Genomic DNA, 144,179 nt, shown 5'->3' with positions numbered 1-144,179 from the left:
AGCTCATTGTCTTAAAGACAGACCTCATTGCAAATCGTGATCGCTGTTTATGAATGTTTGTGCAAATCGTTTAAGCCTTATATAAACGCTTGTTCGATATTAATTTACGAAGGCCGATCATTACAAAATTTTGTATACAAAATTTGGTTGTACAGTACATAAAATATATTAGAAGTCGATGTCTATCATATTACTCCTGGAGGGTCGTGTCGTTATTGGCCTTGTAGGTATTCTTGCCGGTTGAGTTTTTTTTTCTTTTGCAATTAGATATTCCATCAATTTTCTGCATAGTTTTGTGCGGAATCCAGGCATATCAACCTGCAAAAAAAATATAATGTGACATTAATTTATACATTGAGTCCCCAATAATAGAAGGTAATATTGCTCGAAATCAGCATACAACGTCGAAATCAGGTTCTCGTCCATTGTATATTGCTTCAATATACTTCATTACAAATACGCCATAATCAACGTCATTATTTTGTAAAGGAGCATCTTCTGTTGAGCAAAAGATTCACTGACCAATGTCGACACCGAAAGCGTCTTTGACGAATCCCACCTGTGGTTCATGTAGAAGAAAGTAAATTCTTGACCTCCGTACTGGATACAATATCCTTATAGATGGAAACTTACGAAATGCAAAACGTCACGACGTACACCACTGTGTAACTCTACTGAATTGTAGAACCATAATTGTTTTTCTTTTAAATCCATCACGTATAAGACCCAATGTGCTTCAGTTTGTCAAAGTGTAGGTATCAATATCTGCAAATCGATCGTACAAATGGTGTTAGGACAATTATGTTGTAACCTTGCACAAGAGGTTTATAAACTTACTTTTTTACTTAACCAAAAGTCTTCGCAATGATCATCGTTAACCCACTATGGTAGTCCATCTTGAAATCCAATGGAGTATGGCAATCGACGTACGATACTCTGTTGACCAAAACAGTGTTAATAGCAATGTTAAAATACAAAGCAAAAAGAGTAAATCAAAAAACAAAATAAACATAAAATAGAACTGATATACCATGAAATAAGGGCTGACGATACATCTAGTATTGATTGTTGCGTTGCTTTGAATATACTTAACAAAATCAGATATAGTCTGTTTGCAATAAATATGAACTTCTTAACATACATACCATGGCATACATAAATATATTACTGATAGTGGTTTCATACGTACAAAATTACTGATAGTGTTCCCTTCTGCATATTCGTTTTGCATCTGTTTGATGTTATCTTAAAGCTCTTTGCTGAGTTTTCGGGCACTGCCTTTTGTAGATATTCCACTGACATTAGCAGAATATTTAAGAAACGATATTGAAATTCCGTTACACAGTACACAACATAAATCACATAAAAGAGATAAATTTTAAAGAAAATCGACACGATGTTTAAACAATATATGTCTGAATCGCCATTGTTGGTCGTGTAGTTGTCGCCTTCTCCTTCCTCGTCTCCTTCATCGATATCGATACCCTATTTGCGATGAAGCAGGTTATATGTTCAATTCACAAACATGTCGTTTATAAAGGAGTCGTCGGTTTGTTTGTTCCTTGTTCACGAAGTAGAGATACATTACAATGATTACAATGAACATTCTCAAATTATAAGTAGAGATACATGTACAAAGAGTTGTCATCTATAGAGGTGACAAATAATAGTCCAACTTATTCGCATGTTTAGTAAAATTGAAATTTTATTTCAACCCAGAGAGATTTACATGATTTGTATACAGTCTTACAAATTTTGGTATGCACATACTACAAAATCTGTTAGTAATCTATGTACATCATATTAATTCTGGGGGGGGGTTGCGTCGTTCGTTGCCTTGTAAGTACTCTTGTTGGTTGATTTTTTTCTCTTCCGCATTTAGAAACTCAGTCAATTTTTGGCATAGTTCGGTGTAGAATCCCGGTATATCATCCTGCAACAAAAATGTAATGTGAACTCAATATATAAATTGAGTGCCCAATAACAGAGGATAATAAAGAGCATACAACATCGAAACCATGTTCTCGTCCATTGTATATTGCTTCAATATACATCATTATGAATATGTCATAATCGATGCTATTACTTTGTAAAGGAGCATGGTCAGCACAAAACAAGCTCCACTCACCAATGTCGACACCCAAAATGTCTTTTAGAAATCCCTCATGTGGTTAATGCAGAATATAGTAAAATCTGGGTCACCGTAAAAGATACAATACACTTATAGACAGAAACTTACCAAATGCATAACATCACGTTGTACACCAGTGTGAAAGTCTAATGAGTTGTAGCACCATAGTTGTTTTTTCTGTAAATCCATCACATACAAGATCCAATGCTCAACAGTTTGCAAGAGTGTAGGAATCAATATCTTCAAATCAATACAATATATTAGAAATCGATAGACAAATCATGTTAGGAATGTTAGGCCTAAACCTTAGACAAGGGGTTTGTTCACTTACCTTTTCACTTGACCAAAAGTCTCTGCAGTGATCATCGTTACCTCAGCATGGTAGTGCATCTTGAAATCCAATGGTGTATGGCTTTCAGCAGTCGTACGTTGGTTGAACGAAAGAGTGATAATAGTTAGGTTAAAACACAAAGCAACAACAGTAAATCATAAAATAAAATATACAAATAAGAGTACCAATATACCATAAAATAAGGGGTGACGATGCATCTAGTATTGCTTGTTGCGTTGCTTTTAATATACATGACAAAATCAGATATAGTCTGTTTGCAACAAATATGAACTTGTTAACATACATACCTATGGCATACATAAATATATAGCTGATAGCGGTTTCATACATACAAAATTACTGATAGTGTTCCCTTCTGTAAATTCATCTTGCATCCGATTGATGTTCTCTTGGAGCTCTTTGCAACATTTTCGCACACTTTTTTTTGTGAATGTTCTACTGACATGAGCATAATATTTAGTATTCGACATTAAAATTGCTTTCTACAGTATACAACACAAATCGAATATATGCCATATAAGAGGCAAATGTTGCAGAAACTAGTCACGAGGTTTAGAAAATATATGCCTAAATCGCCATCGTCGGTCGTGTAGCTGTGGTCGTATCCTTCGTCACCATCGCTGGCCGTCTAGCTATCATCATCTTCTTCGTCGACATCACTGGACTTGTAGCTATTGTTGTCTCCTTCCTCGATATTGATACTCCCTTCGCGACGAAGCAGGTTATATATTCTAAAGGAATCACTGGTTCGTCTATTCTTTAATCACCAAGCAAAGTGAATCGACACCCTCCTGAACTTGTGCGACGTGTCATTCATATATAAAGAAAATGTAATTTTATCAACCACCCATTTTAAAAAAACTGTGTGCAAATTAATTACATTGTGCATTAATTAAATAAAAAAACATTGTTTCAACTGCCTTTTACAAAACTAGTCAACATGATATGACGTTTCAGTCTAAACATTGTGTCAATATGTTTATTGTTTTCTTTTGCGCCATTTATGAATCTGTCATTGTGTAAATCATGATAGTACATATCATTCACATTGACAAAGCTCGTAACAATAAATCGTGATAGGACAAATATTGTTAAATTATTAAACTTAAAGTATTGTGGTTGTAAATCGATTTGTATTTATTAAGTTACCTAGATTTGTAGTCTGAACAATATCTCGATTTGTGTGATGGGTTTAGGTGGGGGAGTGACCCGACCCGACCCGTTGTCCAGGTCTAAAACCCTGATCTATTTAACCTCTCTTTCTTTTTCTTTTCTACGACAAAACAATTTCTTCTTCTTCTTTTTTCTCTTACGACTTCATCTTCTTCTTCTTCCTCCTTGTATTTTTCTTTCTTCTTTGCTCTTTTGTTTTCCTTCTACCTTTGCTCTATGGATGATATTTGATGCTGATAACCTAATTGTTTCACGCCGTAAGAAAAGATCTGTATAATCTTTAATGATGATTATAGTGGTTATCTTTTGTGGATACATTGATATATTCATGACACATACGACTGTGTCGTATTTGTCATGAAGTATATCGAAGCCTACGCAGTATATAACGACCATAATCATCCACAATCTTTGCCGCCATACCGGAGCAAGCACATATATTCTGCATGATTGTCAAGTGGGTGTTGATGACCATCTATTTGATCTATTCCTACTGTCGGACTCTCAATCGTTCGCAAACTATACTTTTTAGTTGGAAAAATATTTGCCTAATCTTCGATATACTTCATGACAAATATGCTAGTTGTGTGGGTTGCATCTTCTCTGCCTGTTGGGATTCATACCTTTATCTGTTGCCAATATACATCATGAAAAAAACTTGCAAACAGATAAAGACCTTCATTGGTAGATAGATTTGCTTTTATTCGTTCCCAGTGACTAGCAAAGGCCACTGAACAAACTGAAAGTGCTGATACTGATGATGATGTTTGTTTTAAAGCACATCACAATTTGGACGTGTGTTGATGATGATGATAATGTCTATTTTCTTCGATGATGATGATGGTCATGCATTGTATCTAAGCCAAACCATTGGTCATGATGTATTGTAACTAAATACTCATGTAAATGAATGTGGTTGTAATGTATGGTTCAGATTATTTATAATAACGAGTGCTAAATATCTTATGACTGTTACTAAAAATGCTAACGATTACAACAACTTACACTAATAAAAGTTAACTGCTAAAGCGATAACGATATGTACTAAGGAATACAAAATCCTGCAACAATCATTACTTACGAATGCAAACGATTACAACGATTTACAATACTGAAAGTTAAATGCGAAAGACATAACGATATATACTAAAGAATACAAAATCCTGCAAAGAACATTACTTATGAATGCAAACGATTACTACGATTTACAATACTGAAAGTTAAATAATTAAGCGATAACAATTTGTACTAAGAAATACAAAATCCTACAACAATCATTACTTATGAATGCAAACAATTACAACAATTTACAGTACTAAAACTTAAATGCTAAAGGCATAACGATATGTTCTAAGGAATACAAAATCTTGTAAAGATCATTACTTAAGAATACAAACGACTACTACGTTTTAAAGTACTGAAAGTTATATGCGTAAGCGATGATGATTTATACTAAGGAATACAAAATCCTGCAACGATCATTACTTCTGAATTAAAACAATTACAACGATTTACAATATTGAAAGATAAATGCTAAAGCGATAACGATTTGTATGAACGAAGACAAAATCCTCCAACGATGATTACTTAAGAATGCTAGACATTTCAACAATTTATACTATTGTATGATAAATGCTTAAACGATTATAAATGATTTTAAACCATTCACCTCATTTAATTGTAGACCGTCTAAAATGACCTTAGCATTATCTTGCTTTAGATTAATTCTAGACCACAAGCCGATCTTTAGAAAACCACAAATCGCAAGGCCACACTTATGCCACAATGCCACAATATGCTCACATGCCTAGGTCTACAAAATCAATATATTAGTAAGACTATAACCTTCAATAATGTTTTCTTTACTATGCTCTCACGCCCAGAGCGATATACACAATGATGTCTGTATCGGTCAAGTTAACTTGATTTATTTTTTACTAAGTCTAAACATCATGTCGATGTATCGGAGATTCTCTGCTCTGCCGGGCTGCAACCATCATAAGCGCGAGCTTCCTCAGGCAGCCAGTGAGTAGACCCTGTATTTCTCTTCCGCACACCAGGGTCGCTCATGATACCCTGTCTATATAAAGCATACGGTGGGAACGGTTTGCGTAACCGTTCCCTTTTATCGTATGCTCATTTATTGGATGGATCATCCCTGATGTGGGGATGTATCCACATCGTGGATAACCACCACGTCAATCGTGGTGGTTAATCCAACATTCTCCCACTTGATCTGACGATAAATCTTTTAACCAGAAAACCTTATGGGAATAACTTGATGAATAGAATGGCCTTTATAATCTATTCTATAGAGCCTTAGTTGAATCTCTAATCCTTATGAGATTAACAACAACCATAATGAGAATCAAGAACTAAAAGTGATCACTTTATTTATATGCAAATGTCAAAAAGAGTTTAACAATCCCATCCTCATTACATGTCAGAATATAATCCTGGTGCTAGACGTTTAGTAAGTGGATCAACGATCATCTCTTTAGTACCAATATTGACAATATGCACTAAATGATTCTTCGTCCTTTCTTTAACAACAAAAAACTTCAATTTCATATGCTTACATGACGTAGTACTTTTGTTGTTGTTCGAAAAGGACATCGCAACTTCATTATCACAGTAGACCTTCAGTAGCTTCCCAATGGAACCGACTACCTTTAACTGTGATATGAGTTATTTAACCATATAGCCTGCGAAGTAGTCTTGTACAATGCTATGAATTATGCTTCCATGGTGTGAGCAGCAGTGGTCGTCTGCTTGCCACTCCTTTAAGAGATTGTGCCCCCAGAAAGTAAGAAGACGTACTCAATAATAGACTGTCTACTATCAAGGCATCCTTCTAAATCCGCATTTGAGTAGCCAATGACCTCGAGGTAATCAACTTTATGATACGTTAACATATAGTCTTTTGTCCCTTGCAAGTACCGCAAGACTTTCTTGGCAGCCTTCCAATTGAGTAAACCTGGGTTAGACTGAAATCTGTCAAGTACCCCTACTGTAAAAGAAATATTTGGTCGAGAACATGTCTACGCGTACTGCAAGCTACCAACAACTGATGCATATGGATAAGCACTCATATGTGCTTTATCAATATCGTTCTGTGAACAATCATTTAGGCTTAGCTTGTCACCTTTTGATATGGGTATAGAACTAGGAGAACAATTCTTCATCCCATATCGCTTTAACACCTTGTCTATATAGGATCTCTGAGAAAAGCCTAAAACACCTATTGCTCTGTCTCGACAAATCTCAATGCCAAGAACATAAGCAACCTCACTCATATCTTTCATATCAAAATGTGATGCAAGAAACTGTTTTGTCTCTGAAAGCAACTTTATATCGTTGCGGCTAAAGCTCTTTTTCTTTTGTAATGGCATCATTCATTTAGTGATGATCAACATTTAAATCACAGAAATCCAACTTGAGTGCAGATTGAAAATTCAATGGTTAACAAAACACAAAAAATTGTGATTTAGAGAATGTGTTTTTTAAAGATCCAAGGGTCAATTCTTATTAAATAGCCCGTGCTGAATGGATCTATAAGCTCAGATTTGATCAAAGCAACTTGTGTCATAGGATTTAAGAGGGGTATGACATAGGGAACGAGTGGAATTGAATTGAAAGTTGAGTGTAATCTCTTGAAATCTCTGGTGAGCAAGGGAGATAGATCCTAGGGTTTTTGCACCAATGAGCTCCCAAGTGAGTCAGGTGGCTTTCTTCGTTCTAAAAAAAAAACTTTAGATTTCACATTGTATACAGCATCTCTTCACGGCCTACCTGACAGCTATCCATCTTGGCATTTCTCGAGATGGATGTCCAGCTATCCTTCATGCCCATCTCGAGAAATGTTGAGATGGATGTCCAGTTGTGGAGTTGCATGTCCGCTGCATAAACAATGAGAGCAGATCAGGTGTCCGCTGCATAAAAACTTTAGATTTCACATTGTATACAACATCTCTTCACCGTCCATTTCGTCATCCCACCAGACCCCACGGTCTTTATACAATTTGTGAACAAGTGATTTGGCAGATCACCTGATCTGCTCTCGGAAAAAATGGCCGCAAAATGGCCGCAACTCTTTATAAGGACCTGCAAAAATTGTGGGGCGCCTATTCAAATTGGTGCCTCGGTCAGGAACTGATCATATTATTTTCCATTCTTAGATCGGCCAGCAAATAGTAACAACGTTTTGTACCTAACCTCCTTCACACGTCTAGTTTAGGTAGGCATGCTTGCAAATGTTTGCTTTGCTACCAAGAAGAGGTTCTACACAGCTTCAACCACAGAACAACCCAACAAAAACTACCACCTAACTCTTACTAAATGAAGAGAAATTAACATTCACATATTCGAGCTCATGAAGTTATCCTTTAGTGGGAACAGGCAGCTTGCCAGGGTAGAACAGGAAGAGATTGTAGGCAGAGATGGAAGAGACCACAGCAATGAAGGAGGAGGCAATCAATCCACAGAAGAGGCCAGCAGCTACTCTCTCACAAAATGCAGTGTAGATATTGCACAGTTTCATCCATTGGAAGTGTGATTCTCCCGACACTGCAAAGTAAGAGGCAGCTGCAGCCGCAGCGAATGTGACGTACGCCATAACCTTCAAACAGCAAAGAGAGAGGCAGTAAGCAGATGATTCATGGTGACCAACTTTCAGCAATCTAACAATGTTACTAACTAACCGAATGAAATTGGTTGTCATGCACCCTACGACTGATTGCCGTACATGGATATTGGTCAAAAGTTACATATGACCTTTCCACCGTTAAACCCATAGTTACCGGGAAACGAAATGGACACGAGAAGCACGATGCGTGAAGTGAAGCGGAAGCTTCCGGGGAAGAAAGTGTTAGAAGAGTAGTATGAAATGAGAAACGGGATATGGTTGTAAAATGATTACGAAGCACATAAAAAACTGAAAAGGAAACACAGAAATTAAACAATATGAAGTGTAGGCACAAGTGTAAAACCAACATATAAGCTAGTTTAAAATATATATTATTTTTTAATATAAAAATTATCTGATGAAAAAGTGAGTGAAAAGTGATAAGAAGTGAGAGAAAAGTGTTAAGTAAAAGAGAATCTATTTAGGAAATGAGGAGAAAACAGACTTCATACTAAAAAGAATAAGTTTCTCATATTTTGGAATTGGGCTTCTCACTAAAGGAATTGAGTTTCCCATCTTTCAGAAGCAGGTTTCTCAAAAATTTCGCTGCGTATCAAAGAAGGGAGAAGTTTTTTCCCTTTTAAAGCCAGTTTCAAAAGAAGCAAGTTTCCCCATGTAGCAAGAAGAAGCTTTCAGTGATTAAGGTCAAAATAGTGCAACTTGAGAGACTACATCTAAGATTCCAACTTGAAAAGAGAGAGTGTTTAAGAAACATTTTGGAAAAAGATAACGAATGACATTACTGCATTGGATGTCAACGGTTTAAGTGTCAGAAAGTTGGTTGATCTCATAAATATGTTTTCATGGTTTATTTAACATCTGCCATGTTGTTTTTAAGATAAAGTTCTCCGTCAAAGCGGGTAATAATATCCAAGTAGAGTGACCAACACTCGAGAACCTATGAAGCCCACAAGTTAAAGGCACCCCAACACCTGGTGGGAGTCAACTTGAGATGAAAGGGTCAGCACTTTCTTCAAAGCCTGCTGCCCCTTATGCTTTAGACGGTGATATATATATATATATATATTAAGGCAAACTGGGGTTATGCAGACCCCTTACCATTGGCTGAGCCTCCGTTAAGTGGAGTAAATCTTGACTATCTGTTTCAAGTGCAAACATAGTTCTTTAAGCTTCATAATGCACATATCGATGTTTCCACCTGGATCCAGTGCAATCAGGTTGCGCCAAAAAAAAAAACCAAACCAAACCCAAACCCAAACCGCCTGTGTTGGTGGCACCACGTAGTGGGTATCAATTTTCCCCTTATCAAAAAAGGGGCGACCATCACCTAACAGAACCAGTACCAACTAAATGTAAGCCCCAGTTTTACCGAGGGATAGCACGAAGGGTTTGTTGAGCTGAATACATCACATCCTGATCCAGCTATCTAGCCTACTTGCTTTCGATTTATGTTGATAGGGCCACAGCCATTTAAGAAAGAAACCTTTGAAGCTTGTAAGTGGACTAATGTAAGAAAATGAAGTAAGAAAATGAAGTTGTAGCTCCTCCTCTCGTCTGCCTTTCATTTTTCCTATGAAAAGTACGATTACAATTGATTGAATAACTGGAAGTCTGTGAGGTTGTGGCATTCTTTATGATAGCTATGCTCTGTGGTAACTAGAATGGACACAACTTTATGTAGCGTGCACCCATGGTTTGCATGGCCTGAAAAAGCCAAACCAAAGCATTGAAGATTTGAAGGATTCATCCACCGTGCATGGTTTTCACAAAATTTGTTCCTCGGTCACAATCATGTTAATTAATAAGGCCCCAAGTTTCATTATAAGCTCATCAACTCCTGGCCTTGGGGGACCGTGTGCTCAACCAAGAATGGCCAAGGTGAGCTCCAACTTGGCATGGCTCCCCCACAAGAATGAGCCAAGCTTGTTTGTTCAGCTCGTTTACCAGCTCTGGCATCATTGAAAGGGACAATCATTTTTTTTTCGTTACCATCATACAAGAATTTATTTTATGCCATATCATAGGGTCCTGCCCGTTTAAAGTGGAGCTGCAGATGTGTGTGTGCGTGTGCGCGCGTGCGTGTATGCCCACACAAACATGCTAAATGGAATATGCTAAACAAAACATATTAAATAGTTTTTTGGGTTTTTTTCATTTTATTTTTAAATTTGGCCTTACAAATGTGATCCATGCACTTGGTTTTATATGGATCAACTCTTGGAGTGATCAATTCTGACACATGGGTGGGTTTTCATAAGGTTCATAACATCGATGGTCTAAAATCTTTGTAAAATTTGAAGGCTTCAAATATCATTTCTTTTTTCATAAAAAACACATGATCCGGGTGTTGATTTCTAGTAAATTGATGGTGCCAAACACATCAAAGGAGTTGGGATTGCGAGAAAACATTATATATATATAGATAGATAGAGAGAGAGAGAGAGATGACAATTGTAATTTTTTTCTCTTTTAAACTAGGTTTCCCATAACATCAAGTCAAGGAAAGGAGCTTATAGTAACTAGAATCAAACGTAGCCACTTGTGCCTTGGTTTATACAACGAGTACTCATGGTTGGGTTTCCTAATTAACTGGTTTTTATTTTATAATCCAAGCCTCCGGTTGGTAAAATTCTTGAGGTACCCCTAATTCCCACCAGGGAGAGTACGCCCAGCTTTGACCATGCAGCAAGGTATGCTTCAAAAAGATCATGAAACTATATACGCCTGTATGATTATCTGCTAAGGATTGGGATATGTGGCTCACGTTTGAAATAAATAGCGTACGTTTCCTTAAAAAAAAAGGAAATAAATAGGGGACATGGTTTGGGAAAAAAGAAAAAAAAATGTATTTTGAATGGCTTCGAAAGGGGCAATCATCTTTCTGTTATTTTGTGTTCGAATTAAAGCTATAATTTTTATCACTTAAAAAACCAAAAATAGCATAATCAGTACTAAAAAAAGTTTTTTTTAAAGGATTGAATATTGATGATTAAAATAAAGAATCAATGAGGAAATTAAGTCAGTAGGTAGTCTACCTGATCCAGAATGAAGTTAATCCATGCCATACTCTTGCTGGAACATTTATGGCTTGCCTTACAACGTACAGTTAAAAACCATCTACATAATTGCATCAACAGATACCCCGTTGCTACGGAATCTGCTACCACCAAGGCACTAGTTGAAAAAAAAAAGTTAGACAATTAGTTGTTTTAGTTAAGCATAAAAAGAAAAATTTTGATACTAAAGTTGATTGACTTAGCGATTTCAAACGCTGATTTGGCATAGGCGTCTCTAAAATCGAAGGCGTGCATGCAAACGAGTATGTATGCATGATCAACACAAATTTTCAAGGGCTTTCTCCGTGGAACGATTTATTTATGGCCTACTCGTGTGTGTGTGTATATATATATATATTATTTATGGTATACATATATATGTTATTTATTTATTTATAGAATACTCATATATATATATATATATTATTTAGTTATTTATGTGATAAACCCAAAAACCATGATCCACTAAGTCCAAAAAAATCCATGGTCCATTGGTGGAGTAAATCTAAAAAATCCATTGATCCAATCCATAGTTCACTAGATCCAAGCTTAAACATAACTGGATCCAACTGGGATAAATCCAATCTATGATTCATTAAAAATCCACATCCAAGCTTAAGTCTAATTGAATCCAAATCTATAATCCATATCTAAACCATGATCCAATTATGTATGACATGAGAAAATGAATACTTGTCAACTTACCCAAAAAAAATTGAATTTCATATAAATGATATTCATTTTCTCAAACCTACCAAACATCAGAAGTGGAATCTTATGAGAGTAAATCACGTGATTTTTATTCTCATAAGATTTTAAATCACATTTATTCACTTTATTTTTTTAAAACACAACCAAACGTACCCTTAGAGTCTAGGCAGTACCACTGTGGATGCAATTTGCCGCAAGTAAAATTTGGCACAACCAGAAAGCATAGTCACAAATATTGCCATCGTATTCAATTTCTCGCGAGAAAAATGTGAGATAATTGAAAAATAAAATTTTGCTGATTAAAACGTGATATATTGAATGTAACTTTTTTGAGAAGGTGATATATTGAAAATCTAGTTCATATTAAATTTCTCATGATTTTACCACAAGTTTTTTTTTGAAGGAAGCAAACAAAGCTATGTATCATTTATTGCTGGGCAGCTTTACGATATTCAAAGTGAGGGCGGTTCCTGATTTTATGGTGAAGAGGGTTGTTCCCTGCGCTTCCCTTTCATATGGGACTATTTTAATAGACTCGTTGAAGTGGTATGCAATTAAATGGTTCATGGATTTGACAAATCCAGGTGACCATTTGGGAAAAGTGGTAGGGATTAACTGGGGACTCCACTTCCACTCCTGACTCCTGTGCTTGTTTAGAACGCAGCTATGAACATGAGAATAAAACTAACAAGGCAGATCAGAATTTGACAACTGCCCCCTCATTTAGGTGGTTTCCGAAATGTGGAACTGGTGTGGTCAAATACCACTCCAATTCCTTTATTTCCAACTGCATCAATTCAAAACAATTTTGGCATTGGGTATTCCTCAGCCCCACTCGGGCTGCCTTCGATGCACAGTTTCCAAACAGAGCCTAACACTGATATCTTTCTCTCATATTTATGTTTTAATTTTTTTAATTTACTGAGTTTTTTTTCTGAGAAAAAGACTCTTTTTTTTTAAATATCTCGAAATATTACTTTGACATAAGAGAAAGCTCAATCAGCAAGTAGAGAATAAAACAGAGTTACGGTATGCCTACTATGACTTGAATGAAAACGATGAAGGCGATTGTCCTTTTTAATATAAAAAAAGGACACTTGCCCATGCCCAACACGCAAAACAGATCACAAAAGATAAAAATTAACCATATGCAATCCTCCTCTCAGTGTGAATTGTATTGTATGTCAACCATTCTATAAAACCTGATTTCTTTTTCTTTGTTGACCAACAAAAAAAGTGGACAAAAAATCCATGTTCATCCATCTATCGATGACCAGCTGCGTCTTCTTAAAAAAAAGATGAACAGCTGCGCATAGTGTGCAGAGAAAAAACCCACAAACAATAAATAGACAACCATCAAACACAATAATAAGAGAAGACGTGCATGTATCATGTTTTGCCATGCAAAGTGCCTGAAGGCCTACTGCTCGGGAGCATATTATTAGAGAAGTGTAACTAAGACACAGTGTAGAAGTGTTTTTTTTTATTTATAACATGAAGAAACAACACCAGGTATGAGGAGCTCATCGTACTGGCTCAGCCTGCCATACCTACAATCATCGTGCCGGCGACATAAAATTTTGATGCTAGGACCCCATCCCCGGATCCTATGCTGGCTCGACTTGTGCAATGGGACGACCCTCATGGGAATCGAACCTTTACTGCCTGTCTAGCGGCCCACGGCACTATGCCACTAATTGAGGCATGGTAAGAACGTAAGGTGAAGATAAAGAGTTGCAATCCGGTGAAAAGCTTACATGAGAGCCTGTAGTGAACGGACATTGGCCGTCTCTTTGATGACACCGAAGACCTCCTCTGTTTCGTTGTTTCTTCCAATCAGGATAGCAGTTGCCAGCGTAAAAACAAGCGCAAGAAACCTGAGGATGGCTTCTGCCCTAACCAATCTGCTGGTTGCCATCACCAAGCAGGCAGTCATTCAATCTTGCCTTTGGGACTATAGACTCGTCCACTTGGAAGAAAAGTACTGTGAGGGAGCATCTATTTATAGAGAGAAGCGTGCATTGATTGGGGTACGTTTGTGGTTTCCCTTGGTTTTCAACTCTCTTTTGCTTACACCCGCCCGTGTCGCCCGAGTGGCATCGGGCTTCCCGAAAAGATGCTGACCCTTTTGTCCCAGGTTCTACTTTCACCACCGGGTGTGTAGGTGCCTTTTAACCTGGTAATCTCTCTAAGAGCTTGGGGGTTTACTTTCAGGGGTCCGTGCATTAAATGACCTGGTTCTCGGCAAGTGTTCCTTGTAAAAGACACTCTTTTTTTGCTTGTGGTGGTGATAGCCATGATGGCAAATTTATTGGCCTGAACATCTAAGCTTTATGTGCTGTTCAAAGCCCAGCAGATGAAGTGATCGGACTCAAGTACTTCAGAGGGATTTTTTGTGTTTTCTGTCTTGTAAAAAAAAATCCCTGCAAGCATAATGATTTTCTGTGTTTGTGTTTTACATAGAATTGATGCACATATTTAGCGATTTTCTGTGTTCTAAGTGGCCCCCGAGTACTTTGTGAAGTAATCCGCCCATCACCAAATCACACATGTAAGCATTAACACTGTTATTGTGGGGCCAAGCTTGTGTTGCTAAGTTTCAGAGATTTTGAGGCAGGGTTATCATGTCAAATATTGCTAATAGGAACTCAATGGCAGGCTGGGTTTGCCACCTTTATTCTTGGAATGACACCAAGTGTGCAAGCTCGGGTGGTGACATTGCTGTTTTTGGGCATCACATGCCCTAGCGGCCCTATCATCCCAGCTGGTTCTTTATTAGCAATTACTGGATGATATATTGTGAGTTGATAATGCTTAGTATTGTTGTTTTTGGCATCTCCCTTTTCTTGTTTTACATGACAATAGAAAACTTCATTTTGATCTGTGTTCTTTTCCAAGGCAAATTCCCTTTTCTTTTGCTTGCAACCTTGGGTTGGAATCAATGTTGTCAGTATCGGAATCCGAGCTGTACCGTGAATCGGCGTTTATGCATTTGGGATGGGAAGTGAGGCCCTTTCTCCTTTGTATTTACACTCAATCGTGGATTTGGCAGCTGCCACTTCTTCAAATGCATTAACTCAAGAAAGGCACATCCCACCTACATATTCCAAACAGGCCCTAAATGCCTCTACCAGTAAATCGAGCTGGTGGCCAACAATTGATGGTGATCACCCCAATGGAGTCGCCATAGCAAATATTCATGAGAATGTTATGTTGGAATCACCCACTTAATGTGGGTGTTACCCACATTAACGACTCTCGTAAAGGTGTTTCTATCGGATAAGACCCACGAGTTTGAAAGAGAACAATTACGTAACTGTTACCTGATAAAGACTGATGCTATAAAAGCTCATACGTGATTTCTATTGCTGGGATTAGATTCTGCTCACCATCGCTGAAGGTGCCTGCGCTCATTAGAGGGCGACGATCGGTTGAGGAGTCGCACATCCTAGAATCGTCGTTTCAGGTTCACTTACTGGTTGTTTGCAGATCGACATGGCTGCTCCAGGTATGCCACCACCCTTCTCTTGCACAGACCCAACATTGGGTTATGAGCCCACACCACACTTTTTCGTTATGCGGGCCTGTTGGCATTTTTTCGACGACTGTCACCATGGGGTGAATTTATTTTCTGGCAGCCCATCGTTGCAAGGCGATGTGGTTCATCGGTATTGGGCCATCGACGAAGCAGAGTCGCAGTGGGGCGACATTGGTCGTAGGCGGCGACAACTAGACAAAAAAAATGCAGAGTTGAGGTTTTACCTGCGTCATTGGGTTGCAGAAAGGCCTACCGACACCGGGTTTGCCTCGAACTATCGCTGGGGGGGGGGGGAGTTGTTTTTGCCGACATCCGTCCGACAACGTGCAACAACAAGGGTTTTAAACCCCCCCATTTTCCCATTCTCTGTTCCAGCTGACGTCGAAAAGTGAGGCTTTCTCGTCGACGTCTGCAGGACACCATGAGTGCGTCGTCGGGAAGAGGCGGCCTTCGTCGGCTGCTTCACCGACGTCGTGGTTCATCCGACGTCACGCGACATCCAGGGCAGCGAAGCCCTCTTTCTTTTTTTTGTTTTTTTGGCTTCCTCTCTATCGTTGGGCAAGGAGGGAGGAGCGTCGCTGGCGAGGCTCTAGTGTGGGTCGCCAGTAGGCGGCATGGGTCACCGTGAATCCTAAGAGAAACCCTTTCGGTTTCTCAGGATTTGTAAACATAAATCGAGTTTTTTTTTTTTTAACGCTAGAACCGAATCGGGTCCGATATTTTTCACCCGGTGACAAGCCCGATCCAAACCCATTTGGGATGGATCGGGTCTGTTGTTTTTACTTGGATCGGACCCGGACCCGGACCCATAATGGTTCTAGGTTCGATCCGGAAAGACCAGGTTTGGCCCATATTATGGTTGTACCGAGTCAGACCTGAATCCAACTTATACCGGGTCAGACCAGGATCTAATATGAACTGGATCAAGATCCTGGAACTATTTGAAACTGAACCAGATTTGTGACTGATTCGTCTCTTTCGGGACCGGTTTGGAACCATTTTTGACTGATTCTTTCCAGTTTTTCACCGATTCCGAAATGTTAAAACTCTGTTTTCAAAAATATAAGAAGATACGAGGATTTTCGCACACGGTTATAGGGTTTTATGAACTTTTGTTCATACTTGACACCGGTTCATGAGGTTCAGAACGGGTTCAGACCCTTGGATGACCGGTTCAGGGCTATATCAGATCAGTTTAGGGTATTTTCAGACTGGTCCCTGCTTATGGACCCCAGGTTTTAGCCATTTATGCTTGATTTTTGTTATTATTCATGCATTTTATTTATAATTATGCATGCATAAATGAATATATAATATTAGCATCAAGGATAGCAAGATGACTTAGTGAATTCATGTCACCAAATTGACTGAATACACGTATGTTGTCAAATTTTTTGTTCTATCATAGAGTTTTAACCAATATTACTATTGTACTTAGATTCATGAAATGATAAACAACCCAAAGGTAATTTTATCGTGTTTAGAATTTAGATAGGGTATAATGAGGCAAATGTGTTGAGATACATCGCACATGTGTATCCAAAGGTACCATGTATTGATGGTCTAGCTTCACATGAGCCTTAGTTTTACCAAATGTGGTTGATAGGTGTAGTGATTACGCGTGTCGAAGCTCTTACCAAAGTAAGACTCCGATGACCCCCTACACTCACCCGAAAATATGCACATTTAGGACATTTATTTTTTCTATCAGGTTTGTCTCATATATGCTTTCTTTTGATACATGTCATTTGTCATGCAGTTTCTAGTTATGTAATTCTAGATGACTCAAGTTCTATTCATTTTCTTGATGGATCTAATTTTAGTGATTGAAAAGAAACTGTCATTTTCACATTAGGGTATATGGATCTGAATTTGGCCTTAAGAATGAATGAACCTGCTGCCTTGGAAAATCAAAGCACTGCTAAACAAAAGAGTGTTTTCGAGAAGTGGGAGCGCTCGAATTGACTTAGCCAGTTGTTTTTGCAATCTAAAGTGGCTAAGAATATTCGCAGTGCTATCCCACAATGCAGGACAGTGAAGGAATTTCTTAGTGCCATTGAGGCACAGTTTGTCAGTTCCAATAAGGCCAGTGCCAGTACCCTAATGTCGAAACTCATAACTATGAAATATTCTAGAGGGGGTAATATTCGCCAACATATTTTGGAAATAAGGAACATAGTGTCTCAACTGAATGACATGAAGTTGACCATTTTTTACTCATTCCTAGTGCATTTTATTCTGGTATCCTTACCTTTGGAGTATGTACCTTTCAAAATCTCTTATAATATACATAATGATGAATGGGCATTTAATGAACTTATGTCCAAGTGTGTTGAAGAGGAAGAGAGATTGAAATGAGAGAAGGTGTAAATTGCACATATGGCTTCTCATGGATCCAAGGTAGGACCAAAGATGAATGCATTTAAGAAAACTGCTAGGAAGAAGTTAGCAAGAGATAAGATATCTCAGAGCAAGCAACCCGATTCTGTTTCCATGTTTCTTTTGTAAGAAGAAGGGACACAGAAAAACAGATTGCATAAAGTACAAGAAATGGTTAGAAAAGAAAGGTAATTTGTTATTTATTTCTCATGAATATAATTGATTACAAATTCCTGAAAATAGTTGGTAGATTGACTCTGGTGCTACTGTTCATATTTCCAACTATTTGCAGTCGTTCCTGAACAGAAGGGAACCAATAATGCATGAGAAAAACATCTATTCGGGGAACAAGATGCGTTCGCATGTGAAAGGTATTGGGACCTGTAGAATCACTTTAGATACAGGCGTAGATTTGGATCTTCATGATGTCTTTTATGTTCCATCATATGGTAGAAACTTAATTTCAATTTCAAGATTGGATAAATTTGGATATTGCTTTAAATTTGAAAATTCTTAGTTATTCATTTACAGAAATTCTATTGAAATTGGTTCTGTATTAGTTTATGATGGTTTGTACAAATTAAATGTGAAGATCCAAACTCAGGAGTCTTTGACTTATGAATACACATAGGTTGGGAATAAACGTAGCATGATTAATAATAAATCTTACATGCTTTGGCATCAAAGGTTTGATCATATCTCTGAAAAGAGAATAAAGAGACTCATAAATGAAAGGATCTTGAAATCACTAGATTTTACCGACAATGACCTGTGTGTTGATTGCATAAAAGCTAAGCAAATAAACACATATAAAGAGAGTGTCAAACGTAGTAGTGAGATATTGAAAATAGTCCATACGGATGTATGTAAATCATTTACCCCTTGTTACACAGGTAAAAAATATTTTGTCACCTTTATTGATGACTATTCACGATATATGTATCTCTAATTGATTTACGAAAAATCTGATGTTTTACAAATTTTTAAGAAATTTAAGAAAGAAGTAGAGAAATAATCCCATAAAGTTATTAAAATAGCCAGGTCTAATAGAGGTGGCGAATATTATGGTAGGTTTACTAAGATGGGGCAAAGGGAAGAACTATTAGCGCGATTTCTCAAAGAGGAAGGCATTGTGCTTTAGTATACCATGCCTGGTAATACTTATGAGATTGGTATAGCTCAAAGAAGAAATCATATACTTAAAAAAATGGTTAGGGCCATGTTGAATTATTCAACACTTTCTATAAAGTTGTGGGGGTGAAGCCTTAAGGACTGTTGTGCATATTTTGAATAAGGTGCCTACAAAATTTGTGCCTAAAACTCCTTACGAGTTGCGGATAGGTAGAAAACTATCGCTGTCTTATATGCACATATGGGGATGTCTTGAAAATGCTAAATTGTATAACCCTAACATTAAAGTCTTTAATCCAAGAACAGCCAGTGGATATTTTATTGGTTATCCAGAGAGATCAAAAGGATACAAGTTTACTGCCCATCTCATTCACCACAGATTATTGAGATGAATAAGGCAAAAAATTTTGAAGATGGTTCAATAGGATTAAGTGCACTTCAAAACCTTGGTTTTGAGGAAATACAAGATTCAGTCTCACTAGTTGTTAAGGAAAACACTGAAAGATACCATATTGTTATCCATAATGATGATGTGGTTCATCACCCGGTTGTTGATGCACAAATCCAAAATGATCTTATTGTAGATACTACAGAAGAGCATGAACAGGATGAACAAATTCAATCTGAACCTGTAGAATGACCTGTTTGGAGATCCATAAGAATTAAGAAATATGTCATACATCCTAACTATATGGTGTACCTTTAGGAGCCAGATGATTTCATAGATATTGATGATGATCCGTTGACTTTTATAGAAGTTGTTGAAAGCAAACAATCTTCACACTGGATAAAAGTCATGAAAGAAGAGTTGGACTCTATGGCTAAGAATCAAGTGTGGGATCTTGTCGAGTTACCTAAAGGTGTAAAACCCATAGGGTGTAAATGGGTCTTTAAGACCAAAAGAGACTCCAAAGGTGACATAGAGAGACATAAGACAAGATTAGTTGCTAAAAGATTCACCCAGATGGAGGGCATTGACTATAATGAGATATTCTCTCTCGTCTCAAGTAAGGAGTCAATAGAGATAATTTTGGCCCTCGTAGCTCATTATGACTTAGAGTTACATCAGATGGATGTGAAAACAACATTCCTCAACAGGGATCTGAATGAAAAGATATATATGAAACAACCTCTTGGTTTCTCTGAAGATGATCGTTTGGTTTGCAAGCTTAACAAATCAATATATAAACTTAAACAGGCCTCTCGACAGTGGTATATTAAATTTTTCCAAGTCATTGTGACTTTCAGGTTTACAGAAAACATTATTGATCAATGTATATACTTTAATAAAAGTGAGAGTAAATTCATTATATTGATGTTGTATGTGGATGACAATTTGTTTGCAACCAACGATATAAAGTTACTTACAGAGACAAAACAGTTTCTTGCATCATATTTTGATATGAAAGATATGGGTGAGGCTGCTTATGTACTTGGCATAGAGATTCGTCGAGACAGAGCAAAAAGTTTTCTAGGTCTCTCCCAAAGATCCTACATAAATAAGGTATTAAAGCGATATGAGATAGAGAATTATTCTCTTAGTACAACACCCATATCAAAAGATGACAAATTGAGCCTAAAGAATTGTCCATAGAACGAAATTGACAAAGCATAGATGAGTGCTTATCCATATGCATCAGTTGTTGGCAGCTTGCAATACACGCAAACTTATTCACGTCCATATATCTCTTTCGCAGTAGTGGTACTTGATAGATTGTAGTCTAACTCAGACATATCTCATTGGAAGGCTGCTAAGAAAGTCTTGCGGTATTTGCAAGAAACAAAAGACTATATGTTGACATATCATAAGGTTAATCACCTCGAGGTCATTAGTTATTCAGATGTAGACTTAGGATGATTCCTTGATAGTAAAAAGTCTACAATTGGGTATGTCTTCTTACTTGCTGAGGGAACAATCTCTTGGAGGAGTGGGAAGCAGACGACCACTGTTGCTCACACCATGGATGCAAAGTTTATAGGATTGTACAAGACTATTTCGTAGGCCATATGGTTGAAGAACTTCATATAACAGTTAAAGGTGGTTGATTCCATTAAGAAGCTACTGAAGGTCTAATATGATAATGAAGCTGAGATGTTCTTTTCGAATAATAATAAGAGTACTACGTCATGTAAGCATATGAAATTAAAGTACTTTATTGTTAAAGAAATGATAGAAAATCATCTAGTGCATATTGTTAATATTGGTACCAAAGAGATGATTGCTGATCCTCTTACTAAACGGCTAGCACCGGGATTATATTATGAACATGTATTGAGAATGAGCTTGTTCAACTCTTTTTGACATATGCATATGAATAAAGCGATCACATACAGTTTTGATTCTCATTATGGTTTTTTATTGTTAATCTCATAAGAATTAGAGATTTAAGTAAGGATCTGTGGAATAGATTTTCAAGGTCAATCTATTCATCAAACGATTCTCATAAGGTATTCGATCGAGGGTTTATCGCTGTGACAAGTGAGAGAATGTTAGAGTCACCCACGTAATGTGGGCGTTACCCACATTAAGGACTCTCGTAAAGGTGTTCCTATCGGATAAGCCTCACGAATTTGGAAGGAAACAATTAGGTAACTGTTACCTAATAAAGACTGATGCTATAAAAGGGGTTGTTGATGAGAGACCCCTGTACAGAAAAATATAGAGAAATCTTACGTGATTTTCATTGCTGATATTAGATCTTGCTCACCATCGCTGAAGGTGCCTGCGCTCATTGGAGGGCGCCGATCGATTGACGAGTCACACATCCTAGAATCGTCGTTTCAGGTTCACTTACCGGCTGTTTGCAGATCGACATGGCCGCTTCAGGTATGCCACCGCCCTTCTCTTGCGCAGGCCCCAACATGTTATAGGCATTCAGGGTCACGCAGCTTGTGATTTAGAATCATTCTTACTCAAAATCATGGCAACCTGTGAGATTTGGGGAATGTAATCTGATTTCAAATCCCACGCTAATCCTTAATAATTTGCTCCTGAAACCCACTCCTCTGTACGTTCTTTAAAATATTTTAATTATCAAAACTGTTGCATCTACACATGCAAGATGAAATTTATTACACCGAATAATTGGGTTGTTGCTACAGTTCATCTTGATGAAGCTTCAGCCTACAGTAGTCTTCCGACGAAATTTCATGATGTAGAGGGCGCGACAGTGACACGGGTGAGTTTACTTCTCCTTTGACAAAGCACAAAAAGGCAAAACTAAGAAAAGCCATACAAAACTATTGGCAAGTTGTACAGTATAATATTATGAACCGATCTGGTCATCCATTTATCTCAAACACTGTTTTAAATTCATAGCGCACCTGTGTTTCTGGTGGAGCGAACTCATTTATGTTTCATTTAAGAGTTGGCCTTTTAGGACAGAAATGTTGATGGCTAGCTGCTGGGCTGTCTCTTTCTCAAACTGATTGACGTCGGATCTGGTATTGGTCACATTCTGAACGCTTTACATCCCTACCTCACAGCTTGCAAGCTGTGTTTTATGAGTAGGGATCGGAGGGAGGGGGAACGGGCCGCGCCTGGTCCTTAATTTTCAGTCCATTCCCGTTTGAACCGAAGACGGAGGACATGAAACGGTGAATGGACCGGGTATGAAATACATGAAACGGGGAATGAACCGGGTCTGCCCTATTTGAACCGGGGATGGAGGACATGAAACTAAGAATGGACCGAAAATGAAATGAAGGTTAAAATCAAACAGGTGCATTTAACCATATGGTCATGTAGGACGTGTACCTTCAAAAAGATTAACAGACTACTTCCATAAGGGCTCGAATACAGGTTTTTTACCTGGCTTTGGTGTACAATATGACACATACTAATCAGTCAGGTCCTTGACCTACGTACTATTGCAGTTATTGCGTTCATAATTGAACCATGCAGTTCGTTTTCACACACATAGTGGGGGTATAACGGACGAGGGAAGTCCAGACTTCGCTTGGGTTTGGCCCATTTAAGCCCTGACTGGGCTCGCCCAACAAAGTAAATGAGCTGAGCCGGGGCACCATGCCCAGGCTCGACCATCTAAACGGGCGAGCTTGATCAACCAAGTGAGCTTCGTTAATCTTGTTAAGCCCGATTAAGCCCAGTATAAATGTATGAAAGCCTTGATAGTCTTAAAGTGGACCATGCTCAATCAGTCAATGTGGTAAAAGGTTCCTGTGCTAATCCTAATTGGGCTTTCCCCTCTTTCTGGTTTAATTTTTGTCTGTGAATTTTCTGGTTTTATTCAGGATGGGTCTCGACCCAAGGGAGGAGAGATGTTTCATGCTCAAGCTTTCTCACCTGAACTAACATAATCTGAACTTCTGATGTAAACCTGAGACTGGATTTACGATGAAAGCTAGAAAACTATGGCTACCAACTACGATTATCTAAGAAAAGTTGAAAATTTCGATTAGTTTTTTTTTTTCATATGAATCCCTAACCTATGAGCGATTTACAACTTATACCGATTGCCACAATCATCCTTGCCTTTTCATCAATCACTCCAAAATCATCCTTGAGGTTAACTGCCGTGAGCTGAACAGACGGAAACAGTCGGAATTAATGAAATGATAGATTTTTCCTCAAGGATGAATAATGAAAAAGGATAAGGTAGGGATGGATTTGACAATCTAGCACAAGGTGTGAATGATTTTGGAAAATGTTGTCAACCTCCTTGTAGCCAGTCTGGGCCAGTGAGATATTTGGGTTAAAGTTTAAATTCTCTCTCTCTCTCAATTTTGCATGTGAAATCTCACCAAGGAAATGTTGCTACGCCACCTTAAGGCAGGCCAATTTATCACAAGAACCACCGCAAGAGTGGTACAAATGACTTTCGGATTATGTCAGATATCAAATAAGAATGTAACTTAAATATGCCCTTACAAGCAAATTTGGGTTCTACCAAGTTCAATAAGTGGATACCAAACTTGTACATGGCCAAGGTTCAGTCCCAAATCCAACAATAAGTGTTTATCAAGGTTTCTACAAAATATACATATGAGGTGTGACCGATAGTCAAAGAAACCATATACAGGAAATTCGCCTCCTATTGTTGGAGTAGGTTTGCATCCATTCTACCATTACAAGTAGGGGCGCCAATGGGTCAGATTTACCCGGACTCGACCTGCACCAAACCCTATAGGGTTCAGGTATGTTGATAATTAAGAAGACCCGATTAAGACCTGGGTCTGGACTTGAACGTCCAATTAAAAAAAGAATTCGAGGGTGAAGCCCCTACCTCCTTTGGTTTCCCAGCAGGGGGCAAAGCCCCTTGCCTTCTTCTTGTTACCGGGGGGAGGGAGCCCCCCTCATCTCTTTTGCTTTTCTGCAGGGGGCTTCGCCCCCCCTGCCTTGATCTTGCTGCCAAGAGAGGCACATCCCCTGCATGTCTTGTTTCCAGCAGGGGGGTTACACTCCCTATCCTGATTTGTGTTCTGACCCCCTGTCCAGGTTCGGCAGGGAGCCTCAGCTCCCTCCCCTGCCTTCTCTGTCCTGGCAGGCAGGGAGCAGGGCCTCCCTTCCTCTGTTGCCTTTTGCCAGGCAGGGGTGAGGCCCCTGCCTCTGGCACCCTTGTTGGCAGGGTGCAGAGTTCCTGCCTCTGCAGCTTGCAGACAGGAGGCCTTGCTGCCTCTGTTGCTTTTTTGCATGGAGCTGAGATCCTTGCCTACCCTCGTATCGGGGTTCGGTACTGCTGCAAGTCTTAATTATGGGACCCACTTCTCGTTTGTATTTTTGCATATTAACCTTTTTAGCATCACAGGTTGAACGGTGGAACCAACTCGCCCTTTCTGTGGCTCGAGCTCGTGCTTATCTATGATGCAGGCGTACAAGGACCCGCGACCCCTCAAGGTAGGGGATTATTGCGTGGAAGGACAATGAACTAACAAATGCTAAAATAAAAAAAAAGATAATTAAAATGTGGGAACAGAGTATATATATATGCTTATAATATATACATATATATATATACATATACGTATGCCTTTAATTCCAGGATGCGGTTTCGCGAACCTGATCCTTTTTTATTCCTGCATTTTACTTTTCTGTTTGTTGTCGCGCTATATGTGCTCAGGCTTTTTACTTGCAGTCCTTTTCTGTTTCTATTTTACTTCCAGGTCGCGGTTTTGCAATCCTGGTCCTTCTTTACATTCTCGCACTCTACTTTATGCATTGTCTTTTTGTTGCCACGTGCTTTATGCGCCTTGCTTTTACTTTCTGCCTTGTCTTTTCTATTGCCCCGCGCTTTATGCACCATGGCTTTGCTTCTTGCTTTTGTTTTCGTACTTTGTTTTTATGTTGTTGTCATGCTTGCTTTCACACTTACTATTGATATGTGTTGTTTTGTACTTACGTTGCTGCTGCACTTTGCGCATATGTTTTTCTCTTGCATGTGTTCTTATCTCTGTCGTATGCTCTTATACTTGCTTACGCTTATCCTTTAATCGAGGTATGACTTCGTGCTTCGTGAGCCACTTTTTGTACTTGCTTAGTTAGGGTATGATTTCGTACCTCATGAGTTGCTTACATATTTGTCTACTTATGGGTTCAGGTGGTCGAGGTATGAGTTCATACCTTGTGTGTGGCTTGCGCGTCTTATGCATCTTACGCTCGATGTGCAGCTTAGCACATCGAGTTTTGCTCCTCGTTTTGCCGTTGCACTATAATGTGCACGGGCTTCCCCCTTGTCAACTTGCACTCGTTGAGTATAGCTTCAAGTGTATACCATATCACTCATTTGTTTTAAAAGTCATGGTGCACACTTATGCACTTGGTTCTCCAAAAAGTATGACTTCTAGGCTCCAACCTATTTTCGAAACGTATAGTTTAGTAAAGCAGATTTCGAAAGCTTTTTGCGAGATAGCGGTTGAATCTCTCAAATTGATGTATTTGAGAGAAGTGTGTTACAACTTTCATTTGGGTATCCGATACGACTCGGGTAACTCTGTTTAGCAGCATGTGCATGAGTTGGGTGAGAGTTCTATTGAGGAACCTGTGCCATTGCTAGATCGGTGTTACATCACCTTTGATGTGAGACCTAGTTTCTAGGCCTTTTGGTCAAACTAAGATAGTTGACGCACTTTCTTCTTTTACGGGATTATTGTTGATGGATTTCTTTTGAGAAATCCATGCTCCTTCCCTTGTAGTCAAACTCTTAGTCATGTACGATATGTTTGGACTATGAAAAGCAGGATGAGAGGTCTGTAGTAACTTTAAAATGTGTATTGACACTTTAAGGTAATCTTGTAATGCTGATATTCGCCTAATAGGTAAGATGCTCGTAATTGTCTAAAGGACCAGAGTATGATAAGTTGGAACTCGAAGTGTTGAGGGATTTTCTGTGAAAAATCCTTACCCCTCTCATTGTGGTTGTACTTTTGAACATGTATGTTGCATACTGCGGTGAGTAGGATGAGAGGTGTGTGGTTGCCTCAAACACACAATGGCGTGTGTAATTCACATAATGATAATTATACGACTTTACAGGCAAGATGCTCGAGTGGGTCGAAAGACCAGAGCATGTAGAATGAGATGGCGGTTAAGAAACCCCCGTTGTGCCCATTCAACATGGTTCATCAAGAGTGGATGGATGGTACAAAGCTTTGATGAACAAACCATTAATGACAGTCATAGACAAAAGACCCGACTTCTCCAGTCGTCGGAGGTTAAGAGAAATGCTACAAAGATAACCACTTCTGTAGAAGTTTGGATGCATCCATAAGCCTTTGAATGCCTTTGGAGACTTACTCTCTTGGTCACTGAACGTCCCCTTAGGAGCAGACTCAGTCACTCATTCGGGGTAGTATAAAATACATAGCATAATGGACCCTCGAATCGATCTTGGTTGTTTCTATGTTTTGTGCCTTGTGCGTACCCACAATGCCCAGCTAATAATGAGAACAAGATATAACCTATGCACATGATTATGAGATATGTGTGTTGTGACGTGAATTGATTGCATATTGGCTCGATAGTTCAGTATGCTACTTGTTGAGCTATGCATGTTTGTCAAGGCGTTACTCTAGTTGGTTAAACTGCTTATGCAATTCTTTACTAAGTAATAACTAGCTTCTCATACTAGTTAAATGTTTATAATAATAGCATTATGCTAGTTGCTATACATTAGCATGCGACTTGCTTTACCCCTTGGTCGAATTGCTTGGTGATTATTGTAATGCAACACTTGTTGGTTTGCATCTCCTATGATTGATGTGATTGCATACAACTCGTAATATGCTAGTTGCCATATATTGGCATATGACTTGCTTGGTTGAACTACTTGGTGCTTATTATAATGTAGCACTTGTTGGTTTGCGTCTCCTATTGTAAAACCCACGTAAAAAAAAATTGGACTAGGGTCGGGTCTGGACCCGACCCGAGCCCATTCTCGTTGGGGTTTTAAAACCCAACGTAGGGTGAGGGTTTTAAAACAAAACCCTCTTCTGTGCGCTACACCTCACCCGCGCCGCTCCACCCCCTCGGCAGATAAGGGAAGCCCTTGAGGGTTTCCCCGAATTTCGGCCCCCCCCACAAGCTCTTTAAAAATATCGCAAAAGGGCAGAGGGGGCATGCCTCCCTCTCGAGCCTCCTTCTCCTCGCACCGACGCCCTCTGAACCACGACGCCACCTCTCTCTCGAGTCTCCTCCTCCTCGCTCTCCTTGTGCCGACGCCGTTTCTCGAAACCCCATCGCCTCATCTCGTCCCCCGCGATCGCTGTCTCCGACGACCATTCACTGCAGGTCTTCATCACCTTCTTCTCCCTCCTCTTTGCTGCGAGCAGCGACCTCCGGCTATCGCGCTGACGGCCGCCACCCGCCTTTCTTCTCCTAAGGTACCCCCCCCCCCCCCCCCCCGCGCGCCTTATTGCTTATTGTGTCGACAGGGGGCTCCGTTCCCCCTGTCCATCTTTCCTTGTCGGCAGGGGGCGGAGCCCCTGCTGTTTATTGTGTCGATAGGGGGCTCTGTTCCCCCTGTCCATCTTTCCTTGTCGGCAGGGGTCGGAGCCCCTGCCGTTCATTGTGTCGACATGGGGCTCTGTTCCCCCTGTCCATCTTTCCTTGCTGGCAGGGGGCAGAGCCCCCTGCTGTTTGTGGTGTCGACAGAGGGCTCTGTTCCCCTTGTCCCTCTTTCCTTGTCGGCAGGGGGGCAGCCCCTCTGCCGTTCATGGTATCGACAAGGGGCTCAATCCCTCCTTGTCGTTTGTTTTGTCGACATGGGGGATTGTTCCCCCCTATCCTTCTTGTCTTGTCAACAGGAGGCCCTTGCCGTTTGCCTTGTTGGCAGGGGGCTCCGCTCTGCCCCTGCCTCTCTTGTTTTGCCGGCAGGGGGCTTCGCCCCCTGCCATTTGCTTTGTTGATAGGGGGCTCTACTCCCCCCGTTCCTCTACCCTTTAATGTCCCAACATGCAGGGAACCTCGAGCTCCCTGCCTTGTTCCCTCTCTCCCTCTTCTGCAAGTAGTTGAGCTCCTTGCCTACCCTTGTATTTGGGGTCTGGTACCACAACAGGTCTTACCGTACCCACTTCTCATTTGTATTAGGGCATATTGCTAACGTTCTAAGCATCATAGGTTGAACGGTGGATCCTGCTCGCCCTTCGTGGCTCGTGCTTGCCTACGCCCAGAGACTATCGCAACCTCACAACATTCTGAGGTAGGGTAAAGTCGCCCAAAGGGTAATAGATGAACCTAATTAAGTTGAAATAATTAAGATGCCCATGCTAGACATGCTTAGAGTTATATTGCTTCTGAAATGCGTATTTTCTTGTTTGCATGCTCATGGGTCGAGGTACAATTTAATTTTTCGATTATTATTTTGTGTAGTTGTTTATGAATTTGAGGTGTAGTTTCGTACTTCTTGCAATCAAGGTTGTTAAATGCGATGAGGCGAAGCGAGGCGTTGAGCCTGTTATGAAGCGAGGCGTTGAAGCGTAAGCTTCATGATCAAAATAATAAAATATATAATATTAATAAAATAATGAAAATTTTAAATAAAAACTAATAATAAATAATAAATGACATTATAAAATAAATTGTGTCCTCACAAGATCAATTAAGTTCCAAATCCATCAAGAACCACTGGAACTCCACTCTCAAGCGCAAGTGCTCCACTGCCGGCAACCCTCCGTCCAAGCGATCCAACAACTCCAAAAAAGATAAGTAAAAAAATAAATAGACAATTTATTCTTTGAAGCACGTAAATAAACCAGTAAACAATCCCAAAAAACAAAAGTGAATAAAAAAATGAAAGGATGAGTTATTCGAGTTCAGTGTGAGGGTGCACGCACGCACACACGCGCGTTGCTTTTGCCACCAGACCACACTTTTTCTGTTTCCGAATAGAAGAGAAGGTGAGGCACCAATTATACATTCATTTCACCATTAGCAATTGCATTAGAAGACAAACAAAGCCAACCATTCACTACAAGAGAAAAACCCTTAAAATCAATGGAACGAGTTTATATACATGCACGCTAAGAACTAATTTGACTAAATTTTCCTAGCCCAAGGAGCATGGGCTTACAAACAAAATATAAATAGACAACCTAACATTGCATATGTATTAAATCTAAAGAAGCAGATTGGTTAACCAAGCAAACAGATACAACAGTGTCTAACTTCCTGAGCTTGTTTGTTTGGCATGTCTACATTATAGATCTTTTGGCTCTTACTGATATCTATCTGAATCTATGCCACTATTTCAGAAGCATTTATTTAGATGTCTCTATTTCAGTTCTTCATACAATTTTTACCTGAATTTAAACATGTTAGAAGATATTTATCCTTTGTAGCATATTACTATTGTACTCAGATAAATCATGGGGGAACTGATGGTCAAAGAGACCAGAGTTTGTTGTTTCCAAGCACTAGATGAGCTCCTAAGTGAACAGTTTTCACTGCATCATCCAGTTTGAAAGGTTTTAATTTATGTTAATGTTCACATGGTTGTCACCTTACTTCCCAAAAGCTTATTTCATATGGCATATTTTCTTCACAATTTGAAAAGATAAAAGCAAGGTTGCCAAGAAGGGAAGTGGGGTTGGGGAATGAGGAAGGAGTATTATTTAGGCCCACAAAGTTAGAATTCAAGAAGCAGAACACAGATGGTAGGAAGATCACTTGATTACTAATTTACTATAGAGCATCAAGAGGAACCATATCAGGAAAATGTACAGAACCTTTGTACAATTTGTCAAATAACGAGAATCCCACCTGAAAAATGCATTGCATGAACATCTAAATAACTCAATGTAAAATGCAAACTTGATGATTTATCTACATGAAAAAAAAATATATGGATCTCATTTGCAACTACAGCACCCTTAATCCATCACATTAGGCCGTCACTTCCATAGACAATGTATCCCTTTATAAAAGCCATTTTCATGACAAGATAAAACAAGCAGAAATCATGCCAGTCAATCCTCAAGTAAAGCAAACACTCTACAACACTAACCCATATGAACACGTTGTTTCTATTCTTTGCCAGAGACATATATGAACCAAAATAAATAAAAGCCAAAATCCCCAAAACAATGATCAACTTCAATCCATGTTCTTCTATTACTTGCCCGAGAACACGCACGAACCAAAATGAAAAAACATTTATCGATGTCAACTCATAGAATCTTTTCGATTTCATAAGTTAAATGCACGAATGAAAACATTTACTACCAAACATTAACCGACAGCAACCACTAAGCAGTCTCTTTTGAACAAAAAAGACTGCAGTCTGCTCCTCTCCTTCCTCTGGCACGAGAAGCTCTTTGTCAATATAGTCTTGCACAATATTTTTGAGGACGAAGCAACACTCCGTGTCATGCCCCCTTGCTCGATGAAACTTGCAGAAGTGATCTTTTCATTTACCCTTGGTGACAGAGGGATCAACCTTCTTAGGGAGTTTTATCATGTCTTTCGCAAGCATATATTGTAGAACTTCTTCGATTGGCTGACCTAGAGGGGTAAGCTTGCGATCATAACCCCAACTATCATGTTTTGCTTTCTTCGGCTTGCTTGACTTCTGCTGAGTGCTGACCCCTGTCTGGTAGCTGGACTAAGCTTGCATGGTTAGGAGATCTGGATGCTTTTCTTCTTCATTTTTGACAAAGAGATTCTTATCAAGGCAGTCTTGAACTATATTCTTGAAGACAAAGCAATGCTCGGTGTCATGCCCTGTTGCTCGATGGAACCTGCAGAATTGATCTATATATTTTCCCATGATTATGGAAGGGCTGACGGCCTTTGAGAGCCTAATTAATTCGCTAGACAATATGTATTCGAGGACTTTGTCGAGCGGCTCATCTAAAGGAGTGAAATTTCGATTCTTGCTCCAATCCTTGCGCTTTGGTCCTTCTTGCTTCTTGCCCTTTTGCTGAGGACTGTGTTGAAGAAGTCTATCATGGCTTTCACAACATTTCCAAATATGACATTTATACTCTCCCAAGTTGTTGCGCCGGTTGCCTTGGTTGCTGCCCCTGCTGGCTTTAGAGTTTCCTACACTGATATTGCTGCGTTCATTCATGGAGAAGGTGACAGGTGCTTCTCCTTCGGTGGGAGCTTTTCCACAACTGGCTTCAGCTTGCTCGGATAATATCTCAATCATCATTTTTTTGAATAACTGATATATAGCAGGATCAACCTCACTTTTGCCATCCTGAACTCCTTTGACAAACTTTTGAGAATCCATTCCTTACTTTCTGCTTGTAGCCGGAATGTTAGAGCAGTGCAATCTTTGATCTTTGCTCAAATCTACTGATAATGTCAATGCTCTCTCTATAGGGCAAAAATGGGGTTTTTTAGAAAAGATCTAGGAAGAAATTTTAATAAAAAAGAAAATCACAATCTGAAAATGAAAGTATCCCATTACGAGGGATCGGGTTGTCACCAAAATTTGGGACAACCACATTGTTTTTCTGTGAAAAAGGATAAACAATGAACAAAGATTAATTTTAAAAAGGACATCTTCTGACAAAAGATATTTTATTGAAAAAGAGGGTAGGGAATAGAATATAGAAAAGAATTTCAAAGATTTAAAATTTGAGAAATTTGTAGGCAGAATCAAAAGAATTTGAAGAGATTAGGAGAAGAAAAATACACCTGGGTTTTAAAAACAAAGAGAAAATTTTAAATAATATATACTCGGGGTTTTGGAAAATATTACACAATCACAGATATACAGATAAGGATGCGCAAACAGCACTCCTTAGAGGCTGACTCTAAATGCAATATTTTGAAATGATTGATAGGACCTTAATCCTAACTCTAGGGTTCAGATCATCAGATTTCAATCAAGATACACCGATATACTCAAGCCGAAGCTTGAAGTACGTGGCATAGAAATATTTTTTCGATTCTAAGGTAATGGCTTCCAAACATCCTTGAGCACCTACCGATATACCTCAGACTATGGCCCTTAGGTACGTGGTAGGGGGTGCGAACCCAAATAAGTGGTCCAGTTGTGAGGCTCTCTCCCAAACTATGGTTTAGTGAGACAGCCCAGCAACGTGAAGACCGAGACAATATAGGTAGGGATGTTGTTGAAAACAGGCGAAACTTTGCATAAGAAAAAATCACATGTTTAGGAAAAAATAATTCATATAAGAGGAAAATCACATATATAGGAGGAACTCCACATATATCACTTCATGAAACTTCTCCCCTTCCCATTAAATTCTAGATACACCACTCACAATCTAAAAACAATTAACCGGATCTTTCATATTTTGCCTATCAGATAAAAAAGACTCAACCATGAAAGATGCAAACTCAATTCCAGACAAACACTACCAGACCCTCAAGAAAAAAGAGGCAACTAACTTTAAAAGAAGAAATCACGTCGTTAATGCCTCAAGAAGAACAATCAAAAGCGACAACTACCAAGGGAAAATCAACTCCCCACACTAACAAACACCCAAAATGCCTCCACGATCGACCAAAAACACTTGATTCTCATCGTCAAAGCAAAACCAATTTGCACAACGAACAGAAACAACCGAACACTGAATACACTAAATCGATTTTCACGCCTATATAGGCAACAAATTGAAGAACCGGCAATCATCCACACAAGAAAAACCAAAAAATCAGATGTTTCTAGGAGAAACGACAATTCCCACTTAGAGAAAACACCAAAATTCCTCAAGAATTGAGCATAAAAGCTCTTTTTTCATGAAATAAGCAGGAGTACGACAGAAGCAATCGATCAGGAGGTCGTACAACCACCCACGCAAGAAAACACAAAAGAAACAGAGGTTTCAAGAGAAACGACAATTCCCCACATAGAGAAACACCCAAATTTCTCTACATTGAACATAAAAAATGCATTTCATTCAGGAAATAAGCAAGAATACGCAAAGAACCATCAACCAGGAGGGCGTGAGGCTGAGAGAGAGAGAGAGAGATCACCTTGAACGGGTGACGTTGCCACATTTGGAGCACTTAGGCTTGTTGAGACCCCTGAGGCTGGTCTTGGGCGTGTCCAGGCTTCGTTTAGGACTATTTACAATGCTTTGATAGCCGAAAAGCGGCGAAGTGCCAGCCATGGCCGGTAAATAACACACCAGACGACGATTAGGATGATAAGACCAAAATCCCCACCCAACAAAACACAAAAACGGAGTTCTGATCTCTTTTGAAACAAAATTGAGAATCGGAGAGGACATTCAACATGATGCGCACGCCTTAGAAGCGAAGCACATTTTGACTTGAGGCGTGCGCTTCACATGAGTGAAGAGTGCGTTTCTAGCCTGAAACGCTTCACTGCAATGCCTCAATACCTTGAGCGTGCGCTTCGCCTCTGAGGCGTACGCTTCAGGTATTGAGGCGTACGCCTCTCACAACACTGCTTGCAATATCTATGCCCTTGTTTGATTGCATAGATTTTTGCCTGCACATTTCTTTTGAGTGAGATACGACTTCGTGTCTCATGTATTACTTATTTCCTTATGTGTTTGCCTATCTAAGTGGTCAAGGTATGGTTTTGGTACCTTGTGTGTTACTTATGTGCTTTTCGCTGGATGTGCGGCATCGCAAGTCGAGAGTTGCTTGTCGTCATGTTATAACCTGCATATGCTCACACTTATGGTAAATATGTACTTACATAAATGTAGTCTTGTGCCTATCCTGATTTCACTTGTTTTCAAAACACTTGAAGTTGTGCTCGTGCATTGCAGTTCTTTAAAAGCGACTTTCTTTTTGCGAACCCAGTTCTCTTCAAATTGCACAACTTTTGCAAAGTTAAGTTTTAAGCCTCGCAGGATTGCGAAGTTACATTTGAGCCGTCCTAAGTCCACACACTTGGGAGAAATGTTTTATAACCTCGATTCAAGATGCGTCTCAATTTGAATAACCCCGATTGGGAGCTGGAGCCTATGATCGAGTGAGGTTTTGTTGAAGGACCCATTCTTTATTTATTAAACTTAGGGTCGCGTGTCGTGCGAATCATGTCGATATTAAGATAAATTTTGGATGCAAGATTGATAGTGATGTGCCTTGTGTGAATGACTCAATGTGGCATTATGGCCTTTAAGGATGAATCGTGCCAAATGAGCACTCCTATACTCTTTGGATTGTTATGAAGTTATGTGTTGGGTGTTCTTTTTGAGAAGCCTATGCACCTCCCTTTTTTGGTGTAGCGTACTTTTAGACATACACGGCATGTTAAGTACTTTGTTGATCGGACGAGAGATCCAAGACGAACTTGTATCATGAAATATGCAAAATATTGTTGAAATGAATTCAAGACTTATCTTGCCAAATTGTGTGGTGTTACTTCTTATGCAGATAATATCTGTTGAGGTTTCTTTGGTGAAACCATATCCCTTTCATCGTAGTCGTACTTTTGACAAGTATGACCATACTTTTTGACAAGTACGTATTCTTACGCTGCGATAATTGAACGAGTAGGTTGTGGCAACCTCGATGAGTGCAAATAACAAAATGTTGTGATCACCTAAATAAGTGATGATTCTGCCTTCACCGGCAAAATACTCGAGTTGGGTTAAAAGACCAAAGTATGTAGAATGGGTCTTCGCTTAACTAACCCTGATGTACTCATTTGAACCACTGACTCCTGTTTGGAGAGAGGATGGAAAGGTACAAAAACTTCGATGGACAAGCCATTAATGGCAGTTACGAGCAAAAGACTCAGCTTCTCCAGTCATCGAAGTTAGGGGAAGGGGACTACCATAATTATCCTAGGTGGTAGCTCTCTATGTTCGGGATGCATCTTTTGTTTATGCTGCTTTGGGGACTTCTCTCTTGGTCACCGACCTTTCCTTTAGATGCGGACTCAGTCAGCTATCCGGGTTATCATAAAATACATAGTATAATAAACTCCCGGATCAGTCTAGGTTGTTTCTAGAGTCGTGTCTTGTGCGTACCCACTTGGCCAGTTAATATCGAAACATAATTTAAATCCGATTACACAATTTGTTGAGTTATGCACTTATGAAAGTGTTAGTGTGCACCGAGTTTAATACTTTTGGAATTGTGGGTGTGGTTGATGTAACATTGTATTTTGCTAGGTAAATTGCTTATGCAGTTCTTTGTTTATAATAGTTAGCCTACTGGTGCTAGTGAAATGCTTGTAGTAATTTTAACATTGTGCTCATGATAGTTGTTCCATGAATATGTTGAAATTAAATTGCTATATAATTGCCTGTCTAGTTGACATATTAAATTATTCTGCTTAACTATGTTCTATATTGTCCTGTATGTGCACCTACCAGTTTTTAGTGAAACTGACCCATTTTATGGGCAGGTAATGAATAAGTAATATAGTCTGCGATGGCATGATGGCGTGATGAGATCAAGATAGAGCTCTTTCCCTGACGTTTTGCTCCTAAGGACATGTTTGTAAATTTGGTATAAAGTGTATTTCAAAATTTCTCTTTTTATTAAACCTTGAGTTACTAAAACTGTTTTAGTAAACTTCTTCTTGGTTTCAACAAACAAATTTTCATTTATTGAAAATGCATTTCAAAACCATTTGATTTCAATAGTTGTGCGGAATTCGACAAAGGAAAGTTTACGCTGTAATGCGCTAAATGTTCATTGACTTGTGGTTTTAAAAATATCATTTTTCGCTGAAGTACTATTTAAACTCTGATAATCGTATGATTTCAAAGCTTTCTAAACTATTCTAAAAGTTACAAGTCCTGGATTTTGGGGTGTTACACCTATAATTGATATGATTGCATACAACTCGTAATATGCTAGTTGCCATATATTGACATATGACTTGCTTGGTTGAACTACTTGGTGCTTATTGTAATGCAACACTTGTTGGTTTGCATCTCTTAAGATTGATGTGATTGCATACAACTCATAATATGCTTGTTGCCATATATTGGCATATGACTTGCTTGGTTGAACTACTTGGTGCTTATTGTAATGTAGCACTTGTTGGTTTGCATCTCTTATGATTGATGTGATTGCATACAACTTGTAATCTACAAACTGATTGTAACTAGTACTGATGTAGCCGCTTGTCTTATAAGTTGCTGTCGTATGATTGCTTATCATGTGTAGCTTATAAATTGCTTATGATGCAATGACTTGTACTTTACGATTAATGTATGTACTTGCTGATGGACTGAACCGTTTAATGGTAATTGTATGTATTGCGAACATTGTTATAAATGCTTGTCTTATTCAGTTGCTTTGTTTGACTGTTGGATAAAGTTAGTTACTCTTCACCTATAGAATCAATTGGATTTCTATAGTTGTTTGTTTAGCACTATGGTCCTTACTGCTCTTGTATTTAGCTATTTGTTTTACTAGAGTTTTGCTTACTCCATGGCACGTTTGGTTAATTCTGCTAGTCTTGTTTTTTCTGCTTGATCTAGCGATTATCTTGTTTATTGCAGTCTTTGTTCCTTCTTATCTTTTGCACCCTACTAGTTTTTCGCGAAACTGAATCATTTCATGGGCATTTGGTGGGCAGGTTGAGACAACTTGCGATGATATGATGACGTGATGCGTTCAAGGCGAGACCTTTTCCCTGACGTTACGCTCTTGAGGATACTTTGATAAATATGGTATAGAGTTTCTTTGAAAGCCTCTCTTTTGATTAAAACTCTGAATTATTAAAACTGTATTACCAAAACTCTATTTTTTATATTTATTTCAATAAATATATTTGAGTTGCAAATCAGTTTGTAAAGAAAAGTTTACGATGTAATACGCCCAAAGTCTAGGGACTTGCTATTTTAAACATGATTTTTTGCTGAACTCCTCTTTCAAACTCTGATAAATAATCGATTTCAAAGCTTTCAACCTTTTTCATAAAAGGTTTCAAGTTCATGATTTTGAGGCGTTACATTACACCTCAAGAAACAACTTTATAGTTTTCATATGAAGGAAGGTACTCACATTCTTGACCATCTCAGTGTGTTTAATAAGATTATTGCTGGTCTTTTTAGTTTGGATATTAAACTTGAAGATAAGGATAAAACTTTGTTGTTGCTAACCTCATTGTCACCATCTTATCAGCATCTTGTGACAACCATAATTTATGGGGAAAAAAATGGATATGGAAGAGGTCACAGGTACCCTTATTTCAAATAAAATTAGGGAAAGACCATCACCAAATAAAGATTCTGGTGAATGATTGATAGTGAGTTCATCTAAAGGCAGGGGTTGGTCAAATGCCAGAAAAAATGACCGCAGACATATGAGCAAGTCCAGGTCAAGGAAGGACATCACTTGCTACAATTGTGAAAATAAAAAGCACTTCTAGAATCAGTGTAAAGAGCCAAAGAAAAATCAGAAAAAGTGAAAAGCGGCAGAATCATCAGAAACCAAAGAAGATACCACAACCACAATTGAAGGTAAGTTTGTGATTTTGTCTACTACTAATGATCTATGTTTCTATGTGTGCCAGAATACAGATTGGGTCATAGACACAGAAGCCTCGTACCATGCTACACCATAAAGAGAGTATTTTAGTACATACATGATCGGTAATTTTGGTGTTGTCCGAATGAAAAACACATGAACATAAAAAATTGTAGGGATTGGAGATATTCACCTTCAGACCAGTCTTGGGTATAAGTTGGTGCTCAAGGATGTCATACATGTTCTAGACTTGAGGTTGAATTTGCTTTCAGTGGGAAAGCTTGATGAAGAGGTCAGAAGCAGTGTTTTCAGCCAAGGACAGTGAAAACTCAGCAGCGGGTCATTGGTTCAGGCCAGAAAAAAGAGGTGTTGTACTCTTTACAAGATATAAGGCAAGGTATGCAAGGGACAGTTGAATACAGTTAAGGAATCTTATATTGATTTGTCGCAGAGTCGATTAGGCCACATAAGTGAGAAGGGCTTGCAGATTCTTGCTAAGAGAGAGCAACTCCGAGAGTTAAAAGGTACACATTTAAACCAATGTGTTCATTGCTTAGCTGGTAAGCAACATAGAATATCTTTTGTTAGAAATGCCTTTCATAGAAAATCTCATATTCTGGAGTGAGTTTATACTAATGTTTGTGGTTCTCTGAGAACAAAAATTGCTAATGGTGTTACTGATGTGAAAACTTTTAGTGGTGCACTTTACTTTGTTACTTTTATAAATGACTTCTCTAAGCAGGTTTGGGCATATCCTCTGAAAATCAAAGATCATGTTCTTGATGTATTCAAGCAATTCTATGCTATGGTTGAGAGAAAAATAAGAAAACAACTGAAATGCATCAGGTCAGATAATGGTGGCGAGTACACAAGTCCATTCCATGAATACTGTAAAATTCATGGAATTCGCCATGAGTTGAGAATTTCAAGTACCCCACAACACAATGCAGTTGTAGAAAGGATGAACCATACAATTGCAGAGAGAATCAGGTGTATGCTTGCACAGTCCAAGCTGCCAAAGAAATTTTGGGGTGAGGTGTTAAGGACAACAATTGATGTGATTAACTTGTCTCCTACTCATACTTTAGCAAATGATGTTGCAGATAGAGTGTGGTCAGAAAAGGATGTGTCCTACAAGCACCTGATGGTATTTGGATGTAGAGTATTTGCACATGTTCCCATGGAGAAGAGGTCCAAACTTGATGATAAGATGCGGCAATGCATTTTTTTGGGATATGGTGATGTTGAATTTGGCTACAGGCTATGGGATCTAGAGAAGCATAATGTATTCAGATCCAAAGAAGTGATATTCTTTGAAGACCAGACACTTGAAGATATCAAGAAAGATGTGCCAGTTTAGACTTTTGCAGGTGGATCTATCCACTTAAATCCAGTTATTCCTCCAATGGCATAAGTTGAAGAAAGAGCAGTGCAGGAAGATGGTGCAAAAACTGATGTTGATTTACCTGCAGGACATGTTGAGCAAAAAGAAGTTGGAGAGCAACCTCCTCTAGAGCCCCAACTAAGAAGATCTTTCAGAGAGTCACAACCTTCCAAAAGGTATTCTCCACATGAGTATGTGATGCTTACTGATGCAGGTGGACTACAGAGTTACCAGGAAACACAAGAGTGAGCAAAAAGAGCAGTGGCTAATAGCTATACAAGATGAGATGAATGCATTGAAGAAGAACCACACTTATGACTTGGTGAAACTACCAAAAGGCAGAAAGGCCTTGAAGAACAAGTGGGTTTTTAGGTTGAAGACTCAAGAACAATGTTCTCAACCAAAGTACAATGCTAGATTGGTTGTGAAAGGCTTTGGTAAAAAACAATGTATTGACTTTGAAGAGATTTTCTCTTCTATTATTAAAATGTCTTCTATTCGTGTTGCTCTAGGTATTGCTACTAGCATGGACTTGGAGATTGAGCAGCTAGATGTGAAGACTGCTTTTCTTCATGGTGATTTAGAGGAGAAAATATACATGGAGCAACTAGAAGGCTTTAAAGTTAAAGGTAAAGAAAATCTTGTTTGCAGGTTAAAAAAGAGCTTGTATGTGCTGAAGCAAGCTTCAAGAAAATGATACAAGAAATTTGATTCATTTATGAATAAAAATGAATACAAAAGAATAACTTCTGATAATTGTGTCTACATCAAATGGTTTGGTGAGAATTTTGTTATTCTCTTGTTATATGTTAATGATATGCTTATCCTTGAAAAAGATATGTCTATAATTTATAGGTTGAAGAAGGAACTGGGTAAGTCCTTTGCAATGAAAGACATGGAGCCAACAAAAGAAATATTGGGCATGCAGATTTCTCTTGATAGAAAAACCAAGAAAATATGGTTGTCACAAAAGAAGTACATCTAGAAGGTGTTGGACAAGTTCAGTATGAACAATGCAAAGTCAGTTGATTCTCCTTTTTCAGGTCACTTTAAGTTGAGCTCAGAGCAGAGTCCATCAAGTGATGAGGAGAAGGAGAAAATGAAGAAAGTTTCTTGTGCGTCAGCAGTCAGAAGCTTGATGTACGCGATGGTATGTACGAGGTCAGACATTGCATATGTAGTGGGTGTTATTAGCAGATTTCTTGTAAATCTAGGAAAAGAGCATTGGGCAACAGTGAAGTGAATCTTTAAATATCTTAGAGGGAGCTCCAAAGTTTGTTTAAGCTTTGGGGGCGGACCACCTGTCTTGACAAGTTACATAAATGCAGATATGGCAGAAGATATTGATACGAGGAAGTCTACATCAGGTTTTGTACTCACTTTTGCAGAGAGAGTTGTGTCATGACAGTTAAAATTGCAAATGTGTATTGCTTTGTCTACTACTGAGGCAGAGTACATTGCTCTTACAAAAACTTGCAAAGAGATGTTGTGGATGAAAAGATTCTTGAAGGAGTTGGGTTTTAAGCAAGACAAGTACTTGGTGTACTGCGACAGTCAGAGTGCCATTCATCTCGCCAAGAATTCGAGTTTTCACACAAAGTCAAAGCATATAGATATCAAGTACCATTGGATCCGAGATGAGTTTAAAAAAAAGTTGCTTCACCTTGCAAAGATCTCCAGAAACGATAATGGCGCAAATATGCTGACAAATGCCTTATCGATGGAGAAACAAAATATATGTCAGCAGCTGGTCGGCATGAACTCCAGTTGATTAGTTGTGATGGAGTACCCCTTGGGCTGGAGGGGGAGATTGTTGGGTCCAGCCCACCTCTCACGACTTATTATGTGGGGAGGGGAATAGCCACCCACCTCTTTACCATTAACTCAGAAGGAGTTGAAGAGACAAAACTTTTTTCTCTTCCCATACGTTACAAAAGACGAGAAGGCACAGTGGCGGCTATAAAAGAAGTAGAGCAGAGAGAGAAGTAGTAGAGAAGGGAAGAAAGCAAGATCAAGCTGAGGTTTCTCGATGGTTCTTTAAGTCAGCTTCATCACCACACATTGATCTTCAGAGAGAGGTGTTGTTTGTGGTGTGGTTTTGACTCGGGTTGTGCACTCGAGAGATAATCTTGTATCTCACTCTTTTTGTGATCATTATTGATATTGTTCTCTTTAGCTTTGGGCAAGCTATTGGACATTATACTCTCTACTTTGATTATAGTGAATTATTCTTTTCGTGCCTCATGGATGTAGGCCGAGTTGACCGAACCACGTAAACCCTTGTGTTATTTTTCTTGTGGTTGTGAGATCGTATATTGCTTCAGCAAATTTTGTTATCTTCGTATCTCTACAAGCATCCCTTGTGATTGGTTTGTATTGGTTTTCATTAGCTGCTGAAATGAAAGCCATTTGTTAGTAACCAAGGATCAGCCTGCAACCCGCTAGCATCCCTTGTGACTAGTTTGTATTGGTCTTCATTAGCTGCTGAAATCAGAAATAGACCATCCTTCAAGGAGGATAAGGATAATCCTGCCACACGATGCCATTGTGGCAGGAGACCCTAAAAAATAATTTTGTAGGGAAGTGGGCGGTCCGTGAACCGCCTAGCAGCCCAGCGATAGCTGTCCATTGTAGAGGTTCCAGAAGCTGATTGTATCTCTAACGGGGGAATCAGGATCCTCGGGAGTTTATTAGCGAAACTTGCTCTTGTTCTTGTTGCTACTACCACCTTCCATGATCCTCCTCCCACGATTGAAGCTGTGGAAGCTTTATTTGGGGCCACTGGTGGTTGGAGGCATTCAATAACACTACCTTCCACAGCCATAAATTCTCCGGTCGACGGAGGAGGCCACCCATCATCTTCCTTACGACCTTTCTCTATTGTCGCCCTCGAAATCCATTATTGAACTCCTAGTTGTCAGTACTTTTGATCAGGTTTTGCATTATTGGCCAATGACTAGTTCCACCCAGACTGAAACTGCTAGTCTTGAAGATTCATAATTTAATTGCCCCAATATGCAAGTGGGCAGTTCACAGTGATGATTAAAACGATTAAAGGTTTTGATGACCACTTGTTGTCGATGTTCGACAACAAAGGATGCACCGCCTGTATGAGAAATCCGTGAGAGAGTCGTATCATGTTTTCATCAAAATCTAATTCCCGAGCTGAATGTCTGAGGAATTTGGAATCCGAGAAGATCATTCTTGGTCAAATCGAATGAAAATCTGGTGCAGATACTCGATACCAATTTGATGTGCATCCGAGATCAGATTTACGAAGAAAGCTAACTATGGCTACCAACTATGATTAGCAAAAAAAGTTGAAAATTTCTATTATTATCTAAAAAAATAAGAAAAAATTGGAAGTTGCCACCGAGGTGGTATCTCATGTGGTAAGCGGGGTCCTGTGTCATTCTGAAGGCCCAGGATCGAATCCCTCTGCCACATGTGGTGGCTGTTGTTTTGGTAGAGGGTCCGCGTAAACCCAGCTTGCCTTTAAAAAAAATAATTTAGAATAAATTCAAATAACTAGAATTTGTTTAATATCAACTCTGATTTGACTTTTAGATTTCTTATCTTTAATAATAGATGAGAGTTTCTTAATCGCAATCAAAATAAATCACCTAACTTGATAAACTTTAATTAAGACAATCTTCTATCCTGATAAACTTTTTAATGAGGAATGAATGCATTATTTAGATCCAATACCTAAACACAAGCTAAATAAAATCCAAAACATAAAACATAGATTCAAATGGAACTGGTTCCTCTGCTTAGCTCCTGCATCAACTTCTAACCGTGTGAAAACATTTTCTGGCGTAAAGCTTACAACATATAGCCATCTGATGATGTCATGATGGTCAATACTTGTGAACATGAAAGTATCCCATCATGGTCCCTTCTTGTGAACCTTCATCACCATCACCATCACCATCAGAGCCTAACCTCATGTCACCGCTTGTCTAGCTAGGAGCCATGATCAACTGACACATACACCAATGCATGACTATTTCCTCCTGATCATCCACCCCAATGTAACTCCTCGTTCTGTCCAAGCTCCACTTTGCTGAGTCTCACTTACAGAATGGAGAACCGAGTCAAATATTCAAAGTCCCTTTCATGAGAAAAAAAAATGGCATGAATACCAATGGGGGCTCGGCTTGTCTGGTAGGAGCAGCTAGTTCACGTCACCTTGTGTTGGGACGTTGCAGGTTCAAAACCACTGGGTATAGTTGTATAACTGGTAAGGGTCTGCCTAACCCATCTTGCGTTTAAAAAAAATGGCATGAATGAGTAAAACATATGTTAAATCCTACTGAAGCTTTAAACACAACCAAGTTAGATCACACCTATGACAAAATGGATACTCTATTTTGGTTGCCATATTGTGTCCATTCATATACTAGTATTGAAAACTTCATAAAAATTGTGGTATCCCTATATCTATGTGATAAAAAAAACTTCATAAAAATTGTGGTATCCCTATATCTTTGTGATAAAAAAAAAAGATTATACAAAGGGGAAGATGCTACCTTGATTCTGTATCGTAGATCACCGGAAAGGAGCCTAGGCACCTCATTAAGCCTTAATGTTTCCGAGCAATTTAGATTCTCGAGGCAATATTGTGCATTGAGACGGACGAAGGAGAGTCCCGATAGGGTGCAATCACATGGCACAAAATTTGTGCATTAAGCACTTGATTGCCCTCCAGTCCCCAAGATGGAAGGTGATCAGGTGCTTAATCCAAAAATATTTGTACAATCATATTGCAATCTTTTCACGATGAGGGATATGGGAAAGTTGGCCAATTACGTGTTTTATGACCCTTAATGGTCATAAGCCTTATGACCAGTTTTAGACTCCACCTTATACCAAGGTAATTGAGAAATCCCATAACAATTGGATTATCGCACCCTACAAAGTCTTGTTTATAGTAGTCATTAAATGTAAGTGTATTTGTACAAAAACTTAATCATGGGTACCAATTTGACACGCCATTTGGGGACATGTTAGAGGTGACACGACTTGGACACGATATGACACACTGATAGATAATGACACGTATGAACATCAATTTAATATTTTAAATGTTATTTTATTATTTTTAAATAACATTTTAAAGGAAAATACATATATATATATATATAAATAGTATTTTATTAATTAAAACCTAAAAAAAATCCATGCACTGTATCCTGTTTTTGGAAAAAATTCCAAACATGCATGTCGAACTCGAGTTAAACACAAATTAAAGGCACGTGCACACCCGGCGAGAGTCGAACCTGAACAAAAAGGTCAGCAGTAAGCACCTTGTCCAAAGGCTCACGGCCACTCGATTGACCAAGACAGGTGTTATTTTCTCTGAGAAATAAGGGCTTAATTTAAAGTGCATTTTTCTTCTTATTTCGCCTTGAATTGGTCATCTTTCGACTCTATTTTTTAATTCATCCCTTTTATCTTGGATTTGATCTTATTGTCTTTGAACGCTTTTGATCTCTAAGCCATTTGATCCTAAGGATTGGAGCGAGGAGGGCCGACCAGGTGCAACGTGATTGCACACTTTTAGTATGCCTTTGCACCTCGTCACTCACCACAATGGGTTACAGCCTGTCAGTTAGCTGTAGGGCCCAACGGCATATGGTGGTGGGGTGATCAGGTGCAACAGCACACTTATAGTGTGCAATGGCATTGCACTGATCTCTCTCTCTCTTTCAGGGGTTTGGTTCTTGGATTGGATTTCCTGGGTTTCACTTCTTTGAAGGTCTTGATCGACGGGTTTCGGTGAAAACTCCTCTTTCCTTTTTGCAGTTTTTTGTTTTTAAGATAATCTTCAAGTATCCAGATCTCATCTAGTTTTGGATCTCCGGTGCCATTCTTCTTTCCCTCTTTTTTTCGCGTGCATCTAATGGATCCCGCTTGAGATTTTGCTGCATGAGTTAAACCCTGGGAAATTTGGCCTATGTCGTTGGTTCACCGTTTCCCGCAGGTGAATCCATCGATTCTTGGGTGTCTCTTAGTTCATCATTCCGATCTTTCTTATGAAGTTCAATTCCTTAGGGAGAAGAAGATGGGTGGCATTCACGGAGAGCATCTCTGAATTGGTATTTTTTCGATAAAGCCAATCTCCCCTTATTTTCGTTTTGCTGGTGAATATGGAAAAGATTGGGGGTGCGTTGCTCTATAGCTCCAAATGGAAGCGCAAGTGAGTGAGAATGCCCAGCGATGGAATGTAATTGTAGTTTTATGTTTTAAAGTGAAAGGCAAGTTCCAGAATTTTTAATTTTTGGGTTTTCTCGATCTGGTTTTTGTGTTGATGCAGAGCACTCGTGACTATCGCCTTGACATTGCTTACTAGCTCGCAGGCTATACTGATTGCGTGGTCGAGAAGAGCTGGAAAGTATGACTATAGCGTGACAACAGCCAATTTTTTGGTGGGTAGATGGTAGAATACACTAAATGGTTCCCACTTGAGTTGTCTTTGTTGCTTGCTTCACGAGTCACATGCATGTGGGAAAATGCATTTCATAGGAAAAATTCAAAGTTGTATTGGTGTCAATCATTTGATTGTCTTTCTTATGATATTGTTGATCTGTGGTTTGCTTTCCACTTGGGATTGTTGGTTTATCTTCTGATTTTATGTGAGTTCAGGTGGAGGCCTTGAAGTGTGCATTGTCGCTTCTTGCCCTTGTAAAAATATGGAACGCTGATGGTGTTACTGAAGATAACAGGCAAGTTATTCTCAGTCAAGCTCTGATATCAGCTTTCATTTTGTTTCTCATATGAATCTTTTGTTTGTTGTTTGCTCGAAAGTTCATCTGATTGACTTGCTTAAGCATGATTGATGGTTACAAAGGTTTATTGCCATGCTGGTTGTTTCTGGCTTATAGTGGACAGTTTGGTAGTGCATAAATCCTATGAATTGTGTGCATGGCTATGCGTTTTTTTCTCCTGATAGGGTATTCATTCACTTTGCGCCCTTCTCCTAAAACTAAGTGTGATGATAGTAATCATCATTTTCTTTCATTGAATTAATGTGAGATGGATTTGAACTATAAAGGTATCTTATGTAAGCTACTCCAATGGGGTAATTGTGCTACATGCTTAACCAACACGGGCCCATTTTTCCATTAACCTGCATCCACATGTGTGTTTATGTGTGGGTGCTTGAAAGAGATTTTTTTTTTCTTTTTGACAAAGGAGAAATATTATTAAACAGAAAGAAGGTGACAAGAAATCACCAGAAACAGATGAGATATAAATAAACTAGTGTCCTAAGCTTCAACCTTAGAAATCGATGTTAGGCCGTTTATGCTTTGTCCATATAATAACATCAGTCCAGATTGAATGAAAAATAGTAAGCCTGAATAATGTAGAAAATTTCCCAGCCAACAACTCTTTACCACACCATCTATCTTTCCAGAAAAGTAGCTTATTTCCTACCCACAATTTGTCATAAAATGCTGTTTGAAATCATCCAATATTGAAACCTACTAACCTAGACCTTCCAAGTTCTTTGAGCCTCTTTTCCATCTGTGTATAAGTCCGACCCTATGTCGAGCTATGTAAACCACATTTGCTTTTAGTTAGATCGTCCCATCATGGTCTTCGATGCATCAAGCTCACCACTATTTGGTAACTTGTTGGTCAAAGGGGAGGTCCAGATTCTGGGATGGTGCCGCATGATGCCAGAGTGTCACGTACAATTCCTTTGAGAGGGTGTGATACCACCATCTATCATGCCTAACAAGTGGTCCATGGAGCTGCATCCCTATTCACTTGGCCATTGCACATCACTCTTTCTAGGAGGTTGGCCACCTATCCTAGATTTTCCTATTTCCAATCAGATCCTGAGCTCGATTATAATTTAGTATCAAGGTGATTATATTTACATTCTTATATATATGGGTCCATGCAACATTTCCACAAGATCGTTAGTGAATGGGGGGATGCTCAATGAACGGGATGGGAATGGTAAGATGATACCTGCAGGGGCTGCTACTCGAGTTTCATCTCCTACCTTTGAACTTCCAAAGGATCCAACTGTGGGGAAGACCTAGAGCACTGATTAGAAATCCAAATTAGCAGCTCTATAGAATAGAAACTGGTCGAGGGAAGCTTGCAGATCTGTGCTTCTAGATACCACATTCTGTTTTGACTTGTTTCAACTTACTCAACAGTTGCAGGCCTTCCAGACGCCCAGCAATAGATTGATTTAGGGGAGAACAGAGCTTGGTGGTTGCCCACTTCCATCTGGGCGCTGGCATGTGTGTTTCCTATCTTGCAACATATATCTTCTGTTTTCATGTTGGTCAAATAGAGGATTTTGTGGGTCTTATCTTTATGATTGTCTATTCATTAGTTTTCATTTTTAAATAGTATTGTTGCATTTATCCAATTTATTTATTTCTCACTTTTTTAATGGTTGTTGTAGAGCTTTTCATTTTCTTTTTTCTTTGTTACCCAGGCTAGGTACTACTTTTGATGAAGTTAAAGTTTACCCAATTCCTGCAGCACTTTATCTCATTAAGAACTTGTTGCAGGTAAGTTACTTTGATGCTGGCATATTCAAATCTAAGGGTGTTCAATATTGCAGGAAAGAAAGCACTACTTATGTTATAAGAGTGTCATCTGGATCAGCTCCTATGTACACTTAGAGACTTATCATTTGTTGTAGTTTCTTCTTTTATTTGTGATTTTAATGGTATAACAACATCAATACTTTTATACCCTGATAGACCTTTGCTTTATTTCCTAAATTCCAATGGGAATATTTTTTATTCCTTTTCTCCTAATCCATTAGATAAACTAACTCATTGAAATTTTATCTTTGTGAACTAATGGTTAGAAATCCTAATGGATAACTTATATTCATTCCTTAACAAACAAAAACAACCTTTCATGAATCGAGACTACGTCATTTATTATCTGATGAATCCTTGAAATCAATTAAGAAGCATAATTTTTCTTTCTAGAATATTACTTTTTTTTTGCTTTGTTACCTTTTGTCACCCTTCTTGAATAAAATCCTCTCTTTCTATAAATGCATCTAAAACCATCAATCCCAGAAATTTAAATAAATAAATAAATAAAGGTAGAAATGTGCATTTCAATGGAAATGGCAGATGAACGGCCTCAATAAAGAACAAGTAACAAACTTTAAAACACAGATACCCCCCCACCCCCCGATTCCTACAGTATCTTCATTAGAAAAGGCATGCATATTTTTTTCTTCTGAAAACAGATATGTAAACCAACAAATATCTCTATCTAACCAAAGATAACATGCAGTAAATTTAACAAACAAAAAGTGCAGAAGCGTTACACGGATAGAGAGCTCAGATGAACCATGGAATCCTCATTTACAAACCCCCCAACCCCCACCCACCCACGAAAAAAGAAAAAAAATCAACCAACGGTTTCTTCACAAATTAAATAAACGAAAGAAGAAAAAGAGGAAAGACCTCATGAGGAAAAAGGATTTTTAAGGAAGCATATTCTACATTCGGCACCCTTTTGATTTCTTTATTTGTGATATCTAGGAAGCCCACCATAACCGAGTCTAGCATGTGACTTCCTAGCTGGAAAAACTATTATAGGCATTGCTCTAACTTCACATGAATCATTCAAGATAAACTTTAGGCCCTGTTTAGATATTCACTTTTGGTTTTTCATTTAAAGGATATCCTCGCAGATATATTAATATATTATGCACTTTTCCAAAAGCGTGTCAGAAAAAGATAACATTTGCCCAAAGTTACCTTTTATTTATGTTCTGATAAATATGCAGCAAACCTTTAGGACTCAAACTCTGTTGCAGTACTAAGCTGGAAATATGTATCTTTCTTTCTATGGTACCTTGACGTTTTATGAATTATTAGTTCCACACCCTCTTTAGATATTTACATATGGTTGTTCATTCAAAGGAAAAGTAAGATTGCTCATGTCCTCACTTACAAATATATTTAGATATTATGTGCTATTCCAAATACATGTCAGTAAAGGGTGACATGTGCCCAAAGTTTATATGCACCGTTTCTCTACTATCCTTATACCTTTAGATTGTGATAATATATGCGGCAAACCTTAAGGGTTGAAGAGTCTATTGAATATATGCATCTTTCGTTCTATGGTTCCTTTAAACTGTTGTATCATTAGTCCTACTGCATCGTGCATATTTCTTTGATGAACTGAATCTTTTGCCTACTGATTTGGTCCATTACATTAGTGAATGGCATAATTTGGTCATTAAAGGGTTAACGAAAAAATCTTTAGAACAGCATTTGAGTAGATACACTTTCCATTGATGAATCAAACACCATTTATTTCCACCATCTGTAAAATTATATTGTAGAAGAAGCATATTACAATTTTTTCTTGATAAGTTGTACTGGTTTCATTTTCTAACTCATTATGTTTTAATTTGTACTGGCAGTATTACATCTTTGTGTACGTGGATGCACCAACTTACCAGATATTGAAGAATTTGAACATTATTAGTACTGGTGTACTATACCGAATGATTCTGAAGAAAAAGTAAGGTATTCTTTCCTGATAAAGTTACTAATGTTTGTTAAATCTCTTTATGTCATGGCTACCCTATACAATGAAATGATTACTAGAAAATGCTAGCAACACACCACAAATGCGAGGACATCATTTTCTTCCTTTCAATTTACAAATGCATATTGAATCATGAATATAATGGACATTAATGTTTCTCGTTATTCTTTAGAATCAACATTAATTTTTATCAGCACCCTAACTTACTCTTCCCTAACCTAAGTTCAGGACAGAACCTAAAATTCAGAATAACAAGGTCTTGCCTAAGACTTGTGATCTACATCTACTATGGCGATCCATGCTGCACATGAATTCGTGGATGGGCTTCGAGCTGAGACACAGGCACAAATGAAGGCCATTAATGAGAAAATGGACCAGATGAAAAGATAATTCAAGGCAGAAATACAAAACTTAACTTGCATGATGGAGGCCCTCTTAAGTCGGGGAGGTACTGTCAGAAATATCGACCTGCAAGAGTTAAAGGTGAGGTAAAGAGAGATGAGAGAGAAGAGAAGAGAGGAGATAGAAAAGAGGAGTCGGCGGCAATAGGTTTTCCCTCTTTTACTTATTATTTATAAGTGTTGTACAGGGTGTAACATTACACAAGTAATAAAGATAAATTACAAACATGCCACCGCCCATGCATCCCAAGATGGATCCTTGGAATGTGGTGCGGGTCATGGATCCATGATCCAAAACTAACAGCCTCCCTCAAGTTGAGTATGGTCTTTGATCATGCTCAACTTGTCTTTGAGTGCCCAAAACTGATGAGTGGATAATCCCTTGGTAAAGATGTCAGCAACTTGCATATCTGACCGAACATATGCAGGTTCAATTTCTTTTTCTTCCACCTTTTGCCTAACAAAGTGTTGATCTATCTCAATATGCTTCGTGCAACAATGAAGGATGGGATTGAAGGCAATATTGATAGCACTCTGATTATCGCAAAGAAGCATAGAGGACGAGATCGGTTCTTGTAATTATTGCAGTAGGTGCCTCACCCATGTAACATCGGCTGTTTCTGCTGCCATTGCACGATACTCCGCTTCAGTACTAGATCGCACCACTGCCTTTTGCTTCTTGCTACTCCATGTTACAATATTATTGCCGATAAGAATGCAATACCCCAAAACTGATCTGCGCTCGTCAGGATCACCAGCCCAGTCCGCGTCTGTGTAGGTGAATAGTCGATGCCCTAACATATAAGCTGTGCCCTTGGTGTACATCAAGCCATCTCCAATCGTACCCTTTAAAAACCGAAGGATCCTTTTTACTCCTTCCATATGTACATCTGTAGGAGCATGCATATACTGCGAAGCTTGATTGACAGAGTATGCTATGTCAGGCCTAGTGAATGTTAAGTATTGTAACATCCCTACAACTCGACGATACAAAGTAGGATCATGATAAGTAGTGCCTTCTTTAGCACTTAGCTTATGATTTAGAAGGCAAGGTGTGCTAATCGGTTTACAATTCTCCATCCCAAAATGTAAAACTGTACATATATGTATATATAATAATATTATATTATTATATATATATAAATACATTTTTAATTTCTTTCTTTTCTGTATTTTTTTTTCCTTTATTTTTATTTTTTGTCTTTATGTCATCTAGTTCAGTTTGAACTAGAATGACTGTTGCTAGTCAAGTCCTGTCGAGACTTGACTAGCAATAGAGCTGTTGGACTGACACAGTCCAACAACTCTTAATAGAGCTGTTGGACTGACACATTCCAACAGCTCTAAATAGAGCTGTTGGACTGTGCCCAACAGCTCTATTGAGTCCTCTTTCAGCTGTGTATATAAAGGGGTGCAGCCCCTCTTGTATTTCACTCCAATGCTTCTTAAGCAATTGGTTTTTCATATCAATAAAGAATACATTTTTATTTTTATTTTGTTTCCAGTTATACCCTTTTTAAGGGTTATGCTTTAGTGTCATTCTTGACACTTGCTCTTGTTAATCAAAGCTCGTGTTTTGAAGATCCCCATTTCATTTCATGGTATCAGAGCCGCAAAAGTACTAAATCTTGAGGAAAAGCTGCCTCGGTTTCCGTGCCCGTTTGCAAAAGTTTCGCCACTTGAAGAGAAGTGTTTTATCACTTCATTGGAGAAGATTTCACATCTTGTTGTATTGTTTTTTTTTTTCTTTCTTTCTCATTTTCCTTCTTGTTTCTCTTCTATCCCTATTCTTTCTCTCCTTGTAATCGATGGATGACAATGATAAAGTCACCATCATGCCTATGAAACTAAGCGATACGAACTATGTAACATGGGCTTCAATCATGAAGCACCATATATGGGGAAAAGGCTTATGGGGGATTGTGGATGGTTCCGATTCGGAACCTAAGCTATCTCTTACTAAAAAGGAGGGAGATAAAGACGTCCCTCTATCGGAAGAAGAGAAAATCAAGGCTATTGCCTCATACGAGAAGAAATGGAAAGAATGGAGAATATCTCATGCGAAGATAATGTCATGGCTTATCAATAGCGTTGACATTAAAAAATGCTCAAGTCTTGCCAAATTTGATCATGCCGATAAGGCATGAGAATACCTTAAGAATATGTATTCCCTTAAAGATATTGCACACGTGTGCAACCTCCAAGAAAAAGTTCGAATGATGACACAAGGAGACAAAACTATTCGTGAATATTACAATGGGTTGTCCGAACTTTGGGAAGAACTTTCCCTTTTAGAACCAAAGTGGCATTGTGCCGAAGACATCGAGCTTCGTCAGAAACAACTCGATGTTGAACATTTTTACCAGTTTATCACTGGATTAAGGCCGGAATTTGAAACCACTAAATCGGCCCTACTTCACCGGGGAAAAATTCCTTCTATTGTTGAAACTATTGAAGAGTTAACAATGGAAGAAAATCGTCTCCGGAAAGGTTCTTTAAAAATTGAAGATGATTCCTTTTTAGCCGTGTCTAGACCAGGGAATCATGTTCGATCATATAGGCCTCCTCACTTTAACCGACAAAATGGTGACTATGATAAGAAGAAAGTTATTTGTCATCACTGTCATGAACCGGGACACTACAGGCCACAATGTCCCAAACTTAAGGAGCTGAGAGAAAAAAGAGCTGCAATTGCTGGATCGGAGCCTAAAGATCAGGATGCACCAGTTTCCCTGGCCCAACTAATGGAGATCCTTCAGCCTCTCATCAAAGGTGCCTCTTCCTCATCTGAAGCTTCAACCGGCGCAGCAACCTCATCTTTTTCTGATTTAGGTAAAATTTCTTGGCTTCTTGACTCTGGTGCATCTTTTCATATGACCCCAAATAATCAAAGTCTATCCAAATGTGTTAAAAATAAAACAAGTGTGTCAAAGGTCTTTACTGCTGATGGGACTTCTCTTGAAATAGAAGGAATAGGAGATTTTGAAAAAATTTATAAAATATTTTTTTTTTATTCCAGAAATTAGACATGTTTCCAAATTAAATTTAAATCTTTTATCTGTATCTCAAATTTCTGATTATGGGTGTAATATTTCTTTTTCTTCTCATGGTTGTTGGGTACAGGATCGCCAGTCAGGCAAGCTGATTGGGGAAGGTCATAGAGAAGGAGGACTCTATTACATGGATTTTTTGGAAATGCCGAAGAAAGCTTTTTGTTATAATATTCAAAAAATAGAGTTGGAATTGTGGCATAAGAGACTTGGTCACCCACATATAGCCAAAATCCAACATTTTCCAAATCTAGGGAAATTTTGTAACTCTGAATCATTTGATTGTAAAGATTGTATTCTCGGCAAAATGAAAAGATTACCATTTCAGAACAGAACCTTTTTCTCTTCAAGACCACTTGAATTAATACACTCGGATGTTTGGGGTCCTGCACCAGTAATTTCTAAAGGAGGATTTGTTTACTATGTTATTTTTGTCGATGATTTCTCCCGACATACGTGGATGTACTTTCTCAAACATAAGTCTGAAGTATTTTCATACTTTCAAACTTTTCATAATATGGTTAAAAACAAATTTCAAAATGATATTACTATTTTTCGCACAGATTCAGGGGGAGAGTTTTTATCCACAGATTTTCAAAATTATCTTAAATTGCATGGCATCACACATCAAAGATCTTGTCCTTATACACCTCAACAAAATGGACTGGCAGAACGAAAACATCGCCATATTATAGAAACCACTAGAACTTTATTAATAGCAAATCAAGTCCCTAAAGACTTTTGGGCAGAAGTTGCCTTAACTGCCACCTATCTCATTAATAGGATGCCATCTTCTTCGTTACAAAATATCACTCCCATTGAAAAACTTATGAACATTTCTCCAGACTACTCTAGATTAAGAATATTTGGGTGCAAATGTTTCATATTTACTGACAAAAATGATAAACTTTCCCCTCGTGCGATTCCCTGTGCCTTTTTAGGATATGCTGAAAACCAGAAAGGTTATAGATGTTTTGACTTCAAAAATAATAAACTATATGTGTCTAGAAATGTTTCCTTTCTTGAAAAGGAGAGCTTCTTTGATTTTAGAAAATTAAAAGACGTCACTGAGTACTCCTTTTTGCTAGATCTAACATCAACATCTGATGAATATGACCTTGATTGTAACTTTGATGATGATCCAAGAATTATTGATCTTAATGTTGAAAATGAAGAAGTTCATAGAGATACTAGTATTCAATATTCCAGGCGACAAGAGTCTAATACTCCATGTGCACTTGAGAAATATTCTAACATTCCAACTAGACAATCATCCCGAATCTCGAGGCCTCCAGAAAAGTTTGTATCATACGAGTCTTTCTCACCCACATATAGGGCAGTTATTGCATTAATTCACTCATATGAAGAACCATCCACATATTTTCAAGCAAAAAATGATATTAAATGGATAGAAGCCATGAAAGTTGAATTAGATGCACTTGAAAAGGCTTCTACATGGAATATTCAAGATCTTCCTCCAGGGAAGAAAACTATAGGATGTCGATGGGTTTATAAAATTAAAACCAAGAGTGATGGTACTCTTGAAAGATATAAAGCCCGTTTAGTAGTTAAAGGTTATGCCCAAGAATATGGGATTGATTATGAAGAAACCTTTGCTCCGGTGGCTCGTATGACTACTGTCCGAACCTTAATTGCCTTAGCTTCTATCAAAAAATGGTTTGTTTATTAAGAATTCTGATGCAGGGATCATTGTGCTTCTTCTCTATGTGGATGATATGATCATCACCGGAAGCGATAAACAGGGAGTTGAAACAATCAAAACACTTCTTAAATCTCATTTTGAAATGACTGATTTGGGCTTGTTGAGATATTTTTTAGGCATTGAAGTTGCTTATTCTCCTAGAGGATATTTATTATCTCAGACTAAATTTGCTTTTGATATTGTTTTCAGGTCTGGTATTACTGATGATAAGAAAGTTGACACTCCAGAAGTTGTTAATGTTAAAATGAAGATTGATGATGGAGAACTTCTTGCAGACCCTACTCCTTACAGACAGCTTGTCGGGGCACTTTCCTATCTATCCATTACCAGACCAGATATAGCACATGCTGTTCATACAGCAAGTCAATTTCAACATGCTCCTACTTCTGTTCATATGGGAGCAGTCATGCGTATTATCAGATACATCAAGTCCTCTCTTTCACGAGGACTTTTCTTATCTTCCTCCTCTTCTCTTGATTTAATTGCATATACTGATGCTGATTGGGGAGGTGATCCCAATAACAGACACTCAACCACTGGCTTTTGTGTCTTTTTAGGGGAATCATTAATCTCGTGGAGGTGTAAAAAGCAGCAGAAGGTATCTCTCTCATCCACCGAAGCTGAATACAGAGCCATGGCAACCACGACCATGGAAGTAGTTTGGCTTCGACGACTGCTTGCCGACATGGGAGTTGAAGCAACAAAGGCTTCACAAATGTGTTGTGACAACAAAAGTGCGATCTACATTGCCAGTAACAGAACATTCCACGAACGCACCAAACACATCGAAATGGATTGTCACTACGTCAGAGAGGAATATCTACACGGGATAATTGATCTGCCATATGTCACTTCAGAATATCAGTTAGCAGACCTCTTTACAAAGCCTCTCGCTGCTCCCCGATTTCACTTTCTCTTAGACAAACTTTCGCTCATTGTACCGTAAGTTTGAGGGGGAGTGTTAAAATGTAAAACTGTACATATATGTATATATAATAATATTATATTATTATATATATATAAATACATTTTTAATTTCTTTCTTTTCTGTATTTTTTTTTCCTTTATTTTTATTTTTTGTCTTTATGTCATCTAGTTCAGTTTGAACTAGAATGACTGTTGCTAGTCAAGTCCTGTCCAGACTTGACTAGCAATAGAGCTGTTGGACTGACACAGTCCAACAGCTCTTAATAGAGCTGTTGGACTGACACATTCCAACAGCTCTAAATAGAGCTGTTGGACTGTGCCCAACAGCTCTATTGAGTCCTCTTTCAGCTGTGTATATAAAGGGGTGCAGCCCCTCTTGTATTTTACTCCAATGCTTCTTAAGCAATTGGTTTTTCATATCAATAAAGAATACATTTTTATTTTTATTTTGTTTCCAGTTATACCCTTTTTAAGGGTTATGCTTTAGTGTCATTCTTGACACTTGCTCTTGTTAATCAAAGCTCGTGTTTCGAAGATCCCCATTTCATTTCAATGTCGACTATCAACTTTCACACCCAAAAAATATCGCAAGGGACCCAAGTCTTTCATCTTGAATTTAGCCATCAGCATAGACTTAACCCAAGATATGTGAACCTCATCACTCCCGGTAATAATGATGTCATCAACATATATAAGCACCCAAACAATAGCTGAATCACTTTTGAATATGAACAATGAATGATCTAGAACACTTTTAGTGAACCCATGATGCTGGATTTCTGTGGAAAAACTCTCAAACCAAGATCGAGAGGCTTGTTTCAAGCCATAAAGAGAGCGTCGAAGTTTACATACCCAATTGGATGAATCATGCATACTATAACCAGGTGGCTGCTCCATGTAAACTTCTTCCTTTAGTTCACCATGCAGAAAAGCATTTTTAACATCAAGTTGACTGAGTGATCATCCATGTTGTAACACCAATGCAATGATGATCCTGACGGTGCCCAATTTTACTACTGGGCTGAACGTTTCATCGTAGTCCTGCCCATACTGCTGTGTGAAGCCTCGTGTGACCAGACGAGCCTTATAGCGCTCAACACTGCCATCCGGTTTGTGCTTGATCTTGTACACCCATTTGGATCCTACAACATTCTTGTTATCTGGCCTTGGTACAATTTCCCATGTATTGCATTCATGCAATGCTTCCATTTCCTCATTCATCGCCTCTACCCAGGCACGGGAATGTACATCCTCATGAAAAGAGGAAGGTTCTGTTTCTTTGGACACTCTGGTTAGAAATGTTTGAAAATCTAAAGAGAAATTGTTATAACTTACCCAACGATCTATAGGATGTCTAACCCGAGTGGAACGTCGTAGGGGAGTCTCATCATTGACTGAATGAGCTCTACGAGAATTAACAAGACCAGAAAAACGTGAGGATGTTGTTGTAGGAGGAATGTCTTCCATATGCGGTTCCACATCGAAAGTATAGGGTTCATTGTCTGTCAATAAAGATGAATCCTCATAAGGCAACGAGTCATATAAAAGTAAGTCACTGAGCCAAGGATCATAATTGTCCTGTGTATCTGTGGAAGACGAACCCAGAGTGTCAAAATTTTCATCATCAAAAATAATATTTCTAGATACCCGAATTTTGCCTGTATGAGGATCATAACACCTGTATCCCTTATAGTCATCTGCATACCCAAGAAACTTGCATTGTACAACTCTGTCTTGAAACTTATTTCTCAATGAATGATCAATGTGAACATAACATACACAACCAAAAGGATGTAGTTCTTCATATGATGGATGACAATTACAAAGAACAAAATACGGAGAATTATCTTCAAGGATGGTCATGGGCAACCTGTTGATAACGTAAACAGCTGTATGGAAAGCCTCGGTCCAAAGAGAGAAGGGAATACCCACAGTGTGCATCATGCTCAAGGCTGTCTCAACAATATGCCTGTGTTTTCTCTCAGCTACTCCATTTTGTTGAGGGGTATGAGGGCAAGAAATGTTATGTGTAATGCCATGCTCTTTCAAATATTTACTAAAATCATGGGATATGTATTCTCCCCCCGTCACACTGGAAATATACAACATTGGTGTTGAATTGGTTTTGGACTAGTGCATGGAACTGTTTGAACAACTTGAAAACTTCATGTTTGTTTTTCATGAAGTAAATCCGACTAAATCGAGTGTAAGAATCAAGAAAGAGTACATAGTATCGAGATCCAGAAAGAGAGGCAGTGGGCGCAGGACCCCAAACATCTGAGCATATAATCTCAAAAGGCTTTGTTGCTCTTTTATTGATACTATGAAAAGGAAGTACATGACTTTTGCATAAATGACAACTTGGACATTTTGACTCTAAACTGACTGCTGGTATTAGACTTTTAGCAGACAACTTGTCAAGAAAAACTTGACTACAATGACCCAAACGAAGATGCCATAAGTCTGGCTTATTAAGTTTCAAGACTCTAGATGGAGAACTATGATCTGTGGATCGACTAAAAAATGTTGGAAAGGAAGGAGCTGAAGAAGCCACGGCTACGAAAGACGACATCTTCAAAGGCACATGAGATTCTTCAAAGACGTACATGTTCCCGCGCCGTTCACCTTTAGCGAGCGTCTTCTTGGTATGAAGATCCTTAAGATAAACAGAAGGAGTAAATTCAACGAAAGAATTTCTTTCATCAACTAATTTAGACACAGATAGAATATTCTTTTGAATAGCAGGTGTGAGTAAGACATTTGACAAGGGTAATTGAGATTCAGGCAAAGTAAGAGAGACATTTCCAGTGTGAGAGATGGGGTGGTGAGATCTATCTCCTATGACTATAGTGCCATTTCCAGTGTAAGGAGTCAAGTGAAAAAATTTACCTGCATAAGAAGTAACATGTGCTGCTGCCCCTGAATCAATATACCATATACCTTCATCATTTTGGCGTAAGTTCATCTGATTGAAAGTAGTCATAAGGATATTTTGTACGTCTTGTGGAAGAACCTGTCCCTGAGGAGTGCGTGCAAACGTCTGAGTTGCCCTCTGCCCTGGCCTACTATCTGGCCTCCCTGTTTTGTTCCGGTTCTGAGGATTGTACCAGCAATTTGCTTTAACATGTCTCCGCTTATTGCATAGAAAACAAGTAGGAACACGTCCCCCTCGTGGTACACTGCCTGAGCCAAGGCCTCCTCCACCTGGTGTAGGTAGTAATCCTCCTTTGTTTATAGTTGTTCCATTGGGACGAGGAGGAGTAAATAAGACTCCTGTTTGAATAGGCGTATGTGCCATCATCACAGGATGAGCATCATCTGACGCGTGTTCCTGATTTAAACTGACCTCATATTGCAAAAGCTTAGATTGAAGATCATCAAAACATGGAAGAATTGAGACAACCTGGAGTGCTGTGCAAAACATGCGATATTCAGGTCCAAGGCTACCTAATACCTGTTGTACCATGTCCTTATCTGATACAGGACTTCCAATGGCAGCTAACTGATCTGTAATAACCCTGACATCTCCCATGAATTCTGTAATAGATTTGTTTCCTTTTCGCATGGATTGGAATTGCCACTTGAGTTGCAAAGCCCGAGATTCGGAAACCTGAGAAAAGGAATGAGCTAGTCCATTCCACAACCCGGCAGCAGATTGATCATCAGAAATAGTTTGTAAAACATGACCAGAAAGTGTGGAAGTTATGTAAGCAACTAATGTCTGATCCCGTTGTACCCATATGTCATAAGCAGGATTGGAGGTTCGAAGTTGACTCACCTTCCCATCTTCACCTGTTATTTCTTGCATGATATGTGTAGGTGGGGCGGGTGATTGCCCATCTAGATGCCCATAAAGACCATAACTGCGAATAAAATGCACAATCTGACGTTTCCAAAGTAAGTAGTTATCATGAGATAACTTGTGGGTCATGAGGTGAGTAAGAAAACTAGGGTTCAGCTTGGAATCCATGGATTATATGAAGAATGAGAAGCCAAACTGTTCTAACAGTGTATTGAAGGAAAAAAAACACAGCAATGCTGTGTGATGAAAAAAATATCAGCACACACGTTACACAAAAGAATAGTGATGTGCGAACCAAAAAATATTAAATGCCGACCCTTCTAACAGTATATTGAAGGGAAAAATAGTAATGCTGTGTGCTGAAAATAATATCAGCACACACGTTACACAGAGAAAAAGAAACATCAATGCTGTGTGCTGAAAACAATATCAGCACATACATTACACAGATGAATAGTAACGTGCGAACCAGAAAAAGAAAGAATCAGAAATATTTTGGGGAGAAAAACAAAAACTCGGCAGACTGAAACAGGATGTTAAGACGTGCGTACCAGAAATATTGAGAATGAGAAGGATCAAAAGGGAAACTAGAATGACGTGAAATCTGATTCAGAAAATGAGAAATAAAGAAATCTGATTGAGGAAAACAAAACAGAAATAAAGCCTACATCCTTTAGAAGCACGTGCTGGTCCTTATGGGCCTTCTAGATGATTGATTTCCGCGCCTGTGCCCTGATACCATGTCAGAAATATTGACCTGCAAGAGTTAAAGGTGAGGTAAAGAGAGAGGAGAGAGAAGAGAAGAGAGGAGATAGAAAAGAGGAGTCGACGGCAATAGGTTTTCCCTCTTTTACTTATTATTTATAAGTGTTGTACAGGGTATAACATTACATAAGTAATAAAGATAAATTACAAACATGCCACCGCCCATGCATCCCAAGATGGATCCTTGGAATGTGGTGCGGGTCATGGATCCATGATCCCAAACTAACAGGTACCAAGGTACCATTGCAAGCAAACACTCCTAGTTCCTCCATTGCCAATGCCAACCGGGGTGAGGATTGTGATCAAGGTTGTTAAATGCGATGAGGCGAAGCGAGGCGTTGAGCCTGCGCTTCGCCTCTGAGGCGTACGCCTCTCACAACTGGAATGAAAGTGAAGCGGTGGGAGGGGAGGCAGTAAGAGAAGGGCCACCCGCCCAGCTGGTACGGAAGCGAGGGATATGCCGGTCGTCCGGTGGTCGGAGAAGACTGAGCAGCAGCTGCAGCACAACAACTCCGGTGGTCGGTGGTCACAACTGGTTGGAGGTTGATGAGGGGCGCATCACAGCAACGCCTCAGTACCTTGAGCGTGCGCCTCGCCTCTGAGGCGTACGCTTCAGGTACTGAGGCGTACGCCTCTCACAACACTGATTGTGATACATCAGCTGGGGTACACTCCAAGTTTGACAAACTTGCTTGAAATTTCTCACTTTTACGGGGGAAGATCTCACAAGTTGGGTCTTTAAGGTGGAATGATACTTTAAAATTGCTTAAACTCTGGAACATGATAAAGTGAGTTTGGCTACTATACATTTAGCAGAAGAAGCAATTCGATGGTTCAAATGGTATAAGTCATATGTGGGCACTCCTTGCTGGGTATCATTTGCCAAGGCCCTTACGCTAATGTTTTGGACAGCCACACCATCAAGCACTTGAAGCACGCCTCCTATTTCCAAGGCGAAGGTACAAGAGGAGCCTTTAAAGACAAAGTCTTCCACTTTACCTTAAAATGTAAAATTAGTTGAAAATATACATTTAAAATAGGTTATATATAATCATATATATATATGTAGTTGTTATTTGTATTGCCCTTGAAGGGCATTTTGATCTTTTCCATAATATAACGTTTTTGTCTTTTCTTTTATTTTTATTTTTACTTTTTATTTTGTTCTTTAGTCCTTATGAAATAGAGCATGGGCTCTATGGTCAAAAGACCATAGAGTCATTGGGACTCACCAACAATCACATTTGTGACCGTTGGGGGCTCCCAATGACTTTATTGGGGGCTTCTCAATAGAGTCCATGACTCTCTCTCCCTCTCTTTTGTATAAATAGGGGTTAACCCCTCACTTGTATTCTAATGCTTCCTTAAGCATGTTTATTCAATAAAGCTTATTTTTTTTGCTTTTGTCCTTGTTCTAAGACTCTTTGAAGTCTTTGTATACACTTCTGTGCCTTCATGCCTTTGTATTGTAAATTCTTGGATTTGTGTATGTGCTTCTGCACTTTGTTTTTGTAATTCCGCATATTTCATTACATGGTATCAATGCTCTTGGTCTTGTGGAAATTAGCCATCAAGTGTTCGTGATTGTGGAAAGCATCATCAAGTGTTCGTGTGTTTGTGATGCTTGTGGTAACTCAAGTGGACGTGTTCTTCCACATTCTTTTCTTTTTCTCTTCTGCCACTCAAAATGGAGTATGAACAAAAATTTGATCCATCCTTCAAGCTAAATGGCTCCAACTACATGGTGTGGGCATCTGCAATGAAAAATAACCTCAAAGAAAAGAGGCTTTGGGGATACGCGATGGGTATTATGCCAGAACCTCAACTCGAGCTCACCAAACTATAAAGAGATCAAGAAAAGGCTTAGAAGGAGATGCTCAAATAAAAGCTATTTAAGATCATCAATCTAAGGTATAAGATTGAGAAAGTAATCATGCAAAAATTTGTGCATAGTTTATGAATAATGTTTAGCCCAAAATATGTGCTAACATTGCAAAAATTCGTAAAGCCAATGAAACATGGTTCTTTATAAAGGGTATGCATTTTCAAAAAGACCTTGTACGATAATTTTTCTTGTAAGAGAAAATACGAACCATTAAACAAGAGGACATGAGTGTCCGTGATTATTTTAGTGCACTTGGACCTCTATGGGATGAGTTGACACTTCTTTAATCCAAATTAGTTTCTAGTGAAGATGTGAAGCTAAGAAGAGAACAAATGAAAAAAGAACACTTTTTTCAATTTTTAAATGGGCTTCGACTTGAATTTGAATAAGTTAGATATTTTTTTCTGCATAGATCTAAACCTCTCAGTTGCCGAAATATTTCAAGAAGAAACTTGCCTTGGTATGATTAAAGGAGGAGACGAAGTGTTGGCGGTTTTTAAACTCGACAACCATATGAAGACTTATAAGTCTCCACAATTTAGGAGGCAAAATAATTATAATGAAAATAATAGCTATAGTGGTGGCTATAGGAAAGCTATTTGTCGTCATTGTCATGAACCGGGACATTTAAGACCTAATTGTCCCAAACTCAATGACACCTCCAAGAACAATGTAGCTTTCCTATGATCACATGAGAATATCCTATCCAATTTATGCACTGGCTCAAAATTATCTGATGTTTCTACTCCGATGGAACACCTTTGCAAGTTAAAAATATTGGAACTTTAGACCCTTATCAAAATTTTTGCGTTCTAAAAGCTAGGGTAGTTCCAAAGTTAAATTTAAATCTTTTTTTGGTTTCTCAAATCTTCGATCATGGATGTGAAATCTTCTTCTCATCTAAGGGTTGCTCAGTGCAGGATCTCTAGTTCGGGAAGCAGATTGGGCAAGGCCATAGGAGGGGATATCTCTGCTTCATGGATTCTTTAAATCTCCCTTTGAAATCCTTTTGTAACTATATCCAAGATTAAAATATTGAAACTTGACATAAAAGACTTGGACATCCGAGTTATTCAAAGATGTATCTTTTCTCTTTTGAGCAAAAATTTTGTAATGAAAAAGATTTAATTTGCAAAGATTGTATTCTTGGCAAAATAAAATATATTTCTTTCCTAATAGAACATGTCTCTAAAAGACCTTTTGAATTAATGCATTCGTATGTATAGGGATCTTCTCCGCTCATATCAAAAGGAGGATATTCATATTATGTTACATTTGTTGATGATTTTACTAGATATGTGTAGATCTACTTCCTTAATTTCAAATCTGATGTATTCTCCTTTTTTAAACAATTTTATATGATTGTCAAAAATAAATTTCAAATGAATATTTTCATTCTTAGGTCCGACTCGGGTGGTGAATACTTATCTAATGAATTTCAAAACGATTTTAAAAAAATGAATTTTGTCACTAAAAATTTTGTCCTAGAACCCCACAACAAAATGGATTAGCCGAAAGAAAACATAAACATATTATAGAAACCACTAGGACCCTACTTATCTCTAAAGATATTCCAAAAAAATTATGAAAATCTCGATTCTCACACTTTTCTTCTATTCTTCCCACATGTTTCTTTCTTGCTTCTCTACATGCTTCTTATGTGCTTTTCTCACGCTTTTTTTCGTGTTTCCCGTGTGCTTCATTTGACACTTCTCACTCACTTCCCATGTACTTTATCTAAATTGGTAATAATCACTTTTAGATTTTGAGAAGAATTTAATTCTTACACTACAAAATCATGGAATTTAAGAATAGCCATTTTTATTTTAGTTTTTATTCCCTTCCCGTTCGATTAGTATTCACTTCCCATTTGATCCCATATGATTTCATTTTTTATTCCTATTCCGCTTCTAAATTATTTTTTTGTTTTCTGCTGCTTGTGATTTTTAAAATACCTCGCTTCTCATTTCGTTTCCCGCTTTCGCTTCCTAATTTGGTAACCTTGGTGCAAACAAGAGCACTCTCAGCAGGAATTATGTGATGTAACGTGGCATTCCTACCACAAATGCAAAAACATGTACATGCTTATAGTGGAAGATGAGAAAGAAAATGAGGAAAAAAGAAGAGAAGAAAGGAAAGATATGCTAAAATAGGATCTCCACTTTTGGGAGCACAAGGCAAGCAAACGAAAAAATGACTAGGTATGCCTCCAAATTTCTCCCATTGAGAGCTTTAAGGGGGATTCAAATAGCCTTGTATCACCATGAAGCAATTAAAGGCAAGTATCCCTATAAGTCATATGCGAAGAAAGATGTTTTTTCTCACCTTTTCATGGATTTTCACCTTGGAGGCATGATATACTTAAAGAGGGAGGGTATGTTGCATTCCCACTTTTGAAGTGTATTGTGTCTAGTATACTAATATAGTAGATGTAGATCTTGTATGAGGTATTGGATACCATAATCACAATTCTCAACGAGATTTTCAATTTCTCATGAAAAATATAAAAAAATAACTATTGCGATTTTCGCTTTTTAAACACGAGATTTTCAAAAGTTCGCTTATATTGAAAATCTCACATTTCTTTCACAAGTTTTTCAATAAAACGCAAATAAAACGGCTCAAAAGTGCTCAGGCTTTTTAACGCCCAAAATTTTAATCTCAAGGGCCTCAAAAGCTGAGCCCTTTTTCGGGGTTGAAGGGGTGGAACAAACGGTCTTTTATAGGTGTGGTGAGGAGGCAAAACTCTCTACACCTTCCATATAATAAACCCTATTCTTTATTATTTACATTCCATAATCCACACATTATACTAAACTCAAGAAATGAAACAAAAGCTAAGAAGCAAAGGTTGCCTTTATTTCCTCTTATGCAAATCGTGAATCCCATAACCATCACCGTCTCTCACAAAAGGCTTAGGGCAGGAGTGCAGGGAAAACACTATAGTCATAGAGCAAACCTTGGCTTAGCCCTTTTGAAAATCACAATTCAGGCAAGTCTCTTTCTCTTTCTCTGAGATGATTCAGGAGCAGAGACTCCTCCTGTTTCTCTAATCTAGGAAGAAAGGATTTGGTTTCTGGCCTCCCTCCCTTGGCTCTCAAAAATGACAGCGGAAGAGCCACCATTCTGTAACGCCCCAAAATTTTAACCCAGATTTTTCCAGGATTTTTTTTTTAAACCAACAAATGATTCTAGGGTTAAGCATTTCAGAACGATACAGGAAGGTAAAAGCAAACCACGCCATTTATTTTTTTATTTCAATAATAATAGAATTCAAATAGAGTTTATCACATCATCAGTCTTAAAACAAAATTTCAATCAAAAAGCAATTAGGACCGCCAGGGAACAAATAAATCCAGTCATGGTCAGCGCCTCATCCTGCTTCGCCCCTGGACTACTCTGAGCCTGAAAATGATAAAAATTATAGGAATTAGACTACCACGTCTAAGTAGGAAAACTGTAATTATTCTTGCAAGTAGATCATGTGTCAGGTGTGATGTGGGTGTTGTGTTGGAATTTCAGTCTAAACATAAACACATAGGGAATTCGATGCAATAGCAATAATAGACATATATCTGAATAGAAAGGTAGATTATGTAACAGTTTATACTTAAGCACAAAAAACATTTTACTCAACTACAACAATTAAACAAGGTATTAAGCAATTAAAGCAGAACTTACACTAACATGAATAACATCTATATAACATCCATAATATGAATTCAATTAACTAATATATGCACAATTTAGGATGTTGTTTTATCATGAGCACCGAATATAAAGCATGATGAAAAAGTAAACAGTTGTCTCTTTAATGACTCCAACACAGTGATACCTAACTGTTCTAGTTAATGTTTATCTTTTCTTATCCCGCGGGTACACACGGGCCAAGGCAACCATCACAGAAGAGAACGTTCGGGGGTATTTTATTCAAGGTTGTTTTATTAACCCGAACATTCTAACTGTGACTGAAATCCCAAGGGAGCGGCCAGTGACCGAGAGAAACTCCCAAAGGCCAAAACCACAACAGGATGCATCCCTAACTTCTGCAGAAGTACATAAAACTACCACCTAGGACCAATTGGTAGTCTGGGTCCCCCAACTCCGAGGACTGGGGACCAACGAGTCACTTTAGCTCGAACAGATAAACATGTCCCCGGAGTTTTGTACCACCTACCCTCTTCAAGGTAAGCCCGAAACTGAGTGGGTTAAGCTTTTCATTTAATTTATTTCCCAAAGTACAGGGCATTTCCCCAACTTCCTTCTACTATCCTAACAGTAGAATTCCCAACCTTAGTCATTTTACCAAGGTGTATAGAACAGTTCCCATCCTTTGTCGTATTGATTGCATAACCCACTCAAAGCGCTCTGGTGCCTTTAAACCAATCAAGCAACAATATTTTACTTTCATTTTCATGTGGATTCACATCATAACTTCGATGGCCTATTCAAGACCCTCAATACCCTAGCTAGACCTCCATATGTCCATAACAACCTGACCCATATGTTCGGTTATCAAAACCTCATTTATCATTCTTATTATCATTTATTTATTCCTTAATAGCAAATTGCTACAACTCCTCCATGTATTATGAAGGGTGGCATGTAATAAAAGCTCTGACAACAAGCAAAAACACAGTTGGTGTACTTTATTGAACGTGCAGTATAGTCCTAAAGATTTGGTAATATATGTATTTCTCCCAACATCCTCTCATTCGAACATTCCACAAGATATACAACTTATTTGGCATTTGATACTTTCAGCAATTATGTAGTGTTAGGCAATAGTACTTCAGCAAATATACAATTTAACAAGCCTATGAACATTGAAAAATAAACATCTTAATGGCCATTTGAATCTTCTAGATGATGTACACATAATGAATCATTGGAACCCTTTGAAGGAATATGTAGTTGACCCACATAAATTAGGCAGTTTAATATGCAGCTAAACATCAATTTAAATTGCTAGTTACTATGGAGTGAACACCAAATTTACATGCAGCCTAATATACAACTAATCATCTATTTAAATTTACAAGTTACTATGCAGTTTAATATGCAGCTAACTAAGCATGTAAACATAAAGTGAATACGAAATTAAATACTAGATTGAATCTCAACCTAATATGCAACTAAATCGACATGGAGCAACAGTTTAATATGTTGTTTCATATGAACCGAATATGATCATATCATGCAGCTAACTAGGCATCTAGCAGTTGATTAATCATGCAGCTTCATATAACATGGGAGACCATTATAACAGACATCTGATTAGTCTTTGCACCCTCTGGAATACATACAACCAACTTTGATTAATTAGGTAACAATCGTTATCACTAGACAGATACAAGACTCAAATATTGGCAGCACCTTGGTTTATCATAAGTAATTCAACTAAAAGCATAGGAGTTAAACATGCATTCACATTGATTAATCATATGCAAAACAAAAGTCCAGACCTTTACAACCCTCAAGCATGGTCATATGTGCACAGACTCTGTGTCAGTCTACTATAATGCCTTAATTCTGTTACAGCAAATTTTCCAAAACATAAAGCACCACAGCGCAGGAGCTTAATATGCGACTAACCACCACTTCAATACACAAGGTACACAATCTACCGTTTTAGTTCTTTAGTGGGCACCCAGTCCCTACAACCCAAAACCGCAGGTAAATCATAGATCATCCTCTCACGAGTTAGATCAGCCTCTCACGAGTTGGGTAAAGACAATTTCATAATCAGTCCAAAAGATTTGCACAAAATAAATACTAAATTCAAGAGAATATAGTCCCAGCCAAGTCATGCAGTCCCAAAGATTATATACGATGCTAAATCATAACATTTACATGAATGTATATATATTTACAAATATATATATATATACATAAATAAGAAATTTCAGATGAACGTGTATACAACTCAATCACAAATTTCATTAGATCAAATTAAATCATGAAATCCCAAAGAGACATACACAGGAATTAAATCATGATTCAAAAAAAAGAAAAGAAGCATCCGAAACCCCAAATCGTTGATTTGGAGTTTTCGGTTTGGGATTGACAGACAACCCCCAACAGGAGATTTTTCCCCATTTACAACTCGACAGTCTGGGTTTCGGACAACCCACATCCCACCCGATCTATGCTCGACCTGAACAAAAATTTTACAGGAACCCTACATTTTCCGGTGAAGTTGTTGCGGCAGCTACGAGAGGGGTCGGTTGGCCTGGACAGCACCGCCACCGGAGAGGTCGGTTGCGTCTCCTGACACGGCTTCAAACAGTAGGCCCGAGCTTGGGGGAGGGGAATCCGAGGGTTAGAGAGAGAAGAGAGAGAAAAGAGAGAAAGGGGATGGCGAGAGAGAGAGGAAAGAGGGTTCGGGGTCCCTCCTTTGTAGGTGGGTGGCCTCCCGAAAAGGAAGGAGCTCCTCCCCCTTCCGACAGCTGCGGTGTGCTCCCCCACCTCCCATGTCCTTATGTGTTAGGGTTCGGCTGAACCCTAACACCCGATATCACAGGGGAGAGGGTTTTCCCCTCTCAAACTTTTTTTATCGGGCAACCCATATCGGGTTGCCCCCCCCCTATTAACCCCTCTTTTAATTTAACAGGGTGTGGGTCGGATCCGGGTCCGACCCACGACCTGCGATGCCGGATCCGATTGCAGTTTGGATCCGGGTCGCGTGAATAGCAGTGGATCCAGGAGTTGGATCCACTTGAGTCCAACAATGGTTTTTTTTTTTTTTAAATATTATTATTACTTATTTATTTATATAGTATTACTAAAATACTCAAATATGCACATTTTTCTTTTTGGATCCAATAACGGATCCCAGGCCCAAATCCACATTATTCTTTAAGTTTTAGTGTGAAATTTGTGGTTGTTACACATTCGGTGAACCCTTCTTTTCCTTCAACAAAACAAAAAAAAAGAACTTTGATAGGTTTGTTCCATTTGAAGAAATGCAAAGAAGATAAAGATGATGGACATTATTGATTGTTTTCATTTATTGAAAGTGAAGAAGACAATTTGGAGGATCATGATGGGTTGTTGAATGAAGATTTTCATTTTTTGCACATGATTGAAAATTATGTTTTGTAATTTGTATTTGAAAACTTTGATGATGAACTGATATTTTCATGGTTTGTAATCTTGACTTGGACATTTTAGATGTGGATTTTAATTTATAATTGTTGCTTGATGGTATTTGATTTTTTTCTTGCAGTTTAGCTCAGTTATTATTTTAGATGTTGTGGTTTTTAATTTATAATTTTTGCTTGATAGTTGATTTTTTTTTTCTGTTACTTTGCTCGTTTACATACTGTTGCTAAATATTTTTCATTGCTTAGAATAAAATGTTATGTTTTTTTATTTTTTTACATTTTTTAATTTGTCGAGATTTTCCTCATAAAAACAATTTTTTCAAAATCTCCAGAGATTTTCCTTTGCCGAGATTTTCCGGAGAACTATATTTATGACTGCTGGATACCAAGCTTTGCCTTGAGGACAAGGAAAATTCTAAGGGGTGTGGATTGTTACATACACACCCTTTGGAGGTTTGGCCTGTAACTTTATTTTAGGGTCCATGTCCTATACGGTCCATTTGGGATGTTATGTTGTATTTTGGGTTTGGTTATTGTATTTTGATCTTATTCAAATATGCTTAGAACAAGCATAGAAACAAATGAGAGGGAAGACCCTCTTGTATATAGAAGTACCATGGCCTTGGGGAGCTCCCAATGACTATATTTATAACCGTTGGGAGCTATCCCAATGACTCTGGTCATGATGACCATTGTGCCCTTACAATAAATAAAAAAGATACAAACAATAAAGACTATAAAATGACTAAACTGGCCCTAGTTATATATCCAAAATACCCCAGGTTATATATCCAAAATACATAGTTTAAAATAAGATTATATATATAAAATCTTATACAGTACATTCTAACACCCCCCTCAAACTTACGATGTGATCACTAAAAGTTTGTCAAAAAGGAAATGAAATCGAGGTGACGGAAGCGCTTTGGTGAAGAACTCCGCCAGTTGATACTCAGAAGTGACATATGGTAAGATGGTATTCTTTAGATATTCTTCACGTACATAGTAACAATCTATTTCTATATGCTTGGTGTTCTCATAAAATGTATAGTTGCCAGCTATGTATATTACACTCTTATTGTCACAACTCAGTTTGGAGGGTGTCTGTAGATGAATGCTCATATTTTCAAGTAATCTTCACAACCAAACAATCTCTGATGTTGTAGTAGCCATTACACAATATTCGGCTTCAGTTGATGATAATGATATTTTTTGTTGTTTTTTGTATTTCCACGACACCAGAGAATCACTTGCAAATACACAAAAATTAGTAGTTGAGCGTCGATCATTTGGATCTCCTCCCCAATCTGAGTTGGAATATGCAATCAACTCAAGAAAAGATGAGAATAACAAAAACCTCTAGAAGTAGATGTTTGTAAATATCTAACAATTCTCATTACAACACTCATGTGAACTGTGGTGAGAGAATGTTGAAATTGGTTGGCAGTATAAACTCCATGCGCTATATTAGGCTTAGTAATAGTTAAGTAAGTCAATACGCCAATCATTTAACGATACGTGGTAGGATCATTTAGAGGTATCTCATCATCAATCTTCATTTTTGCATTAATAACTTTAGGAGTATCCACCTTTTCGTCAGGATATTCCTGACCTGTCAATAATATTATTAGCAAACTTGGTATGAAAAAGTAAATAGCCCCTAAGAGAATAAGTAACCTCAATTTTTAGGAAAAATCTAAGAAATCCATGACCCTGTTTGTCTTCACCTATGATGATTATGTCATCAACATACATCAGATTTCTTAGTAAACATGACAATATCAGTATAATAAGATTTAAAACCAAGTTTGAGCATAACATAACTAAAACGATCACACCAGGCTTTGGGTGCCTATTTTAAACCATAAAAAGCCTTTTCCAATAGAAGCAACTTACTAGGAGGCGCTTCATATCCCGGAGCTGTATCTATATAAAGTTTTTCTTTTAAGTTCCCATTTAAAAAATATTTTTAATATTCATTTAGTAGATAGCCCAACCTTTGACAACAATAACAACTATGAGAGTCTTAACTAAAGTCATTCTAGATACAATTGCAAATGTTTCATCATAGTCTATCCCGTATTCTTGTTCATAACCCTTGACAACTAACTTGGCCTTGTACCTTTCTAGGGTCCTATCACTCTTAGTTTTAACTTTATACACTCATCTGCAACCTATGATTTTCTTATCCCTAGGCAATTCGGATATTTCCCAAGTCTTATATTTTTCTAAGGCTCCTATTATGCATTCATAGCTTTTAGCCATTTGGGATATTCCTTTGCTTGTTTATATGTGACTGGTTCAAAATATGACAAAATTTTAGCAAAGCAAACTCTATATTGTGGAGAAAATGATTCATACGAAACAAATCTATTAGGAGGTCCCAATATGAGAATTTTGTTGGGGCGTTCCCTACTGAGCGACACGCTGTACTCTATAGGCCCGGAGGCAGTGATAAATGGGCAAGGGTTGCTAGGTCGTCGCCCGGAAGCGACGCGTCACACCGGCGCCCGAGTGTGGTGTCAAATAGGCAAGAGTTCCCTCACTTTGTTGGACGGGTGGGGGTAAAGAAGTTAGTCCAAGACCATAAAATTAGGTTAGCCACTTGGAACATAGGATCTTTAACTGGTAAGTTGGTAGCGTTAATAGATGTTATGTGTAGGAGAAAGATTGATATTTTATGTCTACAAGAGACCAAATGGGTAGGTGAGAAAGCAAAAGTGATAGAACCTTGGGGATATAAGATTTGGTATATAAGAATAAATAAGAATAGGAATGGAGTAGGGATTGTTATGAGTCGTGAGTTTATAGATAATGTAGTTGAGGTCCGTAGGAAGGGTGATAGGATTTTACTTATTAAATTAGTATTAGGTACGAATATTATTAATATTATTAATATTTATGCACCTCAAGTAGGTTTAGATGATTCCATTAAGCGTCAATTTTGGGAAGATTTAGATGGAGTAGTACAAGGGATATCTTATGGAGAAAGGCTTTTCATCGGCGGTGACCTTAATGGGCATATAGGCATTAGTAGGGATGGATTTGAGAGTATCCATGGAGGCTATGATATAGGAGAAAGAAACGAAAGTGGAGAAAGGATTTTAGATTTTGGTTTGTCCTATGATATGATCTTAGCAAACACTTGGTTTAGGAAGAGGGAGTCTCATCTAGTAATATTTAAAAGTGGGATTAATACGAGTCAGATAGATTTTTTCCTACTTAGAAAGAGAGATAGGGGTTGTTGCATCGATTGTAAGGTTATACCGGGAGAAAGTGTAGCTACACAACATAGAGTCTTAATTTTAGATCTTAGAATTAGACAATACCGCAAAAGGGATAGACATATGATAGATCCTAGAATTAAGTGGTGGGCACTGAAAGAAGCTAAACAAGGAATGTTTGTAGACCGGGTAGTTAAGGAAGTTGATTGGTGTCTCGAGAAGGATTCAGAATTTATGTGGAATAAGATAGCGGGTGACATGAGAAAGGTGGCTAAGGAGGTATTGGGTGAGTCTAAAGGCGGTGCACCGCTAGGTAAGGATACATCGTGGTGGAACGAGGATGTCAAATTAGCTATTAAGGTTAAAAGAGAGTGTTATAGAAATCTAAGTAAAAATCGTGATAATGAGAATTTGGAGAAGTATATGATAACAAAGAAGGAAGCTAAAAAAGTAGTTCGGAACGCGAGGGATAAGGTATATAAGGAGGTTTATGACAAGTTGGATACCAAAGAGGGTGAGAAGGATATTTATAGGCTTGCAAAGATGAGAGATAGGAAATCGAGGGATCTGGGTATGGTTAGATGTATCAAAGATGAAACGCAAAGGGTTTTAGTCAAAGATGAGGAGATTAAGGAGAGATGGAAAGATTATTTTGATAAGCTATTTAATGAAAGTCATGCGAACAAATAAGATGCCTAATGAGTGGAGGAAGAGTACTTTGGTGCTTTTATATAAGAATAATGGTGATATACAAGATTGCACAAACTATCGTGGTATAAAACTCATGAGTCATACTATGAAACTTTGGGAGAGGGTGATTGAGTCTAGGTTGAGGAAGGTTGTCATGATATCGGAGAATCAATTTGGTTTTATGCCTGGAAGATCAACTATGGAAGCTATACAATCTTCTTAGACAACTTATTGAAAGATATAGAGAGAGGAACAAAGATTTGCATATGGTTTTTATTGATTTAGAGAAGGCATACGATAGAGTACCTAGGGTCGTTCTCTGGTGGACAATGATGAAGAAAGGTGTTTCCCTAAAGTACATTAGTATAATTAAAGATATGTATGAAGGAGTAGTAACCAATGTCCGCACTTGTGGAGGGTTGACAACCAATTTTCCGATAACGGTTGGGTTACATCAAGGATCTGCTTTAAGCCCTTTCCTATTTGCGATAGTGATGGATGAGCTTACGAGATCAATTCAAGAAAATGTACCGTGGTGTATGTTGTTTGCTGATGATATTGTTTTGATTGATGAGTCTAGAGCTGGGGTTAATGCTAAGTTAGAATTATGGAGACAGACATTGGAAGCTAGAGGTTTTAAGTTGAGTAAGAGTAAGACTGAATATATGGAATGTTGGTTTAGTAAGGAACGAAGTAGTGATGGGAGTGTAGTGAAGCTTGGTGAGCAAGAAATACCGGTGAATGATTATTTCAAATATTTGGGATCCATCATTCAAAAGTATGGAGAAATTGATGGAGATGTAAATCATAGGATAAAGGTTGGGTGGATGAAATGGAAAAGTGCAACTGGAGTATTGTGCGATCGTAGAATGCCATTGCGGTTGAAGGGAAAGTTTTATAGGACGACTATTAGACCCGCTTTACTATATGGTACGGAATGTTGGGCTGCCAAGAGACATCATATTCAAAAAATGAGTGTAGCTAAGATGCAGATGCTTAGATGGATGTGTGAAAATACAATAAAAGATAAGATTCAGAACGAGGAGATACGTAAGAAGGTAGGTGTTGCACCCATTGAAAATAAGATGCGAGAAAATCGTTTACGGTGGTTTGGACATATTCGGCGAAGGCCTAATGATGCTCCAGTTAGAAGGTTGGAGAAATGGGAAAATATATTAGTTAAAAGAGGTCGGGGTAGGCCTAGGAAGACTTGGATGGAGATGATAGGAAATGATATGAATGCTTTGAACCTCACCGAGGACATGGCATTGGATAGAAATGATTGGAGGAAAAGGATTCATGTTGAAGACCCAAAATGAATTTCTTTTTGGTTCATATCGCTGACCCCAATTGTTTTGGGATGAAGGCGTAGTTGTTGTTGTTGTTGTTTGCATGCTCATAATTTTGGAGACTTTTCAATTCCTTTTCATGAGATGTATCGTGACTTCATGCGCAAGATTCAAAAGAAAGAAATTGCAGAGGCTTTGAAGAAAATGAAATCAAGAAGGGCTGTTGGCTCAGATGGTATACCTATCGAGGCTTGAAAATGCTTGGGAGAGAAAGGTTTAGAATGATTGACAAATCTTTTTAACAAGATTTGGCGGACAAATAAGATGCCTAATGAGTGGAGGAAGAGTACTTTGGTGTCTCTATATAAGAATAAGGGTGATATACAAGATTGTACAAACTATCGTGGTATAAAACTCATGAGTCATACTATGAAACTTTGGGAGAGGGTGATTGAGTCTAGGTTGAGGAAGATTGTCATGATATCGTAGAATCAATTTGGTTTTATGGCTGGAAGATCAACTATGGAAGCTATACATCTTCTTAGACAACTTATTGTGAGAAATAGAGAGAGGAACAAAGATTTGCATATGGTTTTTATTGATTTGGAGAAGGCTTACGATAGAGTACCTAGGGACGTTCTCTGGTGGACAATGATGAAGAAAGGTGTTTCTCTCAAGTACATTAGTATAATTAAAGATATGTATGAAGGAGTAGTAACCAATGTCCGCACTTGTGGAGGGGTGACAACCAATTTTCCTATAACGGTTGGGTTACATCAAGGATCTGCTTTAAGCCCTTTCCTATTTGCTATAGTGATGGATGAGCTTATGAGATCAATTCAAGAAAATGTGCCGTGGTGTATGTTGTTTGCTGATGATATTGTTTTGATTGATGAGTCTAGAGCTGGGGTTAATGCTAAGTTAGAATTATGGAGACAGACATTGGAAGCAAGAGGTTTTAAGTTGAGTAAGAGTAAGACAAAATACAGGGAATGCCGATTTAGTAAGCAACAAAGTAGTGATGGGAGTGTAGTGAAGCTTGGTGAGCACGAAATACCGGTGGATGATTCTTTCAAATATTTGGGATCTATCATTCAAAAGTATGGAGAAATTGATGGAGATGTAAATCATAGGATAAAGGTTGGGTGGATGAAATGGAAGAGTGCAACTGGAGTGTTGTGCGATCGTAGAATGCCATTGCGGTTGAAGGGAAAGTTTTATAGGACGACTATTACGCCCGCTTTACTATATAGTACGGAATGTTGGGCTGCCAAGAGACATCATATTCAAAAAATGAGTGTAGCTGAGATGGATGTGTGGAAATACAATAAAAGATAAGATTCGGAACGAGGAGATACGTAAGAAGGTAGGCGTTGCACCCATTGAAAATAAGATGAGAGAGAATCGTTTACGGTGGTTTGGACATATTCGACGAAGGCCTAATGATGCTCTAGTTTGAAGGATGAAGAAATGGGAACATATATATTAGTTAAAAGAGGTCGGGGTAGGCCTAGGAAGACATGGATGTAGGTGATAAGAAAGGATATGAATGCTTTGAACCTCACCGAGGACATGGCATTGGATAGAAATGAATGGAGGAAAAGGATTCATGTGGAAGACCCATAATGATTTTCTTTGTTGGTTCATATTGCCGACCCCAATTGTTTTGGGATGAAGGCGTAGTTGTTGTTGTTGTTGTAGAGATTCAGTCCGATCTTCTAACTCCTAGTTGTGGGATTTCTAAGGTGGAATAACTTTCTAGCGCACTTGGTTGTCTATCATTTTCTCATCTTCTATAGGTCTTTTTGATTCAATATTCTCATCATCCTGAAGATTGAGTTGAGGTTTTTCATTACTAACATTCTCAAAAGAGACATTACTACTTTGAAGTAATAGTTCAAGTAAAAACGAATACTTAGAGTTCTTCTTAGGCACATTTTGAAAGAAGCTTTCATTTTCCAAAAAATAAGCATTCCTTGATATATATAGTTTATCCTTTTTCAAATCATAACATCTAAATCTTTTTTTTGTTTCCCCACATCCAAAAAATGCACACGTTATAGCTTTAGGAGAGAGTTTATCATTTTTGTTAGTGAGAATTAACACTTATATCCAAATGGTATTATTCTAAGATAATCAGGGAAAATTTGAAGGAGTTTTTCTTATGGAGAAATATTTTGAACCTTGGATGATGGAAGTCTCTTGATAAGATATACAACAATCAAAACAAGCTTGAGCCCAAAAGTGTTTTGAAATATTTTTTAAAATTAAAAGAGTTTTAGTGGTCTCAATTATGTGCCTATGTTTTCTTTTAGCTAATCCATTTTGTTGAGGTGTATAAGCACATGATCTTTGTGTTAAAAATGTAAATGTGTGTATATATATATATATTGTAATACCCACTAGGTGTAAAATAGTCTTTTCACATGTATATACACATATCCAATAGGGATATGCTTTTTTCACTTTCTTTATTTTTTATTTTCTTCTTTTCTTTTTTATATTGAAAGAGGGGTCTACCATAGAGTCGTTGGACCCCTCAAATGGTCATAAACATGACCATTGGAGGGGCTCCAACGATACTATGTGGAGCCTCTTTTTGGTTCCTTTTATGTGTAAATAAGAGGCTTTTCCCCACTACTTTGTAAGCTTGTTTAAGCTTTTCTCAATAAGAGTTATACATTTTTTAGGTGTCTCTCTCTCTCATATTGTCTGTGTTAATCAATTGCCACTTTGTGGCTTATTGTATTTTTGCCCATTAGTGGCCTATTGCTTGTATGCTTGTGCATCTCTTAGTTACTTAGTGATATTATCTTTTTCATTAGTGTCTTATTACAATAGTCACATGTAACTAGGATTAGTTGTAGGTTTTATTTTTTGTTTGAAATAGAATTAGTCAACAAATGTTGACTAGTCAACATAGAGAACCGCAGAACCGTTGGACCCCCAACGACTCTCTATGGTTTCTCTTTCCATGTGTATAAATATGGGCAAAGCCCCACCATAATGTGTGCTTCTTGCATGTGTTGAAATCAATAAAAATATTATTTTTTATGTCTTGTTCTTGTCCCCTTTAGCGGGTGTTTGTGAGTGAACTTATTTGTTGTTCTTTGGGTGTTCATTTTGGTATTTTGGTGAAACTCTTTTGTGTGTCCATTTTTGGTGATTTAGTGAACATCTTCAGGGAAACTCATTTCCTTATATGGTATCAGAGTTTGGTGATCAAACTGAAATTGTTTTCGGAACAGTGGGAAGCATGCTATTCCAAATTTGAAAATGTTGAAGCTCTCTTGCAATCCCTATTCAAGTGCTAGTAAGATCGTGATTGTATTTCAAGTAATAGATTGGTGGTGCTTGCTTGGTGAATGAGTGTTCGTGTTCTTGATCGGTGGCGTTTGCTTGGTGGTGGAGTGCTCGTGTTCTTGATCGGTGGCGTTTGCTTGGTGGTGGAGTGCTCGTGATTTCCACCCTTGCTCTTGTTCTTTCCTCTCTTCTTTCTCTTATCCTCTTTAGTCTTTTTCTTTATCTTTACTCTTGTAAAAATAGATGACAATGAAAATGTCACCATAAAACCCATCAAGCTTAGTGATTCAAACTATGTAACATTGACTTCAATTATTAAACACCTCATATGGGGAAAAGGGTTGTGGGGACTAGTGGATGGGACCGATCCAGAACTCAAGCTAGTAGAAGGTGAGAAAGAGGTGACTCTTATAGAGGATGAGAAAAATAAGGCAATGACCACTTATGAGAAGAAGCTGAACAAATGGATAATGGAGTATGCAAAGATTATATCTTGACTTATTAGTAGTGTTGACATTAAAAAGCGTTCTAGTCTTGCTAAACTCGAACATGCAAACGATGCATGAGATTCCCTTAAGAGAATGTGTTCTCTTAAAAATATTGCACATGTGTGCAACTTTCAAGTCAATATACAAAATATGACTTGAGACAAAAATATTAGAGAGTACTATAATGGACTGTTCGAACTATGGGAAGAGTTGGCTCTTCTTGAACCGAAGTGATATTGTCCGGAAGATATAGAACTTTGTCAAAATCAAATAAACACAAAGCATTTTTACCAATTCATTAATGGTTTGAGATCGGATTTTAAATCCACCAAATCCGCTCTTTTTCATCGAGGGAAAGTTCCTTTAATAGAAGATACTATAGAAGAATTAAGTATGAAAGAAAATAGACTTAAAAAGTGAATATCTAAGAGTGATGATAACTCGGTTCTAGCCGTATTTAGACCGGAAAACTATGTTCGTACCTATAAACCACCACACTATGGGAGGCCAAATGATGTACAATTACACTATTTTTAAAGTTTTGAAATCATTTGACATAAACTCTCCCCCAAAGTCAGAGCAGAAGATAAAGATTTCATCTTTAAATTTATTTTTAATAAGATTATGATATTTTTTTAAAGTTTTCAAAAACTTCATATTTGTACCTAAGAAAGTATATAAAAGAAAATCTAGTATAATCATCAGCAAATATCATATAATAAGAATAACCACCTTTAGATAAGACAAGGGAAGGTCCCCGTACATCTGAGTGCACTAATTCAAACAATTTAGAAGAAAAGAAGGTCCTTTTAAGAAAGGAAAGAGCTTTTATTTTGCCAAAAACACAATATTTACAATGGATTTTTTCATTACAAAATTTATTCAAACGAGGTACATGAGACAACTTTGATAAACTAGGATGTCCTACTCTAGTCTTTGATGCTACAAAAATAAGTCAACATTTTGAACATTATAACAAAAATTATTTTTTAGAAGAAGGCAATCAATGTAGTAGAGGTCCCCTTTTCTATGTTCTTCCCCAATCTGCTTCTTGGATTGTAGATTCTGCACCAAACACTACTTAGATGAGAAGGAGACACTACACCCATGGTCGGTGATTTGAGAAACAAAGAGAAAATATAAATTTAATTTTGGAATAGAAAATTTTGAAGTACTTTTGAAAATTCCAATGCTTTTTATATTAAGAGAGGACCCATCGACGGTACAAACATTATTTTGTATTAAATTAGTGCAACCTTCGGAAAGCAGAAATATATAAGGATTCGTGAAATGAAGCCTCAAAATCTAAAAGCCAAGAAACCTTACTGGGAGAAGAAGATGTAGAGACCGCGACACCCGAAAAAGAGGAAGAAGAGTTCTTGATTAGTGGATGAAGGGCCTCTATGATTTAAGAGAACATGGTTCCAATGGATTTTGAATCTTCATTGGTTCCATTTTTTTTTTGTAAAATGTTTTCATGGATGCCACATTTTTGTCTTCTCTTTCTTTGAACTTGGGGCAATAGGGCTTGATATATCCCGGTTATCTACAATTATGACATGTTATTATATTTCTTCTCTTGTTGTCATCATATCTAGATTTTTTATAGTAAGGTTTTGAAATATGTAGTTGTTTATAAACATTTGTATTGGCATCCGATCTTGAAACAACCAAAACATTATCTTTAACCTCCTTGGAATCGGATACAGATTTCAATCTTGTCTCCTCCATACATACTGAAACCAAAACTTCATGTAAGAGAAGAGGTTTTCCCTATGAATGATGTTCCACTCTTGAGCATCATTAAGAGTTTTCCATATAGGCTCAAGCTTAGCCAATTGATCCCAAAGCCTTTTGAAGGTACTATAGTATTTTCTCACGGATTTATCACCTTGTTTGCAACTATGTATTTTATCTTTGAGATCTGATGCAAAGCACGTCCCATACCCAACAACACACAGCCGTGTTTCGAGTTTGGGTCCGGACCCGAGACCCGGATCCAGCCAATCCCTTTTAAATAACCCAACTTAGGGTTGCGTGCGGGGGATGGAAAAAAATATCAATACTGCAGCAACCTTTTCCTTTCTGTTTTTTTTTTAGTTTTCGTTGTTATTCATTTCCTTCAGCAAAAGTGATAGAACCTTGGGGATATAAGATTTGGCACACAGGAATAAATAGGAATAAGAATGGAGTAGGGATTGTTATGAGTCGTCAATTTATAGATAATGTAGTTGAGGTCCGTAGGAAGGGTGATAGAATTTTACTTATTAAATTAGTATTAGGTACAGATATTATTAATATTATTAGTGTTTATGCACCTCAAGTAGGTTTAGACGATTCCATTAAGCATCAATTTTGGGAAGATTTAGATGGAGTAGTACAAGGGATATCTTATGGAGAAAAGCTTTTCATCGGTGGTGACCTTAATGGACATGTAGGCATTAGTAGGGATGGATTTGAGAGTATCCATGGAGGCTATGGTATAGGAGAAAGAAATGAAAGTGGAGAAAGGATTTTAGATTTTTGTTTGTCCTATGATATGATCTTAGCAAACACTTGGTTTAGGAAGAGGGAGTCTCACCTAGTAACATTTAAAAGTGGGGTTAATACGAGTCAGATAGATTTTTGCCTACTTAGAAAGAGAGATAGGGGTTGTTGCATCGATTGTAAGGTTATACCGGGAGAAAGTGTAGCTACACAACATAGAGTCTTAATTTTAGATCTTAGAATTAGACAATGCCGCAAAAGGGATAGACATAGGATAGATCCTAGAATTAAGTGGTGGGCACTGAAAGGAGCTAAACAAGGAATGTTTGTAGAGCAGGTAGTTAAGGAAGTTGATTGGTGTCTCGAGGAGGATTTAGAATCAATGTGGAATAAGATAGCGGGTGGCATGAGAAAAGTGGCTAAGGAGGTATTGGGTGAGTCTAAAGGCGGTGCACCACTAGGTAAGGATACATCATGGTGGAACGAGGATGTCAAATTAGCTATTAAGGTTAAAAGAGAGTGTTATAGAAATCTAAGTAAGAGTCGTGTTAATGAGAATTTGGAGAAGTATATGATAGCAAAGAAGGAAGCTAAAAAAGTAGTTCGAAACGCGAGAGCTAAGGTATATAAGGAGGTTTATGACAAGTTGGATACCAAAGAAGGCGAGAAGGATATTTATAGGCTTGCAAAGATGAGAGATAGGAAATCGAGGGATTTGGGTATGGTTAGATGTATCAAAGATGAAACGCAAAGGGTTTTAGTCAAAGATGAGGAGATTAAGGAGAGATGAAAAGATTATTTTGATAAGCTATTTAATGATAGTCATGCTCAAGATCTTGGAGACTTCTCCATTCCTTTTCATGAGATAAATCATGACTTCATGCGCAAGATTCAAAAGAAAGAAATTGCAGAGGCTTTGAAGAAAATGAAATCTAGAAGGGCAGTTTGTAGAGCAGGTAGTTAAGGAAGTTGATTGGTGTCTCGAGGAGGATTTAGAATCAATGTGGAATAAGATAGCGGGTGGCATGAGAAAAGTGGCTAAGGAGGTATTGGGTGAGTCTAAAGGCGGTGCACCACTAGGTAAGGATACATCATGGTGGAACGAGGATGTCAAATTAGCTATTAAGGTTAAAAGAGTGTTATAGAAATCTAAGAGTCGTGATAATGAGAATTTGGAGAAGTATATGATAGCAAAGAAGGAAGCTAAAAAAGTAGTTCGAAACGCGAGGGCTAAGGTATATAAGGAGGTTTATGACAAGTTGGATACCAAAGAAGGCGAGAAGGATATTTATAGGCTTGCAAAGATGAGAGATAGGAAATCGAGGGATTTGGGTATGGTTAGATGTATCAAAGATGAAACGCAAAGGGTTTTAGTCGAAGATGAGGAGATTAAGGAGAGATGAAAAGATTATTTTGATAAGCTATTTAATGATAGTCATGCTCAAGATCTTGGAGACTTCTCCATTCCTGTTCATGAGATAAATCATGACTTCATGCGCAAGATTCAAAAGAAAGAAATTGCAGAGGCTTTGAAGAAAATGAAATCTAGAAGGACAGTTGGCCCAGATGGTATACCTATCGAGGCTTGGAAATGCTTGGGAGAAAAAGGTTTAGAATGGTTGACAAATATTTTTAACTTGATTTGGCGAACAAATAAGATGCCTAATGAGTGGAGGAAGAGTACTTTGGTGCCTTTATATAAGAATAAGGGTGATATACAAGATTGCACAAACTATCGTGGTATAAAACTCATGAGTCATACTATGAAACTTTGGGAGAGGGTGATTGAGTCTAGGTTGAGGAAAGTTGTCATGATATCGGAGAATCAATTTGGTTTTATGCCTGGAAGATCAACTATGGAAGCTATACATCTTCTTAGACAACTTATTGAAAGATATAAAGAGAGGAACAAAGATTTGCATATGGTTTTTATTGATTTAGAGAAGGCATACGATAGAGTACCTCGGGACGTTCTCTGCTGGACAATGATGAAGAAAGGTGTTTCTCTCAAGTACATTAGTATAATTAAAGATATGTATGAAGGAGTAGTAACCAATGTTCGCACTTGTGGAGGGGTGACAACCAATTTTCCGATAACGGTTGGGTTACATCAAGGATCTGCTTTAAGCCCTTTTCTATTTGCGATAGTGATGGATGAGCTTACGAGATCAATTCAAGAAAAATGTACCGTGGTGTATGTTGTTTGCTGATGATATTGTTTTGATATGCTAAGTTAGAATTATGGAGAGAAACATTCGAAGCTAAAGGTTTTAAGTTGAGTAAGAGTAAGACTGAATATATGGAATGTTGGTTTAGTAAGCAACGAAGTAGTGATGGGAGTGTAGTGAAGCTTGGTGAGCAAGAAATACCGGTGAATGATTATTTCAAATATTTGGGATCCATCATTCAAAAGTATGGAGAAATTGATGGAGATGTAAATCATAGGATAAAGGTTGGGTGGATGAAATGAAAAAGTGCAACTGGAGTGTTGTGCGATCGTAGAATGCCATTGCGGTTGAAGGGAAAGTTTTATAGGACGACTATTAGACCCGCTTTACTATATGGTACGGAATGTTGGGCTGCCAAGAGACATCATATTCAAAAAATGAGTGTAGCTGAGATGCGAATGCTTAGATGGATGTGTGGAAATACAATAAAAGATAAGATTCAGAACGAGGAGATACGTAAGAAGGTAGGTGTTGCACCCATTGAAAATAAGATGCGAGAGAATCGTTTACGGTGGTTTGGACATATTCGGTGAAGGCCTAATGATGCTCCAGTTAGAAGGTTGGAGAAATGGGAAAATATATTAGTTAAAAGAGGTCGGGGTAGGCCTAGGAAGACTTGGATTGAGATGATAGGAAAGGATATGAATGCTTTGAAGCTCACCGAGGACATGGCATTGGATAGAAATGATTGGAGGAAAAGGATTCATGTGGAAGACCCAAAATGAATTTCTTTTTTTGGTTCATATTGCTGACCCCAATTGTTTTGGGATGAAGGCGTAGTTGTTGTGTTATTCATTTCCTTCAGCTGCACATCCTTTATGGTTTGGTTTCTTGTCATTTTGTGTTGGAGTTCTTTCTTTTTGTCAGCTTGAATATTTTATTATTCCTCTGTCAGTCCTTGGTTTTTGTCCTTGCCTTCTTTGCTTTCCTACTGTTTTTTCTTCATTGCTTGTTTCAGCTTCACGTCAGCCTTGGCAGCAACCTTTTTGAATATTGCATTTATGTTGTTTGTTTGCTTGCCAGCTAATACAACACTTTTTCATTTTTCCTTGCTGGTTACGTTGTATTGACTCGTTGTAGTCTTTCTCAACAAATAATACATTATTGACTGGATTGATTGATCCTTTGCGTCAGCGTTTTCCATTAAGTTATTTGTTGTTGCACAACTACCCGTGCATTGAAGAATCAACATCAACGTCAGCCCGAAGAGTGGACAACCTCCATTCCATCGTTGTTTCAAAGAGCACCAACGTCGCCAACCATCTCAGCAAGCAAGAACATTGCAGCCGACCTTCCACACAACATCAGTGGGTAGGTCTGCTCTGCGACAGTCCCTTAACGTGGCTGTTTGAGAGTTCTCACGTGACAACAAAGAGCAGCCACATCAGATTCAAAACACCGTGAAGGTTTCATCATGCCCGCACTGCATCAAATGGTATCAGAGCCCAACCTCGCCTCCTTCGTCAACGACATGATGCAAGGGGCGAGGAACGGTCCTACAAACGGAAAGGCACAAGAGAAGATCATGAAGCAGATGCTCGACATGGTGACAGAGATGCAAGAAGATATGCTACGCCTAGAGAAGGAGGTAGTCGGTTTGTCAAAACGAATGGATGGAATCGTTCGGTTGGTCATTCTTGAATCAACGATGGAACAACGCGCATTTTCAACACCAACGCCGATAGCAGATCCGGTTGACAGCGCAACGGCTCGCGTGAATCCCATTTTCGCGAAAATAGGCCAGTCGATGCACCCTTAGCGTGAATCCCATCTAACAACAGATAACCATGCCCTGCTCCACAGTTCAATGGTAAATGAAGGAAAGGAGAATGGTACTCAAAGAGTAAACCATCTTGAGTTGCCAAAAATGGATAATAAGGGTGTGAATGCCTATCCTAAAAATAATATCAAGTCTGGGGGTGTGACACAATCTCTGATGCGTCTTCTTTGAGATACTGATTCAAAGAGATCTGATTACTTAGACCTTCCATTGGTCGAAACGGTTTGGGAGTTGACTGTAAATAATATTATTATGGTTTCAGCAACGGGGAATGACAGGCCTCTTTATGAAACATTGAACATTCTAGCAATAATTGATCTTTTGAAGCTGTTTGGGTTTGCTTTTGGGAGCAAGATCCAGAACAAGGATTTCTCTATGGACGGTGAGCAGAGCCACTATGCATTCGGGGCAGATATAGTGAAGTTTTCAGCAGGTGGTCCAGTTTTTTGGTAAGCATGCTTGTATTGTTGGGATTCTAGCCAAATCCTTAAGACCGTGTGCAGGAGGGACAAAAATTCAGCTTGTGCTTCCATGGAGTGCCATAGCAAATGGTATAGATGGTCAATTTCAAAACCAATCTATAAGCTTTAATTTGGAATCGTCCAGGAATATCGATACATGTTGCCTATCGTCAATGTGTTCGATTTATATGTGTACCGTGATGACAACAAGTCGTCAGAGCCGACTTCTTTCCAACCAGGGGAGAATGATGCAGAGCACGTCCCATACCCAACAACACACAACCGTGTTTAGAGTTTGGGTCCGGACCCGAGTCCTGGATCCAGCCAATCCCTTTTAAATAACCCAACTTAGGGTTGCGTGCGGGGGATGGAGAAAAATATCAATATTGCAGCAGCCTTTTCCTTTTTGTTTTTTTTAGTTTTCGTTGTTATTCATTTCCTTCAGCCGCACATCCTTTATGGTTTGGTTTCTTGTCATTTTGTGTTGGAGTTCTTTCTTTTTGTCAGCCTGAATATTTTATTATTCCTCTGTCAGTCCTTGGTTTTTGTCCTTGCCTTCTTTGCTTTCCTACTGGTTTTTCTTCATTGCTTGTTTAAGCTTCACGTTAGCCTTGGCAGCAGCCTTTTTGAATACTGCATTTATGTTGTTTGTTTGCTTGCCAGCTGATACAACACTTTTTCATTTTTCCTTGTTGGTTACGTTGTATTGACTCGTTGTAGTCTTTCTCAACAAATAATACATTATTGACTGGATCGATTGATCCTTTGCGTCAACGTTTTCCATTAAGTTATTTGTTGTTGCACAACTACCCGTGCATTGAAGAATCAACATCAACGTCAGCCCGAAGAGCGGACAGCCTCCATTCCGTCGTTGTTTCAAAGAGCACCAACGTCGCCAACCATCTCAGCAAGCAGGAACATTGCAGCTGACCTTCCACACAACATCAGTGGGTAGGTCTGCCCTGCGACAGTCCCTTAACGTGGCTGTTTGAGAGTTCTCACGTGACAACAAAGAGCAGCCACATCAGATTCAAAACACCGTGAAGGTTTCATCGTGCCCGCACTGCATCAAGTTCCCACTTATAAGCCACATCTTTTTGGGTATATGTTTGTCTAGTATATTCCCAAGCTTCGTCGACTCTTTCAAATTCAAGAATGTCGAAGCATGGTTCCTCATGTATACTACACATAAAGAGGAAAAAACCTTGGCTTGACCCACTTTCCACTCCTTATAGGATTTTTTATACTCAAGCATGATCTTTTCTCTTTCTATTCCTTTAAGACTCTCCTCCTTAGATACACCATCATTCCCAATAACTATTTTAGTGAGAATTGATTGTGGTTCCAATGCAGAACCATCAACAAATTGCTACATATCTTTGCTCATGAAAATTCTTTTAACCACTGCGGCTCACATATTATAGTTTTTTCCATCAAATTTGATGGGAACAACTGTTACAATCTCTTTATTAGCTATAACGGATAAGAAAGAGAGAGAGAGAGAGAGAGAGAGAGAGAGAGAAGAAGAAGAGGAAATATCCCAAATTGATATAGATGCACCGTGAGCTTCTTTACACGTTCCGAACTTCCAACACCTCTTTTCAAATCCACACGTCTTTTAGAGCTACAAGGATCTGATACCATGAATTGAAACCAGAGTTACCGGAAGCGCCTAGCTAAAAGGGGAAGCGCGCTTCCCCGAAGCGCGCTTCGGAAGCGCGAAACGTCGCGCTTCCGAAGCGTGGGGGGAAGCGTCCCCCTTTTTTGGGAAGCGCGTTTCCCTTTAATGGGGGACGCGTTTCCCTTTAATGGGGGACGCGCTTCCCTTTAATGGGAAGCGCGCTTCCCATCACGCTTCCCCCACGCTTCCCCCTCGCTTCCCCACGCTTCCCCCTCGCTTCCCCTGTTTTTTTCAATTTTTTTGTATTTTTTATTTTTTATTTTTATTTTTATTTTTTTCGCTTCCTCCTCGCTTCCGAGACGCTTCCTAGGTCGCTTCCGAGACGCTTCCTAGGTCGCTTCCGAGACACTTCCCGAATCGCTCCTAAGTGGTCCCACGCTTCCCCGCTTCCTAAAATTTTGAAAGTGCCTCGCTTCCCGCTCCCGCTTCCCGTATCGCTTCCCGCTCCCGCTTCCTCAACTGGCAACCATGATTGAAACAACTAGTGCACAAATGCAATGCCACAAAGAGGCTACAAAGGTGCACATACACAAGTACAAAAGCCACTTATGGGACAAATACAAAAGAGCCACTAAGGGCTAACACATAACCTCTAAAAAGAGAGCAAGAACACAAGTAAAAAATATAATTCTTATTCAAATATGCTTAGAACAAGCTAGAAACAAATGAGAGGGAAGACCCTCTTATATATACAAGTACGATGGCCTTGGGGAGCTCCCAAGAGTCATTGGAAGCTATCCCAACGACTATGGTCAGGATGACCATAGTGTCCTTACAATAAATAAAAAAGTTCACAAAAAATAAAGACTATAAAATGACTAAACTGTCCCTAGTGGATAGCTCTTATTACATATGTGAAATGACCAAAATACCCCAGGTCATATACCCAAAATACATAGCTTAAAAAAAGATTATATATATGTGTATGTATGTATAATCTTATACAATACATTCTAACAGGCACAAGAACTGAACCTGCATTGCTCTGATGCCATATCAGAAAGCACAAGAAAGTCTAACATGACCGTGAATATACGTTTGTATAGTTGTGAATGCTTGTGTTTTATGATCCTTACATTTATCTGCAGTTGAATTTATCAATTTTTAGTTGATTTAACCTCTTTTTCTAATTGATTAAGCACTGGCTGTTTAACTGTCCTCCTTCAGATTAAGTGAGATTCAGTGGGCAGCTTTTGTTCTTCTATCTGTCGGAGTTACTACTGCACAACTTAATTCCTCGTAAGTCTTAACCGTTCATTTTGATTTTTTCATTTATTGATGCCATTTGATTGCTAGATTTAACTTTTCTTGAGCTGCTTTGGTGTGTATGTGTGATTTGTGCTTGCTCATGCATTTATGTTAGTAATTGTAGGAAAATAATTGATATCAGAAGTGGCAAAATAAAGGTCATTTGTCTCATTAGAAAATCTGTTCATCAGAAGTTTCTTTATCTTATTGTGATTCCTGAATGATCTCTTATAAATAATGTTCCTTGTGCAGATCAGATCATGTTCTTCAGACTCCCTTTCAAGGATGGATTATGGCAATTGTGAGTTTGAGTAACAACCATTTGTTTCTGCAACAACCAATCCTTTTTTGCCATATATTTGATCAAGAATAACAAAAATGGATTTCAATGCAGATCATGGCCCTGTTGAGCGGCTTTGCTGGTGTTTATACAGAGGTATGATGATCAACATAAGTTCACCAGTTTTCTGTAATTATTTACTTTATACATGCAGATGACATGGATCTGATTCATTTTTGTGCTGAAGGTTTTTATATCATGCTCTATTATTAGTAATAGACTAATAGTTGCCGCCTTTACTATTATTATTATTTTTTGGTACCATGGTGTTATAAGGATGATAATGATGATGAATATTATTATTGATGTGTACTTCATTTAATGATCAGCATATAAGTTCACCAGTTTTCTGTAGTTATTTACTTTATACATGCAGTGTTGTAATCTGGTTTTGTAGCTAACTGGATTCTATAACCCAAGGTTGCCAAACTAGGAAGCGAAAGCGGGAAACAATACGGGAAGTGAAAGCAAGAAGCGATGCATTTTAAAATGCAGAGGAAGCGAGGTATAAAAAAGAAAATATATGAATTGAATGAGAATCAAAATGAAACACAAATAAAAACTAAAATAAAAGTGACTTCTTAAATTTCATGATTTTTTAGTATAAGAATTAAATTTTTAACGAAATCTAAAAATGATGACTACCAATTTAGAGAAAGCACATGGAAGTGAGTGAGAAGCGTGAGAGGAAATACATAAAAAACATGAAAAGTAGAGTGAGAGAACATATACGAAGAACAAATAAAACGTGTGAAAAACATAGGAGAAGTGTGGTAGAATCAAGATTCTCATCAAGTTTTGGAAGCGAGGAGTATTGCGCTTCCGAAGTGAGTTTCCGGAAAGTGGGCTTTCCACCTATCTAAGAAGCTTCTGGTAATTCTGCTATAACCTCTGCAGTTTGTAAGGAAACGAGTTCTTTCGAAGATGTTCACTAAATCACCAAAAGTGAACACTCAAAAGAGTTCCACCAAAATATCAAAATGAACACACACACAACCACAAATAGGTTCACTTACAAACACCCACAAAGGGGGAAAGAACAAAAGATAAAAAATAAATGTTTTTATTGATCTCGACACATGCAAGAAGCATATATTTGAAGTGGGGCTTGGCCCCATATGTATATACAAGAGAAGGAGGCCATAGGGAGTCGTTGGGACCCCAACGACTCTAAATAGAGCCATTGAGACCCTAACAGTTTCCTATGTTGACTAGTTCAAATGCAACTAAAAAAAAGAAAAAAAATGTAAATGTATATACATTTACAGTTCAAATGCAACTATATATATATACATTTACATTTTTTAACGCTCTCCCTCAAACTTACAGTTGGATAACTGAAAGTTTGTCAAAGAGAAAGTGAAATGTAGGAGCAATGAGAGGTTTGGTGAAGAAATCTATCAATTGATATTCTGAAGTAACATAGGAAAGATCAATAGTGTCATGTAGGAATTCCTCTCGTACAGAGTGACAATCCATCTCAATGTGTTTGGTTTGTTCGTGGAAGGTTCGATTGCTTACAATGAAGATGGAACTTTTGTTGTCACAATATAGTCGTAATGCTCCTTTACTTTGAACACCCATGTCAGCCAATAATCTCCTTAGCTAGACCACTTCTATAGTGGTTGTAACCATGACTTTGGGTTCCGCTTCAGTTGATAAGAGAGAAACTTTCTGGTGCTTCTTGCACTTTCAAGAAATCAATGATTCACCTAAAAATACACAAAAACTAGTAGTTGAGTGTCGGTTATTTGGATCACCTCCCCAGTCAGTATCAGTATAAGCAATTAAATTTAAGAATAAAGAAACCAACATGAAAAGTCCTAAAAAAATATAAGTTTTAATATATCTAATAATATATAAAACTGATCCCGTAATAACAGTAGTAGGAGCATGCTGAAATTGGCTTGCTGTGTAAACTGCATGCGCAATGTCAGGTCTCGTAATTGAGAGATATGACAATGCCCCAACAAGTTGTCTGTATGGTGTTGGATTTTCAAGTGGATCTCTATAATCAATCTTCATTTTGACATTAACAACTTCTAGAGTGTCAACCTTCTTATCATCTAAGATACCAGACCTATCAACAATATCTAAAGCAAACTTAGATTGAGTCAAGAGATAACTTTTAGAAGAATAAGCAACTTCTATAAGAAGAATTTAAAAAAAAAACCAAATCAGTCATTTCAAATGTGTTTTGAGAAGCTTTTTAATGTGTTCAACTCCCTGTTTATCACTGCTAGTGATGATCATATCGTCCACGTAGAGGAGAAGGATAATAATACCTGCATCAGAAATCTTAATAAACAAAGTTGTATCAGTCAGACAAAATTGAAATTCAATATCATGTATAACTTGACTAAACCTGTCATACCGAGCCTTTGGTGCTTATTTAAGACCATACAAGGCCTTGTCTAAGTGAAGAGCTTTTCTTTTAGGGATAATTATGCCAGACAGTGTTTCTATATAAACTTTTTCAGCCAAGTTTCCATTGAGAAGAGTTTTTTTAACATCCATTTAATATATGGACTATTTTTTCACAAAGGCAAGAGCTACTAAGGTCCTAACTGTGGTCATTCTAGCAAATGGAGCAAAGGCTTTCTCATAATGTATTCCATACTCTTGAAAATATTTCTTGGCAACTAATCTGGCTTTGTACCTTTCAAGAGTTTCATCACTCTTGGTTTTAACTTTATACACCTATCAACAACCTATAGGCTTTTTTCATGGGAGAATGTCTTGAACAATCTAAGTATTTGCTTTTTCTAAGGCATCTAATTCCACTCTCATAGCTTTTACCCACTCAGAATGTTCTTTTGCTTCAACATAGTTGGAAGCTTTTATATAGGAATGTATTAATGCAATGTAGGCTTGACACTTAGGTGAAAATGACTCATAGGACAATTTTCAGGGATTTTTGAAACTCTAGATGACCTTTTGGTTTGTATCTCTCCCTGTTTTTTAATATTGGTATACTTTTCAAGAGCACATAGATGTTCTAAATTACCATGCCCGGAATATTGGATATAATCTTGATCTTTTTGAGATTGTTCTTCACTTATCACATCATTTTTAATTTCTTGGTTTTCATCAATATCACAATCACCAATCTTTGGAATTAAATCCAAAAGAAAAGAATACTTATTTATTTCCTTAGTTTTCTCAGTTTCAAAAAAACTTTCATTTTCTAAAAATGCTACATTCCTTGAAATATATAACATTTTAGTTTTAAAGTCAAAACATCTGTAGCCTTTTTGATTATTTGTATATCCTAGAAAAATACAAGGAATAACACTAGAAGAGAGTTTGTCATTTTTGTCAGTAAAAACCAGAGTTATCGGAAGCGCTCTTCCCCGATGCGCGTTTCGAAAGCACGAAACGTCGCGCTTCCGAAATGCATGGGGAAGTGTCCCCTTTTTTTGGGAAGCGCGCTTCCCTTTTATGGGAAACACGCTTCCCCCTCACTTCTCTCTTTTTTCCATTTTATTTTTTATTTTTTATTTTTCTTCTTCTTTTTTCGCTTCCCCCTCGCTTCCTAGGTCACTTCCGGTTGACTTCCTAGGTCGCTTCTGAGACGGTTCGTGACTCGCTTCTAAGTAGTTTCACGCTTCCTGCTTCCTAAATTTTTGAAAGTGCCTCGCTTCCCGCTCTCACTTCCCGTATCGCTTCCCGCTCCCGCTTCCTCGACTGGCAACCATGGTAAAAACAAAACACTTGTATCCAAAAACCCTTAATAAAGATTTATCTGGGATTTGTTTGAAAAGTTTTTTAATAGGAGATGCGTTTTTTAAGGAAGAATATGACATTCTGTTAATAAGATAAATTGCAGTTAATGCAGCTTCAACCCAAAAATCTTTAGGTACTTAGTTTATAATAAGTAAAGTCCTTGTTGTTTCTATAATATGCCTATGCTTGTTTTCGGCTAAACCATTTTGTTGAGGGGTAACAAGATTTTTGATGTGTGATACTGTAAAACTCGAGATTTCTTATTTGAAAATATCTCAAAATTTTCAAGTTGGGCCTAGATCCACATTACGGATCCAGGACCCATAAGGGGGGGGGGGGTAATTAGGATTTATTCATTTGAAACCTTGATTTAATGATAATAATGAATAAATAAAATTTTTAAATTTAAAAAAAAATCTAATTTAATTCGAGGATCCACAGTGGATCCATTTGGATCCACTTGTGGATCCATATCGATTGGGGCCGGGTTACGGGTCTCGGGTCCGGACCCGAGCCGCGCCCCTGTGTAACAACCCTTTTAAAGAAAGGGGCAACCCGATAAGGGTTGCCCGATAGGTTTGTTACAGAAAAGGAAAGGGGGGCAGGAGGGGGTTACGCAATGCGTAACCAACTCCTCCCATCTCGGCATGGAGAGGGCCGATAAAAGGAGTGGAGAGGGGGGGTTTTCCCTCTTCACTCGGGCACTCTCTCCTCCCCCATCTCTTTTCCCCCGTCTCTCTCTCTCTGTCAGTGTGCATCGGAGAGGAGGAGTTCGCCGGCGAGCTGCGGCAACCAGCAGCCATCAGCGACTGCAGCGAGTACCCCCCTGTCGCGACAGCAACAAGGAGTGTCAGTCGCGGCCCTACCTTCGCGTCCCCAGCCTTCGATCGCCGGGAAACCCATCGGAATCAGGTACGGTGCTCCTTGGAATCGGGGTGAGGAATCGAACATGGGTTCGATTCCATGGGTGGATTTGGGGGTTAGGTTGTTCCCCATTTCGAAAACCCAAACGATTTGGGGATTTACTGTACCTAACCCTAAACTGAACCCAAGTCCAGCCCAAATCGATTTGGGGATTGTTTTTTTTTAAACCCTACTTTCCAAAAAAATCCCTAGCCCAAACGATTTGGGGGTTAGGCTGTGGTATCGGATTAGCCCCAGTCGTGGGGTTTCCGATTCTTTGAAATGGATAACCCCAATTTTTGGGTGATTTCTGTTTTGGGACCCAATAACCTATTAATTTTTCTTTTCCTTGCTGTTAACGGGTACCCTTCGATTCATACCGACTGGGTCGCTGTTGGGTACACTGTTGGTACCATAGCAATATGACGATTTTGTGTGTTTTATCATACATTAAGTTTAGGATTTAGTTTATGATCTCTGTTTTTAGCTGTGTTTCTATTGTTTTCAAATGAGAAAAATACGTATTGGGTCATTTGGGTTTTGTGGGATTTGGCTGATGGACCAATCGAACTCTGTTCGATTGGCCGATCAGGCCTCAGCCATGATAGCAGACCCAGCCGAGTGATCGGCTGGGCATATATATATATATATGCTGCGCATTGGGGGGGTGATCGGCCCAGTCGACCCAAGTCGGATGGGTGCTGTGCACCTTTTGAACCAGGCCCAGCTGACCTAGTCAGCTGGGAGCTGGCCTGTAACTTGATTGATTCAAAAAAAGAAAAAGAAAAAAGAAAAAAAGGAAGGGGAATCCTGGCCATGCCCCAGGCTGGTGCAAGACAGTATGAACGACACTAGTTCCTTGTTGCTTGGTGTATGATTCACATTTTGTTTTCATTTTAGAGCACCAAGGGGGCTTTAATATGTATATACCGAATATAGGTTTAATATGAAAAACATTGAATCTGCACATTTGAACTTTGTACTATCTGTTTATGCAATTACTCAATGGGTTGTAAACTCTAAATGCAAAGGTATGACCATCTGGGACCTCATCATGTATAGTGTTAGGTTCAAAAATTTGAGTAATCATTAGAAGTATATTTTGCTAAGATAAATATCGGTTAGTGTTAATTGCCTACACTATTATGTTATGAACAATTTGTGTTAATTGAACAGTCTTTTAATGTTAACAGCATGCCTCTATACAGTTTGTGTCAATTAAATACCTTGGTGTATGCTGACCAGTTAATAGAATTGTATACCCTGTGACATTCTGATTATCATACCCCATTTTCTAGCATACCCTGTTATCCTCTGCAGTGGAACAATATTGCAATAGTATGGCCTGCTTCCGCCATATTGATTTTTTATTGCACCATTATGAATTTCTTTCACAGCTTTGATTTTCTTGAAACAATAGGAATTGACTTCACTTGATTTAAATAACATTGACTATTGGATTTTGTATTAGGTTACACCAGATCGTTTACTTTTCCTTACTTATGAATGATTGATATAGCTTCTCTTGAATATCTTGTACTATTAATATGATTACAAAGTTTGTTGGTGGAGGTGCATACATGATGTGAATGCGTGCAGCCCTGACATATAAATTTCTAGATCCGGTTTATGTGCTTGTATGGGGATGATAACTCATGCTATGAATGAAAGGTTTCACGTATCTACATGATTACTTATGAAACTATGGATGAATGCATGTGTGTTAAGTGATTACATAAAAGCACTTACACATGAATGGTCACACATGCATAGGTCTGTGGAAGCTCATGCACATTGTTAAAATGGTATGAATGAATGTGCATTTGGAATTATGTTGGTATTATTGCATACATTGCAAGTTGTTATGATTTTTGCATTCGATGCATCGATGGCCTAGATGGACCATCATCGGCCTGGAGAGCCGTGGGTTTGGTTTTCTGTTACTTATGTTTTTAAATGCATCACTTGAACCACATAAAATGGTTTGGCACATTACTACACTGTTCTACTGGTTTATACGGGCTGGAGTCCCGAATGGGCCCCTGCAAGGGAGGATGCGGGGTTTTCACTTTACTTTTGCATATGTGTGGCAAACTTAAAGAAATGGACTTAATTAAAAATACAATGAATAAGAACAGTGTACTATACATTCTGGGATATCTCATCTGGAGTATGAGAATCTTAGATATCCGGTCTTGGGGAGACTGTGAGGATACAAAAACTCCGTGTGCGTTGTTGCCCCTGAACCCGATATTGAGGTTCTTCTCCTGGCCACGGTTTTAGGGAGAATCCGCCACTTTACCCGGGAGTGGTGTGTTAGTCACAGCTGTGAGTTTATGGTACCAAGGAAGTGACACTTGTGGGCGTGGGGTGTCCCTTGTGTCCCCGACATTAGATGTGGAGGTCTAATGTTCCGATGGATGGTGTTGTTTCCTGATATCGGTCGAGGGCTAAGTTGGAACCCAGTAATAAAATACAAATTGTGTGTTAAGCTACCCTGGGAACCTACTTGACCTCGGGGTTTGTACCCGTTTGGTGTATCCGCGGGCCACGGTAATTAAAAAGAGGAACTTAAAGATGTGTGCATCTAATAGGGCATGCATATGGAAAGATGGAACTTAAATGAAAGATAACAGAAGAAATCATGCATTTTCTGTTATGCATTAGATCATGCATGTTTGAATCATTCTTGATATCATGACATCATTTGGTGGTAGCATACGCTTTACTTCGTGAAATCATGCTGAAAGGTTGGTTATTTAGTTGTTGATATATGACACTGTTTACTGTTATTGATTGGTGAGTAAATGAAATCATTGGTAGTTATGGAAATTTAGATGTTGAAAATTTTATATCTGCACTCACTCAAATCACTGAATGAATTCTTATCCATGTTCTTTCTCTCATCTGGTTTCTTTAGAAGTAGTTGTGCTCAGAATTTCGGTTCTGACACCCTACTTTGTTGGTTTTTCACAGGAAATGGTGAATAGTGAAGTTGGACATGCATCTGGGGATGGATGAGTTATACTTGGACTTGTCAGCTTCAGTAGAGGATATTGTGGCTCTTTCTTTTGTCTTTCAGTTCTTTTAAATTCTGAAATTGTTACTTTACTTTCAGTTGAAGAAAACCTTGTCTTTGAAATTTTATTACTCATTAATAAAAGAGTTTTAGTTGGTTGATATGGATGATAATTGCAACTTCGTTTGTGGTGGATGAGCTATCCAATGGAAAGTAGAACTGTGAGGACCCCAGATCTCTGGGAAGGTTTATGCAACTCTTTAGAAATTTTTTTTTCCGCATTTTTAAAAGGGTCTGGATTGGGGTCGTTACAGATACCGTATAGGTCTAGGTAATCTTTAAATTCTTTTGAAAAAAACTCTCCCCTTGAATTAGTGCGAAAAATGAAAATATCATTCTTAAATTGATTTTTGACTAAATTGTGAAATATTTGAAAATGTGAGAAAACTTCAGACTTTTGCTTAAGAAAATAAATCCAAGTATGTCTCGTAAAATCATCCAAAAAAATTACATAATACACAAAACCACAATTTGATATAATAGGTTCTGGTCCCCATACATTCGAATGTATTAACTCAAGTGGTCGAGAAGAAACAAAGGTTCTTTCTTGAAATGATAATCTCTTCATTTTACCAATAATACAATTTTCATATGTAAAATTTTCAAAATTATTTTTTTTTTCATCTTTGGAAAAAACTGAATTTTGGATATACTAAGATGGCCAAATCTCTTATGCCATAAATCCAAATCCAATTTTTGAACATTGCAACAAAATGTATTATTGGGTATTTTCAAAAAAATCATGTAGTACAAGCCTCGTTCTCTATGACCTTCCCCAATCAACTTCCCTGACTAGCGATCCTGCACTCGACAACCACAAGTGGAGAAGGAAACATTACATCTATGGTTAGATAATTGAGAAACGGATAAAAAATTTAAGTTTAGTTTATGAATATAACTAATTTTTGGAATATACAAGTCTTTTTAAGTTTTGAGAAATGCTTTCAATTTTTTCTGTTCCTTTTTGAAATGAAATGAGGATCTTCCAAACACGAACTTAGATCCGCACGAGAAGGTGTCTAAAAAGACACTAAAGCATAACCCTTAAAAAGGGTATAATGGGAAATAAAAAGAAGAAATTAAAAAATATTCTTTATTGATATGAAACACCAAATGCTTAAGAAGCATTGGAATAAAATACAAGAGGGGATGCACCCCTTTATATACAAGTGGGAGAGGAGAGCTCTTAAGGAGCTCTCCTTGTAACCGTTGGACTAGTCCAACGGTTACATTATTAGTTAAGTTCCAAGTGGAACTTAACTAATAATGTAAGTCTAGTTCTATTAGAACTAGACTCTTAAAAAGCTAAAAAGAAAATAGCAAAAAATACCAAAAAATAAAAATAAAATTACATAAATATATATGATAATAATATGAATATTATTATTATTATATATATATTTTACATTTTAACACCCCCCCTCAAACTTACGGTACAATGAACAAAAGTTTGTCTAAGAGGAAGTGAAATCTGGGATCAACAAGAGGCTTTGTAAAGAAGTTTGCTAACTGATATTCTGAGGTAACATATGACAGATCAATTGTCCCATATAGATATTTATCTCTGACGTAGTGACAATCCATTTCAATGTGCTTGGTGCGTTCATGAAATGTTCTGTTGCTTGCAATGTAGATCGCACTTTTGTTGTCGCAGCACATACGTGAAGCTTGTGTTGCTTCTGCTCCCATATCAGCAAGCAGGCGTCTGAGCCAAACTACTTCCATGGTCGTGGTTGCAATGACACGATATTCGGCTTCTGTGGATAAGAGAGAGACCTTTTGGTGCTTTTTGCATTTCTACGATATAAAAAATTCACCTAAAAAGATACAAAAACCAGTTGTTGAGTGTCGGTTATTGGGATCACCTCCCCAATCAACATCAGTGTATGCAATTAAATCAAGTGAGGAAGTAGAAGACAAAAGAGCCCTCTCGAAAGAGAGGTCTTGAGGTATCTGATGATACACAAAACTGCTCCCATATGAACCGATATGGGAGCATGCTGAAACTGGCTTGCTGTGTGCACAACATGTGCTATGTCTGGTCTGATAATGGATAGATAGGGAAGAACTCCGACTAGCTGTCTGTAAGGAGTAGGGTCTTCAAGGAGTTCTCCATCATCAATCTTCATTTTTACATTGACAACTTCTGGAGTATCTACTTTCTTATCATCGGTAATGTCAGACCTGAAAACAATATCAGAAGCAAATTTAGTTTGAGATAGTAGATAACCCCTAGGAGAGTAAACAACTTCAATGCCTAAGAAATATCTTAATAAACCTAAATCAGTCATTTCAAAATGAGATTTAATAAGGTTTTTGATGTTTTCAACTCTCTGTTTATTGCCTCCAGTGATGATTATATTATCTACGTATAGAAGAAGCACAATGATCCCTGCATCAGAACTCTTAATAAACAAAACAGTGTCAGTCAAGGAGAAGTGAAAACCAATATCAATCATAACATGACTAAACCTGTCATACCACGCTTTGGGTGCTTGCTTAAGGCCATAAATAGCTTTTTCCAGGCGAAGGACTTTACCCTTAGGAATATTGAGACCGGAAGGGGCTTCTATATACATTTCTTCAACTAGGTTTCTATTTAGAAATGCATTTTTGATGTCCATATGAAATATGAACAATTTCTTGATGGAAGCTAAGGCAATTAAGGTTCTGACTGTTGTCATACGAGCAACAGGGGCAAAGGTTTCTTCGTAGTCAATGCCATATTCTTGGGCATAACTTTTGGCCACAAGACGAACTTTATATCTTTCAAGAGTACCATCACTCTTAGTTTTAACCTTGTAAACCCATCGACATCCTATAGGTTTCTTCTCAAGTGGAAGGTCTTGAATAGACCATGTAGAAGCTTTTTCAAGTGCATCTAATTCAGTTTTCATGGCTTGTACCCATTTGACATCATTCTTTGCTTGATAGTATGAAGATGGTTCTTCATATAAGTGAATTAATGCAATAACTGCCCTATATGTGGGAGAGAAAGATTCGTATGACACAAATTTTCCTTGAGGCCTTGAGACTCGAGATGACCTTCTGGTTGAAATTTCAGAATATCTTTCAAGTGCACATGGAAGATTAGGCTATCATCATCTTGAATATTGTATACTAGTATCTCTATGAACTTCTTCATTGTCAACATTGTAATCAAGGTCAATAATACCTTGATCATCATCGAAGTTATAGTCATGATCATATTCATCAGATTTTGATGTTAGATCTAACAAAAAAGAGTACTCTGTGGCTTCCTTTGGTTTTTTAAAATCAAAGAAGCTCTCTTTTTTTAGAAAAGAAACATTTCTTGATACATATAACTTATTATTTTTGAAGTCAAAACACCTGTATCCTTTTTTATTTTCAGCATATCCTAAAAAGGCACAAGGAATCACACGGGGAGAAAGTTTATCATTTTTGTCCGTAAATATGAAACATTTGCATCCAAATACTCTTCGTCTAGAGTAATCTGGAGAAAGGTTCAAAAGTTTTTCGATTGGTGTTATATTTTGTAAAGAAGAAGACATTCAATTAATCAGATAGGTGGCAGTCAAGGCAACTTCTGCCCAGAATTTTTTTGGGACTTGATTTGCTATTAATAGAGTCCTAGTGGTTTCCATAATATGACGATGGTTTCGTTCTACCAGCCCATTTTGTTGGGGTGTATATGGAAAAGACCTTTGATGTGTGATGCCATGCAAGTTAAGGTAATTTTTAAAATCTGTGGACAAAAATTCTCTCCCCGAATCTGTGCGAAAGATGAAAATTTCATTTTGAAACTTGTTTTTAACCATATTATGAAATGTTTGAAAGTATGAAAATACTTAAGACTTATGTTTTAGAAAGTAAATCCATGTATGTCTCGAATAATCATCGACGAAGATAACATAATAAGCAAATTCTTCTTTAGAAATTATCGGTGCAGGACCCCAAACATCCGAGTGAACTAATTCAAGTGGTCTTGAAGAGACAAAAGTTCTATTATGAAATGGTAATATTTTAATTTTGTCAAGAATACAATCTTTACAAGTAAACGTTTCAGAATTACAATTTTTTTCTAGATTTGAAAAATGGTGGATTTTGGCTATATGAGGATGATCGAGTATTTTGTGCTACAACTCCAACTTCTTTTTCTGAATGTTATAACAAAAAGCTTTTTTTGGCATTTCCAAAAAAATCCATGTAATAGAGTCCTCCTTCTCTGTGGCCTTCCCTAATCACCTTTCCTGACTGACGATCCTGTACCCAGCAACCATGAAAAGAAAATGAAATATTACAACCATGGTCAGATATTTGAGAAACAGATAATAGATTTAAATTTAGTTTGATAATAAATCTTACTTCTGAAAAAAAATTCTCAGTTTTATGGATTTTTTCAAAATTTTCTATTCCTTCTATTTCAAGAGAAGTTTCATCAGCTGTAAAAGCTTTTAACACACTTGTTTTATTTTTAACACATTCGGATAAACTTTTATCATTTGGGGTCATATGAAATGAAGCACCAGAGTCAAGAAACCAAAGGAAGTTACCTGGATCGGAAAAAGATGAAGCAACTGCCCCAGTCAAAGCTTCTGATGAGGAGGAAGCTCCTTTGATGAGAGGTTGGAGAATCTCCATTAGCTGGGCCATAGAGACTGGTGCATCTTGATCTTTGGGCTCTGATCTAGCAATCACAACTGTCTTTTCTCTAAGCTCCTTAAGCTTAGGACACTGAGGCCTGTAGTGTCTCGGTTCATGACAATGATGGCAGATAACCTTTTTCTTGTCATAATCACCACCTTGGCGGTTAAAATGGGGTGGTCTATATGATCGTACATGATTCCCTGGTCTGAATACTGCAAGAACAGAATCATCTTAAGCCTTTGGAGTATATTTCTTGATTCTGTTTTCCTCCATAGTTAATTCCTCTATAGTGTCGACAATAAAGGGGACTTTTCCTCGATGAAGAAGAGTCGATTTCGTTGACTCGAATTCCGGTCTTAGACCGTTTACAAATTGATAAAAATGCTCCATATCAAGTTGTTTTTGTCGGAGCTCAATATCTTCTGGACAATGTCATTTTGGCTCTAGAATAGCCAATTCACCCCAAAGTTCGGATAATTCATTATAGTATTCTCGTATAGTTTTGTCACTTTGGGTCATTGATCTAACCCTTTCTTGAAGATTGCACACATGTGCAATATCTTTTAGGGAATACATATTTTTGAGATATTCCCATGCGTTATCGGCATGCTCAAACTTGGCAAGACTAGAACATTTCTTTATGTCAACGCTGTTGATTAGCCATGACATAATTTTAGCTTGCCCTATTCTCCATTCTTTCCAACTCTTTTCATAGTTGGCTAAGGCTTTGCTTTTTTCCCCTTCGGTCAAGGGAACTTCTTTATCACCTTCTATTTTGGTGAGAACAAGTTTAGGTTCCGAATCAAAACCATCTACTATGGCCCACAACCCTTTTCCTCATATGTGGTGCTTCATTATTGAAGCCCACATTACATAATTTGTGTGGTTTAGCTTCATGGGTATGATGGTGATTTTATCTTGATCATCCATTTTTTATAAAAGTGATAAAACAAGGAGAAAAAGAAATAAAGAAAGAAAAAGAGAGGGTAAGAGAAAGTAAACACAATATTTTGATGCAACGAGCCTTTCTTTTCTCTCCTTCCTTCAAAAGAGGCTTTAAAAACCCCAACCAAGGTGATAAAACACCTTTGCAAGCTTGGCACAAAAAAAGAGGCAAGAAATCTTCACGATGTAGGATGAACCTCGCTTTGATACCATGAAATGAGATGGGGATCTTCCAAACACAAACTTAGATCCGCACGAGAAGGTGTCTAAAAAAACACTAAAGCATAACCCTTAAAAAGGGTATGATGGGAAGCAAAAAGAAGAAATAAAAAAATATTCTTTATTGATATGAAACACCAAATGCTTAAGAAGCATTGGAATAAAATACAAGAGGGAATGCACCCCTTTATATACAACTGGGAGAGGAGAGCTCTTAAGGAGCTCTCCTTGTAACCGTTGGACTAGTCCAACGATAACATTAATAGTTAAGTTCCAAGTGGAACTTAACTAATAATGTAAGTATAGTTCTATTAGAACTAGACTCTTAAAAAGTAAAAAGAAAATAACAAAAAATATAGAAAAATAAAAATAAAATTAAATAAATAAATATAATAATAATATGAATATTATTATTATATATATTTTACATTTTAACACTTTTGTTTCAAGAGATGTTCCATCGACAGTGAAAACATTTGACCCACTTGAGTTATGACATTCGGATAACATATCACTATTTGGCCTCATATGAAAAGAGACACCTGAGCTAAGAAGCCAAAGAGATTTATCGGGATCGTAGAAGTCGAAGGAAGATACCACAACTTTAGTGAATGAAGATGCTCATTTGAGTAGAGATTGAAGAACCTTCACTAATTGTGTTAATGACATGTTTCCAATAGATGGTTCACTCGACTCCTGTTGAGGTCCAATAGAGGCAACCTTTTTCTTATAAGGTTTCTTCAATTTAGGACAATATGTTTTTACATGTCTCGATTCATGACAATAGTAGCAAATAACTTTATTTCTTTTGTACTCATTGCCTTGCTTCTCATCATTTGGCTTTCCATAGTGTGAGGGTTTGTAGGTACAAAAATAGTTTTTCGGTTTAGATACGACTAGAACCGAGTTATCATCACTCTTAGAGATTCTCTTTTTAAGCCTATTTTTCTTCATACGTTAATTCTTTTATTGTGTCTTCTATCTAAGGGACTTTTCCTCAACGAAGAAGAGCAGATTTGGTGAATTCAAACTCCGATCTCAATCTATTAATAAATTGGTAAAAGTGCTCCGCATCTATTTGATTTTGACGGAGTTCTGTGTATTCTGAACAATGCCACTTTAGTTCAAGAAGAGCCAACTCTTCTCATAATTCGGTCAAACCATTATAATATTTTCTAATGTTTTTGTCTCCTTGAACCATATTTCGTGTCTTATCATGTAAGTTGTACACATGTGCAATATCTTTAAGAGAATACATCCTCTTAAGATAATCCCATGCATTGTTTGCATGTTCGAATTTAGCAAGACTTGATCACTTCTTAATGTCGACGCTACTAATGAGCCAAGACATAATCTTGTCATGTTCCATTCTCCGTTCCTTTCACTTTTTCTCATAAGTGGTCATTGCCTTATTTTTCTCAACCTCCGTAAGAGGTATCTCTTTCTCACCTTCTACTTTGGTAAGGATTAATTTTGGGTTTCAGATCGGTCTCATCTACTAACCCCCACAACCCTTTTTCCCATATAAGGTGCTACATAATTGAAGCCTATGTTACATAGTTTGAATAATTGAGCTTAATGGGGTTTATGGTGACATTTTCATTTATTTTTACAAGGGTAAAAAAAGAAAATAATGGAGAAATAAGAGAGAAAAGAACAAGAGTAACGGTGAAAGTCACGAGCACTCTACCACCAAGCAAATGCCACAAATCACGAGCACTTCAAATAGAAATTGCAAGAGAGCTTCAACACTTTTAAATTTGGAGTGGCATGCTTCCCAGTGTACGGCAAACAATTTCGGCTTGATCACCATGTTCTGATATTATGGAAGGAAATGAGCTCCTCCGAAGATGTTCACTAAACCACCAAAAGTGGACACTCAAAAGAGTTTCACCAAAATATCAAAATGAACACACAAAGAACTACAAATAGGTTCACTTACAAACACCCACAAAGGGGGACAAGAACAAAAGATAAAAAATAAATATTTTTATTGATCTCAACGCATAAAAGAAGCATACATTTGAGGTGGGGCTTGGCCCCATATATATACACAAGAGAAGGAGGCCATAGGGAGTCATTGGGACCCCAACAGTTCCCTATGTTGTCTAGTCAACATGTGTTGACTAGTTCAAATGCAACCAAAAAAAGGAAAAAAATGTAAATCTATATATATATATATATATAGATTTACATTTTTTAACAGTGTTGTACCTGTGATCTTGCTTATGACCCTACCTTTCTGCTTTATATGTTCTTCTAGTTGATTTGAATATAGAATAACTTTTCCTTTCCTCCCTTCTGCTGTAATAATTGATGCTTCCAATTGCAGGATTTCTTAAGTATTGCTTTTTTATTGTTTAAGTATTGATTATTTCTTCAGGCCATCATTAAGAAGCGTCCTTCAAGAAATATAAATGTGCAGAACTTTTGGTTATATGTTTTCGGCATGATATTCAATGTTGCAGCAATATTCATTCAGGATTTTGATGAGGTTATGAACAAGTAAGTTTGAAGAAAATCTCTTTGGTGGCAAGCTCTTAGTAGGCATCTAGTTCTATTATTTATTGTTTCAGCATTATAATGGTTGTGTATTACAGGGGCTTCTTCCACGGTTATTCACTTATTACAACTTGCATGATACTTAATCATGCACTCAGGTAATTTTTGAAGTCTATGTGAGAAGCATTTTCTGCACTATGATTTGATCTTAACAAAGCCATTGTTTATCTATACAGTGGAATTGCAGTGTCCATGGTAATGAAGTATGCTGATAATATTGTTAAGGTAAATACCATATTCCGTCAACTTCTATCTGAATGTGCATTGGCATGTGTGTGGTGCTATCTATGTCCCTATGCGTCCCTTAATTTTGCCAAAATCTCATGTGGTAACATGTTTACAGAGATACATGCCTTCTGGATGAAAAAATAGTTTCTGCAACACTATGGTTTATCACTGTAATTTATCATGGTCCAATATTTATCAAAGGAAATGTTTGGGGATACCTGTGATAGATTACAAAAGAATGGCACTACACATGTAGTCTCTGATTAGAATGGTTTAAGAAATACAGTGCTTAATTCTGCATGATTATTTTTCAGATTTATTATTGTGAAACAGAAGTGTTTGAAAACCCAATGACTCAAGAACCAACTTGTCTGCTGTTGACTCGTGACTTGGGTGTGTCACCTTGGTGACTTGGCCGGGTTTTGTGAAGGAATACTGCATTAATTATCATATGAATAGCCAAAAACCTACAGAATGACTATTACTTGTAAAACTAAGCTATGTTTACTCATTTAGTAATAAGAAACCTAATAACTAAGCCAGTGTTTAACTGTATATTGCGTGACCTACATCATGACTAACTATCGAGATCAATGATCAAAACAAAAATAAAAAATCAAACAAGCATTAAACTTCAGACATTGAGAATATCAATTAATAGTATCATAGTTTAAAAAACACTTGTAATATATATATATATATAGCGAAGGGGGGTTTTTGGGTTGTTTTTCCCAAATCTGACCGCACAGATGTGTTCAGCATGGTCAATTTGCTAGGAAACGACACTTGGATTGTGTTTTTTCGATACAAAAAACATGATTTTTGAAGTCTTGAATATTTATGATATTTATAAAAATTTTACACTGTCGATTTTCAAACCTTATAAAAACCTACCTGCACGTCGGAATTGAATGATGCAAGAGTCCATTCCTATAAAGTCAAATATGTGGAATACATCTGTACTGTCAGATTCGAGAAAAACATGAAAAAGAACCCTTCAAAAGCCCCGTAGGCACGGATCTGTGTAGCCTCTCTCTCTCTCTATATATATATATATATGTATATATATATATATATATATATATATATATATAGAGAGAGAGAGAGAGAGAGAGAGAGAGAGAGAGAGACCCAGTTTGACTCAACCGTGACTTGACTGCTCATAGTTTGGCTTGGCCTGGTTAACATTATGACTCGGCCTTGTCTTACGTGGTATTGCTGGTTCTCAGGTTCACTTACTGGGTTAAGTTAACCTACAAAATGAATGAGCTGGGCTGAATGGAACAAGTTAACAAGTTGACTCTCCAGGTTCTAAAACATCAAAATGGAGTGCTGCCTATGTCACCCTTTATCATCACATCAGCATGTTATATTGTATCGAAGAGTATAATTAAGGAGAGATCAGGATCAACATAATTGGCATTATGGCAGCCTAATTGGATTCTCTCTCTTGTTTTTCTTATTCCATTTCATTTGTGTACACTTGCAGTTTTAACTGGTCTTTTTTTCCCCTTTGTGTGTATGTTTGCAGTATTAACTGGCTATTATGTATTCTACAGGTGTACTCTACTTCAGTCGCGATGCTTTTAACTGGTGTTGTATCTGTATTTCTTTTTGGTTTTCATCCGTCTCTTACATTTTTCCTTGGGTCTACGTAAGTAGCTACCTTTAGTTCTGATTGCTTCACCTCCTTTTACTTTTTGGTTTGGACCAACAAGCTCATTCACCATCTAATTTCCTTTTGTTGTTTCCAGGGTTGTTTCTGTCTCAATTTACTTGCACTCCATAGGGAAGATCCAGAGATGATTTTGGTTTGCTATTTCATGCAAGCTTGTTTCCTTTTTTTCTTTTCATTCTTTAGCTGCATTTTGTTTTCACATTGTAGCTAACTTGGATCTAAAAGCAGTCATCACTAAAGCAATTCTTTTACCAGATAAGAGACTCCCATAGGGACAAATGGCATCATCACCGTCATCGTTAATATTGTTATTTTAGATAACGAGGCTTGTTTGAACTCTTACTAAACTGATCCAAACTATGTAGTTCCTTAGAAAATCTTCCACTATCTTTCGTTTTGGCTGCTATAGGGGAATTATCGTAACCTGGTTAATAATTTATTCTTCATATTCTGAATTTATGCTAAACTGTCAGTTTGGGTTAGAATTTCTGCTTAATGATAATCCAATCCAGGCCTATCCCTATTAACTTATCGGGATCTACTTCAGGTGGTATAAGTCCAAGTATTTAGAGTAGGGTTGGGTAAGACCCAACACATCGACAGCCTACGTGAGAGACTTCCCATAACTTAGCTATATAAATTATTGCACAACACTCATTTTTCTGTTCCAACTTCACCGATTCTATTGGACCTCTCAGTAACGAGTTCTACAGCAAAACAAAAGGAAAGTTGTTTTTGTTTTACATTTATTTATCTTCTTGCCCTATTTTTTTTTTAAAGGCACCTCTTGCCCTTTTTCATTAAGTATCCTTTAAGACAGGACATGCCAGCACTCTAATTTTCATGCTTTCCCAAAACAAACATCTTTCTTTATTCTCTAAGCCGACTTCTGCTAATCCCAGCCACTTGAACGACTACCAGAACTGGAGATGTATTCTCTGATCCACCGACCGATAACTGAACTAGCTTGACTTAACTATCCCAAGTGCCTACTGTATTACCCGCTAAACTGACAAAAGCCTAACTTGTCATGGAAGCCCAATTCCAAATCACTGATTTTGTATTACATTGACTGGTTATTTGGTTAACCTCAAGAATGTGAACTTATATAGCAGTTCAAGAATGCATCTCTGGTGATTTCTTTGCCACATCTAATTAGGTAGTATGGGCCCTTAGATTAGCAAGTGGAGAAACTGGGATCATATCAACAAATATATATAGAGGACCACTAGAATATGTAACTGGAAATATGTGAACTGGATTATGGGCTGAGATTTTCTTGGTTTTTTTATTTTTATTTTTATATTTCACCGGATGTGATGTAGAGGCTTGGTTTTATAGAAACAGACTCTTGGATCATCCGATTAGGATGCTTAAGGATCTTTTAAGGCTTGAAAATTAAGGGCTCAGAATTTTTGTAAATATTCAAGCATCCAAAACTTATATTTTTTAAATCAAAAATATATGATCCAACAATAGATTCCTAGAAAATGGACTATGCGAAATGCATTTGCAGGTTTGCAAAAAAGGCATCGGAAATGCTTAGTTCACACTCCGGTTCACATGTTTTCAGTTAACATATTCTAGTGACCCTATAAATATACATAGTGATTGGTAGTTGTTCGGACGTTAGGTTCTCAATGAATGAGCTCAATGGGTTTTTCAGCTTTTTTCATTTTATTTATAAATTCTGACTGTACAGATGTGATCTATGTACTTGATTTATAGGGATCAACTCTTGAAGCGCTCTATTCTGACACATGGGTGGGCTTTTATAAGGTTCGAAAAATCAATGCTCCAAAATCTTTGTAAAATTTTGAGGCTCCGAACATCATTTTTTTCATCAAAAACACATGATCCAGGTGTGGATTCTTTGTAAATCAACCATACCCAATACATTTATAGGGTCCGAACTGCGTAAAAGACACCGAAGCCAAAAAACACCCATTGACCACCTAACAGCTACCAATTTCTCTCTCTCTCTCTCTCTCTCTCTCTATATATATATATATATATATATATATATATATATATATATATATATATATATATATAACTGAAAATATTAGGCTTCATTTTCTCGTTCTGAACTGCTAGATGTGTTTAGCATGCTCGATTTAGTGAGAATCGACTCTTCAATCATGTTTTTTTTTTGATGAAAAATGTATTTTTATGAGCTAAAAAAAATTGATGCCTTCGTAGCCATTGATTTTGGATCACCCGAAAAACCTGATGCAGGTCAGATTCCGGTGATCCAAAAGCGGGTTCCCACTAAACAAAAACTATAGATCACATCTACAGTGTTAGGTATGAGAAAAAATACAAAAAAACTATGATTTTAAAGGGGGCCACGAGGCCGAACCAATATATATATATATATATATATATATATATATATATATATATATATATATATGAAAATGGATTGGTGCTGAACCTGTGCCTAATCCTGCTCGTTGATGGACAGTCAATGCACAAGAAATGAAAAAAATGCTAAACAATGCAAAAGCATGCAAAAAAACCTTTTAGCGGTGTTTTTGAAGCGCTGCTAAAGGTCCCAGTTCTGGTAGGACCTTTAGCCAGACTCAAAATCGCCACTAAAGGGTCACAAAGATGCACTTGACATTACAAATTGCGTAAAAAAATGCTAATCAGTGCAAAAGCATGCAAAAAAACCTTTTAGTGGTGCTCAAAACTGCCGCTTAAGGATCACAAGAATGCACGACATTACAAATTTCTAATATATATATATATATATATATATATATATATATATATATATATATATATATATATACACACACACTGAATTATTTTGGTGCATGATCACTTTCGAACAAGAATAGAACATGCAATGGACGCTCAACACAAGTTTGTGTCAAATAACACCTTTAGCGGCGACAAAAAGTCACCGCTAAAGGTATGGGACCTTTTGCGGTGACTTTTTGTCACCGCTAAAGGTGTTATGCGAAAATAATGATGATGAACATCCATCGCGCACATGATGGATGCTCAGTGCAAGTTCGTTCTGGTCATGTTCGAAAGTGATCATGTTCCTGCACATTACTCTCTCTCTCTCTCTCTCTATATATATATATTTATTGGAAATATGTTTACTAAGGTATGACCTGAGGTTTTTGTATTTCTTTTTTTTCTTTAAATCTCACTTTAGGGATGCAATTTTGCATGCTCAGTTTTATGGGGACCCGCTCTTTGATCGGCCAATTATGGTGCATAAGCGGGATTTTTAATATTTGATGGCGTTTATGATTCATAAACAGGATCTTTTAATACATATGGGTTATTATTTGGTGCTAAAGCTGAGTTAGAAATCATAGGTTCATGCTTTATCTGCTCAATCTGACCACTTTAATGTATTCAACATGGTTTGTTAGCTAAGGATCAAACCTTGGATCATGTTATTTTTGTTATCTAAAAATATGATTTTTTAAAGTTATGAAACTTTATTGAATTGCAGGTTGTTGATTTTCAAGCTCTTAAAAACCCTGTTTACATGTCACAATCGCCTGATTTAAAACTGATTTTCTATTAAACAAACCTTGTATATCACGTCCATAGTGTCTGATCTGCAAAAAAAAAGGGTTTAAAATATGAAAAAGGTAATTTATACTCAATAGTTATGTGCCTTCAAATATATATATATATATATATATATATAATCTTTGGTGCGGATGTGCATAAAATACTAATGAGTTAAAACGATCCTTTATCTTATTGCATGTGTTGTTTTAAGTGAATCAGTCCTTAAATATGATATACATGGTCTGTTTCGTGGTGATCAATTTTTAATCACCAGAATCAAGTGTGCATACAGGTTTTCTTGGTGATTAAAAAATCAATGGCCATAAATGCACTAATTTTGTATGACTTAAAAAAAGTATTTTTTTTTCTAAAAAATGTGATGAGGATTGATCTTCAACAAATTGACTATGCCGAACACATTTGCATAGTCAAATTGAGTCAAAACTGCACCTGTTTTCAACTCATTGATCTGATATGCGCATCCACACCAAAGACTTATCCATATCATTACTAATATATATAGTGAGTGGTAGTTGCTCAATCTAAACTCAAGCGCGCGTGATGGATGGTCAGCATGCAAAAAACATAAAAAACATGAAAAAGTGCAAAAAATACCCTTTAGTGACACTAAAAGAAAAAATAAAATATTGTGTGTCCCTGTTAGGCTTTTAGTGGTGTTTCAAAGCGCGGCTAAAGGTCCAAACATTATTGGAAACCTTTAGTGGTGCTTTGAAAGCTTCGTTAAAGGGTATTTGTAGAAAAAAGTGTGTTTTTTGCTTGATTTTGTGTGCTAACTGTACATTTGTAGGACGATCAACGCGGTTGAGTGCGGGTTGAGCACCTATCAATTTTATCTTATAAAAAATGATCGTACTGAACGACAAAAATGACTCATTTTCTAAAATGTCACATAATTTACCAAATCCGCTTAATGGACAATATCACAAGTTCTAAATTTTTTCTTGTTGATTTTACCCCTAAGTTGTAATTTTTTTATTTTTGCGCGTTATGATGCTAAAATAATACACCCATGAAACTGCTCAATAAAATCACATTTGAGATTGTGAAATTTATGACGAGTTTCGCAATGTGCACTAAAAAATCCTTTTTAGTGTTGCGAAAGTTCGTATCTTGCGAAATTCAAAACAATTATCGCACTTGTATTATGAATTTCTCTACGAATAGTATACACGCAAAGTTAGAGTTTCACATAAACTGAGTTTTTTGTGGTATCCAAGCAGTGGTAAATTATGGTCATTTTTTCATGGCTAAGCACCGTCGGTAAGAAGATTGAAGATGCTTCATCGGTATAAAATCATCGACAATGAGTTTTTCCAGTAAGGGCATCTTATGGTATGGATGAGATATGAAATAAAATTTGTAGTCAGTGTTCGATCACGTGGTATGGGTGGGATATCTAGCATTCTTGAGGCCATCCACTCTAACGAACTATGATAGCTGGATAGATATGTTTTCTCTCTATCAACACAAAATCGGTGTATCTCACAATTAGTGTTCGATCATGTGGTATGGGTGAGATAGTGCATTTTCTTCCAATCAAAGACGCAGTGAGAACCAACATTCTTGTGAAAGAATAAAATAGATGAAATGTATGCATAACTTCATTTTGTGAAAGAATGAAATGAATTAAATGTATGAATGACTTTATTTTGTTAAAATGCATGCTTTATTTCTCACTTTTTTGCATCCTAATGCCCTATTTTTTGTAAACCCTAAATTTCAGTTCTCTCTGACGATTTTTTTTAATGAATCTCCTGCAAAAGCAATTTTGAGATTTTACAAGAAAAATAATTTTCGCAATACCGGCAGGATGCGATTAAGAAATTTCAAAATACTAGATCCAATTTCTTTTCTGATTTTAAAAGAGTAAACTGAAATTTGCATATACCTTGCAAAATTCTTTTTTAATTAAAAAGAAAATAAAATTCACATGCACCTTGCAAAATTCCTTTTTGATGAAAAAATAATCAGTTACATAACATGTTCATTCTCTGCTATATACACGTTATACATAATTGATTTTAATAAACAAATCAATCACATATTACATAAACACATATAAAAAAAAAGATTAAATAACGTCATTCCCTCTTATATACACAATTCATTCTTCTTTTATATAAATAATTTATTTTACTAAAAAAAGAAGCAAACAACTTTATTCCCTGTAATATATATACACACAATTCATTCTCCTCAAAAAAAAATCAAATAACTTCAACTTTTATTGTTGCAAGTGCAATGGTTGCCTTCATCAGCCTTCATCCAAAAGGGTAGGTGCATCCTTTACTTCGATTCTTGATTGTTGCAAACTAACCTTGCAACACAACATTAAACTGAATGAGTACTTGAACAAAAGAAGCACAATATTAAAAAAAATATTATGTAAACTACAAAGAAACATGCCATAGACTACTTTGTAAATGCATTGAATACTCACACATTACTTCTTAATCGTTTTCCTGCTTGTTGTGGCCAAGCTCGTGACATATACTGCACTTGTATGACACTACCTCCTTGTGTTTTATTCTTCGTCTCTTCACTTTAGGTCATCCTATTTTCTTAATTGGCATCGGTGGTGAAATGAGAATAAAGGTCAGAGGAGTGATATGTGAGACATTACCGGCCATCAGATGAAATAGATAAGTATCATATGCAGCTCAATACGATTCAACTGTGTAGAACTTATTTCAGTAATGATATGAAAGATTGCCCTCATACAAAATGCATGTGATAGCATGCTCGCAAGGAATCCTGCTAAACTACCACTCTTCACAAGAAATTGCATTCTCTCAAGATTACATAATAGTTGTGTTTTCAATCACGAGCTTCGTAATGATGGTTGGCAATGCACTACAACTGAGAAGCCTTTGCATCAATTATTTTCAATTGTTCTTTATTAAATGAGAATATGTTCATTGATAACCAAGAGTTTGACTTCTCAAATATCATTAGTGCATTATTCAAACCCACTACTACTTATTCTAAATCATCACTAATTTGGTCCTCCCTTATTATAAAAGCCACCAATTTTTGATATTTACGAGAAATAATATTGAATTAAGGCTAAAAATATTATATGTGATTAAGATGAGAATTAATTTATAATTCGAACATTTATTAGGATTTAAAATAATTTTTCAGTGAAGAACTTATTCTTAATCAGGGTTTTGATTTTTAATCAGGTTTGGATTTGAATTCGGGTTTAATAAATATATGTCAAATACTATACTTAGATTTGAGTTTGATTCAAATCTAAATTATGAATTAATCGAATGTTAATTCAAGTTAAAAAATATAATAAATTATATTTTTGTTGAAATTAAATCTATAATTTTAAATTTAAACTAGAAGTAATACATGTGATTCTTCAGGGTATTTCTAATAAATAAATAATAACTTTTATAAGAAAGAAGTATAAAAATATAAATTAGTCTAAGAAGAATTACAAGAGATATCATATAAAAACTTAAAGTTGATTCAAGTTGATTTTTATGAAATGCACATTCATAATCGAATTTAAGAAAAAGATCAGAATTTAATAAAATAACTGGTAAATTTCACCGAAATAAAGTTGAATATGATTTCAGACGAATTTAGAATAACTCTATATGTATGTATTACGAAATCCAGAAAGGCAGTTGGCCCGGATGGTATACCTATCGAGGCTTGGAAATGCTTGGGGGAGAAATGTTTAGTATGGTTGGCAAATCTTTTTAACAAGATTTGACGGACAAATAAGATGCCTAATGAGTGGAGGAAGAGTACTTTAGTGTCTTTCTATAAGAATAAGGGTGATATACAAGATTGCACAAACTATCATAGTATAAAACTCATGAGTGATACTATGAAACTTTGGGAGAGGGTTATTGAGTATAGGTTGAGGAAGGTTGCCATGATATCGGAGAATCAATTTGGTTTTATGCCTGGAAGATCAACTATGAAAGCTATACATCTTCTTAGACAACTTATTGAGAGATATAAAGAGGGGAACAAAGATTTGCATATGGTTTTTATTGATTTGGAGAAGGCATACGATAGAGTACCTAGGGGTGTTCTATGGTGGACAATGATGAAGAAAGGTATCTCTCTCAAGAACATTAGTATAATTAAAGATATGTACGAAAGAGCAATAACCAATGTCCGCACTTGTGGAGGGGTGACAAACAATTTTCCTATAACGGTTGGGTTATATCAAGGATCTGCATTAAGCCATTTCCTTTTTGCTATAGTGATATATGAACTTACGAGATCAATTCAAGAAAATGTGTGTGGTGTATGTTGTTTGCTGATGATATTGTTTTGATTGATGAGTCTAGAGCTGGGGTTAATGCTAAGTTAGAATTATGGAGACAGACTTTGAAAGCAAGAGGTTTTACGTTGAGTAAGAGTAAGATAGAATATATGGAATGTCGGTTTAGTAAGCAACGAAGTAGTGATGAGAGTGTAGTGAAGCTTGGTGAGCAACAAATAGTGGTGGATGACTGTTTCAAATATTTGGGATCTATCATTCAAAAGAATGGAGAAATTAATGGAGATGTAAATCATATGATTAAGGTTAGGTGGATGAAATGGAAAAGTGCAACTGGAGTGTTGTGCGATCATAGTATGCCATTGCGGTTGAAGGGGAAGTTCTATAGGACAACAATTAGACCCACTTTACTATATGGTACGGAATGTTGGGCTGCCAAGATACATCATTTTTAAAAAATGAGTGTAACTGAGATGCATATGCTTCGATGGATGTGTGGAAATACACTAAAAGATAAGATTCAGAATAAGGAAATACGTAAGAAGGTAGGCGTTGCATCCATTGAAAATAAGATGAGTGAGAATCGTTTACGATGGTTTGGGCATATTCAGCGAAGGCCTAATGATGCTCCGATTAGAAGAATGGAGAAATGGAAAAATCTTTTAGCTAAAAGAGGTCGGGGTAGGCCTAAGAAGACTTGGATGGAGATGATAAGAAAGGATATGAATGCTTTGAACCTCACCGAGGACATGACATTGGATAGAAATGATTGGAGGAGAAGGATTCATGTGGAGGACCCAAACTGATTTTCCTTTTGGTTCATATCGCCTACCCCAATTGTTTGGGATGAAGGCGTTGTTGTTGTCTATATGTATATAATATAAATTTAATAAATTTTAATTTAGTTTCATGAGTTTTAAATCTAATATACAAAAAAAAAATACTTAAAACGATACTTGGTCCTGTCGATCCTGGTGGAGACCGCTTTCAAAGTTCGTTTATAAGAAAACATTATTTTTAGAAAATAAATTAAATAGTCAAGATAATGATAATTTGCATTGAGTATAGAGTATATAAGACTTAGACAAAATTTTCTAAGTGTAAGAAATACCCCTACACACCCAAGGGTCTCATCGACCCTATTGAGTTTCAATTTTTCATAAATTATTTTTGAAAAAAGTTGAATTAACCTCTTAAAGAATATTTAAAATAAATATTTTAAATACATAGAAATTCAAAATTTTATAGATGAAATCTATTTACATTTAAGCCTAATTTAGAGTCATTTAATGCCATTTCATCTAATTTTACATTTTAATTTGTAAAGAATTAAATTTTAATTTATTTAGGCATGAAATTAGAATTTAATCATAAATACAAAATTTCTATATGGATTTTAACCTTAAATTAGGTAGCAAATTTAACTAATGATATTTAAATAAAACTCAATTAAGTTAGATATAATCTATAACATTTAAATCAATATAGGGATAGATTAGATTGGATATAACTCAGGATATTTTGAATAATATATGGATTGGAACTATACGGTCGGACGCTATGAAAAATATCATTATTGTTTTGATAAAAAAATTGGATGATAGGTGACTTATCTATTAAATTAGAATCAACCTTTACGTTCATCATTTTGAGGGCATCAATATAAACTATTTACATGCCCAAATTGGTGTTGATTTGAGCATTTTATCATTGATTGAAGTTCATGCCTAATTGTAGATTGAAAATTATTGTTTTTTAATATCGATTAAATTTATTTACCGATTTGTGTGTATATGATTAAATATAAGACCATCACGATAATCTACGTTTTAAGGGCTATCAAATCGACTATTTAAACGTAGAATTATGATAAGTCTTTGGGTCTATAGGCCTCCCGGAAGGTTACCATGTCACCAAAGCCCAACTAGGGTAACAAGTCCTTACTTTTTGTCTCTAGCTTAGTTAATTTCAAAATTTAATAAGTTAAGACCTATAATTTATTTAGTTATTTTATTAATAAAATATATTAATAGATATTAACTTCTTATATTGGAGATTAGGCTCTTGTCTAAGCCCATCTATAAATAGAGACCCTCGTAAGGAGGATTAACAATGCTAGTTTACTCTCTCTCTCTCTCTCTCCTATTCTCATTACATGTCTCTATCTTCTTTCTTTCTTTCTTCTTGGAGCTTTTCCAATAGCCATTGAAACTCATCTAAGGTTTGAAGATGGGAGACGAAAGCCGATCTACGTTTGAGAACTCGATTAAGGTAGGGAGTTCTATACTCTATACATAATCTAGAATTTGTGGGTATGAATTCCTTCAGTTTTTTATAAGTATAGACCCTAACACATGCCTCTCACACGTGGATTCGGGTTAGGGCTGTCTAATCATGTGATTGAAAGAGGTTTTTGAGAAAACACCTATAAAAAATTTATTTTCTCTCAAAACCGATTTCTTAAGAAAATAAAATCGTAAAAGCTGTAAAATATGTATTTTGATTTGAGTTAGTAGATTATGATAATAATGATGTTCTGTGAAAATTTGAATGATTTCTATGATTGTTTTCATGAGAAAATACATGTTTTGTAATTTGGGTTTTTTTCAGAAAAAATTTTGTTATCGAATTTCCAGCCTGACACCCGACCGGTAAATCACTAATATCTTCTTCGTCAGGAGGAGTTTTAATCAGACATTTATTGTGTTAGAAAGATAACAAAATTTTGCATTTACTGTAAAATTTTGGACTCTGTTCATGGACTGACCACAGATTTGTGATAGTCAGAACAAAAAAGTACATGTCTATACCAAAATGTTCGTAACTCCGTCATACAGATGAGTTTTTATGAACAGTTTGCGGCATCGAAAAGCTGTCAAAATTTTCTGCAAACTGAGAAAATTTCACATCTCTCCACCATACAGAAATTTTTTTATAGCCTTTATAACATTCAGATAGAGTTAAAATTTTTACAAATTCGAGACTGATTTAAGAACTGATCCCCGAATGTAAGGTTTTAGATATTCTTGTTAAAGAAAGGTGATCTGAGCATCTAGATAAGATTATTTTAGGTTTAACATGATTGAATAGCTTGTCATTGCATAAATATTTTAAGTTTCATTATTATTTTGGGTTTTGTATGATTCTTGCATAAATGTAAGCATGTATGATAAAAATAGTTAGGTTGGTTGGGATTTAGTTTGATTAACTAGGTCTCAACTTAGTTAGTGAAACTAGGTCCTTATATTTATATCTAATTTCTAAAAGAAACCACTTAAGAGAGTTATTTTTATAAAAATTGACTTGTCAACTATGTCCATAAGTGGTTGACCATTGGTCAACAAGAGTTTGGACAGCTATGACCCTTAGGTCATATCTGTCTTGAATTCTTTCAAAATTACCACTACGCCCCTAAGATTTGTCGGGTGCACTCCAAACTCAAATAAATTCTAATTTTGATGAAATTACCACCATTCTCTTCAAAAATTTGATACGAACGCAATCATACATTCAAATAACATAAAATAAGTCTAAAAAATGTTTATTATATTGATATTCTAAAAATCAAAATTACCAAAATATTTTTAATTATTACAAGTGAAATATTGACAAAAACATGATCACCTACAACAAAGGTAAGTTCCCATAGTCTTTGGTCTGCATAATTCTTCTAACTCTAAGCTGTCAAATGTCTTTTTCGAATCAACTGCACCTGATCAATATAGTGCTAAAGCACAATTAGTGATTCTATAATTCAATTACCAACTTTACTCCAACGAACCAGAGATCTACAGAGTTGCCTATGTAGGGCCTCATATAGAGCCATACTAATACTCTAATGATAACTATTATAAGCAAATTCTACCAATTTTAGATGTTTGCTCTAGCATGTTCTCCAATGTTTGAATCGTACTTTCTAATTGTCCATCTGCTTGAGGGTGAAAGGATGTATTAAACTTGAGCTTAATTCACAAAGCCTTCTATAGCTGCCCTCATAATTTTGAAGTGAATCTCGATTCTCTATCTAAAATAGTCGATAATGGAATTTCGTGCAGTCTAACAACTTCATCTATATACAAATTCATAACTCTTCAAAGTTTGATTCGCTCTAATCAGTATAAAGTATGTTGACTTCGTTTGACGATTAATAACAACCCAAAGTACATCATATTGATGCCTAGTCTTGGGCAGACCTACAACAAAATCCATAATAATGCCTTCCTATTTTCATCAGGGTCTCTCTATAGCCTGCATCATACCTAAAGGCGTTTGATAATCGATCTTGACCTGCTGACAAACTAAATGCTTTGAAACGCATTCCACAATTTTACGTTTAATTTCATTCCACTAGAAGTTCCATTGTAAATCCTTGTATATCTCAATACTACCAACACGGATGGTAAACTTGGACGTGTGGGCATCGTCAAGCAATTCCTTTCTCAATTGTGAATCTTTAGGTACACATAACCTCTAACTAAAACATATGCTGCCATCTTCTTCTAAGTATACGGGTGCTTCATCCTATCGATAAGCTGCTATTATCTTGGAAAAATTTGGATCATCGTTCTGCTAAGCTATGATCCAGTCCATGATATCGGTCTAAATAACCATGCTAGCTATCTCGATTTTGCTGGAATAAAAGTCAAATGATTTTCATTGAATAAAATCCTCCAAAAGCTTCCACTCACTACTTATAACACAAGATAAGCTCTCTGCCTTTCTGCTCAAGGCATCTGCAACAACATTAGCTTTTCTTGGGTGGTAAGAGGTTAAAAAGTCATAATCTTTAAAAAAATCTAACCATCTTTGATGTCTCATATTCAGATCTTTCTAAGAGAAAATATACTTTAAGCTCTTGTGGTTGGCGAATACCTCAAACTACTCTCTGTACAGATAGTGTTGCCATATCTTGAGAGTAAATACTACTGCTACTAGTTCTATATCATGAGTAGGGTAATTATGCTTGTGCACCTTCAATTGGTGAGATGCATATGCAATCACTTTATTGTGTTGCATTAGAACACATCCTAGGCCTGTTCTCAAAGCATCATTGTATACAACAAATCCTCCATGACCTGATGAAAGTGTAAGCATTGAGGCTAAAGTAAGCTTTTTCTTTAACTCTTGGAAGCTTTCTTCGCACTGCTGAGTCAATTCAAATTTGATTCCTTTGTAAAGTAATTTAGTCATAAGAATTGCTATCTTAGAGAAATCCTGAATAAATCGTCTGGAATATCCAACAAGTTCTAGAAAGCTATGAATGTTTGGGACATTCTTCAGTTGCTTTCCAAAACAACTTTGACCTAACAAGATATTCAAATTCTATTTATAAAAATCTAAATAAAAAATTAAATTAATAATTTCAATCTTAATTTTTCAAAATTATCAATGAAATAATTACATTAACGGGATCCACAAATAGTTCATCATTTGAGATCACGTGTCCCAAAAACATAATTTGCTCTAACCAAAATTCACACTTGAAAAATTTGGCATACAACTTATGCTTTCTAAGTGTCTCTCGAACAATCCGTAGATGGTCTCTATGGTCTTCTTTGCTCTCTAAATAAATCTAGATATCATCAATGAATACTATAACAAACAAATTCAGAAATGACCAAAATATTCTATTCATTAAATCTATGAATGTTGCTGATACATTTGTTAGCCCAAAAGACATCACAAAAAACTCATAATGGCCATAACACGTTTTGAATGTCATCTTTTGTACATCCGATTCCTTAATCTTTAATTAATGGTAGCAAGATCTAAGATATATCTTTGAAAAGACCTTTACATCTCGAAGTTGGTCAAATAAATCACCTATGCATAGAAGACAATACTTATTTTTAATAGTCACCTGATTCAACATACTATAGTCAATGCACAAACATATTGATCCATTCTTCTTTTTGACAAAGAACATATGTGCTCCCTACGGTGATATGTTGGGTCGAATAAATCCTTTATTCATAAGTTCTTACAGTTGTTTTTTCAATTCTTTTAACTTTGTAGGTGCCATCTGATAAGAAGTCTTAGAGATTAGGGTCATACTAAACACCAACTCTATCATAAAATCAATCTCTCTCATAGGGGTAGTTCAAGTACATCATCAGAAAACACATCTGTAAATCCTCGCACTATGTCTATGTCCTCCATAGGGGTCGTGTTGTGTTCCACCAAGGAAACACTGGCTAGAAAGGCCTCACACCCCTTCTCAATGTAATATTGAGTCTTCAGTGCCAAAATCATCCTTCTCTTCTCTACTTATTGAATTTGTATTCCAAGATAGGTCGATCACAATGAATGAAACATATCGGTCTCTCATGACAATCTATACAAGCGTAGTCTCGTATAGCTAATCCATTCCCAAAATTGCTTCATACTTAATCATGTCTAATATAATTAGGTTGACAAAAAGGTTCTGCCCCATAATAATAACTTCTACCTTCGGTAAATAAGTTTGGATAATAGTTCTATCGCTCAACGATATGACAACTTCTAATATATAACCCATAGTAATGTGGGACAAGTCTAACAGACTAGCAAATCATGTAGAAACAAAAGAGGGTGTCACACCCGTATCAAACAACACTATATCATCAAACTTGGCAATATGGATGGTACCTTATATGACATCAACACCTTCTTTCAACTCTTCTATAGTAGTCACGCAAACACATCTTGTATTTTTCTTTTATCATTGTTGTTGCTGGCCTCTAGGTGACATGTTCTGCCCGTTCTCCACCAATATCTTGGGACATTCTCTGACGAAGTGCCTCATCTCTCAGCAGTGTAGGCATGCTTCAGTGTCCCAATAGCACTGGCCCTTGTAGTGCCTCTTGTACTTTGGGCAAACATCAGTCTATGGCTACTCTCGAGTGTTGCCACCTTGCTAAAATTGTGCCTTCTTGGCTGGCGGTCCTCTTGTCTGGCTTGCAGTAAAACTCTAAGGCTTCTTCTCATTGCCTCCAGCCTTCTGAAACCTACCAGTTTGAGTCTTCATGAAAGACTCTCAATCCTCTTGTAACAAGTGACAATTACTATGAATTCACAAAAGATTAACTTATGATTAACTTAAAAATTATGTATTTCTCCATCTGAAGGATAATAGCCATCTTGATAGCCTAGTTAAATTTCTAAAGTTGGCTAGTGAGGACTTTAGTCCTCAACCTATCTCACAGCCTCTAGATGTATTTCTTGGCAAGGGCCTCATCCGTGGTGTAGGGGTGTGGGCAATACTTCTCTAAATGTCAAAATTTAGTGGTGTAGTCTGCCACCTTCATGCTGCCCCACTTGAGATCTAAGAACTCTTGCATCTTGCGATCCCTAGCATACCGAGGAAAGTAGGTATCAAGGAACACCTCAAAAAACTACATCCAAGCCGACACTCACAATTCCTCGAGCATATACCACACTTCCAGTACGGTCTCTCACAAGCTCTTGACATATCCCTTCAGGTGGTAGGCGCTAAACGTAACCTTTTTATACTCGAGGACCTCAAGTATCTAAAAAATCTCTTCGATTGCGTGGACCCACTCTTCTATAGCATCTGGGTCCTGTTTTCTGGTGAAAGATGAGGATTCCATCTCCATGAAGCGCTTGTAAATCAATCCATGGTTCTTACTATTGTTTTCCCTATTGTGACGCTTGCCCTAATCGTTAATGTTGCCCCCATTATTGGTGAGATTTTGGCAAGTCTAGGTCAAGGTATTGAGAGCTCCCAGTAGGAAGTCTCTCTGAGCAGCCCAACCCTGAGACTGTCATTCATCCATCTAATTCTAAAGAAAATCTTCGTAAGTTCTATGTCATTTGGCACTAAACCCATGTGATATGCCTATTATATCATCTAGGTTTTTATTTGCACAAATTCAAACCTTTACAATACCAACCATCATAATTTTAATAATTAACAAAAATAGAACTCACTTATTGAGCATTGTCGGCTTGCTGGACGTGTCAAGAGCCAATATTTTCTTCCTACTCTGATACCAAGCTGCAACACCCCAAGATTTATAACCCAAAAAACACATGATTTTTTTTAAATCACTAGCGAAAATCTTTTTAGCTTTTGGGTCAAAACCTTAGGTGGATTACAAATCGATCAAACATAATAGTACTAAATTTTAATACACAAAACATTTCTCATTCATAAAAATTCACTTCCCGAGTATTGCAAATACAGAGTAAACATTAATGTGTTCTCAAAACAATAATAACATGTATTCAAAATCCAAACACTAAGAGAGGGGGTTTAATGAGAGAGACATGAGAGGGATTATGAGAAAACATGGGAGGGGGGATACAATAGATACATGAGAGGGGCTTTAAGTAGCCCTCCTCTTCCTAAATCAAAGGGGACTCTTCCCATTCTTTTCTTAAATCCGTTTTAAAAACATTTAAATACAACTTAAAACTTTAATTTCATTTTATAAGTCTAATTTACTCATATTTCAAATTCTCATTATATATACATTTGTATGTATATATTATATATATTTTCCATATGAAATTAATTAAATCCGGTACTGAATTATTGATCCAAATGGATCTAAATAATTATTCAGATCCAATCAGCTATAATTGGATCCCCAAATGCATTGAATAAAATCCATACTGGATCCATTACTAAAGTATCCGGATCCAGACAAAAACCACTGAGTTCTCAGTTAAGGATCCAAATAGAATTTTATTTTTAAGTATATCTCAAAGAATAAATCAAACATGAATAAAATCTATTCTTGAGGGAATTTAACGGGCTAATTTACAATAAGTTGCCGAAAAAAACACAAATGTTACATGCACAATGCTTAAAAAATAAAAAAAAGACTTTTAGCGAAGCATTGATAAAGGTCCCAGTTCTGTTGAGATCTTAGGGATGCTTCAAAAAACTGCTAAAGGCCCCTGTGGGGATGCACCTGGTATAAAAATAAAGGAGTTTTAACAACGTTTCAAAAGCACCGCTAAGAGTCTTTTTTTTTTTGCGTTATTAAGCGTTGAGCGTAATGTGCGATGGATGCTCAACGTGAGTGTGTTTCGTTTAGGCACCTATAGATTAAGCAACTACCACACACACACACACACACACATATATATATATATATATATATATATATATATATATATATATAGAGAGAGAGAGAGAGAGAGAGAGAGTAATGTGCTCGTTCTGCATTGTTAGGCCCCTTCAAAAAGCATAGTTTTGGTATTTTTCTCACATCTAACACCATAAATGTGATCTATAAGTTTTGTTTAGTGAGAACCGGCTTTTGGATCATCAAAATATGTACAGGTTTTTACAGTGATCTAAAATCAATCGCTATGAAGGCATCAAAATTTTTTGGCTCATAAAAAAATATTTTTCATCGAAAAAACATGATCAAAGAGTCGATTCCAACTAAATTGAGCATGCTAAACACATATAATGGTTCAGATCTATCATAAAACACTTTAAACTATGAGGCCTAAAGGGGCAGAATGAGAAAAGAGGGCCTAATATGTTAGTTCTCATATATATATATATATATATATATATATATATATATATAAGTAATGTGTTTCTTAGGCTCTTTTTTTCAGTTACGTCTTGTTAGGCTCCTTCAAAAATCATTATTTTAAGTATTTTTTCTCACATCTAACACTGTAGATGTGATCTATAGGTTTTGGATCGCCAGAATCGGACATGTATAGAGGTTTTTCCGGTGATTCAAAATCAATGGCTATGAATGTAACAGTTTTTTCCAGCTCAGAAAAATATGTTTTTTCATCAGAAAACATGATTCGAGAGTCTATTCTCACTGAATTGAGCGTGCTAAACACACCTAACGGTTCAGATCTATCATAAAACACTTAAAACCTATGGGGCAGAATGGGACAGAACAAAAAATGGGGCCTAATATGTTCAGTTCTCTTCTCTTCTCTCTCTCTCTCTCTCTCTATATATATATATATATATTCCTGTGTTTTGAACAATATTGTAAAACTCTGAAATCCATGTCATGTTTGTGTCCATGCGCAAGTCCAAGTGACAGTCTCTAAGTGAGCCTTTAATTATAATATATTTCTAGAAGTCAATCTTCTCAAATTATGAGTCATTTAATTGATACCTTTAGAAAATTTTAACTTTATGTAGCTTTCCCTTCTTTGGGTGATCTCTGTTCATGTGTCTCCTATTAAGCAGTGACCTTCCTTTTTTTCTCTTTCATGTTTTGTATTATAAAACCATGGTTGGAGGACATAGTTTTTTTACCGAGGGTGGTAGCATCTCATTAGACCTTAAAAAGTAGGAACCTGATCGGTATTTGGTGTGGAAGATGGTGACCACAGAGTGGGCAAACGAATTCCCCTCTGGAGTGCAGCTTATGGTGGTTGATGATGATAGAACTTCTTTAAAAATTCTCAAGGGTTCGCTGGAGCATTGTGGATATAACGGTCAGTTTTTTTTTTCAACGACAGCTGCTAAATTTTCCTTTTCATGTTTTCCCTTGGTGATGGAGTGCTTAGCATTATTTTTGCTTGTAAAGCTACTTCTTGCTAGAAAGATACCTAGATTTTATGTATTGAAAATGGCATTGAGTCAAATGCTCACAAGGACTTGACCCACCTGGCCAGATGAGCCAGCTTAAAGCTTTCAAATTGAAGGAAGTTGAGAGTTTGATACCTAGAGTGCATGTCCTTTACCGCAAGGGCTAAGCCAAACGGAAAACTATCTTCTGGAGTTCTACACTGTTAACACTGACTCAGATCCACGGTCAACATGACTCCTTGCAGCTCTAATGGGATGTCCAAACCATAACGGTGGTTTCTTCATGCTAAAAAAAAGGGAAAAAAAAAATCATTGGGTCAAACTGTGTCTGTGCACAACATGACACTTGACACACTAGAACACTTAGTAGTTGATTGTGGTGTTCTGTGCAAATGAGATTCCCTTTCTAAATTTTATGAGAACTCGAATCTTATAAGGTCTCATTTGCAAAGGCTTGCTTCTGGGGTGCTCTGCACAACTCACTTTTACGTGTGGTTGCTTTTGGGGTGCTGTGCAAATGAGATTCACTTTCTAAATCTCATGATATCGAACCAAATATATCACGATCAAACCTGTGTCCAAGCTGTGTCCCTAACTTTATATATTTCTTTGTATGATCTAATTGTTTATTTTGTATTTTTTTACATGTACTTTTCTTTTAAATTATATATATATATATATATATATATATATATATATATATGACTGCATCCCTGTATTCTAATTTTGCAAAACACTTCTATTGCACCAAGCATGTTCGTGTTGTCTTGCACCGCGACACAGGGTCAAACCAACTTAGATGATTATATGAGTGAAATACACCAGGTCACCATTGCAAGCCTCATGGAGACCAGGAACCATCTCATTCAAGCTTGGATGGACCTCTTCCAATTGTCTAGTCCAATCCAGCCTTTAGAACATTAATTTGGGCGCTTTTGGCTTATTTATTAGTTATCTAATTTGATATGCAATAAATAATTAACTAAAGCAGCCAATATACTAATTATTATATTATTACCGTCACCAATGAAATACATGAAGCAATCAAAGCATACAGCTGGTACTGCCATGTGTGCTATTAACATAAAAAAACCTTGAGGAGACTTTTGGAAAAGATAACTAAAATTTTAAAGCTGCAACACAAATTTTTGGCAACTTTTCTAAGCTGAAATCTTTTAGTTACATAGCTAATAAAAAAAAAACAATCATATAGTCGGGGTGTGTTGGGTTTTCCCAATGCTCTCATCCTCTCTGACTGTTTGAGAGCAGTGATGTTGCCAAAACACTGCATTGGGAATAGAATTGGTTGCCCAAACACCACATTTCATTAATAAGAGGATTTTTATGGCAACTCCATCCTCACATCACATTTTGGCAAAACCGTATGTTGGCAACACCTGAAAATAATGTTTTCATCCCAATGGAAGTCTCCCAAACAGAGCTTTATGTGCATTACTATTATACTACCATATGCAAAACCCACAAAATCTGTAGTGGACAATACAAATCATTATGGTATTTGCCAAGCCTATAATAGTCCTATGAGCAGTATGTAAATTAAGAAAAACTTGGAGGTTGTCTTTGGCTATTAACGGGATCGGTGTTAGGTTAAGAAAATGGAAGCCCACTCTCTAGACATATAATTGAGTAAATATTTTTCTTTTCATGAGGAACGAGTCAACCACCTTGGGATATATTTATGTCTGTCGTAACGGTCACTTTCTCGATGGTGGAAACCCGTGGCGCACCCTTTGCCATAATGGAGTCCCCTTGCTTGGGCATGAGCAAGGGACATAATTCCATTGCCCCTTCTTATATATGCTAGGGGATGACACCCATGAGAATGAAACCCTGATCACCCGTCTAGCAGCCAAGCCCCCCTCCCACTGGCTATGCCAAACCCCTTGGTGTTAGTTGAATAATTATTTAGAATATAGTTTTACTTAAAAGATGCAAAAAAAAAAAAAACCATGTATAGGTTTGGATCAAGTAGGATATCAGACGATAATTATATAGCACAAACTGGACTTGTATAGTACTTTTTTTTTTAAAGGCAAGCTGGGGTTAGGCAGAACCCCACCAGTTATTATTCAATGTACCACTGGGGTTTTGAACCTGCAACGGCACACCATAGGGAGACGTGCAGTGACAGCTCCTACCAACCACGCGGAGCCCCCATTGGTGGACTTGTATAGTATTTGTGGTTGCACTATCCCATACTTGGAGCTTAGTTAGGGTAAAATATCCGAAACGCAGTCAGTTTGTCACATATAATTTTAAAATTTCTGATAGTCATTCAATGAAAAATCCTTCGTACAAGTGGATTGAAGCCTTTGAACTAATAAAAAATTTTCTTGTGATTTGTGAGCAAATGCAGTGACCAAGGCATCCCATACCTCTCTTGAAGTTTGGAGACGGACCACCAATCCTAGGACCTCTTTGAAGAGTGTTTCAACTATCAAACCTCAGAGTCAATGATCTGATTTTCTCCAGGCGATGAAGTCAGGGTTGGATCTGACACCACCTTGCCCTTCTTGTGACTACACCACCTGACTCGGCATAGGATACTCCCCATCAATAGACTCGATTACGTCTTGGCTCTCAAAAAGACCGAGTTTTTGAGTTTGCCACAACAAAAAATTTGTGTGGTTCAGTTTAATCGAAACAAAGTTGGCAACATTAAGGTTTCTTGGGTAAGGGTATTTTTGAGGAAGATGAAAAAACGTTGATGTTAGGTGAGGCCATAGAAAGAAGAAATCAGAAGTTATTAGGAATGGTGCTTTGATACCATAAACACAAGCACACCAAGGGAGAAGTAACATTGGTGTACATGGTTCTGTGAATGTATCACCTAAGTCTATGGGACCAACTCAAACTCACACCTCTAACTGCAGTGTTTTCTTATTATATAAGGCCTTTACTTTACAGCAGTGAAAGAAATCTCACAATTTTTTTTGAGTCTCTTGATTATAGGCTACATTTCCAAAGTGGTTACACTTAGATCCGATCTCCTCAATTTCCTTCTTTCTGTGCTCCTTATATTTAGGATCTTTTGGATAGTCCTTGCCTTTGATATTTGCCAAGAATTCTTATCACTATCCACCTCTTCAGGATGATGATCTTTAGGCTGCATTAGCATGCTTATCTCTATCACCCATTACCTACTATCCGCAGTCTAGACATAAGTAAAATGCTTAAGCTTTGCAATTCCTAGTTGGGCACCTTAAAAGGTATTAATTTTGCCAACTAGGCACCTAGTTAAAGACTAAGCTGCCCCCACCTAGGCATGAGGGCATTTTAGTTATTTATTATTCTTATATATTATGTTATTTTTTTGTATATATAATTATATATGTGTCCAAATGATGAAAACATGCTTAGTTATTATATATATATATATATATATATATATATATATATATATATATATATATATATATATATATATATATATATATATATTACTTTGCTTTTGAATTTTTTTTGTAAAACATCGAAATCATGCACAATTAATTTTAATTGATTATGTTTTTTATATACGTGTGTTGCTTTGTTTATGATGTATATATGTTATTTATATATGTATGTGTTATTGTGCTTTTGTGAAAGGCTGAAAGCATATTTTGTTGATTATTCTCAATATTATATATATATATATATAATAAAAGAATTAAACATATTTTTATGTATATTTTGTATACCTTTTTATATTTTAATTGAGGTAACTAGTCTCGCCTAGTCCTCGATTAATCTTTTTAGGGGTCTATCGACCAGGCACCACAACATAGCCCATTACCCTATAAGCTTTCTTTGGTAATAGTTGCATCATAGGCTCACCAAACCTCTTTTCATTTGCACCATCGAAGTTGGTCAGTTATTCCTTCTCTTTGAGATGCAATCTAGAAAATCTACCCCTCAAACCACACCATTTGGCTCACTTCTTCTATATGGTTAGCTTAACTTTATTGTCAATCAGTCTTTTCTTTTTCTTTTTTTATTATTGTACTTGTACTTATTATACATTATTATTATTATTATTTTAAGGAATTAATTTTCATTGTTGTGGTTGCTACAGTTACTGCAGTTGAGCATCCAATAACAGCCCTCCAATTATTGAAGGAGCAAAAACAAGCATACGACCTTGTAATCTCTGATGTATCCATGCCAGACCTCAATGGCTTTGAACTCTCAGAATATGTGTGTCACAACTTGGACATTCCTGTTGTTCGTAAGTCGATCACTTTCTAGATTAGCTTCTTTTTCTTCATTTTTTTAGTTTTTGGAGATTAAGCTCCACTTCAGAGAAATTATTGAACAAATCCCTGATATGATCCATCTGGTCCCAGCATATAACTTGAATGTAAATCAAACTTGACCCCTATCTGCACTTTTTTTTGGGTAATTAACCATGTTTTGCACCTACTTTTGGATTCAATTTGGAAGTAGAGTCAACCATATATCTGGACAATTTTCTGCAGATCCAAACATATGATAAAACCGTTGAACCTCAACATTGTCCAAGAGAGACAAATAAAGACCTTTATTCAAATACATTTGGAGTTAGATCATGTCCAGTGTTGACAGCAAAACCTGTTTCCAAACTTTTATCTGTATCAAACCCAATTGAGCCCAAATTTGAGTCCATTTTTGGGCAAACTTTTGGATTTTGAATGAAGGTGCATGTGGAACCAAACTGTCGAGAGGTCTTGAGAATTTTGCTTGGTCATTTTCACTTGGTCAAATCCACAAATATCACAACTGGTTTCCTTGTTGGTTCCAATTCAGTTGTATCAGGGAGTGATAAAAGAGAAGCTGTGACCAAAGGAGTGCTGAGTGGGGCAAGGGACTTCTTGGTGAAGCCTGTTCGGTTCGAGGATCTCAACAATATCTGGCAGCACATTCTCAGGCACAAGAAGTTTAAGGAAAGAGCTCGAGGAAGTGATGTAGGTGATGCCTACAGGCACAGCCATGACCAGAATATACCACAAACAATGACCCCAAATAATTGTGATATTGAAAACAAAGAAAGAGATAATCAGAACAATGATAACTCAAACGAAGACTCATCACCTCAGGGAAAGCCAAGGAGGTTCCTCTGGACACCTGAGCTGAAGATTAAGTTCATCGATGCTGTTAACCGGATAGGCCATCCAAGTATGGACCCCTGCTTCTTTGTTAAACGAGATAAGTCCTTGATTTTCGGGTGTGAGGGTGCTTTTAACTGGTGGGCTAGCTCCATAAGGACTTGGTGTTGGTGACCCCACCCAGGGTTTACCTTCGCAAGGGAGCGGGCACATTATGTGAATTCTGGGCGAGGGTTCCTCGTCATAAAAAATAGATATAAATTCTTGATTTTTATCATTCTTGATTTAAGTGTTGATACAAATTTATGTGTACTAAATCACGATTTGTGACTAAACCAGGAGCTTCTCCTAAGAAGATATTGGAGGTTATGAATGTTCCAGGGTTGTCAAGATTGCATGTTGCCAGCCATCTGCAGGTAAATTCCTATTGCTTGGAGTGCATCATCACCACCTTTTTATTCTTAAATCATTATTGTTTCAATTGTATGTAGAACCCCTTGGGCCAAGTTATGAACATGCATCCACGTTAGGATAATTTCTCTAGTAGTGATATGTTTTTTTTTTCAAAGGCAAGTTGGGGTTAAGTACACCCCTGGCTACCAGTTACATTATATCATTGGGTTTTGAATCTGCAACGTCCCAACACAAGGTGACCTGCACTAGCTGCTCCTACCAGACAAGCGGAGCTCCCCCCCCCCCCCCCCCCCGCGTTGGTAATAGTGATGGATGTTAACACATCCTGTAGGTCCTTTTTGAGGATGGGAAACGGACCAAGGCTATAGGTTAGGGCCTAATTAAAGATGTAAATGGATTAGGGAAGGATGTGGTCAAAACCAGATCCGACTAATTGGATGTTGGCTACACAGATACAGATACGGGTGGTCATGAAAAGCGGATACCTCCCAGTGTTTTCATGCAATCAGATTAGGATATCTAGATTTGATATCCATCAAATTGGTCTAATTATACTCAGATGTGCTTTTAGCTTACCAAATTCAACTAAATAGAGTCGATTTGGATTTCCGATAACGAATCAAAGGCAATAAATTGATGGGCAAGAGAAAGTTGGCCCCTAGATTGGTTTGAACAATCATGATGTGCATGGACCACAGTTCTCTCTCTCTCTCATCGCCAATCTTACACGATGAAGGAGATGGGATGAGCGCCAGAAGCATCCACATGTTTAGCACTGTCCTAGCTACATGTTGGTTTCTTCTCCTTGCCTCAGCCCGATGGATCTTCTATTCTCCTTTCATCATGTCCTATTCTCCACACCATTTTTGGGGTTTTTGCCGCACCAACTCTGTTTGCGTCAACCAGCAAGCACTTCTCTTCATCCAGGACGCTTTGAACGATTGAAGCTTGGCTTTCTCCTTGCGCCAGCATGGCATTGTCGTTGCCCTCCCTTTCCGCCTTTATTTCAAGATGTTCTCTTCCCCTATCTGAGGTTCTCGACTCTTGCCTGGCCTCCGACTCACTTCAGCACCGGGATATCAGGGTATTCATTCATTCTGTCAGGTCAGAACCTCTCTTGGCTTGCTCCATGGGTGCTACCCTGCACGCCCCTTTCTTCTTTCGTCTTCCTCCGACCCTGGATAGCTCCCGCGCTTGGCAAACTGTCAAGCCATCTTGACAACGTTCTTTCATCGACCGCTTAGCTCGGTCCGTGCTTTCTAATGCTAAGCCCGGCAACTGGTGGTGTTCTGTATGTCTTTCTCTGAATTTTAAGAAGCACAGGGTCTGCCATCGCTGTGCCTCCTTCTTTTTCAGGCAACATCCTGTCTGTCTGTAAGCGAAAGCTAGCACCTATGCTCCACCGCTTTAGCCACTTAGCGCAGCGACCAACGCCATCCATCATCTGGGAGCATAATCGTCCAAGATCTTCTAAGCATAGGACTTCCTTCTCGACTTCGGTGCAGGTGGCCAACCTGCATGACCTCTCATCCTCATTTTTTAGTATCAAGATCAAATCTTGCTAGGTGTTGACTTTTTCGTCGCCCTCTGTGCCCATGTCTTTCACCAAGAAATCCTTCTTCCTTCAGGTCGGCCAATCTGTGACCAGTGCCTCCGGTGCTTTCAGCAGCAATCTTTGCCCCTCTAAGCCGGATCTTCCTCACAGATCTGTGTTAGCCCAATCCATTGGATTGCCTTCACTTGGATTACCTTACTTCAATCACTGCTGCCATGGGCCAACGTTTCTTCCTCCTTATGTGGCTGCCTCTGCGTGAGGTTTGCTTTTCGCCTCAAGTAATCCACCGCTATATCAGAATTATACCTCTAGCGCTCCTTCCCAAGGTGTGTTTGTTGATGACTGCAGCTCGATCGAGTGCTTGCCTCGAATTTTGCCCAGGCGTTTGCCAAGGTGGCCCTTCGTATCTCCCATGTGCTTGTTGTCGCCTTTTGCTGTAGAGTGCTCTCTCACAGAAGTTGAATCATCGAGCAGTGCTTCAATTCTCCAAGTTTCTGCATCGGGCATCCGCGCCTCTTTTAATGACCTGCAGTCCATGCAGCAACGCCCCTTCGTTTGGCATTCTTTCCACGCATGTGGGTCTTCATTGTCTCAGAGGCGACTTCTCATTTCTCATATTCCCTCGCCGCAATCCTTGTTGGCAGGGCGCTCGATCGAGGTCTTGGGATATCTCTATAATGGCTCAGTTCCCAAAATCTATCCACTGGCTCCAGACGCCTATTCCAAGACTCACGTCTGTCTTCTACCCTATTTTCAAAATTCTGGCTCATCATTGAGGATGAACTACACCACATCGCCTGGCTTTCCAGCTTACTCCTCCTTTGCATGGGACTTTAATTTCTCGAGTAGTGGGGTCTCGAAAGTTCATCTTTCTCCATGCACTAGCCATCTCGGGGGTTCATCTACGGTAATGGCTATCCTCGTTCATAGCGTCTCTTCTGTGATCTGCATCATCTCTCTCATGCTAGGTCTACCACCTCCATATCCTGTAATTTCTTGGCCATCTTACCCACCATCTGGTTCAGCTGCCTGCCAGGATCCGAGAGTTGAAACAAACTTCGACTCTCATATCCCACCATCCATTGTTGATGCTGCTTCACCGCTGCTGCTTAGTCTCATTTCCTCGTTAATAGGTATCAGTGTCGGTGAAGCCGCTCGAATTCTTGGCGTTTCTATTTTTCAAGAGCAGCTTCAGTTCACCAAAGACGCCATGCTACATTCCATCAGTCTCTGCGCCGACCTAGTGGATTCGTCGGTTTCTTTCGAGCAAGACCAGGCGTCCCTAATCTCACCTTCTAACATCGCGAGGTCACCTTCCTATACTGCACTGAGTGGTTCCTGTCGAGGGAGCCATCGTCGCCGGCCTCAACTAATGGTTCCCGTAGCCAATTTCTCTCTAAGACGGTCAACGCGTTCGCGTACCATGAGGCATTTCCCTGGTTATCAGTTATGAAGCTCCTTTGCTGAAATATCAGGGGTCTTAACTGCCCCTCTAAGCGCCTCTTCCTAGCGAACTGGATCCGTCAAGAAAAGTCAAACATCATTGCCATTTACGAAACCAAGATGGCAGATGTGTCGTGCTCTGTTGTATCTGAGATTTGGAGAGATGCTGACTTCATTTTTAAGCCAGCTATTCGCTTTGTCAGAGGTATCCTGATTCTTGGCAAGTCTTCTATCGACATCTCTCAAGTTGATGTCGACCTTTTCTCCATCTCGATCTCTTTGCCTTTTCATGTCAGGTATACCTCGGCTGCAACTGTGGTTACCATCATCTACGGCCCAAACCGTCAACACCTAAGGGCGGCCATTTGGTTTGACCTATCTAGAGTTTATCATTCTTTCAAAAACATGCACATTTTTATGGGAGACTTCAACTGCTTGTTGTCTACCAATGACTCCAACATGTCGATCTCCAATCTTGCCTCCATGCACGGTTTTCAGGCATTCAACCAATTACACTAGCTTTACCCAGTTTCGCCCGTGGGGGAGGTCTTCTCCTGGTCCAATCGCAGATCCCGTCCATGTTATCGGCTTCTCGACTGCGTGCTGGTATCTATTGATCTTCTGGCTTGTATTCCGGATATTTCCTACCGGCTGCTTCCCCAATCCGTCTTTGACCATAGCCAAGCAGTTACTTGCTGGGGAAATGGTTAATTCATTTCTTAATTTTTTTTTTGAGCAATGGTGGCTTAAGGAACGAGATTTCTCTTCGGTCGCCCTTCAATCTTGGTCAAAACCGTGCTTCGTGACTAAGGCTACGACGCGTTGCATGGTGAAGCTATCTCGCGACATCCGTAAGTGGATTTCTTTAAATAGGATTAACAAATTCAGGCATCTAGGTGAATGAGAATTAGAGTTGTCAGCTATTCACCAATCGTTGTCTCTTAATGAAGCTCCATCAAATTCCAGTATTGAGAGCTTGAAAGCAAGATCCTTTCAGTTGTCTCTTCTATTGCATTCTTGGAGGCTTAAAGATAAGATCTGTTGAAAGCAAAGGTTTAGGGTGATTTGGCTTCAAGCGGGTGACGGGAATACCCGTTTCTTTCACTCTTTCTTCTCGCATCGCCATCAGAGGCACGCCATCCCTTCTTTCTCCATTGAAGGAGTTTTCTACTCGACAGAGCATGTCCTTCCTGCTATTACCAGCTACTTTAAGGATCTCTACACCCATAACCCATCGGCAGGTGACTCTATCGACAATCTATTGGTTCAATCCATGAGATGCACTATTTCCAGATCCCTTCAGACCTCTTTCTTTGAATCTGAGATTTTTTCTGCTATTCGGGATTTGTCTGGGTAGAAAGCACCCGGTTTTGATGGTTTTTCGGTTGATTTCTTTTGCATCTTTTGGCAATGTGTTAAATCTGACCTGCTTTAAGTCCTAGCTGAATTCCATCGCAACTGTCGGTTGCCGGTTCATTCTCATATGGCTATTGTCTCTCTTATTTCAAAGGACGCAGTGTTTTCAGACATATCCAGATTTCGTCCAATCTCCATGTTGGGGGGGATCTACCGTATCATTGCTAAGGTGTTGGCCAATCGGCTTCGTAGCATTGCTCCTCGAATTTTCTCCGATTCTCAGTTCACATTCATCCCTAGCAGGCAGATTTTGTATTATTTCATTCTAGCATCCAAAGGTATGCACTCTTTAAAGCTAGCGGACAACCATTCTTCACTCTGAAGCTCGACTTCCATAAGGCTTTTGACTCGGATCATTGGCCCTTTCTCTTCCACATGCTAGACAACTTTGGTTTTGGTAGTCGCTTCACTACCTGGGTGTGCGAACTTGTCTCTAATGCCTACTCTCAAATTAAGATTAATGGAGTCCAAGGCCAACAGTTCAAGCTCGGGCGTGGTATCAGGCAAGGGTGCCCCCTATCTCCTCTTCTTTTTAATGTTGCGTTGAAGGCCTTGTGGTTCTGTTAAGGAGGGCAGCTCTGCACCGAATCATTGATCCTATCGGAATCGAGGAATTCTCTTTTCATATTCTTACTTATGCCAACAACATGATCCTTTTCAATCGCACAACCTTTCAGCAAATGCTGTATCTTAAGCTTGTCCTCCATTTCTTCCTTTCTATATCTGGGTTATCCCTGAATAACAGTAAATGCTGCCTGTTCATGGTTAACGCGTCTCCCTCTCTGCTTGCCATTGGCCAGAAGATTTTTGGCTGCTCTATCACAGAGCTTCCTATGTCATACCTGGGTCTTCCTCTTTATCTTTTGCATATTTCGGCTACCTCTTGGAATGCAACTCTTCAGAAAGTCCAAACCAAAATTTCATCTTGGCAAGCTTCTTACCTCTCTATTGTGGGACGTTTAACTCTAATCAAGCACGTTCTTTCATTTATCCTAGAATTCATAATGTCCATGTTCGTGATGCCTATCGGTGTGCACAAAAAACTCTCTCGCTTAATGGCAATTTTTCTTTGGTCTGATCGCTCCCCTCAGCATAAGCGCCATCTGGTGGGTTGGAACTTCTTGTCGCTTGCTCGAGGAAGGGGGGGTTGGAGATGATTGACTCTCATATGCGTAGCATCATTCTCATTGTTAAGCTAAGTTGGCATGCTCACCAACCTAGTTCTCCTTGCACGAATTTTCTTCTCGTTAAGTACGGCTCCTTTGAGCTGCTTCAATATGATTCTCGCTCGAACAAACTTCTTGCCTCCTCGCTGCGTAGATCATGGATCAAAGCATGGTCGACCATCATCTCTAAGGAGGGTAACCATCAACCCATTTCCTAGTTTATCCAAAGAGCTATTGCGCTAGGCGACGAATTTTGCTCCAAATCATGTTACTTGTCTATATTGCCGCCGGGTGTTGATTGCTTTCCTGCTAGCCTAATCTGGGACTGAGGGCCTACTCCCCGTTCGAAGTTCCTTGCTTGGCTAATCGTGCATGACTGGGTCCAGACAGACTGTCTTCTAAAGCGCTTTGGTTTTCATCTTCCAAGTAGGTGTATCTTGTGCAAGTCTGTTGAAGAATCTGCGTTCCATCTTTTCTGGGACTGCCTCACCTTTAGGGATATTTTCAAGCATACCTAGAATGAGCCTGAAGTCATTGTGTGTCAGGAGTCTTTTGCTCTGGACCTGTTGTGGGGTTCACAATCTATTCGAAAGTGCAAAAGATGGAGTCTCATTTGGAGAACATGGCTTCTTTCCTCATGGTGGGCAGTTTGGATGTCTCATAACAACGCAATCTTCCGAGAATGCCCAGTTACTTTAGACAAGCTGGCGCACTGCATCTTATCAGATGTGCACTGTATTTTACGTTTCTCGATCCCTGACCTTCAGCGCTTTCTGACGTCTCGGTTTCCTCCTGAACCGGGTTGATCAGCCAGTGTTTTTTGCTCTGCATCTTGGTTTTATTTCTTTGGCTTTCGAGCCTGTTCTTCTGTGTTCTTGGGCTCAACTTTGTTGACCCTTTATCTTTAATGTTGATGCTTATTTTTGTCTCTCTCTCTCTCTATATATATATATATATATATATATATATATATATATATATATATATATATATATATATATATATATATATATATATATATATATATATATATATATGTCATGGGAGAGGCAGAGTAATGTGTTGGTTCTGCCCACTTTCTCATTCTGCTCTTATTTTTTTGGTATTTTTTCTCACATCTAACACCATAGATGTGATCTATAGGTTTTGTTTAGTGGGAACCAGCTTTTGGATAATCGAAATCTGACTTGTATACAGGTTTTCCGGTGATTTAAAATCAATGGATATGAAGGTACCAGTTTTTCTCAGTTCATAAAAACATGTTTTTTTGTCAAAAAAAACATGATCCAAGAGTCCATTCTCACTAAATTGAGCATGCTAAATACATCTAACAGTTCAGAGCTATCATAAAACACTTCAAAACTATGAGGCAGAACAGAGCCAAATGAAAAATGGGGTCGAATATGTTCAGTTCTCCGCACACACACACACGTGTGTGTGTGTATATATATATATATATATATATATATATATATATATATATATATATATATATATATATATATATATATATATATATATATATATATAATGTTTAGTTTTTCTTTTTGGCTTTCTTAGAATGAGGTCCTCATATATATGAAATGAGGGCAGAACTGGGCTTAAGAAGAAATCATGGGTCAGTCCAATAAAATAATTTTTAGCCCCCGTATAGTCCCGGCCTGATGCACCCTCCATGTCCAACTTACCCTAGCATCATGTGTAGCGTCGTAAATAGGTTGGACTCGGTTCCAGTATTGGCATTACTGAACCTGACACAATTTATTCTAGCCAAACCCGGGCTATAGGAATCAGATGGGAAAACACTTAGCAAATCATGAATCCAAACAGTTATATTTTGCCCTAATAGGATAAGCGAATCTGGATGTGGAGGAGAAGATTGAAAACCACACCAACAAGATCACACAAACAAGCAATTACTTGGTTCCGTCCTAAGATCTCTCTTTCTCTCTTGCTTCGTTGAGAGTAAGGGTGGGCAATGGGCTGGGTGGCCCGATGGGTCAAGCTGACCCGGCCCGTCATGGGCTGGGTTTGGGTCAAGGTTTTTGGACCGGGCCAAAATTCAGTCCATTATATGCGTGGGCCGGGTCCAGGTCGGCCTGCAGGCTACCGGGCCGATTTTTAATATAATAATATAAAAAATAATTAATTGTATAGTAACCTGGTAACTATTTTTATTTACCTAATTAGTTACATTAATAACTAGAAAGATAATTAGTTAGGTACATGGGAACTTGTTAATTATTTATTATTTACCTAATTAGTTGCACTAATTAATTGAGTTTGAGCTGGGCCGACCCATCTTGGCCCTGTTCACATTGGTTCATTTTGCCAATGGGTTGAGTCATGGGCTGCTTTTCAAACCCGAGCCCATTAGTAAATGGGTCAGGCTATCTCTGAGCCGGGCCGCACTTAAAGCCCAACAAACCAAGCTCTAAACAGGCCCGGGTCGGGCCGGTCCAACCCAATGCCCACTCCTAATTGAGAGAAGAGGTTCACTTATGTATTCTGTCAAGATTTATAATTGAAGGGAGACTTGATTTTATCTCTATATAATATAGATTCCTTAATTATAGGATAGGCTCCAGCTATATTAGGAATCCGGATTTCCACATGACTGTTAGAGCCGATCCTCTTGGTGCCAAGTATTTCTTGCTCATTTGAGCTTTCCTTCTCATTTGGCTATACGATGGATCTTGAATCTGTCAACTTTGAATATTCATGTACAAATGCTCCTTAACAGCTCCCTTCAAGGTCAGCGGTCTGATAAGAACATTAAACTTGCTCTGAGGTAGTTGAAACCAAGTTGTAGACAAGGGCTTAGTCATGATGTCAGTGGGGATGGCAGTGGACGGGGGGAAATGGGCCCCTCCCTGCCACACCCTGTTTGGACTGGGGATGAAGGACATGAAATGGGGATGGAGGCGGGGATGAAGGTTAAGATCAAAACCCATGCAGGGATGGAGGCAAGGATGTACTTATGCTTTCCCCCACCCTGCCCCGTCCAGTCCCCAATCCTTCTAAGGGATGACAATGGACCAAGGGGAAATGGGGCCCCGCCCCGCCTCACCCCCTTTTGGACCGGGGATGGAGGACATGAAAAGGGGATGGAGGCAGGGGTGGAGGTTAAAATACAAACCCATGCGGGGATGGAGGTTCAAATTTTGAGACGAGGCAGGGGTGGAGACCTTGTCCCCCCCCCCCCCCCCCCTCGCCCGGGTCTACTGCCATCCCTAGATGTCAGAACCTGATCAACAATGAAGATATATTTAATCATGACATGTTTCTTCGTGGAGACGAATCTGGATATGCTTGCCGTGAGTATGGAAGACTGGGTTATCTGCCATATATGTTGCACCTATATTGTCATACCAAAGTGCAGGAGAGGAACTGTTTATGCACCCCAAGTTTCGTTAAGAGGTATGAGATCCAAAGTGATTCAGCAGCAGTAGAGGCAAGCGCCCTGTACTTAGCTTTGGTACTGGATTTCACAACTGTAGTTTGCTTTCAAGCACACCAAGAAAACAATGTAGAGCCAACGTATATATTACACTCGTCAGTCAATTTCCTGTCGTCTAGGCAGCCGGCCCAATGGAGAAGGCGGAAATATGTAGAGTGAAAGATTTGCAAACCATCAAACCATATGAAAGGGTGCACGCATTTCACAATTGTCCAATGTGTGGTGGCTGGCTTGTGCATGAATTGGCAAACTTTGTTCATGACAAAGGAGAGGTCAACCTGTCTATATTGGATCTAAAAATGGATCACCACCAGAGAGTGATAGCTTGGTAGAGGCAGGTAATGGTGTGGTAACTGGTTTGGCTCCAGCCATGACCGACTTTTGTAGAAGATCACCAATATATTCTTGGTGGGAATGTTGGCCATCATGCATGGGTATGACTTCAATGCAAACAAAAAAATAGTTAAGGGTACCCAAAATCTTTAAGAGCAAATTCACAGACACGAACACAAATTAACTTTTGCACATGAGTAATGAAATTCTTGCCAGTTATCAATATATCATCAATGTAAATCAAGATGTAAAACAAGAATTAAGCTGCTAGAACCAAGCATGAGAGGCATTATGTATGCCTTACTGCAGAATAGGTCATCCATGGGAGATAGCAATGGCAAGGATAGTCTGGATAGTACTAGGCTTAACTACCAGACTAGATGTCTCAAAGTAGTCAGCACCAACCACTTGAGTATATCCCTTGGCTACCAAACGGACTTTGAACTATTCTAGTCTACCATCAGCGTGTCTCTTGATTTTAAATACCCATTTACAACCCACAATATATTGCGAGGCAAGAGGAGAACTAAGGTCCTGGTAGCATAGTGAACTAAGGCATTGAACTCATTGTGCATAGCCTCCCTCCAGTGAATGTCTTTGGATGCCTGAGAAAAATAGTGAATGTCTTTGGATGCCTGAGAAAAATAGGTGGGTTCAATGTCCTGCTCGAGTTCAATTAAGAGCAAGCAGTAATGGATATTTAGAAGTCAAGTAGGCTTTAGGTTTCAGTGACCCTGTTTGACACTGGGTAACCATATGGTAGATTCGAGTCGAGAAGGTTTGGTAGTAGGATCCAGACTGGGTAAAGGTGCAAGAGGTGGAGAAATCAAGGCAATAGGGAAAGTTGATGGAACAATAGGATAAGAGGATTGAGGAGAGGGTGATGGTTCAGGAGACTCTATGGTAGGCAAAGGTGCACTAGTCACATTGGATATAGATCCACTAGGTTGGGTTGTTGGGAAGGAATTAGCTATAGGGACATGGGCAGGTTGGGTGAAGTGTGATTCTCATGAGATTCTGATTCTTTAAATGGGAATACAAATTCATTGAAAACCATATTCCTTGAAAACAATTTCCCAGAAGACTAATCCAAGCATTGATATCCTTTGTGAAATCCATTGTAGCTAAAAAAACACACACTTTAAGCTTCTAAACTGTAATTTGTCACTATTATATGGTCTCATGCAAAAATAACACCGAACACATGTAAAATTGATAGTCTTGCCCTTGTTTGAATAAGATTTGATAAGGAGATTTTGTGTCATAGTAGACATCTTATGTGTCAAATAGACATCAACCACAAAAGCATAGTCCCAATATTCAGTTGGTAGCTGAAACCCATCTGAACCATATGATGGTGTTTTCTCTCAACCGACCCATTCTGTTGGTGTGTGTGGGCAAGAAATCCTGTGATCAATCCCAAACGACTTTAAGAGCTCAGACACAGGTATGTACTCTCCTCCCCAGTGATTTTGAAGTGACTTTGATCTTGCGATCAAACTGAGTCTCAACAAGCTTATTGAAAATTTGAAAAACTGAAAGCATATCCAATTTTTGAGCAATTATATAGATCCTAGTAAATCACGAGAAAACATCAACCAAGCTAAGATAGTACTGAAAACCCCTCATTGATGGGACTGAAGTTGGTCCCCACACATTAGAAAATATAATATCAAAAGGTCCAAAAACTTTGTGCATTGACATGTTAAATGGCAAAGCACTACTTTTGCCTTGTTGACACATTTCACATAACTTATTTTCAGTTCTATGCAAAACAAGTAAATCAAATTTATTGATAATACTTTGAACTAAACGAAAACGAAAAGATGGGTGACCCATTCTCCGATGCCACCATTCCAATGAAGTTCTTTCTCCTACATAGGCGGCCTTTGTCACCATAGTATGCATCTGATAGAGTTCATCCTTATTTGAACCCTGCAGAACGATCTTCTCTGTCTTCCGATCCTTCACATAACAATGAAACAGATGAAACTCTAAGAACACATCGTTATCTTTATAGAACTGATGCACAAACAACAAATTTTGAGTAATATCGGGCACATGAAGAATGTTTTTCATAAAAAACTTTTGATCTGAAATATCAAAAATAAAATCACCAATATGATGTATCGCCAAACCTGTCATTGTCGACTTTCACCTGAACTCCACCTTGATAATCTGACTAAAGTGGGATATTGCTCAGATCTGAGATGACATGGTGCATTGCACCAAAGTTCGGGTACTGGGAACCATCATTGAAATGAATCAGAGTTACATGATGCGCTTTAGCCGATGTGTTGTCCTGAAATTTGTAAACTCTGCATTGAAAGGCACTATGACCTTGTTGTCCTCATGTTTGGCATATGGCTGAACCTTGGTTATCTTGATTAGCTGGTTGAAGCTGGTTTTGATATCTACCACCTCTTTGAAAATGACCACCATTATGGTTGCCTCGACCACGGTTTCCCGAGTTTTGTTATCTATCTCATCCACCATTTTGATTTCAGCCTCCACCATATTCTATTGTTGAACAAACTTTGTTGTAGGAATAGGTCTCATTGTTGTTGGTTTCAGTTATCTCGGCTTCATGGGTTAAAAGAATGCCAAGCAACTCGTCCAATTCAACTGGATCAGAACTACTATTGAGAGCCATTCTAAGAGACCCATAATTGGTTGAGGGAAGACCAGCAAGAATGTGAAACACTAGATCATCATCAGACAGGCCTTAAAGCGATCGTTAGTTGATGTACTAATGATTTTGCTTTGTGAAAATAAACTGAAATGGAATCTGCTCCTTTGATCATATTGAGCAGTTGGAATTGTAACTGCTGAACACAAGCCTTGGAGAAGGCAACATACATTTTTGTAAGGGTGGACTAGACCCCGAAGGATGTAGTCAAGCCAACCACTTGACTATGAACAATGTCTTTTTTTTAGGGAAAGATAATAGTATTAATATGCAGAAATGACAACAGAAACAGAGTTGGTTCTCAGGTGTGATGAGACATCACACCCACCATGGTTGTGTTACAAGAAGAGCGTAACAGAATGCCTCATGCCCCAATAAACAAAGCATACCAGAAAAATAGAAAACAGGAAAAAAACAGAGCATTAACAGAGAAAGGGAGGATCATAGTGGTCCCGTTTAATATCACATAAAAATGACTAGTGGTCCCATTCAGAAGAAGTTGGTCTTGATGCTGACATTGCAGGTAGGCATGATTAAGAGAGGTTTCCTTGCCTGGTTTAGAAATAAACTTGGATGAACATGAATAGTTCCATCAATGAACCCCATAAGGTCATAACTCTTCAATAGGGGAATAAACTGGGATTCTCACTATAAGAAAATTTTTGTGGTAAGAAAATAGTGCAAATTAGTGGGTGCTGGTAGAACAGGATGCATTTGAGTTGTTGAAATCGGTAGACTGTGATTGAGACGCAATGATAGTTGGATCCTATGGTAGCTCTGATACCATAAATCTGGATGAGGAGAAGATTGAAAATCACACCAACAAGTTCACACAAACAAGCAATTACGTGGTTCGGTCATTAGACCTACATCCATAGATCTCTCTTTCTCTCTTGCTTCATTGAGAGAAGAGCTTCACTTATATATTCTGTCAAGATTTACAATTCAAGGGAGTTAATTTGATCTCTTTCTAATATAGATTTCTTAATTTTAGGATAGGCTCCAGCTATATTAGGAATCCTGATATCACATGATCCTTGACAACTATTAGAGTCGATCCTCTTGGTGCCAATTCTTTCTTGCTCATTTGAGATTTCCTTCTCATTTGGATATACGATGGATCTTGGATCTGTCAACTTTGGATCTTCATGCTTAACATCCAAATTCTCCTTAACATAGGATATACACTATCACGTAAACAAATCAGATACTATTTGGGTATTTTTCAGACTCAGATTTGGAATCAGACTTTGATGTAACAAAACCAAATCCCACCCAATTAAATAGTCGGATCCCAAAATCTTTACCCAATTTGACTGAACTAATTTGGGTTGGTTGTATCTGATTCAAACCCGGTCCTTTGACATCCCTACCCTTGTAACCATGTTCCGCGGAAGGATAAACAGATTATTCTCTTTTTTTTTCTGGTGAGAAGATTTTTTTTTTTATTAGGAGGCGCCCTCTCCAAAAACAGGGTCACTTACTGGGACCGGGCCATATGAGGAAAACCCCGGTCGGTTCACTGACAGC

The 144,179-nt window shown here is 37.8% G+C and overlaps 2 protein-coding genes across 2 annotated transcripts; one reads left to right on the top strand and one right to left on the bottom strand.

Moving 5' to 3' along the window:
- Window positions 1-7,999: 7,999 nt before the first annotated feature.
- Window positions 8,000-13,986, bottom strand: LOC149842264 (CASP-like protein 2C1). The gene is made up of 3 exons (XM_090000621.1): window positions 13,826-13,986; window positions 11,337-11,475; window positions 8,000-8,274 (listed from the first exon to the last, which is right to left on the bottom strand). Exons 1-3 carry the CDS (start codon window positions 13,984-13,986, stop codon window positions 8,035-8,037), a joined length of 540 nt encoding a protein of 179 aa, XP_089856747.1. The 3' UTR covers window positions 8,000-8,034.
- A 31,112-nt stretch (window positions 13,987-45,098) lies between these two features.
- On the top strand, window positions 45,099-107,117 carry LOC149842263 (CMP-sialic acid transporter 2-like). Its single transcript, XM_089999033.1, has 13 exons — window positions 45,099-45,543; window positions 45,661-45,772; window positions 45,990-46,069; window positions 47,806-47,881; window positions 49,774-49,874; window positions 88,359-88,430; window positions 88,692-88,740; window positions 88,834-88,875; window positions 104,664-104,785; window positions 104,881-104,940; window positions 105,019-105,067; window positions 106,630-106,724; window positions 106,825-107,117. The coding sequence occupies exons 1-13, from the start codon at window positions 45,494-45,496 to the stop codon at window positions 106,874-106,876; spliced, it is 960 nt and encodes a 319-aa protein (XP_089855159.1). The 5' UTR covers window positions 45,099-45,493; the 3' UTR covers window positions 106,877-107,117.
- Window positions 107,118-144,179: the final 37,062 nt, after the last annotated feature.

Source organism: Nuphar pumila, chromosome 3 (genome assembly GCF_984573655.1).
Source record: "Nuphar pumila chromosome 3, dmNupPumi1.hap1.1, whole genome shotgun sequence".
In the NCBI taxonomy this organism is placed as follows: Eukaryota; Viridiplantae; Streptophyta; class Magnoliopsida; order Nymphaeales; family Nymphaeaceae; genus Nuphar; species Nuphar pumila.
The sequence above is the reverse complement of the archived record's forward strand: the minus strand, read 5'-3'. Positions and strand labels throughout refer to the sequence as shown.

Coding starts and splice junctions, on each gene's coding strand:
- LOC149842264 (XM_090000621.1), bottom strand. CDS start 13,986: ATGGCAACCAGCAGATTGGTTAGGGCAGAAGCCATCCTCAGGTTTCTT. Junction 11,476..13,825: donor CGTTCACTACAGGCTCTCAT/GTAAGCTTTTCA, acceptor TTTTTCAACTAG/TGCCTTGGTGGTAGCAGATT. Junction 8,275..11,336: donor TTAACTTCATTCTGGATCAG/GTAGACTACCTA, acceptor TGCTGTTTGAAG/GTTATGGCGTACGTCACATT.
- LOC149842263 (XM_089999033.1), top strand. CDS start 45,494: ATGGAAAAGATTGGGGGTGCGTTGCTCTATAGCTCCAAATGGAAGCGC. Junction 45,544..45,660: donor AGCTCCAAATGGAAGCGCAA/GTGAGTGAGAAT, acceptor GTGTTGATGCAG/AGCACTCGTGACTATCGCCT. Junction 49,875..88,358: donor CGAATGATTCTGAAGAAAAA/GTAAGGTATTCT, acceptor GTCCTCCTTCAG/ATTAAGTGAGATTCAGTGGG.